The sequence below is a fragment of the Suncus etruscus genome, chromosome 4, assembly GCF_024139225.1.
Source record: "Suncus etruscus isolate mSunEtr1 chromosome 4, mSunEtr1.pri.cur, whole genome shotgun sequence".
NCBI lineage: Eukaryota > Metazoa > Chordata > Mammalia > Eulipotyphla > Soricidae > Suncus > Suncus etruscus.
This window is the reverse complement of record NC_064851.1, coordinates 43,941,058-44,085,236: the sequence shown is the minus strand read 5'-3', so window position 1 is coordinate 44,085,236 and position 144,179 is coordinate 43,941,058. Positions and strand designations below refer to the sequence as shown.

At 38.6% G+C, this 144,179-nt stretch overlaps 1 protein-coding gene and 1 non-coding gene across 5 annotated transcripts; one reads left to right on the top strand and one right to left on the bottom strand.

Annotated features, from left to right (window-relative positions):
* Positions 1-27,466: 27,466 nt before the first annotated feature.
* Positions 27,467-121,913, top strand: ZNF644 (zinc finger protein 644). Of its 4 annotated transcripts, XM_049772185.1 has the most exons (6): positions 27,474-27,526; positions 53,802-53,862; positions 98,214-101,224; positions 101,383-101,988; positions 118,940-119,042; positions 120,247-121,913. In XM_049772185.1, exons 2-6 carry the CDS (start codon positions 53,819-53,821, stop codon positions 120,437-120,439), a joined length of 3,957 nt encoding a protein of 1,318 aa, XP_049628142.1. In that variant the 5' UTR covers positions 27,474-27,526; positions 53,802-53,818; the 3' UTR covers positions 120,440-121,913. The 4 variants fall into 4 exon arrangements, with proteins under 4 accessions (XP_049628143.1, XP_049628142.1, XP_049628141.1 ...); XM_049772184.1 differs by lacking the exon at positions 27,474-27,526 and having other exon boundaries at positions 53,608-53,862; XM_049772186.1 differs by lacking the exons at positions 98,214-101,224; positions 101,383-101,988 and having other exon boundaries at positions 27,467-27,526.
* On the bottom strand, positions 86,901-87,034 carry LOC126008049 (small Cajal body-specific RNA 14). The gene has a single exon (XR_007495470.1). It is a non-coding gene; the product is annotated as a small Cajal body-specific RNA 14 (non-coding RNA).
* Positions 121,914-144,179: the final 22,266 nt, after the last annotated feature.

The window sequence follows — 144,179 nt, the reverse complement described above, 5'->3', positions numbered from 1 at the left end:
ATGACCTCCTGCATGAAAGGCAAACGCCTTACCTCCATGCTATCTCTCCAGCCCCTTATTATTATTTTTTTAGACATTAAGAATGATTCCAAATTTATATGAAATTTATTTATTATTCCAAATTTATATGAAATGATTCCAAATTTATATGAAAATTCAAAGGCCTAGAGCAGTCAAAACAATTTTGAAAAAAAAATATTTACTAAATATTTTACACTATTTCAAAATATATTTTAAAGTTATGGTAGCCAACATATTTTATATTTAAAATAATAATAGACAGATAATAATAATGATCTATAGATTAAAGAACAAAATACCTCAAAAATAGGTATAAATTAGTAAATTTACTTTACAAAAATTCCAAGCTAAATTATTTGAAAAGAATTTTTTCTAACCATGATGTAGTTATAATTAGACATATACTTAAAATTAAGCCTTGGCTCTGGCTTCACTTGTACACAAAATTTAACTCATACTGCATAGATCTGTAATATATAATAAACTTAGACTTAAATGTTTTTTGTTTTTTTTGTTTTTAGTTTTCCGGCCACACCAGGTGACGCTCAGGGGTTACTCCTGGCTATGCACTCAGAAATACAGATATCGCTCCTGGCTTGGGGGACCATATGGGACGCCGGGGGATCGAACCCTAGTCTGACCTAGGCTAGCGTGTACAAGGCAGATGCTTTATCGCTTGTGCCACTGCTCTGTCCCTTAAATGTTCATATTAAAAATATAAAACTTTGGGGGCCGGAAAGATAGCATGGAGGTAAAGCATTTGCCTTTCATGCAGAAGGACGGTGGTTTGAATCCCTACCCCGAGCCTGCCAGGAGCGATTTCTCTTTTTTTTTTTTTTAATTTTTTATTTTTAATTATGAGAACAATGATGCAAAGAGGACAAGGTAAAGTTACAGTGAAAGAACAATCGCCCATAAACAGAGTTCTCAGAAGAAATCCCCTTGCTGACGCCTAAATATTGAACTTACAGTCAAAAAAAATGAAGAAAAACAAGGCAGAACCCATGTACAATTACTTTGTCCACAAGTCCCCAGATTGTAGTACATTATAACATTTCTTAGCAGTACACAAAGCAACCTAAAGCCATGAGATTTATGTGACTCCTTAACTTTGAAGGCATAGTATTTTTTATATATTCATGCACATACATATTAGTTTAAGTTAACATCAAAAGTTTAAGAAGGTTTTTTTTTAAGGGCTAGTCAAAAGGGCACAGTAAAAACAGTGTTAGAGTGGCAAATATTGTTTGCATAGGCCCACCAAAATATGGGGGTCATAGAAAGGAATAGCCTTGGTCTAAATACAAGGAGACCACTACCCCTGAAGTTTCCTGTCATGAAACCAACTCTAGGCTCCAGGCAAACTAGTTTATTCAATCCAAGTCATTGTCTGTAGTGTCAATACAGTTTTATTTTTCATGCAGTCCTATTGTTGGCATCAGGTTTCTATATTAAAGATCCTGGAGTCTGCACATCCTACATTGAAGTCAGGCTGGTGTAAAGTATCCTCTTATGTCACCTCACAATTAAGGGGCAATACAGCAAGCCCTGTCCAGTAAGCAGGTCATTGTTCTTGTTAAGTCTTCTCAGTGTTAAGGGAAGCCTCTTTTGAGTAGATTGATGTCAGAGCAGCTGTAGGGTCTTCCCTGGTAGAGGATTGTGCCAGGAGCGATTTCTAAGCGTAGAGCCAGGAGTAACCCCTGAGCGCTGCCAGGTGTGATCCAAAAACCAAATATATATATATAAAACTTTTGAGGCTGGAGCAATAGCACAGCGGTAGGGTGCACATATCCAGTCCAAGACAAATGGTGGTTTGAATCCCAGCGTTCCATATGGTCCCCAAGCCAGGAGCGATTTCTGAGCGCATAGACAGGAATAACCCCTGAGTGCCACCGGGTGTGACTCAAAAACCAAATGAATGAATAAATAAATAAATAAAACTTTTTTTTTGTTTTTGCTTTTTTTTGGTTTTTGGTTTTTGGGTCACATCCAGCGGTGCTCAGGGGTTTCTCCTGGCTATCTGCTCAGAAAAAGCTCCTGGCAGGCACAGGGGACCATATGGGACACCAGGATTCAAACCAACCACCTTAGGTCCTGGGTCAGCTGCTTGCAAGGCAAATGCTGCTGTGCTATCTCTCCAGCCCCAAAACTTTTTAAAAAATCAAGGGAAAATATTTTTATCTTGAACTAGAAATATTTATTATTTTGAAATACTAGAAACATAATCAATAAATTTAATTTAACTTGTATAAATTTGCTTTATCAGAGTTAAACACTTTTATTCTAAGGATACTACTGAAAAAATAAACAAACCATTGACTGAGAGAAAAACCTTACAAGACATACATTTCCCAAAGGAGTTGTAACTAGAATGAACAAAGAATTCTTACAACTCAGAAATAAAGACAAAGTCAAAGAACTAAATAAAAGACTCTTGGGGACTGGGGAGAGAATTCAGTGTTCTCTGCTTGTGCTTTGCATGCTGGAGGCCCGAGTTTTCATCTTCAGCACAACATGGTCTCTCGAAGTACTCCAGGAATAATTTCTGAGCACTGCCACATTTGGCCCCACAATAAAAACAAGATTTCTTCTAAATTTGTGAGCACTGGCTACCTCCTCTGGGAAGAAGAGGAAGAAAAAGAAAAAGTATAGAAGGAAGAAGGAAGAAAAGAAAGCAACAGACAGGAAGAGTAGGGGCAGGAGCAGCACCATGATTCATGCTGTTATATAAAACAAATCTATGAGTCCTATTTCTCATTGTTTCCTCCCTCTCAAATCCTATCTGATACCTATATAAATTAAGAAGCAGTCAGGAGTGAAGAATAGAGATCAGTGTGTCAGCTTTACTACTGATGAAAATTGAGTTAAAGAATGTGATTTCAGCGCTTGGTAAAAATAAGTTTTCTGAACTCATTTTAGAAAGATTTACCTAATCTGTTTTGATAATGAGCATCAAAAACACATTAGTCCTCTTTTCATAACAACAGGTTGTATACCAAAAAGCTTGAACAAGAATACATGACACTGCAGGTAGTCCAGTTGTAAAGAAAACACAGAAAAAATGTTTATGTATTCTCTCAGATTCATGCATAGAAGGAATAAAGACTAAGATAAGCTAGGAACTTTAAAAATAAGTTCCTCTTCATAAAAACCAGAGGAGGGATGCCTTCCCATCTAATACAATGCAACATCAAAGCCTATAGATTTCTGTTTAAAGTATTTCTGACAACATTGCTTTCTCTTTTTCTATTACCACCTCCTGATCCAAGCTGATATCATCTCTCGCCTACACCTTTGCAGTATCCTTCTCCTCAGATTATCCACAGTAATATTTTCACAGTGAAAAAAACTGTATTTTTTCTCGCCTCTTTTTTTTTTTTTTTTTTTGGTTTTTGGGCCACATCCGTTTGATGCTCAGGGGTTACTCCTGGCTATGCGCTCAGAAATCGCCCCTGGCTTGGGGGGACCATATGGGACACCGGGGGATCAAACCGCGGTCCATCCGCTTGCAAGGCAGACACCTTACCTCTAGCGCCACCTTCCCGGCCCCTTTTTTCTCACCTCTTTTCCTTTCCCCAATATCCATAACTTTTAGCATAAAGATCCAAATTATTTAGACAGATCTTAGGGCTTTGCAACGTCAGGCTTTATTTTGAAACTGGGGGCGGGGGAGTCTAGTCTATACTTGGTGATGCTCAGGGCTTATTCCTGGCTCAATGCTCAGGGATCAGGACCATGGTACTCAAGGGACCATATGTGATTCCGGGATTCAAACTGAAGTTGACCTCATGCAAGGCAAATATCTTAACAGCTGTCCTATCTTCTCAGTCTTCATCTCTTATTAAAGCCTCATTTTTCAGGTATTCCTTTGCTCTTTAGTATCACTGACCTTCATTCCATTCCTTAATGTATTCAAATTCCTCTTACCACAGTGCCCATGATATACTGTTCTCTTGTCAGAAACTCACTTCCGGGGCCGGGCGGTGGCGCAAGAGGTAAGGTGCCTGCCTTGCCTGCGCTAGCCTTGGACGGACCGTGGTTGTCCCATATGGTCCCCCAAGCCAGGAGCGACTTCTGAGTGCATAGCCAGGAGTAACCCCTGAGCGTCAACGGGTGTGGCCCAAAAACCAAAAAAAAAAAAAAAGAAACACACTTCCTCCTTTCAACTGATTAACTCCTGCTCACCTTTTAGCTCTAGGTCAACCACCATTTTCTTGGGGACTCTTTCTAGTCCTACCAAGTCCTTTCAAAAATCATGTAGTTCTCTTCAATAACACCTTTTATCATTATAATTTTACATTTTATATGCATGATTATTTGACCATTTCCAACTCATATAAATTTCTGAATTAGACATGAAAGACACATGACGTTTCTTTCCTTCCTCACACAGCTGTTCCAAATACAGTACCGTATTTTCTGGCATATAAGACGTCTGGGCGTATAAGACGACCCCCTAATTTTGCAGTTAAAACATAGGTTTAGGCCTATATTCGCTGTATCAGACAGAACGTTCCTGTGCTGCAACTGTATGTACCACAGTGAGCCAATCACAACAAGCAAAGGTTCAAAGTTTATACTGCTATAGACTTCCTCTCTGACTCTGGCAAATCTGAGCAGGCTTTTTACAGTGTAGATTCGGGTCCAGAACATTGTCTAACTTGCATGCATCAAAAGCCTGCTTGGATTGGCTGAGTTAGAGAGTCCTCCGAGCAGCCTAGCAGTGATTGGTCCCTTATCATAGGCACTTTTTCTGGCAATTTCCTGGTGGCGTCAGTTAATCTCCCTCACTACATGAACCAAACAACACCCCATCCTCGGACCCTAGCACTGAACCACCAACACGGTTAGCTGGGTTTTGCCAAAAGTGGCCCCCAGATCTCCTGAGTACTGTTTGGGAGCCCCCAAGAAAGAGATTTGGAAACTCTGCAGCCTGATTTTTTTTGTTTGTTTGTTTGTTTCATTTAGTGGCATATTGAAACATTTTTCGGGATATACTCGGCATATAAGACGGCCCCCGATTTTCGGTTGACTTTTTTTTTTGTTTCAAAAGTCGTCTTATACACCGAAAAATACAGTACTTGGTAGTTGCTGTAATATTGAAACACTGATGTAAGAAAGGAGTTGACCTGCAGAAAGGGGAGTTGTGAAGAATTCAAATAATTATTTAAAATAAAGATCTGAATCTTTCAAAAGAATCTTTCTGAAAAGAAAAAGAAAAAAGAACTTTTAAAGAGAGACCAAAGGAATAATTAAGAAGAGTTTGGTGAAGAGAGGCAGAACAAAGCATTCCAGGCAGAGGGAACCACAAGTGGCACTTATGGCAACTTAATTAGCACACAATTTCATGATTAGTGTATCCCAAAACAAGAATTTTTCAGAATGGCTGGATCTGAGAGAATGAAAAACCATTCAATTAAAATTTTGGGATTGGGGGGGGGGATTTTTTGAAGGTCCTTAAACATGGTAGTGATATAGCTCCATTTATATTTTCTGAACACCAATGCTAATGTTGGCTTGAGCTGGGAATAGTAGGCTAAATGTCAAGACACAATATGAAAGTCAAGATTCAAAGAAAGTGAGGATGCTGAAACAAACAGACTGAGATACTCATATATGAGGTAGAAGACCTGATTCATGATGAAATGTGATTACTGAAGAAGAAAGTGAGTTGGAAATTAATGTCAGGGTTTATTTATTTATTTTTATTTATTTTATTTTATTTTATTGGGCCACACCCATTTGATGTTCAGGGGTTACTCCTGGATAAGCGCTCAGAAATTGCCCCTGGCTTGGGGGGACCATATGGGATGCCGGGGGATCAAACCGTGGTCCTTCCTTGGCTAGCACTTGCAAGACAGACACCTTACTTCTAGCGCCACCTCACCAGCCTTAAATGTCAGTTTTTTAACTTCTGTTTGATTTTTTTTATTTCTTATTTTTATTTATTTATTTATTTATTTATTTATTTATTTATTTATTTTTGGTTTTTGGGCCACACCCGGCGGTGCTCAGGGGTTTCTCCTGGCTGTCTGCTCAGAAATAGCTCCTGACAGGCACGGGGGACCATATGGGACACCGGGATTCCAACCAATCACCTTTGGTCCTGGACCGGCTGCTTGCAAGGCAAACGCCACTGTGCTATCTCTCCGGGCCCTGATGGTTTTTTTGGTGGTGCTGGGAATTAAATACGGGGCCTCACACATTCAACGACTGGGTTTTTATTTGAACAGTGGCTGAGTATTATCAAGACAGAGAATGCCTGTCCTAGAAATGTCCTAGAAAAAGAGATAGATTTGTTTTCAATATTATAATTTTGAGGCATACCAAGTGAGGCTATGTACTACATAAATGAAAACAGAAGTCAGTTGGAAATAGGAGTTCATAAGAGAGATCTGACATAAATATTAAGATTTAGAAGTTAACTTTTTGTTTGATTGGTTGGCTTTGGATCAGACCCAGCAATGATCAGAGTTTCCTCCTGGCTCTGCACCCAAGAATCACTACTGGCAGTGTTCAGGGGTCTATCTGGGATGCTGAGGATCAAACTTAGGTCGGCCATATGCAAGGCAATTTTCCTAGCAGATGTACTTTGTTCCATGTCCCCTTAAAGTTAACATTTAAAATAAAATATTTGGTGTTTGGGCCATATCGAGTGGTGCTCAGAGCTTTTTCCAGTCAGATATCACTCTTGATGAGGTTGATGGATCATTATCAGGTACCAGTGATCAAAACTGAGTTGGGGAGCTGGCGAGGTGGTGCTAGAGGTAAGGTGTCTGCCTTGCAAGCGCTAGCCAAGGAAGGACCGCGGTTTGATCCCCTTTGGTCCGCCCAAGTCAGGGGCACTTTCTGAGCGCTTAGCCAGGAGTAACCCCTGAGCATCAAACGAGTGTGGCCCAAAAAACAAACAAACAAACAAACAAAAAACCTGAGTTGGCTGCATGCAAGGCATAGGTCCTACACACTGCATTATCACTCCAGCCCTGGAAATTAGCATTTAGATGATAGTTGAAATCCATAGTAAGTTATTAGAAATGGATTATCTGCCTTTAAGGAGAGAATAACAAGAAGAGCATCTCAGACAGCCTTGAAGAAATTCATCATATAATGATAAGAAAAGATTCCCACAAAGAAAACTATAGACATATTATCTATAGAAAGCCCAGGAGGAGGGGCTGGAGAGATAGCATGGAGGTAAGGCGTTTGCCTTGCATGCAGAAAGATGGTGGTTCGAATCCCAGCATCCCATATGGTTCCCCGAACCTGTCAGGAGCAATTTCTGAGTGTAGAACCAGAAGTAATCCCTGAGCACTGCTGGATGTGACCCAAATACAAAAACAAACAAACAAACAAAAGACCAGGAGGGGAAAAATACTACCAAAGTCAAAAGAATACAAGGCTTTAAGAGGAAGCACCCACTTCTGCTTTAGTTCAAGAGCTACCATCTGTATGTCAGTTTCTAGGAAGCAATTAATCTAAAACATTTTTCATTTTATAAGTCAATGACCTCCCTTCTTTTTTAAAAATTAAAATATTTATTTAAGAACCATGATTACAAACATGTTTATAACTGGGTTTTAGTCATAAAAAATGTATAACACCGTTCATCAGTGCAACCTTCCCACCACCATTGCCCCCAACTCCTTCCTCCCCAACTCCTGCCTGTCTTCGAAACAGGCAGTCTATTTCTCTCACTCACTACCATTATGATAATAGTTGTTGATGTAGTTATTTCTCTAACTGCACTCACCATTCTTTGTGGTAAGCTTCATATCATGGGCTTGTGCTTGCAAAACTCTTCTCTATTGTCTCTGGATCTTATTACCATATTATCTTTTATTTTTCTTAAATCCCACAGATGAGTGAGATTATTCTGTGCCTCTCTCCCTCTGACTCATTTCACTCAGCATAATAGTCTCCATGTCCATTCATGTATAGGAAAATTTCATGACTTCATTTTCTTAACAAGTACATTGTGTATATGTACCACAGTCTCTTTAGCCACTCATCTGTTGTTGGGCATCTATGTTGTTTAGATTCTGGCTACTTTAAATAGAGCTGCAATGAACACAGGTGTGTAGAGGGCATTCTTTGATTGTGTTCCTAGGTATATTTTTAGGAATGGTATAGCTGGATGGTAGCTCAATTTCCAGTTTTTTGAGGGATCTCCTTTTGTTTCCCATAAAGGCTGAACTTGACAGCATTCCCACCAGCATGAATGAGAGTTTCTTTCTCCCCACATCCCCTCCAGCACTGATTGTACTTGTTCATTGTGATGTGTGCTAGTCTCTGTGGCATGAAATAGAACCTCATAACATCATTAAAATGAATGGCAATATTTTCCAAAGCTTTGTACACGTTTAATACAATTTCTTTAAGGATACCCATGCCATTCTTCAAAGAAGTGGATCAAACATTCCTGAAATTCATTTGGAACAATAAATACCCACAAATAACTAAAGCAACACTTAGGGAAAAAAAGATGGGTGGCATCACTTTACCAAACATTAAATTGTATTATAAAGCAATAGTCATTAACACAGAATGGTATTGGAATAGAAACAGACCCTCAGCTCAATAGAATAGACTTGAGTACTCAGAGAATGTTCCCCAGACATACAATCAATTAACCTCCCTCCTTTTTCTGTTTTGAGAAAAAATAAAACTATTTTATTATCTTTTTTAGCAGTTTATTGATTGATTGATTTGTTTGGGGGTCACACCAGTGCTCAGGAACTCCTGGCTCTGTGCTTAGAAACCACTTTTGCAAGCTCAGGGGACTATATGGTATGTCAGGATTAACCCGGGTCCATCCTGGGTCGGCTGCATGCAAGACAAAAGCCCTATCACTCTGCTATCTCTCCGGCCCCAATATATTACTATCTCTTAAAGAAACTTCCACATTCTCTTTTAAATCTGTTACTATTGTATGTTCCCCCATTGCCTTTTGGGGCTTACATACTTGGTTGAGGTGCTTATATTTTTTAGTTGCCCATCAGAATGTTACAATTGGTTGTGATTCACTTCTTTTTTTTTTTTTTTATTTTAATTATGACAACAAAAATGTAAAGAAGAGGACAGGGTAAAGTTACAGTGGAAGCCCAATCACCCATAAACAGAATTCTCGGTAGTCCCATCGATGATATCCCAGCCTTGAACTTTCAGCCAAAGAGCATTTAAAAAAACAAAACTGAACCCATGTACAGTACAATTACTTGCCCCTCAGATCCCCAGTTGTAGTACATACTATTTCTTAGCAGCACACAATATAATCTAAAGACATTATACTTATGTAGCTCCTTAAACATTGAGGGCAAAGTACTTTTCTCTAGTTCCATGTACATACTAACTAGTTTAAGTTAACCTCAAAAGTTTTAGTGGCTTGTTTTTCTTAAGGATTGGAGTCAAGGGAACATAGTAAAAAATGGTATTAAAGTGGTATTTGTTTGCATAGGCCCACCAAAACATAAGGGACATGGAAAGACAAATTATGGTCTAAATACAAGGAGACCCTAACCCTGAAGTTTCCTGGCACAGGACTGACTCTAGGCTCCAGGCAAATTAGTTTGTTCAATTCAAGTCATCGTCTGTAGTGGCAATACACCTCCATTCCTCACATAGTCTCTGTTGTTGGTATCATGCTTCTGTATTAAAGATCCTGGAGTCTGCATATCCCATATTGCAGTCAGGATGGTGCATAGCATCCTCTCGTTTCACCTCACACTTAAGGGGCACTAGAGAGAATCATGTCCTGTAGAGCAGGTCATTGTTGCTATCAAGACTTCTCAGTGGAAACAGAAGTCTCTTTATAAGAGGTCGATGTCAGACCCTTGGTAGTGTCTTTCCTGGAAGAGGACTGCTTCCCGCTGTTGCTATAAAAGACCTTGGATGTTTCGTAGATAGCTTGCCTGGTTCCGGTGTGTGTGGAGGATGCCCATTCTTCTGAGGCCTGTGCCAGGTCATTATATCAATGTTCAGGGTGTAAGGTACATTGTACTGAGACTTATTAGATAAGAACTTATCTGTATGTATGGTTGATTCACTTCTTTCATGCTTTGTTGTGATGTTGGAGTAAGGCATGTGAGGCAGGGCAGGGATCCAACACCAGCACCAGCTCTTTCTCAATTTTACATTTCTGCTTCTATACCTGTCTTTCTTGAATTAATGTATGAATCAATATAATTAATACAAAGAATATGTGTCCTTTATTGAATATGTCCTTTTTGAGATATGTGTTATGCTTTTTGTTTCTTGAGTCACACTTGCCCATCCTCAGGACTGGTACAGATCACTCCTGACAGGGTCTGAAAAATCATATGGAGTGTTGGAAATCAAACTCTAGTGGATTGCATTCAAAGCAAATATTTTCCCAACTGTATTATCTCTTTGACCCCATGTGTGTTAGCTCTTGATTTGTAATTCCCCCGCCCCAATAGAGGGGGCCAGATTGTAGGAAGGTCAGAATCTCATTGGGGACACCTTCCTGTGGAGTTGTCAAAATTGTCTCAGAGCTTTCTGGCAGTTTAAACTCATGGTTTTCTGCTTGCCAGGCAAGATGGTTTTTGTTTATGTTTTTGGTTTTTAATTTTTTTCAGGTGAGAGTTTTAAGCCACTGAACCATCTTTTGAGTATCTTATAATAATTTATATTTTATTTTACTTACTTATGTTGGTTTTGGTCTACACCCAGTGGTGCTCAGGCTGGCCAGACAGTAGATAGGGCACTTATATTGCACATAGTCAATCAAGGTTTGATCCCCAGGATTCCATGTGGTTTTCCAAGCCCACCAAAAGTTGTTCCTGAATTCAATCAGGAGTAATTCCTGAGCACCTTCAGGTATGACACAAAAACAAAAACAACAAAAAAACTTTTTTTTTTTTTGTTTTTTGTTTTTTGTTTTTTGGGTCACACCCGGCAGCACTCATGGGTTACTCCTGGCTCCATGCTCAGAAATCGTTCCTGGCAGGATCGAAAGACCATATGGGATGCCGGGATTTGAACCAATGACCTTCTGCATGAAAGGCAAATGCCTTACCTCCATACTATCTCTCCGGCCCCAACAACAAAAAATATTATAAAAAAAACTTTATGATGATCCCTGGCATTATTAAACCGACAGGCCAGAAAGATAGGGCAGCTGGTAAAGCATTTGCCTTATTTGCAGCCAAAGCTCCTTCTATCCCTGGTTCTGCATATGGTCTCCTGAACTTTAGGAATGACCCCTGATTACAGAGCCAGATGTAGCCAGATACATATCATGATAATGCATTATATGACCAAAACCAAAAATTAATTATTTTTTAAACTTCTATATTGGGCATGATTATCCATACCTTATAGATGAGAAAACCAAGGTCAAGAGAAAAAGTTATTTCTTGGGGCCGGAGATATAGCATGGAGGTAAGGTGTTTGCCTTTCATGCAGGAGGTCATCAGTTCGAATCCCGGCGTCCCATATGGTCCCCCGTGCCTGCCAGGAGCAATTTCTGAGCGTGAAGCCAGGAATAACCCCTGAGCACTGCCGGGTGTGACCCAAAAACCACAAAAAAAAAAAAAAAAAGTTATTTCTTTAAAGTAATGTAATTAGTTAATTGCAGAGCTATATAACTCACAAACAAGTCTTTCTGATTCCAAAGTCTGTGGTTTTAACCAACAACTCTCCCAAGGGAAGTAAACAGTCACATTTTGGAGACATCTGTGAATAGACATTTTAGAGCTGGCACCTATCCCAATTCATCTCAAATCAGAACACATAAGCAACAATCTGCTCTAACTTCAAGAATACTTGCACTTAGTTCAACTGAGCCTCACTCAGTTTCCAGTTCTACTGGTACAACAGTCAAGTTTTTCAGTTATTCTTCACCTAAGCCTAACTGCATTGCACTTATTCTGGCTTTCAGATCAGCTAGTTCTGTTTTCCATTTCTGAACAGTTGTTTGTTCTACTAGATCCATAGAATTATTCTAGAATCCTGGATTTGCATGCCAAGATTGGCTTTATAAGTTTTTAGATTATCTTTTCATTTTTATGAGGTGCTAGGATTTAAAATACTGTTTTGTTTGTTTGTTTGGTTGGTTGGTTTTGGGGTCACACTAGGCAATGCTCAGGGGTTAATCCTGGCTCTGTGCAAGGAAATCGCTCCTGTCAGGCATAGGGGGACATGTGGGATGCCAGGATTTGAACCACCGTCTGTCCTGGATCAGCTGCGTGCAAGACAAATGCCCTACCGCTGTGCTATCTCTCCAGACCCGGACTTAAAATACTGTTAATTAAACGTTTCATGCATACATCATTCCAAAACTACATCTACCATCAGAGATTACTTCCTTCCACTACTATCTCCTCTTTGCTATAAACTCAGATCTATGACAAAATCTTCAGTTCTGGTTAAGTTTGATCATTTGTTTTTCCCTTACTATGTTTCCATATTCCACATATAAAAGTAATTTTTGGGGGGTTTTGGGCCACACCCAGTGATGCTCAGGGGTTACTCTTGGCTATGCTCTCAGAAATCGCTCCTGGCTTGGGGGACCATGGAGGATTGGGCCCCTGTTCAGTGCTTCTATTGACATTTTGTTTTGTTTTGTTTTGTTTGTTTTAGAGTCACACCTGGCAACGCTCCTCTTAGTTTTACATAAAATGCAGGAATATATAGTAAATAGAATAATTCATGTCCCAAGGTTCATGAAAAAGACAAGAGCCCCAATTTAAAAGATAAGAGATAAAAAATGCAATAAAAAGGTGGTGGTGGTGGTGGTGGTGGTGGTGGTGGTGGTGTGTGTGTGTGTGTTTGTGTGTGTGTGTATGTGTGGCAATTGTTGTTGTTATTTGCATAGGCACAGGAAAATATGGGGAAAATAGAAAGTAAAAGCCTTTGACCTAAAAACAGGGACACCTTACCCATGAAGCCTCCTGGCATAATGTTGGGTTATACCTTATTTTACCTAAAACAAAGTTTATCCCTAGTTTCTTTGTATCTATTTGTTTATAACTTGTTTCACCCAAAACAAAGATTGTCTTACTTATAAACCTGGGTGGATTTACTGCCCCACCCAGGGGTAATCTCTGTACTCAATAAAAATGGTAGTTCTGGCAGGCAGCGAGCTCCATACTAGGTAGAAGACTGCCAGACTACACATGTTTCACCCTCAGTCTGGTCTGGATTATTTCTTCTGCAACTTTTTTTTTTTTTTTTTTTTTGTGGTTTTTGGGTCACACCCGGCAGTGCTCAGGGGTTACTCCTGGCTCCATGCTCAGAAATTGCTCCTGGCAGGCACAGGGGACCATATGGGACGCTGGGATTTGAACCGATGACCTCTTGCATAAAAGGCAAACGCTTTACCTCCATGCTATCTCTCCAGCCCCTTCTTCTGCAACTTTGATTCAGACTCATTCACCTGGGCTTGGAAATATGGTATGTAGGATGATTTTACAGCATAAGACCAACTACAGGCTCCAGGCATAATTTTCTTCTCTGCTGCATTGTATTCCGTTGAGTAGATTGGCATGTTTCTTTAGCCACTTATATGTTCTTGGGCACTTGGGTTGTTTCTAGATTCTAGCTATTATAAAAAGCGCTGTGATAAACATAGAAATGCAGGTGACATTTTTGTTTTGTGTTTTTGTGTTTCTAGGGTGTACTGCTTTGGAGTGGTATTTCTGAATCATATGGAGTTCAATTTCCAGGTTTTTATTTCCAAAAAGATTGGACAAGTTGGCATTTCCACAGTAAAAGAATATCCATTTCTTCATGCACAAGTATTGGTTGTTCTTGATTTTTGTGATATATGTGAGTCTCTGTGGTGTGAGATGATACCTCATTGTTGTTTTGATTTGCATCATCCTAATGATTAATGATGTGGAGCCTTTTTTTCATGAACTTTTTGGGCATCTGTATTTCTTCTTTGAGAAAATGTTTATTTCTTCTCCCCATTAGATTTTTTTTCTTACTGAGGTCTATCAGTGTATTGTATATCTTAGATATTAACCCCTTATCAGATGGATATTGGGTGAATAGATTTCCTATTCTGTGAATAGTCTTTTTATTCTAATCCCTTTTTTCTTTGAGATGCAGAAGCTTTTGAATTTAATGTAGTCCCATTTGTTTATCTTTGCTTTCATTTTCTTGTTAAGTGATGTTTCTTTCTTGAAAATGCCTTTAGCTTCAATGTCATGGAAGGATTTGCCTATATTTTCCTCTATGTACCTTATGGTTTCAGGCCCTACATCAAGGTCTTTAATCCATTTTGACTTGGCTTTTGTGCATGGCATTAAATAGAGATCTGAGTTTGCTTTTTTGAATGTAGCTGATCAGTTTTCCCAACACCACTTGTTGAAGAGGCTTCCCTTGATCCATTTGTATTTCTTTCCCTTTTATCAAAGATTAATTGATCATATACCTAGTATACCTGTGGGTCCATCAGATTATTCAAGTCTAGGGCTGGAGTGGTGGCCTTGCTCGCGCTTGCCTAGGACGAACCATGATTCGATATTCCAGTGTCCCATATGGCCCCCCAAGCCAGGAGAAATTTCTGAGTGCATAGCCAGGAGTAACTCCTGAGCATCACTGGGTGTGGCCCAAAAACAAAAACAAAAACAAAAGAAGAACAAGAAGAATATTCAAGTATATTCAATTGAAAGAGGGTCTGTCATTATTCTAATACCATGCTGTTTTAATGACTACTGCTTTATAATATAGTTTAAAGTTGGGGAAAGTGATATCTCCTGTCTTCTTTTGCCTAGCTATTTGTGGACATTTATTATTTTATATGAATTTCTGTGTTTGATTTAATTCTTTAGAAAATGTCATGGAAAAAAAAAAAAAAAAAAAAAAAAAAAAAAAACGGGGCCGGGCGGTGGCGCTGGAGGTAAGGTGCCTGCCTTACCTGCGCTAGCCTAGGACGGACCGCGGTTCGATCCCCCGGCGTCCCATATGGTCCCCCAAGCCAGGAGCAACTTCTGAGCGCATAGCCAGGAGTAACCCCTGAGCGTTACCGGGTGTGGCCCAAAAACCAAAAAAAAAAAAAAAAAAAAAAAAAAAAAGAAAATGTCATGGAGATTTTTTTAATAGGGAGTGCATTTAGTCTGTACAATGATTTGAGAAGTATTGTCATTTTAAGAATATTGATTCAGGGGCCGGGGCGGTGGCGCTAGAGGTAAGGTGTCTGCCTTGCCAGCGCTAGCCTAGGACAGACTGCAGTTCGATCCCTCCGGCATCCCATATGGTCCCCCAAGCCAGGAGCGACTTCTGAGTACATAGCCAGGAGTAACCCCTAAGTGTCAATGATGGGTGTGGTCCAAAAAAAAATATATATATATATATATATATATAAATTCACTCAATCCATGAGCAGGGTACATGTTTCTATTTCCTGTGTCCTCTTTTATTTTTATTTGTTTTCATTTTATTTATTTATTTATTTATTTTGGTTCTTGGGCCACACTGCGGTTCGTCCTAGGCTAGTGTGTGCAAGGCAGATGCCTTACCACTTGCACCACCACTCCGGCCCCCTTTTTAATTTCTTGAAGCTGTGTTTTGTAATTTCCTTTGTATATGTCTTTCACCTCTTTGGTTAAATTGACTTCAAGGTACTTGATTTTGATACAATTGTGCGTGGGATTGTTTTTAATTATTTTTCTTCATTTTTATTATTTAAGTACAAAAAAGTGATGGTTTTTTGCATATTAATTTTGTAGCCTGCCACTTTACTTTACAATTCTATTGTTTGAAGAAGCTTTTTTTGTAGAGTTTAGAATTTTCTAGATACAGAATTAGGTCATGTGAAAACCTTCCTTTTATATCTGGATGCCCTTTTTCTTCCCTGATTGCTATGGCAAGTACTTCCAGTACTATACAAACTTGTCTCGTGCCAGATATTAGAGGAAAGGCTTTTAGTTTTTCCCCATTGAGTATAATGCTTACTATGGTAAAGTGCTTTGACTATATTGAGGAAAGTTCCTTCAATTCCCATCTTGTTAAGAGATTTTATCATGAATGGGTGCTGGAACTTGTCAAATGCTTTATGCATCTATAAAATGATAGTATGGTTTTTATTTATCAGTAAAATACTGTGCATAACCCAAATGCACCCATTGTCATAGCATTTATTTCACACTTATTGCCCTACCATCAAGACTTTCCCCCCTCCTCGTGCAGAAAGACTTGTTACCAATTATATAGAGAAAATAGACATTTTTGTTGTTTTTGGGTTACACCCGGCAGTGCTCAGCAGTTACTCTTGACTCTGCGCTCAGAAATCGCTCCTGGCAGGCAAGGGGGACCATATGGGATGTCCGGATTTGAACCACCGTCCATGTCCTGGTTTGGCTGCATGCAAGGCAAACGCCCTACCACTACCACTGTGCTATCTCTCCAGCCTGAGAAAATAAACATTTATGCAAAAGAAATACTTTTTTTTTGGTTTTTGGGTCACACCCGGCAGTGCTCAGGGGTTACTCCTGGCTCTATGCTCAGAAATTGCTCCTGGAAGAATCAGGGAACAACATGAGATGCCTGGATTCAAACCACTGACCTTCTGCATGCAAGGCAAACACCTTCACTCCATGCTATCTCTCTGGTCCCAGAAAATACTCTTATCTAGTCAACAGCTAACATAGAAATGTGTCCAATGGAAGTGTTACATCACCTTGTCCAAGTCAAACCAAATAATTTCTATTCCTCTACAATATTTCATCACTCAAAGACCTTTTCTCATGTCTTTCCGTAACATCTTGCTCCTACTTGTTTATGCCTCCTGTACAATAAGCAGCCACTGATCTGCTTTCTGTCTTTGTAAGTAATGTGCATCTTCTAAAAATCTACAAAAAAAGAATCATGTAGTAGTCATGTAGTAAGCAAGTAAGTATTTTTGGTTGCTGGTTTCATACATAAAACTACTGATGAACATTTGGGTTGTTTTCAGTTCTATCTATCTATGTATCTATGTATCTATGTATCTATCTATCTATCTATCTATCTATCATCTATCTATCTATCTATTTATCATCTATCTATCTATATTAGTCTTTGTATGAATCGATTTTCCTTCTTTTTCTCTCCTTTCCTTCCTTTCTAACTTCCTTCCTCCTTCCTTTCTTCCTCCCTCCCTCTCTCTCCCCTTCCCCATCTCTTTTTCGTTCCTTCCTTCCTTCCTTCCTTCCTTCCTTCCTTCCTTCCTTCCTTTCTCTCTTCTTCCTTTCTTCCTTCTTCCTCTCTCTCTTCTTCCTTTCTTCCTTCTTTCTCTTTCTTTCTCTTTCTCTCGCTCTTTCTTTCTTTCTTTCTTTCTTTCTTTCTTTCTTTCTTTCTTTCTTTCTTTCTTTCTTTCTTTCTTTCTTTCTTTCTTTCTTTCTTTCTTTCTTTCTTTCTTTCTTTCTTTCTTTCTTTCTTTCTTCACAGAGCTTCAATATGCTAAGCATATGCTTCAGCCCTTTGAACTATCTCCCTAGCCCCATATATTTTTTTATCTTAAGTAAACATACAGAAGTAAAGAGATAAATCATACTCATTCTGTGCTGTATATGTTTTAAAAGAAAATGTCAAGTTTTTCTCTAAAATTTTTTTGCCATTTTTCATCACCACAAGCTGTGTATTAGCATTCCATTTGCTTTATATACTAATACTTGGTATTGTCCAGTCTTGTTCATTTTAGTCATGTTCACAGCTGTATAACAGTAGTTTATAGTGGCTTAATTTTCTTTGTCCTAATGACTCATGAACATTTTCCGATGTTTATTTGTCATCAGTATATCTTCTTTGGTGAAGTGTCTGTTAACTCTTCGGTTCAGACGCTGGAGCAATAGCACAGTGTTAGTGCGTTTGCCTTGCAATTGGCTGCCCAGAACTGATCTAGGTTCAATCCCGAGGGTTCCATAGGGTTCCCCAAGTGAGGAGAGATTTCTGAGTGCATAGCCAGGGGTCACCCCTGAGCGTCACCAAGTGTGGCCCCAAAACAAACAAATAAATAAACAAATGTATAAATAAATTCAGTTCATTTAAAAAAATTGGTTTATTTACTCATATAGTTTTTGAGAAATTTTTTTATTCCCATCACCAATGTCCCAAGTGTCCCACCTCCCCACCCCACCGCAGCCAGTGCTCTAGACAGGCTTCCTACTTCCCTCATTCATTAACATTATTATGATGGTTCTCAGTGTAATTATTTCTCTAACTGCACTCATCATTCTTTGTGGTGAGCTTCATGTGGTGAGAATATTTTCATATATTGTAGGTTAAAGTCCCTTACCATTAAAAGTTCCTTATGTGGGGCCGGAGAGATAACATAAAGGTAAGTCGTTTGCCTTTTATGCAGAAGGTCATCGGTTCGAATCCTGGTGTCCCATATGGTCCCCCGTGCCTGCCAGGAGCAATTTCTGAGCCTGGAGCCAGGAATAAACCCTGAGCACTGCTGGGTGTGACCCAAAAACAACACACACACACACTCACACACACACACACACACACACACACACACACACACACACACAAAAGTTCCTTATGTGGGGGCCAGAGAGATAGCACAGAGGTAGGGTGTTTGCTTTGCAAGCAGCAGACCCAGGACCAACAGTGGTTCAAATCCTGGCATCCCATATGGTCCCCAGTGCCTTCCAGGAGTGATTTCTCTGAGCAGAGAGTAAGGAGTAACCCCTGAGCGCCAGCGGGTGTGGCACCTTATGTGATTTGGAAATTACTTTTCTCTGTGTATATTATCTTTGTGTGTGTGTGTGTGTGTGTGTGTGTGTGTGTGTGTGTGTGTGTGGTTTTTGGGTCACACCCGGCAGTGCTCAGGGGTATTCCTGGCTCCAGGCTCAGAAATTGCTCCTGGCAGGCACGGGGGACCATATGGGGTGCCGGGATTCGAACAGATGACCTCCTGCATGAAAGGCAAACGCCTTACCTCCATGCTATCTCTCCGGCCCCCAAATATTATCTTTTCTTTTTTGTTTGTTTGTTTGTTTGTTTGTTTTGGGTCACACTCAGTGGCACTCAGGGGTTACTCCTGGATCTGAGCTCAGGAATCGCCCCTGGCAGGCTCAGGGGACCATATGGGATGCCAGGATTCAAACCACCATTTGTCCTGAATCAGCTTCGTGCAAGGCAAACACCCTATCACTGTGCTATCTCTCCGGCCCCATCTTTTCATTTTCTTAATCTTTAATGATCTAAACTTTTTGATATATTTTTAAATTTTTTTTTTGATGAGCTGTGCTTTTGGTGTCCTACTTAAGAAATCTTTATCTAACATGAAATCACAAAGATTTTCTCTTAGTAGTGTTTCAGTTTTGAGTTTTGGTTTCAGTTTTACGTCTTAGTCTGTGATTCATTGTGAGTTCATTTTTATATGTGTACCAAAGTTCAATATTTTGCGTATGTATATTCGCTTTTACTCATATCACATGTTGAAAAGTTTATTCTTTCTTCACTGAAGTGTATTTTTACCTCTCTGAAAATTAATTGATCAAGTCTTTATAGGTCAATATGTTGATTTTTCTATTCTCTTACATTGATCTCTTTGTCTATCATTGTGCCCATTCTTTTGTTGCTGTTGAATCACAATATCTGCCATGTTTAAAGCTTACTCCTGTCTCTGTGATCAAGGATCACTCCTGATGGGGCTCAGGGGACTATATGGGAAGCTGGGAATTGAAGTCAGGTCTTTTGCTTGCAAGGCAAGTTTTCTACCCACTCTACTATCACTCCAGCTCCCATTATGAATTTTTTATTATTATTTTTATACCAGTTATGGTATAGGCAACTTGTTAGCCTATGAATTGGTTTTCTTTGGATTACGTTCCTATTCATGATTAGATTGACCCCAGCACAGTTGGAGAGAAGAAATTGGCTTGTAAAGTATAAAGCAAGTATAAAGCAAGGGTGCTGTCCATATGGGTACAGGAAAGGCAACTTCTTTTGCTTTCTTTCTTTCTTTCTTTCTTTTCTTTCTTTCTTTCTTTCTTTCTTTCTTTCTTTCTTTCTTTCTTTCTTTCTTTCTTTCTTTCTTTCTTTCTTTCTTTCTTTCTTTCTTTCTTTCTTTCTTTCTTTCTTTTCTTTCCTTTCCTTTCCTTTCCTCTTTCCTTTCCTTTCCTTTCCTTTCCTTTCCTTTCCTTTCCTTTCCTTTCCTTTCCCCTTTCCTTTCCTTTCCTTTCCTTTCCTTTCCTTTCCTTTCCTTTCCTTTCCTTTCCTTTCCTTTCCTTTCCTTTCCTTTCCTTTCCTTTCCTTTCCTTTCCTTTCCTTTCCTTTCCTTTCCTTTCCTTTCCTTTCCTTTCCTTTCCTTTCCTTTCCTTTCTTTTCCTTTCCTTTCTTTTCACCAGGCAGAACTCAGGGGTTACTACTGGCTCTGCACTCAGAAATCGCTCCTGGCAGGCTCCAAGGACTACATGGGATGCTGGGAATCAAACCCAGGTCCATCCTGGGTTGGCCACATGCAAGGCAAATGCCTTACCACTGTAATATCTCTCCGGCCCAGGAAAGGCAACTAAATTTCTTTAACAAATGCTATGGGCATGTAGGCATCAATCTTTTTTTTTTTCTGAAAAAATTTCATTCTGTCTTTGCATTTAGGTTTGTTTTTTTTGGGGGGGGTCACACCTGGCAGCACTCAGGGGTTACTTCTGGCTCTCTATGCTCAGAAATCACCCCTGGCAGGCACAGGGGACCATATGGGACGCCGGGTTTCGAACCACCGACCTTCTGCATGAAAGGCCAACGCTTTTCCTTTCTATGTCCCTCATATTTTGGTGGGCCTATGCAAACAATAATTGCCACTCTAATATTGTTTTTACTGTGCTCCTCTGACTCTAATCCTTAAAAAAAAACCCACTTAAAATTTTGAGGTTAACTTAAACTAATATGCATGTGCATGGAAATGTAAAAAAAAGTACTTTGCCTTTAATGTTTAAGGAGTTACATAAGTTTTATGTCTTTAGATTGCTTTGTGTGCTGCTAAGAAATATTATGTACTACAATCTGGGGACTTGAGGGACAAAGTAATTGTACATGGGTTCTATTTTATTTTTCTTAATGTTCTTTGGCTGAAAGTTTCAAGTTAAGATATCAGCAATGGGACTACTAAGAATTCTGTTTATGGGTGATTGTCCTTCCAATGTAACTTTACCTTGTCCCCTTTCTTTGCATCTTTGTTCTTATAATTAAAAATAAAAAATTAATAAAAATGAAAAAAAATAAAAAAAGGAAATCCTCAGAGGTGGGGCTGGAGTGATAGCACTGAGGTAGGGCATTTGCCTTGCACATGTCCAATTCAGCATGGTCGTTTGCATGCAAGGCAAATGCCCTACTGCTGTGCTATCACGCCAGCCCCACATGTTAAAAATAACAGAAACGGAAAAGAAAAATCAAGATAGTTTAACTTTTTACAGCATATTTTGAAATTTTAAGTTAATAGAGAATTTAAGGTTTTCTTTTATTACATTTCATTTCATTTATTTTAACTAGGGATATTAAAATCTGATTTTTATTTATTTTATTTTATTTTATTTTTGGTTTTTGGGTCACACCCGGGAATGCTCAGGGTTTAGTACTGGCTCTGTACTCAGAAATCACTCCTGGCATGGCCTGAGAGATAACATGGAGGTAGGGCTTTTGCCTTGCATGCAGAAGAACGGTGGTTTGAATCCCGGCATCCATATGGTCCTCTGAGCCTGCCAGGAGCAATTTCTGAGCGTAGAGCTGGAGTAACCTGAGTGCTGCCGGTGTGACTCAAAAAAAAAAAAAAAAAATCGCTCCTGGCAGGCTCAGGGGACCATATGGGATCCCAGTAGTCGAACCCAGGTCTGTCCTATGTTGGCCGCGTGCAAGCAAATGCCTTACCGATGTGCTATTGCTCCGTCCCCTAAAAATCTGTTTTATGATGATAGATAAGGTTATGGGAACACAATTGTACAGTTGTACTCTCTCAATATCTGTTTATAAAGGTAATTAATCATCTATGCATTACTTTGGCTTTCAATTTTATATCCTTTTCCTTAGTCAAGCATATGAAATGACTGAAAGTACAGATGACCCCTTTTCTTGGGTGATCTCGACCAAATAGTTCAGAACATCTAGAATCTTATGGTCTGGAAAACAATAAGCAATACAAGCATTTCTCAAGTTTAATGGTCATGGATTTTTAAAAATTGTTGTGTTCAAATTTTACCCTACCTGATCTGCATTCAGAGATCACTCTCGGCTGGACTTAGGGGGGGATATAGATTCCAAGGATCAAACCTAGTTTGGCCTTGTCTGCTATACTATCTTTCCAGTCCTGGTTATGGTGGTTTCTTACCAGAAATAGTCTTGCTGCTTAGTTTCCACGAATCCTTAAGCAGTGGCATTTACCTTTGACTTCAGATTATTTTCTAGATTGTGGTGAATCTAGTGGCTTGGTCTTAGCAGGTTTCCAAAGGTAATTAGCCTCCATTGCAACTCCCTTCTTTCCTTTCCATAAGGTACCTTAGGTACCCGAGTAAATAACTGTTTCAGGGCCTCCTCACTCCTTCTAACTGACTACAGTGTAATGTTAGTGAATAAGAAATGAAACTTTACTGTAAAGCCTCTGAGATTTGGAGAGTACATTTTAAACTTTCTCACTCTCCCTGATGCTATACTCTGAATCACCTCATTTCTTATTTTCTTGGATTTATCTACTTATTCCTTAACTTTTTTGGGGAGGGGGGTCACACCCGGCGGCGCTTAGGGGTTACTTCTGGCTCTGCACTCAGAAATTGCTCCTGGCAGGCATGCAAGGCCATATGGGATGCTGGGATTCAAACCACTGTCCTGGATTGGCTGCATGCAAGGCAAGCTCCCTACTGCTGTTCTATCTCTCTGTCCTATTATTCCTTAAAAACTTTTTTGGGGGGTTTTGGGTCACACCCGGCGGTGCTCAGGGGTTACTCCTGGCTCTGTGCTCAGAAATTGCTCATGGCAGGTTCGGGGGACCATATGGGATGCCAAAATTCGAACCATCTCTGTCATGGGTCTGCTGCATGCAAGGCAAACACCCTACCGCTGTGCTATCTATCTGGCCTGATTCCTAAAAAAAAAAAAATTGTTTTTTGTTATTTTAGCCACACCCGGTGATGCTCAGGGGTTACTTCTGGCTATGCCCTCAGAAGTTATTCCTGGCTTGGAGGACCATATGGGATGCCGGAAGATTGAACTGCAGTCAGTCCTAGGCTCGTGCCAAGACAGATGCCTTGACCACTTGTGCCATTACTTTAGCCCCTCCTTAAATATTTTTAATCTAAATTTCCTTTATCCAGTGATATGTAGAGAAATAATTGTGTTCCCAACTTTTAGATTTAAATTTTACTAAACACATATGTACTAAATCTATATGTGCTCTATATACTGGATTTGTCTAACCTGTTTTTGAAATCCTTATGATTTAGTCCATGTTTTCCCCAGTCCCTGGTAAATTAAAAGTTGGCTGCTTTTTTGTACAGATTTTATTGAGTTATTAAACATCTTCACTCATTCAACCACTATTTACGGAATATCTACTAAGAGCTGTCTCATTTGATTTTTTTTTTTTTTGCTGATAGTCTTGTGCGTAAGGTAAGCAATTGATAAAAATTGACTAAATTAAATAGAATTGTTTATTGATTAGTTGCTCTATAGATGTGTTGCTATGAGACAAAAATAAATATAAACCTGTTTACTTTTATCTTTTTGTCAAACATATTTTATTCTCCAACACACCCAATTGATAAACAAATTATAATATTTTCAGTTCCACAGATGAGATTGCATTGTAGTCTTGGTAATCAAAAGAATGAATATAGTCATTAGATAAACTTTGTTACTTAAGATACTAGATTAGTCTACATTCCATTTGTCTCTGTTTTACTTGTAATTCAGAAGTATTGGAATGTGCATTTTTCTGTCCAACATTAAATTGTATTTTCTCTTGGAATAAGTCATTTGAGTCCACAGTTTATTTTTGCAGCTTTTAATGGAAATTTTACTTACTGGAAAAAGTGATTTGTATATTATGCCAATATTGTCAGATTACCAGACCTTCTGTCCTTTTCTGCTATTAAACATTTTTTTACCAGGGGCTAAAAAATTAGTACAAAGGATAGGGTGCTTGCCTCACATGTGGTCAACCTGATTGATCACTGGCATCCCGTATGGTCCCTGAGGCCTGACAGGAGTGACAAGCACAGAACTGGGTGTGGTCCCCAAACAAACAAATAAAATTCTTCACATCATGGATTTATTAGAACACTACTTTCAGTAAATAAGCTTCATGAATTTTCTCCCAGAATCAATATATTTTCCATTCTCTACTGTAATTTCTTTTTAATATCTTTAAATATTTTTATAATAAGCCATGTAACTGGCTTTAGAATGGTTTCCACTTGTGTGCATTTATTACTTGTTCTTTGAAATATTTATTCAGACATTTTGTTCAGTTTTATGACATCTACTTTGTTTATAATGAGTTTTCAGATTTTTTTTGTTTGTTTGCTTGTTTGTTTTTGGACCATACCTGGTGCTATGCTCAGGGCTTATTTCTGGTTCTGTGCTTAGAGATCACTCAGGACTCTGGGGATCATATGTGATGTTGGAGATCCAAACCAGGTCAACCTCAAACACGGCAAGCACCCTATCCGCTGTACTATCACTCTGGTCTATCTCTTTCCTTAACTATTATTATTTTTGTAATAAAATTTTTTTTGTAATTTTTTTAATTTGGTAATATGTTGTAATATATTATTTTGTAATAATATTTTGTAATATTCTTGTAATATTTATTGACTAAATTTTAGTATGACCAGCTAGCTTCATCAGATAAAATTTCACTCATGGCTGGCTTTTAAGTGTTTTCTATTTGCTTGTGGTATAGAAGTGTGGACATTGGTCAGCGGTGTTTATTCATACATTTTGTGTGAATGTGTGGTGGTGGTAACGTTTTTTTGTAGAAATAAAATATGAGGCACAGCATGTTGGGTATTTGCCTTGCATGCGGCAGGCCCGGTTCCATCCCTGGCATCCCATGTAGTACCCTATGCATGCAGGAGCATATTTCTGAGCGTAGAGCCTGGAGTAACCCCTGAGCACTGCCAGGTGTAACCCCCCAAAGAAATAAAATGTGAATTATTCTGAGACCAGTAATAAACTGACAATGTAAGTGCAGATTAAATGATCCAAGACACAACCCCTTGTTATTGAATGAAAAACTATATTACATGTTTTATTCTAACCATTTGAGAAAACGAAAAAAAAAGGCTCATTTTGAAGGAGCCCAGAGAGCTATGACTGAAAAAAATTACCTCCTCTCTCTTTTGCCTCATTAAGTTGGCACAAAGAAATAAGGGTATTAGAATGGTAAAGCATTCAGAAGACTCTTGTTAACTAATTGTTAACTATTAATTACAACAAAATAACCATTGTTAACTAATCCTGCAACTGTAAAGGCCTAGTGTTTGGAATCCATGTTTGCTGAATATGGTAAATATGTCACCATCTTTTTTTTCCTAAATGTAATCAATCACAGTGCATTCCCCTGAAAGTCAGTAACATTCTGAGCAATGGAGGAACTCAGTTATGAGAGCCGCAAACCTTTAAAAATGAAAACAATACGTGTGTGTGTGTGTGTGTGTGTGTGTGTGTGTGTATAAAACACTTTCAAAAGAGTTTATCATAGGCAGGTGTAGCAGAATTCCCAGGCTCTTTTGAGTTCATGTCCAAAACACTGGAACAAACCCTTGTTTATTCAGTCCCATCGCTAGGGAAAAGCCAGAATTCCTCTAGCTGGTTCCAAAAAAGTGCCCTGACTCGGGTGGGCTTTGGATGAGTGTTGTCAGTCCTGTCAAGGGATAAAAGTTTTCCAGCACATTCTCAGGACTTCTCCACCGGGTAGTAGCCCAGGATCTCGGGTGACTTCTCTCAGGTGGCTTCTTTCAGGTGGAGACCCAGGGCAGCAGTTAGCCAGGCGATTCCACTGAGGAGAAGGTCCCATTCAATGCACCATCCAGTATCTCTTTGGTTGGTCCCCATGCATGATTTCCAAGGATCTCCAATTCTCCCTCAGCCATCACTCTTAGGTGAAGGAAGACCTTGTGTGAGTACGCGCGTGTGCGTCCATCCACGACCGTGTGTGTGTGTGTGTGTGTGTGTGTGTGTGTGTGTGTATCTGTCCATTCAAGGCACCATCCAGTATCTCCTTGCTTGGTCTTCCAAGCACCCCAATTCGCTGATAGTCATCACTCTCAAGTGGTGAAGGGCAATCTAGTGTGTGTTGTGTGTGTGTGTCCATTCAAGGCACCGTCCAGTATCGCCTTGCTTGGTCCCCATGTATGATCTTCCTAGGTCTCAGCTGGTGAAGGGCAACTGTGTGCATGTGTGCGTATGTCCCCATGCATGATCTTCCAAGGACCACCAATTCTCCCTCAGCTATCACTCTCAGGTGGTGAAGGGCAACCGTGTGTGTGTGTGTGTGTGTGTGTGTGTGTGTGTGTGCATTCAAGGCACCATCCAGTATCTCCTTGCTTGGCCCCCATGCATGATCTTCCAAGGTCTCAGGTGGTGAAGGGCGACCGTGTGTGCGTGTGTGTGTGCATGTGTGTGTGTCCATGCATGATCTTCCAAGAATGCCCAATTCTCCCTCAGCCATCATTCTCAGGTGGTGAAGGGCGAGTGTGTGTGTGTGTGTGTGTGTGTGTGTGTGTGTGTGTCCATTCAAGGCACCATCCAGTATCTCCTTGCTTGGTCCCCGTGCATGATGTTCCAAGATCTCAGGTGGTGAAGGGCGACCGTGTGTGCGTGTGTGTGTGTGCATGTGTGTGTGTCCATGCATGATCTTCCAAAGACCCCAATTCCCTGTCCGCCATCACTCTCAAGTGGTGAAGGGCAGTCTAGTGTGCGCACGCGTGTGTTCTTCGAGGCCCAGGGCAGTGCATTTTCCTCCAGCTCCTTAAAAATATCAAATCCATTGGGCACCCCAGGAAGGGTGTCCCCCGCAGGGCCGGGCCTGTTCCACCTTCAAAGGCCTTCATTGCGCCCCAAAGTGTTGGAGTGAGAGAGTTCGGGCACCACCATATTTGGAGCGTGCCTCCTTCGGGGCGGGAACCTCCCGGGGAGCGATTAGGTCAGCGCCGGGGGGAGGTGACCTTGTTTGTTTTCGGGCACCCGAGACGCGGGCGCGGAGTCGGGGAGGCCTCGCTCGGCCGGCCAGTCATTGGTGAGGCGCGGACGCCTCAGGGCCGCAGTGAGGAGAGGCGCGGCGAGGCGAGGCGAGGCGCGCCGCTCCCCATCCCCACCCGGGAGTCGCCGCGCGTTCTCCTAGGCCAGGCCACCCAAGGCCGGGCCGGGCCGGGCCGAGCCGGGCGGGAAGCCGGGAGCGCGCGTGCGCCGTGCGGCCTCCGCGCGTCCCGGAGCGAGCGGCGGAGCGAGCGGAGCCGAGAGGAGAGGAGGGGAGGGGGGGGCGCGGCGTGTGACGCGGGGACGCCGCGCGCTCGCCGCCCCGGCGTCGCCCCGCTTTTGACGCACACGGCCCCAAACTGTGAGTTTCGGGGGGCGATCCGCCCGGGTCCGAGCGGGCGGGTGGTTCCGGGCCCAGGGTGTGCGTGTGCGCGTGGGTTTCGGAGGGTGCCGGCGGGGGGGGGCACGGAGAGCGGGGGCGGCGCCCCCCTTGCAAGGCCGCGCGCGCCGTTGCCCCGCGGCCCGGGACGCCCGGGCGTGCTGTCGGGGTGCGGGGCGAGTCCCGCGTCGGCCTCAGGCCCCGCGGGCCCCGACGAGCTGCAGCCCCGGGACGCGTCGCGCCGCCCGGGCTAAGATGGCGGCGGCGGCGCGCGACGAAGGCGGAGTTGCGGCCGCACAAGGAGCCCGCGGGCCCCGGGCTGGGGCTGGCGATCGGCGGCGGGCGGCGGGGCCGGAGGTGAGCGGCGGGCCCGGGAGGAGCCGGAGCGGGAGCCGGGGAGGGAAGGGAACGCCAGGACGGAGCCCTGCCCTGCCCTGGGCCCCGCGGCGCTGACAAAGGGGCCTCGCTGCACTCCGCGGGGCCTTTTTTTTTTTTTTTTTTTTTTGTTCCGTTGCACGAAGCCGAAGCGAGCTGCAAGGAGCAGCGCAAAAAAGGCCGAGTGACTCCGGGGAGAAGCGACCGCCATTGCTTTGCGAGGCGCCGTGTAACGGGGCGGTGCTGCGCCGGCAGGAAGCCCCCTCCCTCCCTCCTTCTTGATACACACCCCCTCTTGTCTCGGGCTTTGCTTTTCGGGGCGCCCCGCGTTGGGCCCAGCGCGCCTACTTGAGCCCGCAACGCAACGCAACGCAACGCAATGCAATGCAATGCAACGCAACGCAGCGCCACGCAGTGCAACGCAGCGCCTCCCCGCTAGCTCCGTCTAGCCGGCCTGCCTGCCCGCCCGCCCTGGGCCCGCTAGCTAGCTAGCTAGCTAGCTAGCTCGGTCCTTGGCAGGAGGCGTTGGAGTTGTCGCGTTCTTCCTCCTCCTCCTCCTGCTCCGCCGCGCGGTGGGTGTCCGGCTTAAAGGTCTTCGGCTTCTCCAGGGCCAACAACTCCCTTTCCATCTTTACCCTGCCCGCGCAACGCATGCAAGGTGTGTGCTCCTAGGCTTTCTGTTGCAGCCCCGGGAGCTTTTCCATCTCCGGCCGTGGACAGAGCGGACCCGCGCGCCCCAAGATGAGTGTGGCCCTGACCCTTGCTGCCCGTGATTGGAAACTTGGGGTGGTGCAGCTAAAGGAACGGTTCTCCGGCCCGCAGCGCTTGCTTTTAACAGCAGCCTCAAGTGGAAGGAGAACTTAGTGGCCTAGACGCCACCCCGAGTGACCCTCCTTCCCTACCCAAGCCCGTAGGGCTCAGAAATAGTTGCTGAGTAGACTTCACTTTGGGCCTGGTGTGTGTTTGCTTCCCCCATCCCACCTTGCACTCCCTTATTGAGGCAGACTGGAGTTGAGGGTAAAATCTTTTTTGGGGGGAGATCTCGATGATGCTTTGGTTAATCATATGTGGCTAGGCGATTCGTCTCCATAGAACCACTCCTGGCCCTCTTCCCCAGACCCACATTCTAGGTTCTGGCTTAGCCTTGATTTAATGGCAGGCATGATGGCAGCTGGATGCCACTCTTGGCCTGATTGCCTTGGCCTCTCTTGCTGTAGTTTAGTGTTCTGTTCTTAGTTCCACAAGGAGAGCACTTACTTCAAAGTCTAGACAACTCAAGTTAACGCAAGGGAAAGAAACTCTCCTGTTTTGCCCACAGTGCCATTGTAATTTATCGAGCAGTGGTAGCGGTGCTGCCTTGGTAGGTTTGGTGAAAATAAAGTTGTACTAGATTTATAATTTAGGCATCTTAAGAACTGGTAACAAGAAGACTTGACCAGATAGAATCCATACTAGCTGTGATAAGTATACTACTGCCGAGATCCTGACAGTATCAGATAGAGGTTCTTTAAAGCCAGACTATACTTTCTTTCTATAATGGCTAAAAAAGGGGGGGGGGCAGACAACTCGTTTTTGCGGGGTCACATTAAGAGATTAATTTGCTTGAGATAATTGAACTCGATTACACATAGAACATTTACTTTAGATCCCTATTCACGTTTTTCAACGTTTCATCATTCAGCTTTCACTTTTTTCTCCCAGATTCTCCCCATTCTCTTATCACAGATGAGACTTGTCTTAACGATTAAAAGATATTTTAATATTAGCAAAGATGTTACTGAGTTTGAGAGTAGAAGGAATCTCAACAGCTACTCTTGTCCTCTGTTTACAAATACATAGAGGGTCAAACTTAATGATCAAGTCAGTAACATGGTAGAAAGTTGTTTCATAACTTAAACCTCCATTACTTTTCCATTGGCACATTTGCTGAATTGAGAAATTGACCGCAGCAAACAATGGCTTAAAAATAAAATGATAGTATTTTAGAATACTTGTTAGATAACTTGATGAGAATTTATTTAAGAAAATAGTGACTTAGATTTTGAAGTGACTTTCAATGACACAAATTCAAGTACAATAGACAGACATTTTAAGTAATTTAGAACTCCTTTGCGTTTGAGTCTTGAAGTTTTCAAGTAGTCTTGACCCAGGCAGGTATTAAGAGCAAAGTATCTTACGGGAAAGGGTAAGCTAACTTTCATTGCTACCAGTTATTAGGTAAGAAATGACTTGATGCCAGTAATAGTAATGTAAGAGTGTCTTAATTGGGTAAATGGACGTACCACTTAGGATATTTCATGTAAAAAGATCACACACAGTAATCCTTAATTTCTTCAGAAATAAACGTGAAAATTTAGAGCTTTTTATGGTCAATTAAAGGCTAAACTATTGAAACTTCTTAGGAAGTTGATAAGTTGTTTAATTTTCACCTCTTGTGTGAGTGGATTTAATTTTGCTCTAGATTTGTGATGATTAGAAATTGCCCAGGTTATTTGTAAATGTAAAGTGTCTGTTATCTGCAATTCTTTAATTTTTTTAATTTTAGATTTGTACATATAGAATAAGTTTGGATTTGAAACTATTTGGTCATAGAAGGGAGAAGCCACTGGAATTAGGGATACCTGTAGTGTAGATGAAAGGATTTTCAGGAAATAATAGGAAAAGTAGTAGAAAAGATCTTATCCATAACGTTGTTTAGGGTTGCTTACTGAAAAGTGTTTTTTTTTTTTGCAGAATTTATTTCCAAAAGTAAAGATTATTCTAGTCTCATAATCATCTTTCATGTAGATTTTAAGACATTTGTTGTATCTGGAACCAAATTAAAAATATAAAGGTTAAACTATCTAGTTCTGTTTTACACTTTTAGTGTTTTTTTAGAAGGTATTTCGGGCCTGGTGACATGGTAAAGCAGTTAAGGTTTTGCTTTCCATACTGCTGACCTGGGTTTGATCTGGTCTCCATCCTCCCTTATGGTTTCTTAAGCTTCACCAGGAGCAGTCCTGAGTGTAGATCCAGGAATAAGTCCTGAGCATGTCTAGGTGTGGCCAAAAAAAAAAATGATATCCAAAAAATGTTTCAAATTTTTGACTTATAGTCCTATAAAACATGAGAATAAAGAATAGATACTCGTATTAGGGCTTATATTTGCTCAGTGTTACAGTGCTTGCGTTGCTTGAGTAAGACCCTGAGTTTGATCCCAGAAATGCAGAAAATAAAAAGGCACAGAAAACTATTAATACTTTGCAGACATTCAAATGAATGTAAATTTGTTTTCATATTTATTATTAATCCTTCTGGTGTTGAGACAATATTTTGTATAAGAATTTGTAAATGGACAAAGTTATGAGATGTATCACCAGTTGAAATATTAGAAGTAGTGTCTTATTGAAGGCAAATGGCTGCTTTTAATAATGCAAAACACTTGAATTTTGAAAGAATTGAGCATAATGTAACTGATTCTAGCACTAGCTCACCCTGCTGGTTGGCCAAAGTATTTCTCTTCTCAGAAACAAAAACGTAACCCCCAACCCCACAAAAGTACTGATAGATCACTAGATATTAATAGATACAGTGCCAAATTGTAGTCAGTGTATTTCTTCAGGAAGCTAGAATATTTGTTAAAGCATTTTCTCATTTCTAGGACCTTATTTTTTTTTAAATTTGCTCAAGTTGAACCCTGGAATTCACTCATATTTTGAATTTACTAAGCTGTTCTGTGATTTTGGGGGGTTATTATGTCTGTTCACTTTCAAATTCAAGATAAGAGATCCTTTGACTGTTGAAAACGTTAGCAAGAAAAAACAGTCCCATGAGATAACTTTCTAATTGAAGTAAAGAAGAGGATTGTAGGAGGAAGAGGTGGAGCATACCAGGGTTGCCACAGATGCAGCAGTGACAGCATCCCTGGGATTGGGGGAAAGAAAGACTGGGCTAAGATTAGTCTGAGTTCTATCTCCTTTGCACTCTCCCTCTACTAATCTTTGACCTACCTCTTCTCTCTGCATGCTATAGCTTGCCCATTTCATTTGGGATTCTTGGAACTGATTTTGTAAGTATCTTTGTAAAGGTATAGAAAGATAGATCTTTGTAGTCTAGATTATGGTGTATTTGAAGTTGGTTGGAGTGATAGATTTTAGGTTTTAAGCTCTTTAAAAGAATGTATCATTTATGGAAGTTGAAAATACAGCTTTAAGAAAGGAAATATGAGGGGAAACATAGAGATGATTAAAAACAAAACAATTAACAGTATTTGAATTTAAGTATTATTATTTACTTATACATGTAAATATTATACAATATTTGGCCTAAGTTGTACCAGTTAACCAATTTCAGGAAAAGATTAGCATTTTTATCTTTACATGGTGTTTACTTTTATTCCTTTTAATTGATTTTTTAAATTTATATGTATATCAGGATTGGAACCAGGGTCCTCAAATGCTAGGCAAGTATTTCTTGCTGAGCTGTATATATCCTTAACCCATTATACAACCCTTTTTTTTTGATGGGGAGATGTACACTCAGCAATGCTTAGGGGTTACTCTGGCTCTCCATTCAGGAATTACTATATTGTTTGTGACGGGCTTCTTGGAGTATATGGGATGCCAGGGATCAAACATGGGTTGCAACGCCTTAACTTCCTGTTGCTGAGATTTACTGTGAACATAAGTGAAGCTATTTCCTAATAATTTGTGTTGATTTGTCTTTGTTATAACATCCTTCAATTTTTCTATTTAAAATGGTGGTGACCATTATTAGTAAAGAGAAATCTGGATTGGCTGTGTGCATTTGCATGTAAAATACATAAAAACCTCAGGAAGAAGTGAGAAGTTGCTTCCAACAGTTGTAGCTGGACTGAGGAAAGGAATTTTATCTTCTCATTGCATGGAGTTGTGGGAATTTCCTCAAATAGCATTTCCTTTTGACATTTTCTTTTCTACAGTTTACTTTGTTTTGTTTATGTTTGTTGCTAATATATTCCTTTCTTTTTTGTTTTTGTTTTTGGGCCACATCCATTGGTGCTCAGAGGTTACTCCTGGCTATGCTCTCAGAAATCGCTCCTGGCTTGGGGATCATATGGGACTCTGGGGATTGAACCAAGGTCCATCCTGGATGGGCTGCCTGCAAGGCAAACGCCTTTCCGCTGTGCTATTGTTCTGGCTCCTTCTAACATATTCTTTTTTTTTTTTTTTTTTTTTTGTTTTTTGTTTTTTGGGCCACACCCGGCGGTGTCAGGGGTTACTCCTGGCTGTCTGCTCAGAAATAGCTCCTGGCAGGCACGGGGGATCATATGGGACACCGGGATTCGAACCAACCACCTTTGGTCTTGGATCGGCTGCTTTGCAAGGCAAACACCACTGTGCTATCTCTCAGGGCCCTCATATTCTTAAACTTATTTCCTTCTTTAATTATTCCTCTGCCATCCTCCTGTAGTTGAGCCTAGCATCTTAAGTTTACAGATAAGACCTCTGTTTTTTCTTTTTTGTTTTTTATCCTTTCATTTCTTTGAACAATTTGTAAGTTTTATCTTATAAAATAACATTATAAAAACATTTTCTACCTACCCTATTTCAAGTGATGTCTATTGCCTGATTGTTTATTCATGCCGCCATATAAAGGCTCTTTGTCTTGGCTGCTAGATACTAGTACAGTGACATTGGACAAAATGGAAGCTGTCTTTTTATTTACTGAATGGTTGAGATGAAAAGGATCCAGCTTAATCAGAATACTCTTGGGTTCAGAATGGGACAGGTTCAATAATAATACTACAGTATTTCAGGGTATTTCTCTCTTTTTTTTTTTTTTTTTTGGTTTTTGGGCCACACCCGGCGGTGCTCAGGGGTTACTCCTGGCTGTCTGCTCAGAAATAGCTCCTGGCAGGCACGGGGGACCATATGGGACACCGGGATTCCAACCAACCACCTTTGGTCCTGGATCAGCTGCTTGCAAGGCAAACACCGCTATGCTATCTCTCCAGGCCCAGGGTATTTATCTTTAATGTAGATATGTAAAAAAAGTAGGTAAAATTTTCAGTTTGTAATCATCTTAGAATATAACTTATTTCAATTTATATTTAACTTATTTGTTCTTTATGTCCCAGTGATGCTTGGGGGGACCATATGGTGTCTGGGACTGAACCTGGAGACCCCTGTATTGTATTCAAAAGTATGCACACAAGTCCATTTGAACTTCCTTCTCAACTCTTATATTTGTGCTTGTAAAACTTGAAGCTTCTTTTAGATTTTTTTAAAAGTGATACTAAAATTAGCTAGACAATGTAGTATGTCTTTGTTTTTGGGCCACACTGAGCTATACTTGGGTTATTCTTGGCTCTACAGTCAGGAATTATCCTGGCCATACTCAGAGGACCATGTGGGTGCTGGGGATTGAACCTAGGTTGGCCAAGTGCAAGTTAAATGCCTTATGCACTGTACTGGCACTCCAGCCCCTTAATGTAGTACTTTTTATAAAAGGAAAAAACATGCTTAATTGGATAACATATAAAATAGGCATTTGTAAGACATTGTATATTGTAGAAGTCAGCATTCCTCAATAGAAATATGTTGAGTTACAGATGTATTTAAATTGGTTTGAAGGTTCAGTCAGATAGGATGTTTGCATGTATGACCTAGAGTCCCTAGTCTGCCAGGAATAATTTCTTTTTTCTTTTTAAAAAACTATTTATTGATTGATTGGTTTTTGGATCTCACCTGGCGGCGCTCAGGGGGTTACTTCCGGTTCTGCACTCAGAAATTACCCCTGGCAGGCTGGGGGCATCACATGGGATGCCAGGAATCGAACCTGGTCCCTCCCTGGTCGGCTGCCTCATGTAAGGCAAACGCCCTACCGCTGTGCTTTCTCTTCGGCCCCTGCCAGGAATAATTTTTGAATACAAAGACAGGAATAACTCCTGAGCACCACCAGATATGGCCCCCAAGTTTTAAGAAAAAAATGTTTTGTAGGAACATTAAAAAGTATTAGATAAAATTGGGATTGAAGTGACAGTATAGTAAATAGGGCAGACCTAAGTTAGATCCTCAGTGCCCCAAGTGGTCCTGCCAGGAGTAAATCCTGAGCACAGCTATGTGTACCTCCCAGCCCCCCCTCCCCAAGCAGTGAACAAATAATAGGTAAAATTTGCCAGGAGTGATCCCAGAGTACCACTGGATATGGCACTAAAAAAAGGCAAACAAAAACATTTTATTTAGTGTAGTTGTCCAAAACATTTTCTCATGTGTGGGCATGTGATGAATATTGAATTAATATTAAATGAATTAGCGGTGAAGCCATAAGAAAATACTGGATGAAATGTACCAGCCTTGTGAATTTTGTAAGGGTAAGGAGTTGCTATAAGGCCTTGATGGCGAACCTATGGCACGTGTGCAAGCTGTGGGACTCGAAGACCTTGCAGCTGGCACACGAGAGGGTCTGCAATTAAGATATGCGGCACAGCGGGAGGCCAGTGTGCCAGTGTTTGCTTTGCAGCTCACCTGGCAACCAGGGCCTGACTGGACTGGGCATTCTTTGGTTTTGTGCGGCAGTTTGGGCACTCAGGCTCAAAGAAGTTAGCCATCACTGCTAAGATAATGTTTCTGATTAGTTGCTGATGTAAAGGAGATTGATTAAAAAGAATGAGAATAGAGAAAAGACTTGTTTGTTTGACTTTTTTTTTTTTTTTTTTTTTGTTTTTTTGGGCCACACCCCAAAACTCAGGGGCTACTCCTGGCTCTGCACTCAAATCGCTCCTGGCCGGCTTGGTGGACCATTGGTATACTGGGGATCAAATCAGGTCCATCCAGGTTTGGCTCCCTGCAAGGCAAATGCCCTCCTACTGTGCTCTCACTCAGGCTGACAAAAGGCTTTTTCAATTTAAAGAAAATGACATGTATTTAAATGTTTTGCATAAATATGCTTTCATACAGTTAAGTGTACATTAGTACAACTCAGTGAAGTGTATCATAAATATACTCATATAACTAACATCTACTGAGATGGAAATTTTTTTCCTCGTTGAGAAGGTGGTGTTTTTTTTTTGTTTGTTTTTGTTTTTGTTTTTGCTTTTTTGGTCACACCTGGCAGCACTCAGGGGTTCTTCTTGGCTCTACGCTCAGAAATCGCTCCTGGCAGGGTTGGGGGACCGGACCATATGGGATGCCAGGATTCTGCATGCAAGGCAAAAACGCTTTACTTCCATGCTATCTCTCCAGCCCCGAGAAAGTGTTTTATTTCACTGTTCTGTCAGTGCTTGTTGATCTGTTGCTGCACATGTTGGGTTTTGGGATTGGGGGGGGGGGGGCAGGCTTATGCATAGCAGAAGTGTTGGACCATTTGAGGTTTAACCTCTGTTGTACTCAGTTATTATTCCTGGTGGTTCTGGGGGTTTTTATGTGATGTTGGGATTGGAATCCCAGGTAATTTCTTATTTCTGTTTTGATTAATACAGAAGCGTGTTGTTTAGGGTACCATGTGCAACCCTTTTATGGCCTCTCAGGTCTCATCTATGGCTTATTTTTATTTTATTTTATTTTATTTTATTTTTTTGGTTTTTGGGCCACATCCAGTGACGGTCAGTGGTTACTCTTGGCTATGGGCTCAGAAATCACTCCTGGCTTGGGGGACCATATGGGATGCTGGGGGATCGAACCATGGTTCGTTCTAGGCTAGTGTGCGCAAGGTAGACAGTGCCCTGCGCCCCCACTCTGGCCCCATGGCTTACTTTTGATTGTCTTTTTGTTCTTTACAAGGAAAAGGAAGGTTGATACTTGGATCTCTTTCCTATCCTTCTGTGTATGTATATTTTGCAAATTTTCTTCTGTTTATTTGCTTTTAGTGTGCTTATGTGAATAGTTATTTAGATTGAGTTTTTCTTGATGCATCTGTGATGAATCTCAATATTACTTTTGTATCATCTGGATGATTTATTAGCACATCACTTTGCCTTTGTTCTCCAGGTAATTTATTAAATTGTGATTTTTGGGTCACACCTATCTGTATTAAGGACTTTCTACTTGCTCTGGGATCACAGATTATATTTTTTGGCACTTTAGCTTAAAGAGTGTCAGGGATCAAACCTAGCTTGATTGCATGCAAGGTATTTATTGACTGCATGCAATCTATTTACCATACTAGCTTCTCAGCTCCCAGGTAATTTCTTATTTCTCTTTTGATTTTTCTTTGACCCAAGTGTTAATACAGAAGCTTGTTATTTAGTCTTCACGTGATTTGAGTTTTCCATATTTTTTTTTATTTCTAGTCTAATACTAATGTTACAACATGTTCTAGAGAATGTCCCATGTGCATGAGAAAAATGTATAATCCTTCTGGGAAATACATTTCTATAAAGTTCATGTTACCAATGACTTCATTTTTTATTCGCAAAGGACCTTTATTTTTATTTAACAATCCTTTATTACATAAGTAAGTAGTTTTTTTTTTTTTTTTTGGGAGGGGGGAATTTAGGCCATACCTGGTGGCACTCGGGTTACTCCAGGCTCTGTGCTCAGATATCTCTTCTGGCAGGCTCGGGGGACCATATGGGATGCTGGCGATCGAACCCAGTTTGGTCCTGGGTAGGTCGCGTGCAAGTCAGATACCCTACCACTGAGCTATTGCTCTGGCCCCTGGGTTCTGTATTAATACGCATAAAAATATCAACACCCTTGGGGCCGGGCGGTGGCGCTAAAGGTAAGGTGCCTGCCTTGCCTGCGCTAGCTTCGGACGGACCGCGGTTTGATCCCCCGGCGTCCCATATGGTCCCCCAAGCCAGGAGCGACTTCTGAGCGCATAGCCAGGAGTAACCCCTGAGCGTCACCGGGTGTGGCCCAAAAACAAAAACAAACAAAAAAATATCAACACCCCACTTTTAGTAAAAATAGTACTCCTTAAATCTGTCATGAGAATTTTTTTTTATTAAAGCACTGTGACTTACAAAGTTATTCATAGTTGAGTTTCAGATATACAGTGTTCTAGCACCAAGTCCCATCACCAGTGTCAGCTTTCCTCCACCAGTATTCCCAGGTTCCTTCCTATTCCCCCACAACTTCTGGTTTGAATATTTAGCTTTGTCTTAATACTGTGTACCTGAATCCCTTTGACCCATTTCCCCCATTATTTCTCATTTGCCTTTCACTCCTCTCTACTTTTTCCTTATAATCTGCAGCCAAGAATGATCTAGGTACGTCCCCTTCGGCCTTTATACCATGGTATTCCCTCATAGTATATATTATAATTGCCACATAATAAGTAATATCCAGTGTTTATCATCCTCCTAGTGTCATTTAACATGACATAGTCCAGTTCCATCCATATTGCAGCAAATTGCATGATTGTATCTTTCTTTATGGCTATGTAAGGATGTGTACTATTCTATTGTCTATACCAGTGATGACTAACCTTTTTGAGCCCGCGTGCCCAAACTGCCGCACAAAACCAAGTAATTTCCTCTAAAGTGCCAGCACATCAATTAAGCCTTAATAACAAGATTTTAGTATCTAAAAACTATGTGGCACGTGCCATATATATTAATTGCGGACCTTCCGTGTACCAGCTGCAAGGCCTTTGCGTGCCACCACTGACACGCGTGCCACAGGTTCGCCATCGCGGGTCTATACCATTTGTTTTTGTTTTGTTTTGTTTTTGGGTCACACCGGCAGCGCTCAGGGGTTACTTCTGGCTCTATGCTCAGAAATTGCAGGCTCGGGGGACCATATGGGATGCCGGGACTCGAACCATCTTCCTTCTGTATGCAAGGCAAACGCCTTACCTCCATGCTATCTCTCTGGCCCCTCTAAACCATATTTTAATGGTCCAATCATCTTGAACATCTAGGCTAGGGGTCGGCGAGGTGGCACTAGAGGTAAGGTGTCTGCCTTGCAAGTGCTAGCCAAGGAAGGACCATGATTCGATCCCCTGGCATCCCATACGGTCCCCCCAAGCCAGGGGGCGATTTCTGAGCACTTAGCCAGGAGTAACCCCTGAGCATCAAAAGGGTGTGGCCCCAAAAAACAAAAAACAAACAAACAAAAAGAACATCTAGGCTGATTCCAAATCTTTTTTGTTTGTTTGTTTGTTTGTTTTTTTGGGCCACACCCGGGCGGTGCTCAGGGGTTACTCCTGGCTGTCTACTCAGAAATAGCTCCTGGCAGGCATGGGGGACCATATGGGACACTGTGCTATCTCTCCGGGCCCAGATTCCAAATCTTATCATTGTACTTGAATGTGGCGATGAATACTGCTGAATGAAATTTTTTTTAGCCAGTTACTTCATTTTATCTCATTTTCTTCTCATGTCTTAAGTCCACATCAGAGGACTCCAGACCTAATTGTCTGACCACCCCCTTCTAGCAAAAATTACTTAGTACCACTACCTTTGAAATCTGACTTTGGGGTTTGGGGGCCACACCTGACAATGCTCAGGGGTTACAATGGCTCTGCACTCAGAAATCTCTCCTGGCCGGCTAGGGGGACCATATGGGTACCAGGGATCAAACCTAGGTCTGTCCCAGATCGGCTGTGTGCAAGGCAAAAGCCCTACTGCTGTGCTCTCCCTCCAGCTCCTTTTTTGCCTTTCTTTTCTTTTTTTATCTGTCTTTTTTTTTTTTTCTTTTTTAAGCCAGTCAAATTGAGCAGAGCCAGGGGATCGGGAGTTATTTTATCTGTCTTCGTTTTTTTTTTTTTTTTTTGGTTTTTGGGCCACACCCGGTAACGCTCAGGGGTTACTCCTGGCTATGTGCTCAGAAGTTGCTCCTGGCTTGGGGGACCATATGGGACACCGGGGGATCGAACCGCGGTCCGTCCAAGGATAGCGCAGGCAAGGCAGGCACCTTACCTTTAGCGCCACGGCCCGTCCCCTTATCTGTCTTCTTTTTTTTTTTTTTTTTTTTTTGGTTTTTGGGCCACACCCTGTGACGCTCAGGGGTTACTCCTGGCTATGCGCTCAGAAGTTGCTCCTGGCTTCTTGGGGGACCATATGGGACGCCGGGGGATCGAACCGCGGTCCGTCCTAGGCTAGCGCAGGCAAGGCAGGCACCTTACCTCCAGCGCCACCGCCCGGCCCCCTTATCTGTCTTCTTAAAGTGAACAAAGTACTACTTTTCCTTCTCTTGTTAGTTGTCACCATGGCTACTACGGACCCCTCAGATTTTCCATTGCAGACCTTTCCCTTTACTTGCGATACTGCCCACTTTGACAAACAATGATCTAGGTCAGTGTTTTTCAACCTTTTTGTGCAGTCACACTTTTTTCATGAAAAAAAAAAATCATGAGGCACACCACCATTAGAAAATGTTAGGGGGCCAGAGAGATAGCATGTAAGTAAGGTGTTTGCCTTGCATGTAGAAGGACAGTGGTTTGAATCCTGGCAATCCCATATGGTCCCTGAGCCTGCCAGGAGTAACCCTGAGCACTGCTCAGGTGTGATCCAAAAACCAAAAAGGAAAAAAAAGAAGAAAAAGAAAATGTTAAAAATTTTTTTAAGGGGCCTGGAGAGATAGCACAGCGGCGTTTGCCTTGCAAGCAGCCAATCCAGGACCAAAGGTGGTTGGTTGGAATCCCGGTGTCCCATATGGTCCCCCGTGCCTGCCAGGAGCTATTTCTGAGCAGACAGCCAGGAGTAACCCCTGAGCACCGCCGGGTGTGGCCCAAAAACAAAACAAAAAAACAAAAACAAAAAAAAAATTTTTTTTAACTCTGTGCCTATCTTGACTATATATAAAGTAATTCTCTTGAATAGGAATAAAATGAACATAAATAAATTATTATTATTACTATTATTTTGGTTTTTGGGTTGCTGGAACTTGAACCACCGTCCTTCTGCATGTGAGGCAAACACCTTACCTCCATGCTACCTCTCCAGCCCCCACACAAAGAAATTATTTTATAATTACTTTTTTATGAGATAATAAATGATGGTAATGATTTGGTCTACTTGTGAGCCAAAGCTGCATGTTATGGATGAAATTGGAATTTTTTGCACGGCACACTAGTTTTCAGTGGTTGAAAAACACTGATCTAGGTGATCTCTTTTATGTAAGAGTATGTTCTAGATAATCTCTTCTATGTAAGATAATCTCTTCTGTGTAAGATAATCTCTTCTGTGTTGATGTCCTATCCTTTGAGGGCTACATTTTTTTTTGTCTACTTGTTGTGTGCATATATCTTTATGGCCTAGTTGATATATAATATCATCTTTATCTCTGTTACTTTTTTTTGTTTGTTTTTATTTTTTGTTTCTGAGCCACACTTGGTGATGCTTAGGGATTACTCCTGCCTGGCTCTGTGCTCAGAAATCACTCCTGGCTTGGGGGACCATATGGGATGCCAGGGGGTTGAATTGTGGTCCGTCCACATGCAAGTCAAACGTCCTACTACTGCACTACCACTCAGTTCTTTTTTTTGATTGAAACTCTTTTTTGACATATAGCAAATTACTATCCCTTTCTTTGACTTATTGGTTTGGAATACCTTGTTCTAACCTTTCACTCTGAGCCTGTTTGTGTTTATATCTCTAAATTGAGACTCTTACATGACTAGTATAGATGGATCTTGATTTACTCATTTAACACCTGTCATTTACTGAATTCAGTTTCACAGTATGCTTCACTCTTATGCTTTTGGTTTTTTTTTTTTTTTTGGTCACACTCGGTGGTGCTCAAGGGTTAATCCTGGCTCTTCGCTCAAAAATCGACCCTGACAGGCACGGGGGACCATATGGAATGCTGGGAAACGAACTGGGGTCCATCCTAGTTGGCTGCGTGCAAGGCAAACCGCCCTACCGCTGTGCTATCTCTCCAGCCCCATTTGTTTTTAGCTTTTCAGGTGATCTCTGTGATCTGTTTCTTCCAGAGTATTGTGTGTAAACTATCCAAGTTTTATCATGCTTTTGAATCAAAATGAGCTTTTTGTGCTACTATTACTTTATCTTTATTTGATTTTAAGGGTTCTTTCTGTCTTTGACTTTTCTCTTTTGTTGTTTCATTATTATCTTCCCTCCTGACTTGATAACTCTGTCACTGTCTATTCAAGACTGATTTCTTCTTTAAGTAAGAAAAATTTTTCTTCCTTTTAATGACCTGACTGTGGTGCTTGCAGCGTTGGTTGTGATGCTTTTTTTTTTTTGGTTTTTTGGGCCACACCCGTTTGACGCTCAGGGGTTACTCCTGGCTATGTGCTCAGAAATCGCCCCTGGCTTGGGGGGACCAGATGGGACGCCGGGGGATCGAACCGCAGTCCTTCCTTGGCTAGCGCTTGCAAGGCAGACACCTTACCTCCAGCGCCACCTACCCGGCCCCGGTTGTGATGCTTTTAGGAGTTTAATTCCTTTAATTGTGAAGCTTGCACATGTGCCTGCTGGAGTTTGCATTCTTTAGCTGTGGTGTTCCCTTTTGTTGTAGTTGTGCTTGCTGAGCGAGTCACCGTTGTGCTGATTTGTTTGCCAGTAGTTGCACTTCCTGGTTTGTGTTTGTGCATCTTTTTATTCAGGTTTCTGTGGGCTGCACTACTTTAGTAGTTCTCACACATATCTGGTGTGACCAAAAACTGTTTGCATGCTGCAAATCACCAGTAGAGAATAGAGAACTGGCAGCCACAAACAGTACAGCTGCTATGATTGCACTTGATGCATGCAATGCCATATATAGACATCCTTAAATCATTAACCTGTCTCTTGGGCCACTGTTTCTTGCAGAATAGGTCTGGTGAGGTGAACTCTGTTAGCTTATATTAGTCTGAAAAAGCCTTAATTTCTCCATCTTTGAATCATAATATTGCAGGATGACATTCTTGTCTTTTTGTTGGGTGAATATCATTCCGCTCTGGTCTAACCTGTGTGGTGCCTGCTAAGAAGTGATGAAAGCTCAGCGATAGTTGCATCTTTGTAGGTTACTTCTTTTCTCCCTAACATCCTTCGGAATTTTTTGTTTGTTTTTGGGTCACACCTGGCGGCCCTTGTATTACTCCTGGCTCTGTGCTCAGAAATCGCTCCTGGAAGGCTCAGGGAACCATATTGTTGTCAGGATTCGAGCTACGGCCTGTCCTGGGTTGGCTGCATGCAAGGCAAATGCCTTACCATTGTGCTGTCTCTCTGGCCCATCCTTCAGTATTTTTTACTCATTATTGTCTCTAAGTAATTTAACGATGAGATATCTCTACATCTCTTTTTTTTTTTTTTTTTTTCTTTTTTTTGGTTTTTGGGCCACACCTGGCGCTGCTCAGGGGTTACTCCTGGCTGTCTGCTCAGAAATAGCTCCTGGCAGGCATGGGGGACCATATGGGACACCGGGATTTGAACCAAACACCTTTGGTCCTGGATCGGCTGCTTGCAAGGCAAACGCCACTGTGCTATCTCTCCGGGCCCTCTACATCTCAATAAGTACTCTAGATGTTGTCTTTAAGTGTCCTTTAGTGTGATATTCTTTTTTTTTCTTTTTTTTTCTTTTTGGTTTTTGGGCCACACCCGGCGGTGCTCAGGGGTCACTCCTGGCTATGCGCTCAGAAATTGCTCCTGGCAGGGACACCGGGACACCGGGATTCGAACCAACCACCTTTGGTCCTGGATCGGCTGCTTGCAAGGCAAACGATGCTGTGCTATCTCTCCGGGCCCTTTTTTTTTTTTTTTTTGGTTTTTGGGTCACACCTGGCAGCGCTCATGGGTTACTCCTGTCTCTGTGCTCAGAAATCGCCCCTGGCAGGCTCGGGGGACCATATGGGATGCTGAGATTCGAACCACTGTCCTTCTGCATGCAAGGCAAATGCCCTACCTTCATGCTATCTCTCTGGCCCCTTTTCTTGCTATTTTTAAAGAACCAACTTTGTATAATTAAACAAATTAATTAATTAAATTAGCTTTGTTTATATAATTTTTCTCTATTTTTTATTTTTGCTCTAATCTAGTAGTTCTAGGTTCTGAAGATGGAAGTTAAGTTATTGATTTGAAATAGTAAGATTGATTTAAGGTATATATATATATATATATATATATATATTTAAGATGTCCTTTCCAGTGGTTTTGTTCGTATTTTTTTTGGGCCACACCCATTTGACGCTTGGGTTACTACTGGCTATGTGCTCAGAAATCGCCCCTGGCTTGGGGGGACCATATGGGACGCTGGGGGATCGAACCGCTGTCCGTCCTATGCTAGGGATTGCAAGGCAGATACCTTACTGCTAGTGCCATCTTCCCGGCCCTGTTGTTTGTATTTTTACTTATTTTATTTATTTGCTTTTTTTTTTTTGGGCCACACCCAGTGACGCTCAGTGACTATGCAATCAAATCGCTACTGGCTTGGGGTCCCTATATTTTTATCTCTAAGTTTTAAAAGTTTTATTTAACTTTTTATTTTGGTTTTTGGATCACACCTGGCAGTGCTCAGGGGTCACTCCTGGCTATGCGCTCAGAAATTGCTCCTGGCAGGCTAGAGAGACCATATGGGATGCCGGGATTTGAACCACCATCCTTTTGCATGCAAGGCAAGCTCCCTACCTACATGATGTCTCTCCGACCCCTTATTTTACTTTTTTTTTTTTTTTTTTTTTGTGGTTTTTGGGTCACACCCGGCAGTGCTCAGGGGTTATTCCTGGCTCCAGGCTCAGAAATTGCTCCTGGCAGGCACGGGAGGACCATATATGGGACGCCGGGATTCGAACCGATGACCTCCTGCATGAGAGGCAAACGCCTTACCTCCATGCTATCTCTCCGGCCCTTATTTTACTTTTTTAACTTTAGAATTTAAGGGTTTTTTTTTTTTTTTTTTTTTTTTTTTGATTTTGGGCCACACCCTGTGATGCTAAGGGGCTACTCCTGGCTATGCGTTCAGAAATCGTTCCTGGCTTGGAGGACCATATGGGACGCCCGGGGATTTACCGCTTCACTGCTCTGGCCCCAAGAATTTAAGTTTTAATGTGAACAGTGTTTTTTTTTTTTTCATGATGTCTTTTGGAGTGGGGGATATGATTTGGGCCACCTTTGTGGTACTCAGAGACTACTCTTCATTTTTCATTTAGAATATACTCTTGTCTGTCTTTAGGTAGCGAAAGCAATATGAGAGAGATTGAACCAGAGTTGACTGAAATGTCCTCTTGAAGAACAAGTGTCTTGGGGCTGGAGAGATAGCATGAGATAAGGCATTTGCCTTGCATGCAAGGACGGCGATTTGAATCCCGGCATCCCATATGGTCCTCTGAGCCTGCCAGGAGCAATTTCTGAGTATAGAGCCAGGAGTAACCCCTGAGTGCTGCCGGGTGTGACCCAAAAACCAAAAAAAAAAAAAAAAAAAAAAAAGAAAAGAAAAGGGACAAGTGGCTTCTCTTGTACTATGTTTCTAGCCCATATTTTGTCATTTGTATGGAAAACTTTTTTGTTGTTATTGTTGTTTGGGTCAAACCCAGCGGTGCTCAGGGATTACTCTTGGCTCTGCACTCAGAAATAGCTCACGGCAGGCTCAGGGACCATATGGGATGTCGGGAATCGAACCGAGATCTGTCTACTGCTGTGTTATTGCTCCAGCCCCTAGAAAACTTTTAAATATATGCAGCTCTGCAACAGAGTAGATAATTAGATATCTCTTCTTATTTTTTATTGTTATTTGATTGTTTTGCTGAAAAAATTGTTTTCATTGGTCATACATGGCAGTAAAAAACTACTAATTGGTTAGATAATGGGACAGAACTTTTCAGGCCCAATAAATCTGATCAATTTTTGAGAAGCTCTGTGTGTTAGGCCAAACTTTCAGCACTCCGGAAGTTTATGACTTTTCCCTTCCCTTTCCTTTTTATGCCAGGTTAGCCAGAAGTGAGCATTTAACTCGGGCCTTTTATTGCTCTTCCCTGAGTTTTTGCATAGCTGAGCTCTTGCGTACAAATTTGTGAATACATATGATATCTAGTCTCCAGTTTTTCTTTTTAGATAATTTTGTTAACCGTATCTGGTTAGTGAGTTCATATATGGAACAATTGTCTTTCTACACTTTTACAAAATTTACCAAAATATCTTACGAGCAGTTGTGTTTTTGTTTGTTTTTACAAATTGCTCAGGGAAAAGGATTTTTGCACTGAGTGGTCCTCTGAGTTGTGTCAAATTGTGTAGACTTCGGATGGGGTCTTTCTGAAATTAGCAGACATACCAATAAAAAAGTCTTATGTCAATGGACAGTGAAGGACTTTTGCCCCTGTCAGGCGACTTCTATGCTGCTGGTTTTCACTGGTGTTGGCTTTTGACTTTGAAAGCTATTCCAGGGCAGAGTAGGAGACTAGGAGTAGGACAGTATACAGTGCCTGATAACTCACGGGAGTCTTTTCCCATTTATTGCTTCTTTGAGTTTATGCCCAGGCATTGACTGATCTGAGGTCAATCATTTATTTATTTTTTGGTTTTTGGGCCACACCTGTTGACGCTCAGGGGTTACTCCTGGCTATGCGCTCAGAAATTGCTCCTGGCAAGGCAAGCGCCCTGCCACTGTGCAACCGCTCAGACCTATCTAGATCTTTTAAAAATAAACTAAACCTTATATAATCAAGTTTTGCTTTTATCTACTTAGCATCTTTACTCTTAAATTCATCCATATTGCACATACTATTTGGGATGTTTGCATAAGAATCAGCTCTCTTTTGGGAGAGGAAGCCTCCATACCTGGCAGTACTCAGGATTATCCTGGCTCTACACTTAGGGATCACTCCTAGAGGTGAACATATGTAGTGACCATATTGGAGACCATATGTGGTACCAGGGTTTAAACCTAGATTGACTGTGTATGGCAGGCACCCTACCCACTGTACTCTACGGTCTAAAGCAGTGGTCCTCAAACTATGGCCCGCGGGCCACATATTGTATCTGTTTTGTTTCTTCATTGCAAAATAAGATATATGCAGTGTGCATAAGAATTCGTTCATAAGTTTTGTTTTTACTATAGTCAGACCCTCCAATGGTCTGAGGGACAGTGAATTGGCCCCCTGTTTAAAAAGTTTGAGGATCCCTGATCTAAAGAATCAGTTACCTTGCATAAAGAGTTCACCCCAAATTGCAGTAATTGATTAGTTTCTAGAAACGTTTGGAAAATGGTTATTTTTGCATTATCTTAGTGGATCTTTTTTTCTTTTTTGGTTTTTGGGCCACACCTGGCAGTGCTCAGGGGTTACTCCTGGCATGCTCCGGGGACCATATGGGATGCCGGGATTCGAACTACCGTTGGTCCTTGGTCAGCCGCTTCCCCTACTGCTGTGTTATCTCCGGTCTCTGTCTTAGTGCTTTTTATGAAGAATATTTTCTTTTTTTTTTTTTTGGTTTTTGGGCCACACCCGTTTGACGCTCAGGGGTTACTCCTGGCTATGTGCTCAGAAATCGCCCCTGGCTTGGGGGGACCATATGGGACGCCGGGGGATCGAACCGAGGTCCTTCCTTGGCTAGCGCTTGCAAGGCAGACACCTTACCTCCAGCGCCACCTACCCGGCCCGAAGAATATTTTCTAATGTGCTTTGACATCTGTGCTGATGTCTTACTGTTGAGTTGTGAATGTTCCTTGATGTTTTAGCTGAGCTTTTTGTCATCTTGTAGTTTGTAAATATTTTCCCAGAATCTTTCACTGTTTTGTTAAATCATATTTCAAAGAGAAAGAGATTTTTATTTTGAAGTCAAAATTTTTCTCTTTTATTTATTTATTTATTTATTTATTTATTTATTTATTTATTTATTTATTTATTTATTTATTTATTTATTTATTTTTGGTTTTTGGGCCACACCTGCTGATGCTCAGGGGTTACTGGCTATGCGCTCAGAAATCACTCCTGGTGTGGGGGAACATACGGGACACGGGGGGGGGGCGGAATCAAACTGCGGTCAGTTCTAGGCTAGCACAGGTAAGGCAGACACCTTACTGCTTGCGCCACCGCTCCAGCCCCAAGATCCCTTTATTTTTATTTATTTATTTATTTTGGTTTTTGGGTCACACACGGCGATGCTCAGGGGTTACTCCTGGCTGTCTGCTCAGAAATAGCTTCTAGCAGGCACGGGGGACCATATGGGACACCGGGATTCGAACCAACCACCTTAGGTCCTGGAACGGCTGCTTGCAAGACAAACGCTGCTGTGCTATCTCTCCTGGCCCTGTGTTTAGAATTTTTTAAATAATGAAACCTTATATTTTTTCTGCATTTACCTACTAGCATAAATATTCTTAGATTTATTCGTGTTGCATATGTTATATCCGATCTACTTTAATTTTATAAAGATAAGGGGATTTACTTTTTGCAGGAGAGGGCAGGGCCCACACTTTGTTTTGCTCAGAATTCACTCCTGGAAAGACTCAGGACCATATGTGGTGCCAAAGATTGAATTGGAGTTTACTATGTACAGGGCAATTGCTTTATTCCCTTTACTATACATGCTCTCTAGTACTGGGTTCACATTTATTAAAAAAATTTTTTAGGGCCCGGAGAGATAGCACAGCGGTGTTTGCCTTGCAAGCAGCCGATCCAGGACCAAAGGTGGTTGGTTCAAATCCCGGTGTCCCATATGGTCCCGCATGCCTGCCAGGAGCTATTTCTGAGCAGACAGCCAGGAGTTACCCCTGCGCAACGCCGGGTGTGGCCCAAAAACAAAAACAAAAACAAAAAAAATTTTTTTTAACTCATATCGTAGTTACTGGTGATTGATATTGCTTCTATGATACATTCTTGATGTGGTACTCATGCCTCCTTTGCATGCTCACTAGTTCTGATGCTTGCACACACTTAATTGTGGTGCACCAGGAGATTGCTTTCTTGTGGTTGATGCTATTAGAATCTCAAGTCATATGGGTATGGGAGGGGAGTGCCAGGGAATAGACTTTATCCCAATCCGTAAGGCAGGTGCTTAACTACTGAGCAATTCTCAAGACCCATAATTCATACGATCACCCCCCTCTAGCTCCTGGTTATTACAAATAAAGATGACATTTGTAAGTTTATGTATAAATATATGTTCCCATGTCTTTGAGTAAATACTTGGGAATAGAATGACTTGATTATGTGATTTAATATTTTGAGAAATATCACAAATGTTTTTTCAAAGTATACTACTATATCTTCTTGTATTGAGTGTAGGAGAATTTTTCTTCCTTTAATTGCTTACTATTAGTTCGTGTGGTTGATTTTGCTCTTTTTGACAATTATTATAGTTGTGTAGTGATAGTTCATTGTGACTTTCATTTGCATTTACCTAATTAGAAGTGCTAATGCATTTACCTGTTTTATTGTTTCAGATCTGCCCATTTTGTTTTTTGGTTTTATTGTACTTGCAAATTTAAAAATAGACTGAATATAGATACATTGACATGTAGTGAAATACAAGTATTTGTAATTTTCTTTATGATATAATTGGAGATGTGAGCCTTTTTTTTTTTTTTTTTTTTTTTTTTTTTTTTTTTTTGGGCCACACCCAAAACTGTCTGCTCAGAAATAGCTCCTGGCAGGCACGGGGGACCATATGGGACACTGGGATTCGAACCAACCACCTTTGGTCCTGGATCGGCTGCTTGCAAGGCAAATGCCACTGTGCAATCTCTCCGGGCCTGAGATGTGAGCTTCTAAGGAAACATGTTAAATAAATAATGTTTGTCACCCTAAAAGATTCCTTGGGTCATTTTGTAATTCTTCCCTATTGAACTGCATTCTTGGTTTTTTCTTTCAATCAGCTTTTAGACTATTTTTGCTTTAATTCACTTTTTAAGGCATTATTGAGGCACCTATTGTTGTTTATTAGTTATTGCTGCCCAAATGAAGGAGTTTTCATTCTTGGGTCCAGAGTATATAGTACAGCAGGCAGTGGGGGGGGGGGGCTTGCCTTGTACACTACTGAATTGAACCTGGTTCAATTCCTGGGGTCCCATATGAAAAGTTTTCACTCTTGTCTGAAGAGAACAGACAGTTCTAGCTATGTCTCTATTAGATTAGGGAGGGCAATAATGCCTCCCATTGTTTTGGGTAACTCTTTTCTTGGCTTTAATGTAGTTTTCTCACAGGCTTGTTTTGGTTATCATGCAGCAACATAATCAGTGGTGTTCTTCCTCTACACAATTAGCTTCTATTTAGTACTTTGCCATGCAATTTCTAGTTGTTTCGGCTTCTTCAGACTTCTGGCTTAACTTCTGTACAGGAGACCATCATACTGCCTGCCCAGGGAAAGGTTGGCCCTGGGCGGGCATCTATACTTTATACCAGCAGTAAGTTAAGACCTTTGGAGGCACATCTCACTAATTTTCCTTCGTTTAGGGTGACCTTCAGTGGTGATCTGTGTAATATTTGAGAATTTTACTTTTTTGTTTTGTTTTTATTTTGGTTTGCTTCTCAGGCAAACATCAGATCTAGTCTATTGACTTGTGTTTTTCCTTGATATTTACTTAAAATTGTAAATATAACAACATTGCATTTACTGTCTGATTTACTGTAAATGTTGTAAATAACATTGTATTTACTGTCTGATTACCTTTTTAATCTTTAATTTAGTATTTTGGGCCATACCCACCAGTGCTCAAGGCATACTTTTGGATCTTATTCAGGAATCACTTTTGGTGGGTTTAGGATACCATATTGGATGCTAGGGATCAAACCAGATTCTGTACCTGCAAAGCGAGCACCCTATACATTGTACTTTCTATCTCTCCATACTTTCTATATCTTGTTTTTTCTTGTTGAGGGATACAAATGGTTAGTCCCAAACTCCTGATATTGATAATCATTGGTATTAATTTTTTTTTACGATTGCACTCTGATTTTTTAAAAATTTATTGTGACCAATATGAATTACAAGTCTTCCACAGTTACATTTAAGGTACAAAGTGACAGTGAATTAGGGCCATTCCCACCACCGGTGTTGTCCCCCCTCCACCCCTGTTTCCAGCATGCATTTCATACCTTCCCCCTTTGCTCCCTGGACTGCTATGCACTCTGATTTTTGTCATTGTGGTGATGTTTTGATGTTGCTTATTTTGGGGGGAAACATCTGGAATTGCTTAGGACTTACTTCTGCCTCTGTGCTTTGGGTTCATTCCTTGGCAGTGTTCGGGGGAAACCATATTTGTGTGGTGCCACAGATTGAGCTGGGATCGGTTGCACATACTTTAACCCCAATGTTAGTTTTCTGACCACATTTGTACTTTTAATTAGGTGTCTTTTTAGGCTCCATTTGTATATTTTGACAATACTAAACTTCTCATCATTGGTTTAGGCTATTGTTATACCTGTATTATATGTCATTCAGTGAATGCTGAAAAAGAGACATTGATTCTTAGCTCTCAGTGTCTACATGGTAGTTAAGAAAATATGCACATCGGGGCCGGGCGGTGGCGCTAAAGGTAAGGTGCCTGCCTTGCCTGCGCTGGCCTTGGACGGACCGCGGTTCGATCCCCCGGTGTCCCATATGGTCCCCCAAGCCAGGAGCAACTCTGAGCACATAGCCAGGAGTAACTCCTGAGTGTTACCGGGTGTGGCCCAAAAACCAAAAAAAAAAAAAAAAAAAAAAAAAAAGAAAATATGCACATTGAATTGATGCAGCATTTCATTACTTGCTATAAACTCAAAACACAACTTTATATAGTTGGAAAAATATATAAGACCCAGGGTAGCTGAGCTCTAAATCTTGTCAGAAAACTTTATATTTTAATTTTTAAAATTTTTTTTTGTTTTTTTTGGGCCACACCGGTGACACTCAGGGTTACTCCTGACTATGCGCTTAGAAATTGTTCTTGGTTTGGGGGACCATATATGTGGCCGGGGAATTGAATCACAGTCTGTCTTCAAACATTTTTTTTTTAAGTATTACCAAATTAGAGGAAAACGGTAAGTATAGTTCACATGTAAAAAAGGCATGTATGGAGAAATTAGGAGCTGTTCTTTTTTTTTTTTTTTTTTTTTTTGTGGGTCACACCCGGCAGTGCTCAGAGGTTATTCCTCGCTCCAGGCTCAGAAATTGCTCCTGGCAGGCCCAGGTGACCATATGGGGACTCTGGGATTCCAACCGATGACCTGTATGAAAGGCAGCAAATGCCTTACCTCCAAGCTATCTCTCTGGCCTGTTCTTAATGTTGAAAGGTTTAGTATGGATGAAATAAAGAAGGGAATGGGAAAGTCAAGGTTGGAAATAGAATTGATGGGTAGTTTTAAGTAACTTGAAACATTCTACTGTAAAATAACAGTTAAGGGAAGGATGAGTTAGACACTATAGTTTGAAGGTAAAAATTTTAGAAATCTAGGTTCTAATGCTAGTAATTATGGTGGTACCACTTTATGAGAATAAGGATTTAGAAAAATGGTAACCTGGTTGCTATTCAAGATATTGGGAAGTAGATTTGTAGAGTTCTGTGATAAAGATATAGGACACTTTTAGAATTTGTGTTATAAAAGTAGAGATAGGGCTGGAGAGATAGCACAATGGTGGGGTATTTGCCTTGCACGCAGCTGATCCAGAGTGGATGGTGGTTCAAATGGAGGTAGAGCATTTGCCTTGCATGCAGAAGGAAGGTGGTTCGAATCCCGGCCTCCCATATGATCCCCCGTGCCTGCCAGAAATGATTTCTGAGTGCAGAGCCAAGAGTAACCCCTGAGTGTCACTGGGTGTGACCCAAAAACCAAAAACTGGGGGAGAAAAAAAGAAAGTAGAGATGGGTATTTTGACACAAATTTAATGAAGTGTTTTTTATGTGAGTCAAGTTACACTGAATTAAAAAATATATTGAGGGCCAGAGTGAGAGTACAGTAGGTAAGGGAGTTTGCCTTGCATGTACATTTGTGGCTTTGATCCCCAGCATCTTATATGGTTTCCTTAGCCCACTAGGAATGATTGCTGAGTTCCAAGCCAGGAGTAGCCTCTGAGCATTGCAGGGTGTCCCCCAGAACCCAACTCCCCCCAAAAAGAATAATTGAAATAGGGGGTTATCAGTTTATGCTATCCTTCAGAATAAAAATGCTTGGCATTTAAGTACATAATATTTGCCAATTTGGACCACTATTAGTAAATCATTTTGTGTCCTACTGTATTTTTTGGTGTGCACATAGTAAAGTGTTTTTATTTGGGGGCCTCAGTTCGTGGTGCTCAAGCTTCTATCTGCATGTAGGGATATCTCCTGGCAGTACTCAGTGGACTGCTAAGGGGTGTCAGAGGTTGAATCTGTCAGTGCAAGACAATCACCCTATCCACTACAGCCCACATATAGTAAATTATTAGGTAAACATTGATCAAGAAAATAATTTTATAAACATACAGATTTTTCAAATTGCTACCACTAATTTGAATTGGAATTGAAGCAATTATGAGGACTGGAGTGATAATACAGTGGGAAGGATATTTGCTTTGCTTCCACCTGATCTGATTTTGATCCCTGGCATCCCAGGGTCCCCTGAGTCTGCCAGGAGTGGTTTCTGAGCACCCAGCCAGAGTAATCCCTGAGTGCTCCCAGATGTGGCCCCAAAACCAGACAAAACAAAACAAAAACAGTAATGAATCTTGTAGGAGAAATAGTACGTAATTATAGTTGGCAGTTGTTTCCTGAAAGTTAGGATGATAATGTTTTTGTTTTGATTTGGTTTGGTTTTTAGGCCATACCCTCCTGACTTTGCTCTGAAATCACTTCTGGCAGGCTGGTGGCGGGCCGGGGATCATATGGAATGCTGGGGATCAAACTTGGATTGGCTGCATAGAAGGATACACCCTATCTGCTGTGCTATTGCTCCGGCCTAGGATGATCATGTTTTACTTAGATACATTTTTAGATAGGTAGTATATGAAGAAAATAATAATTGGGGTAGGGGAGGATGTAATGAGAAAAATATTTATTGCAACTTTTGACTTAAAATAGTTTGCCATAAACTTTTTAAATCATATTTAAAGCAAACCTAAATGATGGTCCTTACTGTGTTCTTTCAGGTTTGATTTAATTTTGAATGAGATTGTTCTTGTGGCGAGATGTTAATAAGACAGAATCTAGGTAAGTAACAAACTACTTTTTTTACATGTTTACTGTTTTATAGGAAAACGGGGGTACCTTCAATAGTTGGTTGTTTTCGTTTGTTTGTCTGTTTGTTTCAGGGATTGATGGAATTCAGGGCCTGACATACACAAGGCATGCGGTCCACCACTGAGCCATATTTCTTGCCCTAGAAATCAAGGACTTTTTTTGTTTGTTTGTTTTTTGGGTCACACCCAGTGACGCTCAGGGGTTACCCCTGGCTATGCGCTCCTGGCTTTGGGGACCATATGAGATGTCAAGAGATCGAACCGTGGTCCGTCCTAGGCTAGTGCTGGCAAGGCAGATTCCTTACTGCTCCTCATGACCGTTCTGGCCTCGATCAATGAATTTTTAAAATAAACTTCTGGAATATGAAGAATTGGCTTTTTGATGTAGTTGATTCACTTGATTTGGGAGTAAAAGTACCACTATTAAGTTGTGGATATTCAGTTATCCTTTACTTTTGATCTAGTGACTCAAACTCAGAAATGAAAACAGTAGGAAAATTGGGAGATTACTTTAGTGTTCTCAGGGGGATACCTGAATATTTACTTTTGTGGATTTTCTTTTCCTATGAAGTACTTGCACAGATTATTTAAATTTGCCAGATTCTGACTTGTTTGTGAATGTAATGCTTAGAATTGTAAATTATAGCTTTAATATTTTTTCTGGTGTGTGTCTCTACTTAAGTGAATTGTCTAACACAAGCATTCTCACTTTGTTGCTTTAAGTATGTTGACTTTCAGGAAAATTGAGTTGTGGTCATATACTTTAAATATAAGAAAAGCTTCCTATTAAAAACCTTTTTATTTTATGTTTTAGCGTTCTATTTTATTTTTGTTTTAGCTTTCTATTTTCTATGTTTAAGAAAGTGTTCTAATTTAAATTGTTAAAATGTTGAAAATGTTTATTGTTAAGGGACGATGACATAATATGAAAGTTAAAAATGAATGCTTTGGTAAATTGCTTTTGATGTCGACTTTCTATCTTAACTGGATATTCTAGATGTAAACTTAAATCTAAATTTTTAAAAGCCAAGCATTAAATATAATGTGTGATTAATAATATATTATTAATTAGTAGTTTAGAATTATTTCAAGCATTTTACTTTTATTGCAAATAATTATTTAATAAAAACAATAATTCAATGGAAATTTTATTGCAATCATATAGATTGAAGAGAACTTTTTGTGCTGTTTATTAAGTGCTTCTTGAGCTTTATATTTTTGCTACTAGCTCCTAGAAAATGGGCCCTGCTATGTAGAAAGATTTCATTTCACTTTTTTTGGTTAATAGAATGCTACCTCTCTATTGGAAGTACCATCTTCATATGGTCCTTTTCTATATTTTACAGCATTTACTATAATTCATATTTACCTATATGTCTTATTGAAGTGGAAAAGCTACATTTTTATATTGAAGATATTTTATTTATAAGTTGAATGTTTAATACCTATAAGAACCTTCATTCTGATTTCATTTGGGTAAATACTGCTTAGTGAATCACACTGGGTTAATACAGTCTGATCTTGTTCCACGATACTGTTAATTTATCTGTTTTATTAAACTATAATTTGTAATTTGATTTTATAGTGTATATATACCTCACTTGGACCCACCACCAAGTTCTAATTCAATCATACCATGGAAGTACCCTATCTACTCATTTCTCTCACCCTCTTCTTTCCTTTCACCACGTTTTTCAGAGACAAAGTGTTTTTCAGTTAATTTGCTTTGATGGTTTTTATTCAGCATGTGAATGAAATTATCTAGGGCCTTTTACTTTTTCACTTCACTTAGTTTTATCTGTTACAAAAGGCAAATTTGATATTTTTAAAGAGTGGCATAGTAATCTTTTGAGTGTATTTTCTCCCTTTATTGATTTTGGTCATCTGTTAATGGACTTTTAGGATGATTCTATTCTGACTCTTGTAAAATAATTCCACTACCTACCCTGAACATAGGGTCACAAATGTATTTCTCTCTTCCCCAACTTTCTAGGAACATCATAATCTGTTAACAACTCATTGTTTAAGAAGCTAGGATCTAGATTGAAAAACTTTGATTAGTGGGGAATAGGAGTGGGGATTCCCAAGTAGTTCTCAGGAAGCCCAAGGGCTTAGGGGATGGTATTGCTTAGGAGGAAATTATGTGAGGGGACTGACTAGGTCACCACATGTGATTTAACACCTGTACTCTGTGACCATTGCAAGTATACTCTTGAATTAATGTATTCATATCCTGATAAATTCCTTGGAGTGGTATTGCTGGTATTATAAGCCTCTTCTAATCAGCTACTTTAATCTATTGTTCTTGTTCACTTATTTGGGAGACAAGACTTGCAAATTTTAAAGTAGGAAGAGGAATTTGATGTCTGATTTACACTAAACCAGGCTATCTACACTGTGCCATGTCAGTCTGCCCTTTTAGTGTAAGAAGCTCTCTGGAGTCCTGAAAAATCTCTAATCTTTGCACTATCTTCTCTGAAAGTGTTAGGGAAAGACTTAATTTGCTTTCCACTGTCTTCTAATACCACTGTTTCCCACCATAGTGCTCAGTATAGCATAAGATAGCCATACGATACTGCTTTTCTCTATGGAAGAACTTCCTGGAGCTCAGGGGATTGAGTATCCTTTAAGTCCTAACCCTTTCCCTGCATAGATTGTGATCTGTACAGTTGAGATTTTCTCTGTCCCTAACTGCAATTCACCTTTTTGCTGTTGAGACTTAAGTATTCAAAAGGAGATTCTACTTATCAGTGACTCTATAGTGTTGGTCTTCAGAACCACAGTATTCAGTTTGGCTATGTTATTCTTTCCTGCTTCGTACAGGGGCTCTGGAGTCCGGGAGATTGGTGTTTCCCTCAGAGTTCATGTTGCATGACTTTTTCTTTTGTTGAATCTCCTATTTCCTCCCCCAACACAATGACCACTCATTTAAAAAAAAAAAGGCAGATACTTGAATTAATTAAATGTACTCTATAGTTGCATGAGATTTATAAGTTAGTTTTTGGTTATATTTAAAGGATTTTTCTTTAACACAGTCTATTCTGCCATATTTTATGAGCGTCCTCCCTTTTTCCAATATTGAATAATATCTATTATGACAATACTACATGTTTTTTGTTGTGGAGTTTCCAATCTGTATGCTCTGGGGAGCACTCACAGTGATTCTGTATTTCAGCATATGATTACTTCAGATTTTATGCCAAAAATATGTGGGGCAACCTTCATGTGAAGCTATTTTGGTTTTAAGGTCACACCAAAGTATGCTTAGGACCTACGCCTGGCTTTGGTCTATGAGTTATCCCTGACAGTATTTGGGAAACATGCAGGACAAGAATCCAACTGGTTGACCTTGTGCAAGGCAAGCACTTAACCTTTGTACTCTCTCTTCAGCTCCTATGTGAAGCTGTGTTTTTCTTTGTTTTTAATTTGTTTGTTTTTAATTGTAGGGCCAAAGAGATAGTACATTGGGTAGGGTGTTTGCCTTGCATGTGGTCAGTTGAACTTGGGTTCAATCCCCAGCACCCCACAGAGTCCCCCAAGACCTCTAGGAGTTCAGAGCCAAGAGTGTGCCTTAAGCTTCACTGGGTTTGGCCCCAAAACAAACCAAAAAAATTTGCCAATATTTCTTAAACCTAATTTATTACTAAACTCTTTGTTGGAAGATGAACAAAATACTTGTGATTGTGTGTTAAAGACCTCTAGTCCACTTGACACACACACATATTTTTTCTTTTTTTTTTTTTTTTTTTTTGGTTGTTTGGGCCACACCCGTTTGACGCTCAGGGGTTGTTACTCCTAGCTATGCACTCAGAAAGCGCCCCTGGCTTGGGGGGACCATATGGGATGCCGGGGGATCGAACCGTGGTCCTTCCTTGGCTAGCGCTTGCAAGGCAGACACCTTACCTCTAGCGCCACCTTCCCGGCCCCCATATTTTTTCTTTACATTTTTTTTTTAATTTAAAGTTTGACTGCTTTTTCTCTTTTTCTTGTTTTTGGGCACACCCACTAATGCTTGGTGAATTCTTCAGGGAAATTATATACTTTTAAGCAATGTTTTCTTCTTGAAAATGAAGTAAGCATGTAATATCTATCCTTCTGTTAGCTCTAATGTAAACATTACTATCATTTCTCATTCTCTCTGGTATTCATATATAAACTCAGTGAATCTTTTAGTACAGTAGTAGTGTTAAGGGGCATAGAACAGAGGAATTGGCTCAGTGTTACCAAGAAAGTAAGAAGTTTCCTATGTACATGCTAGACGAATTGATGAAAGCTTACCATCTTTTCATTATAATTAGCTAGCTAGCAACTTTTGCTATTATTGTCATTCTCCATTGCACAGTTCTTCTATGACACAGAATCCATCTGGGACTTGTCTTCAACTTGATTATAAAAAGGTTATGTTTCATTTGCAACATCTCATAGGATGTACTGTAGCCATTGGTACTCATTTTGTTGATGTACATAAGCATTTTGTCAGTTTGAGGAAACTTGCATATTTTAAGCACTTTAATAACATGTCTAGGAAGATTCTTGGGTTTTAGTTTGTCTCACCTGTGAAGTTTTTTATTCACTAAAAGTTCTTTCTGGAATCCTGTTTTTATGTACTATTCACAAACATATCAGCTTAAATCTCACAGAATTAAATTCACTCACATGGAAATGCTTTACACATTAATGTATAGTTTTAGCAGACGTGTGGTTTAATTGGCATTGGAAGATGCAAGTCTTAATATACCATTACATAACTTCCAGCAACTTTGTCTGCTGTAAGTGAAATCTCTCTTTGCATGCCCAGCTCTTCATTGGATTCACATTGCTATCAGTATGATAGTATCATACAAAACAAACTATGAAAATCAACTTTTAGAGTTAAATATATTAACTTTGGGCATGACCTGAGAATTCTAGGCTTGCAGCTTATAGTATGCAATCTACAAATGCAGGTCCATATGTTCCTGGTGAATAAATTTGCTAGTCTTCTATAAAGCAATGTGACGAACAGTATTTATACCATGTGACAGTTATGTAAGGAAAGGTTATAAACCAAGTTTTGGGTATAAAAACCAGTATGATTATGTAGTAAAATATTGTATATAACAGCCAGGTTTAGAGAGTTTAATATTGCTACCAGGACCACCTTGACTGGTTAAAACAAGGTCATGGATTCCTGAGCTGTTTACCTATCTGTTCCATTACCACAAATATATATTCTTTTACATATATCAGGATTCTCCCAAATTTGACTGCATTTGCTAACCTGCTACGCTTCTTGTTTCCCTTCATTGCCATGAAAGCCCCCACCTCCCACCTTGATTGGAGTTTCCACAGTAAATTATAAGCTGTAAATCATGGTTTAGGATGTGGCACCATAGGTTTTTCAGAATTTCTACAATAATATGCATAAGCTAAGTATGATATTTCATATTACAAGTTTTAGCCTTATTAAATATATGTTGCCACTTGTCTATCATTCTTTAGTTGTCTGTATCTTCCTCTTGTTACCATACTCTTCCTGCAGTACTGTGTAGTTCAAGCTTCTTCTTGTCCTTTGAAGACTTTGCATTAATTTTTTTACTCTACTAGCCAGAGGGATGCAGTCCCAATGTAGCATTAACAGTTATTTTGGGTAAAGAACTAAATCACCCTCAAATCTCTTTTAGATACTTCACTAGTTCAGACCGCCTTGACAAAGTCTGTCACTATTGATTTTGATTGTTGTTTCCAAATGAAGTTAATACTCAATATATTAGGAAAATCTGAGTGTTTGGTACAAATAGCATTCTCTTTGAGTATGTACTAGTTTAAAGATCCTAAAAATACTTTAGACGACTATAAATGGATGATTGGTTGGTCACATATTCAAGAAATGAAGAAAATGTCTCCTTAAAAAATAAAGAAAAGGCCCGGAGAGATAGCACAGCGGCGTTTGTCTTGCAAGCAGCCGATCCAGGACCTAAGGTGGTTGGTTCGAATCCCGGTGTCCCCCGTGCCTGCCAGGAGCTATTTCTGAGCAGATAGCCAGGAGTAACCCCTGAGCACCGCTGGGTGTGATCCAAAAACCAAAAACCAAAAGAAAAGAAAAGAAAATGTTTCCTTAGTTTCTTGAGTGTAAAAACTGGAGGTGGGAAAAGAAATTAAGTCATAGTCTGGACAATTCCTAGTTTTTAAAAAGGTTGCTATTTCCTGAAAAATGTTTATATTTTTGAACATTGTAGATATGAAATACATATTTTAAAAAGAAAACTTTAAATATGCCTTTTAAACTTATTCTGGTTTTCACCTTCTAAACATTTGAAATTTTATTGTGTTGTTGGCTGCTGTAGTTTCATGGGGGATTTTTATGCCTGATGTTTGCTGTTAGCGAAGTCCAAAAAGGCCAGGTTCTTTAGCACTGGGACCAATTTGTTGCTTTTTCACTCTTTAGTTTCTACCATGCAGGTTCAATATAGAGTTGGACATTGACCCCCATCTCATGCTGTTTACTAAAAGGATTTTCTTAGAAACTTGGTTTCTGTTTTATTTTATTCTTTTTTTTTTTTTGGTGGGAGGGTCACCCCCAGCTTTGTTCAGGGTTTGGTTCTGCACTTAGTGATTATTCCTGTGAAGCTTGGGGACCAGATGGGATGCCAGGGATCAAGCCCTGGTTGGCCACATACAAAGCAAGCACCCTACACACTTCACTATTACTCCAACTCCTGTTTCTGTCTTATAGGACTCATGAAGGATCCTATATAGTAGTATGGTAGGAGAGCCAGGGCCTTTTTCCTGAAGAGTAGGGCGAGCACTAGAATTATACTCAGTGTTTGTTATTCAAGGGTAGAAGGGAATGTAGGTGAAGGGTCTCAACACTACATATGCCAGACATATGCTCTACCACTTGAACTGTTCCCTAGCTCTAGATGCAGATTGTTTGGGGTTGTTGTTTTTGGGTCACACCCAGCAACACTCTGGCTACTCCTGGCTCTGTGTTCAGAAATTGCTCCTGGCAGGCTCGGATGCTGGGATTTGAACCACCGTCTGTCCTGGATTGGTTGCATTCAAGGTAAAATAGCCCGACCACTGTGCTCTCTATCTCTCCAGCCCCAATTCTGTTTTGATTGGGAGGCAGAGGAATTGGACCTCATTTGGCAGTTTTCAGGGACTGCTTCTGGCTCAGGGCTCAGGATTTGAGAGGATTGTGGCCACTGCTGCTGCATGCAAGGCAAGTACCTCCTGTACTATCTCTCTAGCCAAGACACAGATTCATATTATCTGATACTTTTGTTTTCATGCTGGATGTGAAATGTGTATTTATTTTTCATTAACACTTAATGATAATGGAATTTATTAAAATTCCACCGGAGAACATATAATTTAAAATTACTGTTGTATTTTAGGTGTTATATTTTATTATTACTGAATAACCAGAGTTTGCCTCCTTTATTTCTTCATATTGTTTATTCAGGATAAATATTTTCACATGAAATTTTTATCTTTCATTACAACTGGGTATAATCTGTAAATTAAAAGTAAAGTGTGTAAACTGCCATTAAGTTATTTAAGTCTGCACTAATAAAGAGTTGGCTCAACTTTAGCATTATAAACTGTATGTGTGTACATGCATGCACAGCTGCCAAAATCTATTTTTTAAATATTTTACAACTTCTTACTGAATGGGAGGAAATTAGTGTACCTACATCAGATAAGGTACTAATATCCAAGTTCTTTATAAAGCACTCACAGAGTTCAAAAGCATAAAAAAAACCTCAATAACCCTATAATCAGAAACTGGGAGGGGAGGTGAACTTTTCTCTTTGAAGAAAACAGAAGGACAAGCCAGTAGGCATATGAAAAAGTGGTTCATCATTTATTATTAGGGAAATGAAATCAAAACAACAATGAAATGGTATTTGAACTACTAGAAGAGTATTAAAAACTTGGAAAATGTTAAAGGAACGTGGTGAAAGGAACTTCATTCACTGTTGGTGGGAATGTTTGGTTCAGCCTCAATAGAAAACAATATGGAGATTTCCCAAAAATACGAATAGTTTCCATATGACCCAGTGATTCCACTCAGCATATATCCCCAACATACATAATATTAGTTCAAAGACATAATATCTTTTCAAAGATATGAAATATATTTATCTGCTAAACATATAATATATATGCACATGTGATATATTTCTTGCATATATCTTTCATAAGCTAGGTAAGATCAAAATATACCTATGATCATTGTAGTTCTAAATACAATATCCAGGACATGGAAACAACCCAGTGTTCAAAGACAGATGAATGGATTAAAAGCATTTTTGTTTTTTGCACAAGTTTCATATACTTTGACATATAATAAGAGTATCAAAATAATATAAAGGGCTTTGATATTTTCCTAGTCCTTAAATTTGTTAATAATTCTACTAATGCTTTATTTATATTCTCTGTACCAGATGCTATCTATATGTGTGCATATATAGTATGTATTGTAATTTTTCTTTGAGTAACCTGCAGACATGTTCATTTACCTGTAAATATTCCATTATATTCCAAGGAATAAGAATTTTTGTTTTATATAATTTTGTACAAATAATAAAAATCAGTAAATGTAGTATTAACGTGTTAGCTGTTTCTTAATTTACTTTAAAACATCAGTTGTTGGGCCCGGAGAGATAGCACAGCGGCGTTTGCCTTGCAAGCAGCCGATCCAGGACCAGAGGTGGTTGGTTCGAATCCCGGTGTCCCATATGGTCCCCCGTGCCTGCCAGGAGCTATTTCTGAGCAGACAGCCAGGAGTGGCCCCTGAGCACTGCCGGGTGTGGCCCAAAAACCAAAAAAAAAAAAAAACCGCAGTTGTTTTGTTAAATGTCCTTTATGCCATCTTTTCTCTGGGTGCTTTTGAGCCAGACTGACTGACTTTTTATTTTGATACAGTTGTAGTGGCAATTATAAGTACAATTTCTTGTTCTCATTAGCTAAAGGGAATATATTGCAAAGACAAAAAAAAGCACTCAATAAAAATGAAACAAAGGGGCCTGAGTGGTGGCGCTAGAGGTAAGGTATCTGCCTTGTAAGCACTAGCCTAAGATAGACCGTGGTTCCATCCCCCGGCGTCTCATATGGCCCCCCCAAGCCAGGAGCGATTTCTGAGCACATAGCCAGGAGTAACCTGAGTGTCAAACGGGTGTGACCCCAAAAAAAAACAGTAAAACAAATAAAAAACCCGAAAACAAAACAAAAAACAAAAACAAAAAACAACAAAATCACCCTATGTACCAACAAAACTGTTACACCAAGGATAATATATTACAGACAAGTTATTAAATATTTCCTCATAAGAATTCTTAAAGATAACTTTTTGTAGTCAACCTAGTTTTCTCTTCACAACTTCTCAATCTTTATAACCAATAATTTACTTACCATTTCAATGGGAAGCATTTTATATCATCTTTTTGGGTGCTGACTTTTTTTTTAAATCAGCAGTTATTTCAGAGTTCATCTATATTGGTGTGAATTGGTGACTTACGCAATTTTCTCTAACAGAATTAGTATTCTATGCTGTAGTAATGTTTAATTCTTCATCCTTTGAATGACATTTTTTTGTTTGTTTTGTTGTTTTTTCCCCTCGATTTTGAGTCTCTTGTTTTTACTATAATACCTTTTTTTTGGGGGAGCCACACCCAGCAGTGCTCAGTGGTTACTCCTTGCAGTGCTAGGGAGACCATACATAGATACCAGGGAATCAAACCTGGAACCTGGGTCAGTCATGTGCAAGGAAAATGCCCTTCCTATTGTGCTATCGCTCCATCCCTAAACTAATTTTCTTTATCCTCTTTAGAACAATTCAAGATCATTATGAACAAATGCTACCAAATTGTTTATTTTGGAATTAAAAGACAATAGTAGATTATTTGCATATTGATTTATTACAGAAGATGCAGATCAGCAGTTAGGTGGAAGCGATGTATAAAATATTCATTGCAGGGGCCGGAGAGATAGCACAGTGACGGTTGCCTTGCAAGCAGCCGATCTAGGACCTAAGGTGGTTGGTTCGAATCCCGGTGTTCCATATGGTCCCCCGCGCCTGCCAGGAGCTATTTCTGATCAGATAGCCAAGAGTAATCCCTGCGCACTGCCGGGTATGGCCCCCAAACCAAAAATATATATATATATTCATTGCGCATAAACTATTACCATCCTTCAGGCACACTTCTTCAGATCTTCACATTTTACTAGACTAGAAGTTCCTAGGAACTTCTTAGAAATATTTTAAAGATTATCTTTATTTGGGATGCTTGGGAATAAAGATTATTACCATATGTGTACAAGTTTTTGTATAATCATCAATTTTCATTTCTATGGAATAAATGCCCATTATGTATTCTGCTGTATTGTATCTTGGTTGAATGCTTTTGTTTTGTTGAAAATGGACAAATAATTTTTTTTCCCTTAATAATATATGAAGACAAAGATGCAAAGAAAGGACAAGGTGAAGTTACAGTGGGAAGACAATCACCATAAACAGAATTCTCAAAAGAATTGCTGACACCTTAATTTTGAATTTTCAGCCAAAAAAAGTACATTAAGAAAACTAAAACACATGTACAATTACTTTGTCCCTTAAGCCCCCAGATTGTAGTACATTATAACATTTCTTAGCAGTACAGAAAGAAGCAATCTAAAGCCACAAAATATATGTAACTCCTTTACCATTAAAAGCTATAGTATTGTTGACACAGTTGATCATAATACATTATTTCATTAAGGATGAGTCAAATGAGCACAGCAAAGATGGTGTTAGAGTGGCAATTGTTTGCATAGGTCCAGCAAAATATAGGGGACATGGAAAGGAAAAGCCTTGGCCTAATACCAGGAGACCTTACCCCTGAAGTTTTCTGGCATAAGATGAACTCTAGGCTCCAGGCATACTAGGTTGTCCAACCCAAGTCATTCTCTGTAGTTCCAATACACTTTTATTTTTCACACAGTCACTGTTGTTTGTGTCAGGTTTCTGTAGCTAGGGATCCTGGAATATGTCTATATCCTACGTCAGGGGTCTCAAACTCAATTTACCTGGAGGCCGCAGGAGGCAAAGTCGGGGTGAGGCAGGGCCGCATAAGGGATTTCGTTTACCAAATATTCGCAATAAAAAATCGCATTAGTAAGAAAAAAAAATCGCATACCCTGAACTTCTGGAACTGCTCGGGATATGCGAATGTTTAATGCGATTTTTTGTACTAATGCGATTTTTATTGCGATTATTTGGTAAGCAAATAATCTCGAATACTGCGATATTTGAAGGCCTGCCGCGGGTACACAATGTTGTGCAGAGGGCCGCAAGTTTGAGACCCCTGTCCTACATCAAAGTCAGGATGATACAGAACCTCCTTTAGTTTCCCCTCACAACTATAGGTTGGTGCAGAGAGCTCGGTCCTGAAAGCAGGTTGTTGTTTTCATTAAGTACTCTGGGTGTCAAGGGAAGTCTCTGTTGAATAGGTTTATACCAGAGCAGTGGTAGGGTCTTCCCTGATAGAGGATTGCTTTCAGGTGATGTTGTATTACAACCATGGTTGTTTTGTAGATGGCATCTCTGGTTCAGGGGTAAATGGACAATGCCTGTTCTTCTGAGGCCTGAGCCAGGCCTTTATGACAATGTTCAGGGTGTAAGGTCCCACTGCATTACATGATTTGTGTGTTCCCATCTCTATTAGATAACATGTTTGTATATATAGTAATTTTCCATTTTAATGTGCCTATGCAAAGGAAGAACAATGCCACATGGGGTGATTGGTGCTTATGGAGATGCTAGAACAAGTCCAACAATCCCCTTGACTTGATTCTAACATAAACTTTGTTTTGTTTTGTTTTTGGTTTGAATTGGTGCAGCATTTCATTACTTGCTATAAACTCGAAAAACAAAACTTTAAATAGTTGGAAAAAATATAAGGGACACAGGTTAGCTGAGCTCTAAATCTTGTCAGAAAATTTTATTTTTTAATTTTTTAAAATTTTTTTGTTTTTTGGGCCACACCCGGTGACACTCAGGGTTACTCCTGGCTATGCGCTTAGAAGTTGTTCTTGGCTTGGGGAACCATATGTGTGGCCCGGGGGGCTTGAACCACGGTCTGTCTTCAAGCATTTTTTTTAAGTATTACCAAATTAGAGGAAGACGGTAAGTTTAGTTCACATGTAAAAAAGGCATGTATGGAGAAATTAAGGGCTGTTCTTTTTCGAACCAATGACCATGCAGGGGTCTTCAAACTATGGCCCACGGGCCACATATTGTATTTGTTCCTGTTTTGTTTCTTCACTTCAAAATAAGATAGCTTCAGTGTGCAGAGGAATTTGTTCATAGTTTTTGTTTTTACTATAGTCCGCCCGCCAACGATCTGAGGGACAGTTAACTGGCCCCTGTTAAAAAGTTTGAGGACCACTGCATGAAAGACAAACTTCTTACCTCCATGCTATCTCTCCGGCCCCATTCTAACATAAACTTTAAATGGAGGGACACTTCTACAGACTTTCTTATTAAACAGATAACAAAGAGAGGGACAGACAAAACAAATATATAGAGGGGAAATTTTGAAACAGTTGGGTGGGGTGTTAAAAATTCAGTGAACCACTTTGGTCAGTGATTTGACCTGTATGGCATTGAAGGCAAAATGGGTAAATGGGGGGAATTAATAGTTGGGACTGAGGCAGTAAAGGACTAGAAATGAGCTTTATAGAGCAGTGCCAAGGGCACAATATAAGATAGATATTATGCATATGTAAAATATATGCATGAAATACTATCAAAAATATATATTGTATGGGCAGGGACACTAGCCCCTGTGTGGTTTTTAAATTGGAGACCAGGGAGAAAAAGTTTGCCAGTGACTGCCCCAACACAAACCAGTGCAACATCTGCCCTCCCGACTCCGCATGCCCCTCCCACCTAGGGTGTGTGGGTGTAAAGCCTGAGGACCCCTATAGAGTCCACCTGCACCCACTTGTGGCCACCTGGGCCAGTACCCAGGGAAGGACTGGAGTCCAGCACCCTCCAAGCTAGGGAGAAGGCCTATGACCTGAGGCCTCCCCAAAACCCTATACCTGGTAAGAGCTGGCCTCCCGATAAATAATTTCAATCAGTTAGATGAGTGATTTGGTTTCTCCACATCTTTGCTTCATTATTCCTTCTGAAATACAGGGAGTGATATCGTATTGTGTTTTTACTTTGCTAATAAAGTTTGATTTTGTTTGTTTGTTTTGTTTTGGGGTCACACCTGGCAGCACTCAGGGATTACTCCTGGCAGGCTGGGGGCGGGAGTGTGTGGTGGGGGGGACCATATAGAATTTGGGGATTCGAACCACCCTCCTTTAGCATGCAAATGTCTCTGGCCCATCAGTACTTTTTATTCATTATTGTCTCTAAGTAATTGAAAGGTGAGATAGCTTTGCATCTCTATAAACACTCCAGATGGTGTCTTTAAGTGTCCTTTAGTGTGATACTCTTTTTTTTTTTTTTTTTTTTTTTGGTTTTTAGTTTTTGAGTCATACCCAGCAGTGCTCAGGGGTTCCTCCTTGCTCTACACTCAGAAATTGCTCCTGGCAGGCTCGGGGGACCATATGGGATGCCGGGATTCGAACTACCGTCCTTCAGCATGCAAGGGAAATGCCCTACTTCCGTGCTATCTCTCCTGCTCCCAAAGTTTGGTATTTTTTTGTTTGTTTTGGTTTGTTTTGTTTTTATTTTTTTGAGTCACACCCGGCAGCGCTCAGGGGTTACCCCTGGCTGTATGCTCAGAAATCACGCCTGGCAGGCTCTGGGGACCATTTGGGATGCTGGGATTTGAACCATCGTCCTTCTGCGTCCAAGGCAAATGCCTTACTGCTGTGCTATCTCTCCGGCCCCTGATATTTTTTGTACATTATCATTTACAGTTTATCTTTTAGACGAAATGTATATTCCTGTCTTTTGCCTATTTCATAATGGATTATTTGGATACATTTTTGTTTGTGTGGGAACCATATCTGGCAGTGAGCTATCACTCCTGGCAGGGTTATTAGGAATCAAACCCTGTTAGATACTTGCAAGGCAAAATCACACAAACAATTTCTTGTTTTGCTGTTACTCTGGCCCTATATATTTTTTATTGATATTTATTTTGTTAATTATTTTTGAGTTTGAATTTTCTCTTTGGTAAATAAATAAAATAAAAAAGGTTAACAGAATCATGTTTCATGTATACATATGTATGTTTCACATATATATTTGGAATTAAGTTGTAAGAAGTAAAGCTTAAATTCTAAATGTTATAATTTAAATTAAAACATAGATCAAAAGGCTATCCCAGTTCAACCTCCAGCAACACAGATGGCCTCCCAAGTCTACCCAGGAGTGATCCCTAAGCACTGCTGGATGTGACACAAAACACACAATTTTTTTTTAGGTTTTAGTTTAGTTATTAGACCTTTGCCAAACACCTGTTTTAAATTCTTTATCCCAGTTGTGGGGGCTTTTGTTTTTGTTTTTGTTTTATTACCAGAGACTTGCAGATACAAGTGAAATTTGATGGCTTTTAGTCATCATTGTTTTTCTATTTTTGAATTGAACTTGTAATGCAGTCCCAATTAACTTTATTTTTAAAATAATTTTTATTTTGACCAAAGTGGATTACAAATCTTTCACAGTAATATTTTAGGTACATAGTGACATTGAATCAGGGGCATTTCCACCACCAATGTTGTGTTCCCTCCAGCCCTGTTCTCAGCTTGCATCTCATATTGCCCCTCCTTTGTACCCCCGCCCCCGGTATAAGTGGGCCCATCTGTGTCTAGCTTGTTGTAGATTGGGTATCGATTCTGTTGTAGTTGGCTTTGGGTTTGGTGTTTAAGTCTGATCATTTTTTATTTCTACTCAATGTTCATATGACTGCTTGGTCTTGGTACCCTCCATTATTTCTCCCTCAATTTGTGAGGCAGAACAAGAGGTTCAAGTTCTATTAGAAGGAAAGAAAAAAGGGGGGAGGCAAAAATCAAATAAGCAGCCCAAATTAATTTTATATTAAGTTGCAAGATTTAAGACTTCTTCACCCTCCTACAGATGCTTAGTTGCTCTAGTACCATTTTATTATTTTATTTTATTTTATTTTTTTGGTTTTTGGGCCACACCCGGTGACGCTCAGGGGTTACTCCTGGCTATGCGCTCAGAAGTCCCTCCTGGCTTGGGGGACCATATGGGACACCGGGGGATCGAACCGCAGTCCGTCCAAGGCTAGCGCAGGCAAGGCAGGCACCTTACCTCTAGCGCCACCACCTTGCTCCTCTAGTACCATTTTATTATAAGACTCCTTTATTGAACTGTTTTTGATTCCTTGTCAAAAGTCAGTTGGGTGTATCTGTGAGTGTATTTCCAGATTTCCTATTTTATTTCTTTGATCTCTATGTATTATGATACTCTGTTGACTGCTGCATTTATATATTAAGATGTAATTATGGTACATTATTTTAGCTATCTTAAGACTTAGTTTAAAGTAAATGTGGTTTTTTTTACCAGTCTTTCCAGAGATTTAAAATATATATTAAATCCTATAATTTTATTTAAAAAGAAATCTTCAGGTTGTCTAATTGTTTATCTTTTCATTTAAGTATTTGGCTTTTTTCTTGATTTATAATTTCAATATAATATATATAATATATTCAAGGATTCCTTGAATCATATTTTAAAGTTTGTAGAAAGTTTTTTTTTAAATAATAAGTTTTAATAAAAATATCAAAGCTTTTCAATGAAACTTCTTCCAACAAATGGATATTAACACACATAAACACGCAAAAGCGAATCTTGACTCTAAACTTGCAGTTTGAAGCAGTTGTTTGAAGTAGATTACAGACCTAAATATCAAGCTGAAACTACAAACCTAGGTTTAATTCCCGGCATCCTATATGGTTCTCGAGCCTGCCAGGAGCGATTTCTGAGCACAGAGTCAGGATAAAGGTTTTTTTACTTTGGATTGGAAAGTATGACTAATTGAATTCTATATTTTTATTGCTAGTAAAAATTATTCAATTGATATAAAAATTTAAATTTTATGTCAGTATCCTCTTAGTCAATTTACAATATTGTGCAGTCATCACCTCTGATGAGTTCCAATATTTTATTATTATTATTATTATTATTTTATTTTGAGCTAAATAAAAAGTGATGCTCAGTTCATTGGGGAACATATGTGATACCGGTACTGAACCTGGGTTGGCTGTATGCAAGGCAAGCACCCAGCCTGCTGCACTATCTTTCTGGCTTCTAGTTCCAAAATATTTTATCACTCCCAAGGCAGAGACTATGTACTAATGAATAACTCATCTTTCTGTCTTTTCAGCTGTTAGTGGCCAATCTACTTTCTATCTTTATGGGTGTATATATATTTTTTATTATTATATAACTGGTGCCTGAAAACTTAACCACAGATTTATGAATCTCCAACCCCAGGAAGCCTGGTTGTGAGGCAGGACATGAAACTGGAAGAGTCTTGGACATTTAAAGCTGGTTTACATCTTTGGCCCCAAGCAGTAAGGCCCACCTACATTGCCTGCTTCTGGAGAAGACAAAGTCCACCCACCCCTTCCTTCACTAAGTTTAAACAACTGATCATTACCAGAGCCAGTATTCCTTATTCTTTGAAGCAAATTCATGTACTCAGATGCAGTGTTAGGGTGGAAGAGGCCACTGTGCAGTTCTCTCTTGCAAAGCCTCAGTAGAGGTCAAAGGCAGCACTGCTAACCCAGAGCCTTTGTAGACCTCCAGACTAGTATTCACAGAATAACAATAAAGTAATGGAGGAGTCTACCCACAAGGTATCTAACCTCTCAGATGCAAACTTCAAAATTAGAATGGTATAGATGTTTAACAAACTTAAGAAAGCAATTAAAGGGGCCCAGAGAGATAGCACAGGGCCAAGCAGCCATCCAGGACCAAAGGTGGTTGGTTCGAATCCCGGTGTCCATTTTGGTCCCCTGTGCCTGCCAGGAGCTAATTCTGAGCAGACAGCCAGGAGTAACCCCTGAGCAACGCTGGGTGTGGCCCAAAAACAAAAAAACAAAACAAAACAAAACAAAAAAAGACTATAGTTATTATAGGACCTGAAGTATTAACACAGCAAGAGGGCATTTGTCTTGGATGCAGCCCACCGGGGTAGCACAGCTATAGGACATTTGCCTTGCACATGGCTGAGATAGCACAGCAGCGTTTGCCTTGCAAGCAGCCAATCCAGGACCAAAGGTGGTTGGTTCAAATCCCGGTGTCCCATATGGTCTCCCGTGCCTGCCAGGAGCTATTTCTGAGCAGACAGCCAGGAGTAACCCCTGAGCACTGCCGGGTATGGCCCAAAAACCGAAAAAAGAAAAAGAAAAAAAAGGAAGTAAACTTCAGCCATTTCTTCAATACCGGCATCCCATATGGTCCCCAGAGCCTGCCAGGAGCTATTTCTGAGTGTAGAGCCAAGAGTAACCCCTGAGCGCTGCTGGGTGTGACCCAAAAACAAAAAGGCCTTTCACAGGTCGGCAGCAAACAAGGCAAACACACCCTTCCGCTATGCCAGCATTCCAGTCCCTGAAATTCATATTTTCATTTTTATTTTTTTTTTGTTTTTGAACCTCCGTCCATCTGCATCCAAGGCAAACACCTTACCTCCATGCTATCTCTCCAGCCCCTGAAATTCATATTTTAAAAGGTTATAAGGAACGTGTGTAATGACTTAAAATCATTAATATCTATGTGCCAAGGTAAGGATTGTCAAAATGTATACAGCAACTGCTAAAAGACCTGGGGAAGATATCTCATAGTAACACAGTAATAGTAGATTTTAAACTGCCCTCTTGGAGCCAGAGAGGTAGCACAGCTATAGGACATTTGCCTTGCACGTGGCTGACCCAGGACAGACTTTGATCCAATTCCTGGCTCCCTTGAGCACTGCTGGGTGTGGCCCCAAAACCAAAACAAATAAATGTAAAAAATTTAAAATTCAAGAAAGAAAATAAGCTGTCCTCTCTCTGCTAAATAGATAACTAAACATAAAAACAAGAAATATTGGCCTTAAAAGAAGTAATAAAAGAATTGGCTTAATAAAACTATGTTGGGTTGTCCATTCCTCTGAAGTCAAGTGTATATTCTTCTCTACTACACATTTTAGGTATCTATTGAGATTATAGTGTTTTGAAGGTGAAATAAGCCAGACATCAGCCTGGAGTAAGCTCAACACTTGAGTGAGAATGAGTACCACAACATATGTGGCACTACAAAGCTGTTCTAGGAGGAAAATTTATGGCAATGTAAGCATTAATCAGGAAATAAGAAATAGCTGAAGTTTACATCTTATAAAATTAAATAAAGAACCAAAAGGGAGTTCAGGTAAGTAGAAGGGAAATAACAAAAATTGGAGTAGAAAATAATCATACAGGAACCATGAAAATAGTATAATCAAAGGCTGGTTATTGAAAAGAATGAGCAAGATAGATAAATCCATTGCTAGACTCATGAAGAATAAAAAGTTGAATTTGATGTGGATGAGAAGTCACATCAAACACCAGTTAATACAGATTATTCAAGAATACTATGAATAACTTTATGCTGTGCAATTGGAGAACCTAGGAGAAAAGTTTAAAATTATGGAGTCCTGTAGCATCCCAAGACTGAGGAACTGTAATGTTCCTGAACAGTTAGTTATTAACATGGAAATTGAACTAGTACTCAAAATAGTTCTGTATTCCAGGACAAAATTTCACATCCAGACATAATGGTCAAGTCTTCTCTAAACACCTTTTAAACTATTCTTTTCATATTCTTCCAGAAAGTTGGAGAAATAGGAATTTTACTGAACAATTTCTTTGAGATTAATATCCTGATAACAAAGGAAAAATACTAAAGAGGAAAATTACAAGGGGCGGAGCAGTGGTGCAAATGGTAAGTCATCTGCCTTGCCCGTGCTAGCCTAGTATGGGCCACGGTTTGATGGTCCCCTCAAGCCAGGAGCAATTTCTGAGCTCATAGCCAGGTGTGGCCCAAAAACCAAAAAATAAAAAGGAAAACCACAAACCAATATTCTTGGTGAACATAGATTAAAAATCCTTTAAATTTCATAGCTCAAATTGAATTTGGCAATAAATAAAAGGATCACGTACTATTATAATGTAGGATTTATCACAGGGATGCAAGAATGTTTGAATACAAGCCTGTGGAATACCACATTTAATAAATCATAGTAGATAAACAATATCTACCGTATTTGCCGGTGTATAAGACGATTGGTGTATAAGACGACCCCTAATCTTGCAGTTGAAGCATAGGTTTAGGCCTATATTCGCTGTATAAGACACAGCCAATCACAACAAGCAAAGGTTCAAAGGTTATACTGTCATAGACTTCCTCTCTGGCCAATCTGAGCAGGCTTTTGACAGTGTAGACAGTGTAGATTTGGGTCCAGAACATTGTCTAATTTGCATGCATAAAAAGCCTGCTTGGATTGCCTGATTTAGAGAGGCTGTCCAAGCAGCCTTGCAGTGATTGGTGCAAGATCGATTTGGAAAATTAGTTTTGTGGCAATATTCAGAACATTTTCGTTTAGCGGCATATTGTAACATTTTTTGGGATATACTCAGCGTATAAAACGACCCCTGATTTTTGGTTGACTTTTTTTTGTTTGAAAAGTCATGTTACACGCCGAAAAATACGATAATAGCATTTATATATATACATGTTTTTTGGTTTTTGGGTCATACCCAGCAGCGTTCAGGGCTTCCGCCTGGCTCTATGCTCAGAAATCGCTCCTGCCAGACTCAAGGACCATATGGGATGCCGGGATTTGAACCACTGTCCTTCTGCATGCAAGGCAAATGATCTACCTCCATGCTATCTCTCTGGCCCCCATTTATAATTTTTTAATGAGGGTAGAACTTTCCTCAAAATAGTAACATCTAATGCAAACTAAGAACTAATCTCATACTTAATGGAGAATAAAAACTAGATAGGCTTTTGTTAGAAACAGGCACAAAACCAGGATATTCACTCATTATTTAGCATAAAATTGGCAATCCTGGGGCTGGAGAGATAGCATGGAGGTGGGGCATTTGCCTTGCATGCAGAAGGACAGTGGTTCAAATCCCAACATCCCATATGGTCCTTGAGTCTGGCAGGAGCGATTTCTGAGCATAGAGCCAGGCGGAAGCCCTGAGCACTGCCGGGTGTGTCCCAAAAAACAAAAGAAAAAAAAATTGGCAATCCTTGGCATAGCAATTAAGCAAGAAGGAAATGATAAAGGGGTCCAGATTGTGAAAGAAGCCGAACTATTTCTACTCACAGATGATGTGTTATTGTACTTAGAAATTCCTAAAAACTGTCCCTAAGCTTCCGGAAACAATACAACTGTACAGTGCCAGACTATAAAATATATAGAAATCTATGGCATTTTAATAAACAGTGAGAATGAAGAGAATACCTGTTTATTGTTGTGTTTCTCCACCCCATCCCCCAAATCATGTAACTGGGCATAAAGGAGGTGAAATTCTTCTTTTTTTTTTTTTTTTTTTTTTTTTTGGTTTTTGGGCCACACCCGTTTGACGCTCAGGGGTTACTCCTGGCTATGCGCTCAGAAATCGCCCCTGGCTTGGGGGACCATATGGGACACTGGGGGATCGAACCGCGGTCCGTCCTACGCTAGCGCTTGCAAGGCAGACACCTTACCTCTAGCGCCACCTTCCCGGCCCCGAGGTGAAATTCTTAAGTAAGGAAAATTATAAATCTCTTTAAAAAGAAAAGGAAACATAGAAAATGTAAACAAATTCTATTTTCATTTACATGAGTTGAAAAGTTGAACATTAAATTACCAAATACATAAAAAAAATGCTTTACAGATTTGGTGCAAATCCCATCAAAATGTATGTGGCATTGTTTAGGGACTTGGATTTCTTTGGAACATTCTTTATGCAGCATTTGTTCACAAATAAATCACAATAAGACTCCCTGAAAGCTCAAGCAATCCTGAAAAATATGGAAAGCTTTGCTTGTTTTGAATCTAAATTATTCATCATGGTGATAGTAATCAAAACTGTCTGGTACTAGAATAAAGGCCAAGTAACTACCAGTGGAATAAAATTGAGAGCTCAGAGATAATCCTTAGATGTGTGTTAATAATTATTTTTTGGGGTATGTTGGTTTTTTGGGCCATACCCGGTGATGCTCAGGGGTTACTTTTGGGTATGCACTCAGAAATTACTCCTGGCTTGGGGGACCATGGGACGCCAGGGATCGAACCGAGGTTCATCCAAGGTCAGCTGTGGGCAAGGCAAGCGCCCTACCACTGCGCTACCACTTTGGTCCCATTTGATGACAAAGGATCTAAGTATATAAATGGAGTAAGGACAGCAAATGGAGGAAAGAAAAGATGAAGAAAAAAACTGAACCTCTCTCACATACACAAAATGTCAATTCAAAATAGATCATTAACCATTTGGGTAGATCAGTTCATAAAATATACCTGCAAAAAAATAAGTTGCTCTCATGAACTCTCCACAACAAGACTGAACAGTTAGATGTTTACTTGAGAAGCAAAACTCTTTGTGACTTCAGAGCTAATGATGCCATTAGCTAAGAAAACAAGATAAAGGGAAGTATATCAAGCTAAATTTTTTTATACTATTAAGGAAATGACAAATAAAAATGGGACCCTACTGAGAGAAAATATTTACCATATATCCAACAGAAGTATCCAAGATCTATGAACTCAGGATACTCACCAGCAAATCAAAAACAAAAAACCACCACTTACGAAAAACTGACTAGAAGGAGGAGCCAGGGCGATAAATAGCAGTAGGGCTTTTGCCTTGCACGTGGCCAAACACAGGATGAACCTTGGCTCGATTCCCGGCATCCCATATGGCCCCATGAGCCTGCCAGGAGCGATTTCTGAGTGCAGAGCCAAAAGTGTGTGCTGCCGGGTGTGACCCATAAACCCCCTAAAGAAAAAGCCAAACAAAAACAAAAACCCTGACTGGAAGAGGTTAATGTGTTTTTTTTTTTTTTTTTCAAAGAAGACATTAGACAGCAATAACCATATGAGAAAGTATTGAAGATTACTATTTTTTAGACAAATACAGTTAAAAATGACAAGATACCACCTGATAGCAAAGAGAATATCCAGTGCTGGTGGAAATATGGTGAAAAGGGTACCTTGATCTATCTACTGGGCATTCTGATAAGCCATTATGCACTCTTAGATATCTAAGCACACAAAAGTATTAAAGACATTTGCACATCTATGTTCACTGTGTTCTATTTACGATAGCCAAGGTCTAGAAACAACTCAAGTGACCCACAACAGATGGTCAACAAAATGGTGGTATATATTTGATAAATGATAGAACACTACTTAACTAAAAAATATGAAAATGTGGGCCTGGAGAGATAGCACATCGGCGATTGCCTTGCAAGCAGCTGATCCAGGACCAAAGGTGGTTGGTTCGAATCCCAGTGTCCCATATGGTCCCCCGTGCCTGCCAGGAGCTATTTCTGAGCAGACAGCCAGGAGTAACCCCTGAGCACCGCCGGGTGTGGCCCCAAAACACAACAAAACAAAACAAAAAAAATGAAAATGTGTGGTTAACTGCAACTCTGATGGAATTCAAGGGTATTATGCTGAGCAAAATGAGTCAGGAAAAGGACAGAAACCAGTGTGATCTTATGCGGAATATAAAGAAATAAGTGAATAAATAGTAGCCACTACTAAAAACAAATGATAAGAACCCATAGAACTGAGGCTAGAATGTGGGTTATAGGCTGTCGTTATGAGCATACCATGATGCATGAGACTTGGCTATGATTCTTGGCACTGCTTTCCCGCCCACTCCTACCCCCCACCAAAAAACAGAAACAAAAACAAAAGAAACCGAGTGAGCTAATGGAGTGAAATGAGAAGAAACCAAGAGTGAACTGTGAAAGGGATTTGGGTTTCAGATGTGGTTAGTAGCATTGTATTTGTAAAACATTAACTCTATTGCTATCATGTCTAATTTTTTAAGTGAATTTTTGCAGTTAAGTCTTAAAAAGTTGCCCTTGAGATGGATATTTAAAAACTAAAATTAGAAAACTTCACAGAGGTTTTATAAATACAAATATATAGATAATCTAGTTATGTATTTGACTTTCCAGGGATAGAACCAGGGCCTCACATGTGAGACATGCTGTACTGCTGAGGTCCACTTATTTCTGATCAAGACAAAATTTTCCATTAACAAAAATATTAAATATAAGTATATATTGTTAATACATAAATAGCTAGGAAGTCTCTGGTAGTAAATAAGAATTTGCTTTGGGGACAGAACTACAGGAGGTAAGGCACTTGCCTTGCTTGCAGCCAACCCGGTTTAATCCTTGGCATCCATATGGTCCTCTGAAACCTGCTTGGAGTGATTCCTGAGTGCAGAGTCAGGGATAACCCCAGAGCACTGGCAGGTATGGCCCAGAAAACAAACAGAACGAGGGCCAAAGAGATAGTATAGTGGGTAGTGAATTTGCCTTGCGCATTCCTGACCTGAATCCCAGCATTTTTATAGTTCCCCAGCATGCCTGAAGTGATCCCTGAGCACAGAGCGAGGAGGAACACCTGAGAACCGCTGTATGTGGCCAAAAAAAAAAATTTTTTTTTATGCCATTTTCCTAATTGACTGTAGACCTCATTGTCCATTTATTTAGCAGTTTTGGTGTATACTCCATTTAGGGTTATCTAAAGTAGGTGCTCAAAACACAGTATATGCAATTAAAGACACTATTCTAATTCTTTTGAAATTTACTTCATTGGAAGAGATAACATTAATCAGTAATTAAAGGAATTTAATATTTGAAATTCATTAACTCTGAAAGGAAGACTTTAATAACATATGACATTGGCATAGTTCAGTGGTCGGCAAGCCGAGGCTTGCGAGCTACATGCGGCTCTTTACACTTTTTTGTTTTTTGTTTTTTGGGCCACACCCGGCGGTGCTCAGGGGTTACTCCTGGCTATCTGCTCAGAAATATCTCCTGGCAGGCACGGGGGACCATATGGGACACCGAGATTCGAACCAACCACCCTTTGGTCCTGGATCGGCTGCTTGCAAGGCAAACACCGCTGTGCTATCTCTCCGTCTTTACACTTTCTTTTTATTATCTTTATTTAAACACCGTGATTACAAATATAATTGTAGTTGTATGATTACAGTCATGTAAAGAACACCCTCCTTCGCTCTTCTGTGTACCGGGCGGCCACTCCAGGAGTCAGGCCTCTGCTCCTAGCCTCAGTCAGTGCCCTTTGTGCAGCCCCAGTGGCCGGCTCCACACAGCTCCAGTCAGGTCATGTGGTATGGGGGGGGCGTGACTTTCTGTGTGTCACCGCAGGCAGTATCCTCTTTCTGTCTGCTGCCCTCAGAAGAATGTGGCTTTCAAAATAAATTTTAATCGTGGTTTTGGCGAGATTTGGCTCAGTTGAAAAAAAAGGTTGCCCACCACTGGCATAGTTTATTCATGGAATGCACACCAGTGGCAGTGTTGTAAGGGAAGATAATATTAGCTATTTTTAACAATAACTTTAATAGCAAATCTGAATTAAGTTAAATTTATGTGACTGAAGGGTTAGGGAGAGGAATGCTGTGGATTCATGACTGAAGAAACTGCATGTGCCCTAAACTAATCAGAAGAAACCTGTTGCTTGTGGCTGGTGTGGTTAATTCCCCCAGAAAGTGAGACAAGTGAGAAAAGTGAGAAAGTGGGAAGGTAGTTAGGGACTAGCAAATTTATTTCAGCCTTGTTAAGGGTCTGGGAAGAGGAGAATAAACTTGATAAAATCCCTGCCTGTTGGTTTGAAGCAAATCATTAAAATATTTTCTTATAGTCTGAAAAATAGTCATTCTAGATACGTTCTAGTAGATGCCCGAGACACAGTAGGAGGGAGGAGAATGCGCAATCAAATAATAGTATAATTGGTCAGGTTTTAGTAAATACTTAAAGGAATGAAAATAGATTGGGGGAATTAGGATTCCTATTTTATTTAGATTCATTTAGGTCAGTGGTCGGCAACCTGCGGCTCGTGAGCCACATGTGGCTCTTCACACTTTTAATTTGGCTCTTCTGTGTGCTGGGCAGCCGCTCCAGGAGTCAGGACTCTGCTCCTAGCTGTAACTCCACCTTGGATTTAGGTGTAGCTACCTGAGACCCACCCATTTCTGGGAGGGGTCTTGGGAACCAGATATTATGTGTGACCTTACCTGCAAGACCCCGCCCATTCCTGGGAGGGGTCTTGGAAGAGGTAGATAAGCCTTTGAGCCAGGGGCTTAGGGGCGTCTGCCCTGCTGGGATCTCTGGCTTTTGGGTCTTTGCCTCTTTTGGTCTTTGACCAGCATGGAGGTCAAAGGAAGATGGCTGAAAGGAATTAAGATGCAGGGCTAAGAATAGCAATGCTTGAAAGGTTATAAGATAGGCCACACACATGTGGTGAATAGGGCATGAATAAAGTTGATGCTTCCTGATGCCTGTCTCTGGATGAGTCTGATTCCGCTGTTCACCTGGGCCTGGGACCCGCCGGCTGGATGGGGGTTGCGGAGCCACGTGGCCTGGGATGGCATCCACTTCCATCCAGCTCAATCTTAATTATTTGATACAACACTAGCCTCTGTCAGTGCACGCCCTGTGTGGCTCTCAAAATAAATTTCAATCATGTTTTGGCGAGATTTGACTCAGTTGAAAAAAAAAAGGTTGCCGACCACTGATTTAGGTAAACCTGTGAAGAAATGGGAACTGGGAAGTGATCTACCATATTTTCCAGTGTATAAGGCGACTTTTGAAACGAAACAAAGTCAACCGAAAATCAGTGGTTGTCTTATACGCGAGTGTATCCCGAAAAACATTTTGATATGCCGCTAAATGAAAATAGTCTGGATATTGCCACGAAACGAATTTTCCAACTCGATCCTGCACCAATCACTGAAAGACGCTCAGACCGCCTCTCTAACTCAGCCAATCCAAGCAGGCTTTTGATGCATGCAAGTTAGACAGTGTTCTGGACCCGAATCTACACTGTCAAAAGCCTGCTCAGATTGGCCAGTATTGCAGTATAACCTCTGATCCTTTGCTTGTTGTGTTTGGCTCACTGTGATACATACAGTTGCAGCACAGGAACAGTTCTGTCTGATACAGCAAATATAGGACTAAACCTATGTTTTAACTGTAAAATTAGGGGGTCGTCTTATACGCCCGGTCGTGTTATACGCTAATACGTATACGTCTTATACGATATATACATATTTGTGGAAAGAATTCCAGACTTTGAACTTTAAATGGGATTTAATCAAAGACTATAAAAGCCAGTGTAGCTAGGGATTAATGAGAAGATAATAAGTTTGTGAATGAGGAAGATATAATTACATTGTACCTATATTACATGAAATGTTATATATATGTAAATATAGCTTTAAACTCAGATTTTTGCAAAGATAGTATTACCGTATATACTCAGGTATATGCCGATCCCCTCATTTTATCCTAAAATCTGGGAAAACTTAGTGACTCGAGTATAAGCCAAGGTGGGAAATGCAGCAGCCACTGGTAAATTTCAAAAATAAAAATATATACAAAACAATTAAAATAACTGAGGAATCAGGTTAAATTTGTTCAATATTTATTGCTAAAGAAAAACTAAACTAGTAACAATAACTTTAAAACAGAGATCCTGTTGTCTTCCTTTGGTTATTTAATTTGCTAGAACAACACTCAATTCATGCTACTCAGTACTCATTAATTACTAGTTTTTAAAATTATATTTATTTATTGACATTTTTGGGTCATACTTGGCAGCGCTCGGGTTATTCCTAGCTTTACGCTCAGAAATTGCTCCTGGCAGGCTTAGGGGACCATATGGGATGCTGGGATTCAAACCACCGTCCTTCAATATGCAAGGCAAACATATTACCTTCATGCTATCTCTCTGGCCCCCTATTTTGTTGTTTTAATAAGATAAAACTTAGGAACAGTCAGATTAAAAAATACATAAAGCAAGATAATGGAGAAAAGGTGAAAAGCTTGCAATGGCTTGGTTACCAACCTAGAGTCTTTTGAATCTTCGCTTTTTTTTTTTTTTTTTTTTTTTTTTGGGTTTTTGGGCCACACCCGTTTGACGCTCAGGGGTTACTCCTGGCTATGTGCTCAGAAATCGCCCCTGGCTTGGGGGGACCATATGGGACGCCGGGGGATCGAACCGAGGTCCTTCCTTGGCTAGCGCTTGCAAGGCAGACACCTTACCTCCAGCGCCACCTACCCGGCCCCGCTTTTTGTTTTTTTTTTTTTTTTAAATGCTTTTATATAGCCATAATTGATTAAAAATTAGCTATCAAATTAAACTAATTTTCAACCCCGTTACCTTTTAGGAGGTGAATCTGAAAGTTTTAGCCCTGTAATCATCAAGTAACCAATGGGATGATAACAAGGGACTGCTTTTTTTCATCAGTTAGGAAATTAAGGGGGTTTTAGAAACTGCTAGTAAAATAGGGGCTGGAGAGATAGCATAGAGGTAAGGCATTTGCCTTGCATGCAGAAGGACGGTGGTTCGAATCCTGACATCCTATATGGTCCCCAGAGCCTGCCAGGAGTTAGTGTGCTGCTGGGTGTGACCCAAAAACCAAAAACCAAAAAAAAAAAAAAAAAAGAAACTGCTAGTAAAATAAATGAAGATTAAATATACGTATCTATTCTAATATACCTTCCCAGGGGTGGTCTTGCTCCCAAGTAGTGCTGCCCCTCCTGGTTATCTTTATGGGGGGAGGGTAAGGTTGATCTGCACTCAGGAATTATTCCTGGCAGACGGGGACTGAATACTCGGTACTGAACGTGGGTCAAGTGCTTGCAAGGAAAATGCCTGCCTGTTGTACCAACTATACATTCATTCTGGCTATTTTTGACCAACCAACTGGCAACTGGCACTTAAGTGTAAGAGTCTGAGATACAGTTCTGTATTGGTCAATCAGATGGTACTGGGAGGTGATGGGGAAAGGAAATCATGTAGTTTATAGAGTCAACTACAGGCAAGGCATGTCCCTCCTAACCCCTGCTTTATCTCTCTAGCCTCTAACTGTATATTTCTTAATATGTCACTGTATCACAAGTATAACAAGATCTAATTTTAGTATTTTTTAAAATTGTTGTTAAAATCTTACAAACATGGTGTTGCTACTTAAATGTTTCTTCTGCCACATACGCACATTGAAGTCCTAATTTCTAGAACTGCATTGGGCTTTATTTGGAGATGGGGCTTTTATAGAGGCAATCAAAGATAGGTAGAATAGCCTTATTTGATTTGTACATAGCTTTGTAAATAGGTGACAGTACCTCACGCTTAACTTTGGCAAAATGTTTTTGTATTTTAGATTTTCTGCATCCAATAAAATGTTTTGTTCAAAATAAAAGGAGGTAGAGTAGGTCCTAATTTAGTTATGACTCTTGGTCACGTTGTAAGGTGAAATATGGGGCTGGAAAGATAACATATCTTGTCTTGCATGTGGCCAACCCAGGTTTAATCCTTGGCACTCTCTATGTCCTCTGTATGTTGCCAAGAATGATACCTGAGAGCAGAGCCAGGAATCGCTCAGAGCATCGCTGTGTATGCTCCAAAAAAGGGGGGGGGGGGAGGACTAAAGGCAGTGTGCACAGCAATACACTTTGAAGAGACATAGCTAAAAGATTGTAGCAGGTCCTTTATCACAATTTTCAAATGGTCTTTGCCTACACCTTGATTTTGATCTTGGCTCTAGATCTCTGAGATAATAGTTATAAGGGTCTTTTGAAATCTTTTTCTGTCCATGCATGTCTCATTTATTTGTAAAGCAGTTTAAGTCTTATGAATTGAAATTATAAGATGGAATTTATGGTGATTGGAGAGATGATACAGTCTTTGCCTTGTTCAAACCTTTTTCATTCAAGGTTTGAATGAAGACTTGAACACCAAGGTTTGACCAAGGTTTGAACACCTTCTATAATCTTTATTTGAGCCCACCAGGTGTAGCCCCAAAACCAGAACATTTTTTTAAAAATGTAATTTTTAAGCAAGTAACAAAATAACATAGTACTCAAAGTTCTTGATTTTTTTTTTTTTTTTTGGTTTTTGGGTCACACCCGGTGGTGCTCAGGGGTTACTCCTGGCTGTCTGCTCAGAAATAGCTCCTGGCAGGTACGGAGGACCATATGGGACACCGGGATTTGAACCAACCACCTTTGGTCCTGGATTGGCTGCTTGCAAGGCAAACACTGCTGTACTATCTCTCCGGGCCCAAAGTTCTTGATTTCTAAGAAAATTTTTTTCTTTTGTTAATTCATTGCTATATTTTTATAGCTTTTCTTCTCAAATAAAGGATTAACCTATTTTATCAGCGGTGAATTTGGGGTCATACCAAGCAGTGCTCAGGGTCTATTCTTCACTTTGTCTTCAGGAGTGATATGACCTCACAGTGCATATGATCACAAGGATTATATGTAGGGCCACGGTTAGATCCAGAAATGACTGCATTGCAATGTAAGCACCTTATGTCCTTTTTAAAACTTTGGTATTGTAAGTTGTTAAATTGAATTTTGTTTTGGAACTATTCCTGAATCAATGCTCCAGGTCTCTCCTTGCTAGGAGATTTTACGTAGGGATTTTACGTAGTTTCGGGATTGAATTTAAGCTTCATGCATGCAAAGCATGTGCTTTTAGCCCATTGAGCTATCATTCTGCCCAAGCCTGATTTTTTTTTTTTTTTTATCTTTTCTAATACGATAATCTGTTATACGAACTTTCTGTTCCTTCAGAGTTGCATTTCTTGAAAAGAGGTTACTACCACTTGGTGGCACTGCTTGGCTAAAAAATGAATCAGATTGTCTATTAACTGTAAGCTGTTCTGCATAATAATTCAATTTAGGGGGTTCTGTTTGATATTAAGTAACTTAGTATTATAAATGTTTGGTTCTTGATTTATTAATAAAATAATAGTGTTTTAATAAATTGGTATAAAATATAAGCCAAGGTTTAGTTTCATAGGGAGGAAAGCATACAAATTTTTTAAAATCAAAACCTTTACTTGGCCCATCATTTATGTTCTGCATTAATTTCCTTGTGTCTAAAAATCACACAAAAATACTTTTGTTTTTTTGATGCTACTGGATGACTCTTTACTATGCTTACAGGGGACCAGATACATTGACAGTGATGAAACCCAGCCTTGTCTTCTAGCTTTCTTATGTCCAGAAAAGTTAAAAAAGAAGTTCTTGGACTACAGTTGGCCGTGTTCAAACTAACTTCTGGCTATGTGCTCAGAATTACTTCTGGAAGTGCTGGGGGAGGAATCATGGAGTATTGGGGATAAAACCTGGGTTGACCACATGCAAAGCATGTACCTTAGCTGCTGTACTATCTCTCCAGACATCTGAAAAAATTAATGCTAGAAACAGTCATCTTCAGTTTTTATTAAACTATTGTTTTTCAATACATTTATTACATAAACCAAGAAATTGGAGTTTTGAATTTCAGGTGGTCAGTGTAAATGTAAGAAAAGAAGATTATAAGTATTTAATTTTTGAGCTGAAGAAATAGCTGAAGACTCTTTGTATACCTGACATGGTCTTGGCCTTTGGTACCATTTTGTCTCCCAAGCATCGAGCCAAGAATAGCCCTTGAGCACTGCCATACATACGGTCTTAACAAAGCACAAATACCTAATTTTGTCTTACTGTAGCATACTGAAAAATTGGCCATTCTGCTTTAAGTATAATTTGTTTATAGACAGTCCTGAAGTGTAAAATCTACATTTTTTTTAAAACTCTCAGACTGTTACTCCTAAATCTATACCCAATATCATATAATGATGAAAATACTTTGATAACTGCTACATTTTTAGGTTATGTACAACATATCAAAGAGCTCCAGGTCACTTTTCAAATTGAAGTATAATACAGATAAGTGCATCAAAGAATGCTTAGCTTACTTAAACTACAAAGTAATATTATTTGACCACCACTAATTAAAAATAGAATACTGCTACAAACTCAAAATTGCCTGTTTCCATCCCCAGTGTTTCTTGCCTTCCTATTTCTACGTTGGTTCAAAAGAATACTTATTTTAAAAATCATAATTATTCATTTGTAGAAATAGAATGAAATGAAGTTAAGACTTTGTTTATACTTTGTTTAATCATAAGTTTGGGATACTCATTGATGTCTACAGATGTAGTTGTAGCTCACTCATTTTAGTACTGAGTTTTCGCTGTTGGACTTTGGGTTGGACATAGTATTGCCATGATTATACCTGTTCATGTCTTTTTTGTATGGGTGCAGACCAGGCATAGCTGGAACATAGGTTCAGTTTTATTCAGATTAGGATATAATGCAAGAATTGTTTTCAGGTCATAACAAATTCCATCAACGGAATATGAGGGTTTTTTTTTGTTGTTGCTTTGCTTTGTTTGTGGGCCACACCTGGCAGTGCTCAAGGGTTACTCCTGGCTCTGCTCAGAAATCACTCCTGGCAGGCCCCGGGGACCAAATGGGATGCCAGAGATTGAACCTTGGTTCATCCTGGGTTGTCTGCGTGCAAAGCAAACTCCCTACTGCTGTGTTATCTCTCTAGCCCTAATATTTTTACTTGGGGGGGGGTGTCACACCTGGTGGCCCTCAAGAGCTACTCCTGGCTCTGTGCTCAGAAATTGCCCCTGGCAGGCACAGGGCACCATATGAGATGCCAGGATTTGAACCACCATTGGTCCTGATTGGCCACATGCAAGGCAAATGCCCTACTGCTGTGCTATCTCTCTGGCCTCTAATTTTTCTACTTTTCACTTTTTTGTTGTTTGTTTTGTTTTTGTTTTTGGACCATACCCAGTGACACTTGGGTTACTCCTGGCTATGCGCTCAGAAATAGCTCCTAACTTGGAGGACTATATGGGATGATGGGGGATTGAACAGTAGTCTGTTCTAGGTTAGCATGTGCAAGGTAGACACCCTACAGCTTGCACCACCACTCCGGCCCCACTTTTAACATTTTTAAAGACTTAAATTTTTTTTTTATCTTTATTTAAACACCGTGATTACAAACATGATTATAGTTGTATGATTACAGTCATGTAAAGAGCACCCCCCTTCACCGGTGCAACAAATTGGTGGTGGGAAGACTTAAAGTTTTTTGTGCACAGCTATAAGTTTCCATATGAAAAGTAGCTTGGTATTTTTTTAACATATTTTAAATACTATTTACTTTTACTTTTATAGAAATTAGAACAGTTACAAAGTGACTATATTTATGTTTGTGATTTAACTGCTCACTAATGTTTATTGACTCATGTCTCTTTTTCTTGAGGTGGGCTTAACACACCTGGTGGTGCACATGGGTTATTATTAGCTCTCTACTTAGGTATTACTTCTGGTGGTACTCTCAGAGGACCATTTGGGATGATGAGAGTCAAACCCAGGTCAGTCTTATGCAAGGCAAACGAAACACTACCAGCTGTACTTTTTCATATTTTCTCATTGCCCAAAATCTGAGTAATTCTCCAACTTGTGGATGATGAATTTTTAAAAATGTATCACTTATTCATAAATGTCTATTTTGTTGCGCTTTTGTGCTAATTTAGTTGTTATAGAATTCTAGGATGAAAAGCATTTTCATGTTTTACCATTATACTGGCAAAAAATGTAAGCATTTAAGTAGTCATTCTTATTGGAGGTGAAATTGTTTAATTTTGTTCAAATTTTGCAGTATCATATGGAAATGTATATTATTCTAAAAATACTTTAAAGCATATGCATTATTGAAAAAATTCTTGTTTATGAATACTTATTGCAGCATATCATTTTTTAAAAAAAGAAAGACAAGTACATAGTTTGAAGTGAAGAGAGGAAAAGGGTAAGGAGATTGTGTTGCACTTTTTTTTTGCATAGATGTAGATATTTTAATAGCATCTCATAAATTTCAGTTTCAAAGCTGTTAAAACATTTTCTATTTCTTTTTATATAAGCATGTATGGAGTCATCGCACAGAAAATCTGGTAACTATACAGATCCTGTCGGCAAGAACCATGTTTTGATGTGTGTGACTACCAGCGATTACACTGTACGGCTAACAAATGCAACCAGTACTGGGAACAGTCACATGAGTTGCGCTTTTGTAATTGAATTTTTTACTTTAAAATTTTATTTTCCCTTAAACTTTTGATATTACTAATGATGGATTTGTATATTTATTTCCATTTATTTACTAATTTAGGGTTGGTGTTTTTTTGCTTAGGGCCAAGCATAGCAGTGCTTATGGTTTACTCTTGATAGTGTGCAGCTAGGTTCTGGATATCTAACTCTGCTGTGTGCAAGGCAGGTTCCCTGCCTGATTTACTATTGCTCTGGCCCTTAATTTCATTTTTGGTTTTATATGCTTTCTGAAAATGAGTAGAATTCTTTCCTTTAGTCTTAGTGTTAGAATTCTCTCATGAATTTTAAGTGCCATATATTTTCCATCATCCTGAAACTTTCTTTGTCTTGAACTGAAGCATTTTTCAGTTTTGTGTATATTCACCATAGTTCTTCTATGATTCCTTTTTTAGGAATTTATGTCTGAATTTATGTCTCAAATATTTTTAGGGTGTGAGGGTTGGGAATTGTCACATCTGGCAATGCTCAGAGATTACTCCTGAATTTGTACTCAGGAATTACTCTTGGAGGTTCCAAGGGGTCCATGTGGGATTTTGAAATGAACCGCATTACCTGCGTGCAAGGCAAGCCTCTACCTGCTGGACTATCTCTCCAACTCCCTCAACTTTTTATTTTTTAACTCCATCCTATTCTCCTTTTTAACTTTTCGTAGTAGAAGAATTAACCTTATTTATTCCTTGTTTGTATCACTCAGTTCAGTTCTTGTAGTCTACCTATTAAGGACAGAGTTAGGGAGATTTTAATTCTTTAATAATTTTTAATTTTAGGGAGCTGAAGTAATAGTAGTAGGTAGGGCCTTCACCTTGCATGCTGCTGACCTAGTTTGATCCCTTATATTTCATATGGTCCCAAGAGCACTGCCAGGAATAATTCCAGAGTATAGAACAAGGAATAACTCCTGAGTATTGTCTGGTGTGGCTCCAAACCCAAAAATAATAGTAATTTTTTTTTGTTTTAAAGGCATTTGTTTACTACTTTTAGATTTTTTTAAAAGTCTAGTTTACAGATGTAAAATTTTTACTTTTTATTTTAATTAATTTTATTATCTTAAAATATGTATCCATGTTAATAAGCATTGTATCATAAAAGTTCACTTTGCACATTTAATGTAACTCCCTTAAAAATGTTTTTCTGAAATGTCAGATGAATATTAAGCTTATAGATTGTGTCCTCACACATGAATTTTGTTTTTGTTTTTGTTTTTGGGCCACACCCAGCAGTGCTCATGGGTTACTCCTGGCTATCTGCTCAGAAATCATACATGAATTTTGTCTTGTTAAGTATTACTGTAGTTGAAGTAATTTAAACCTCAGACTTGGAAGTTATTACTCCGTTGACTTAGTCTTTACAGTTAAAAATTTGAAGCCAGTCTTATTAACATCTCTATATATGTTTTTTTATTTGAAAGTCTACTTTGGGCCAGAGCAATAGTACAGCAGATAGGGCTCTTGTCTAACAAATAAATGGCTAACCAGAGTGATTGCTGACCTCAGAGCCAGAAGAATTGAGACCATTCTTTATGCCAAATACCAAACAACAGAGTAACAACAGCAAAATATATTCCTACTTTTAGTGATATTGATTAATTGATATTATCATGTCAAATCAGATTTAATGCAGCACTTCCTGATGACTGTTCTTAGTTTGTGGTTTCGTCTGAGTAGGTATATCTCTCCTTTAGTTTATTTGCTTCCATTTTATTAACATGAAAAACGAAAGAAAAATTCATGTTCTTGATACTCTTAAATCCTGAGTGGCTACTTCAAGTCCTTTGTCTTTAGACTACAGGGTTAAATCTATACTTTACTTTTTTTTATTGTTTATTGAATATTATCTCATTGAACCCCTGCTTTATTTCCCCACAAAGTGTTATTGGCAATTCTTAAGCTGTGCCTCTTCTCTGACTCTTTAGCTTCTGCCCATTTATCTTATTTATTATACCCTAGGGGTTATTATAAATTTTGAAGTATCTCCTTCCAGAATAAATTTCTAAGGGCTTTCTTCTTCATATAGTAGTTGTGCACACATTTATATTAATCATTCTATAAATGAAAGAAGTTAATGACAAGGGGTCTAGAGATTTAACACTGAGTTTAACATTAAATGAGATTAACACTAAATCTTGGAGTCTATGCTATATATTTGTATACTGTGTAATTTAATCTGAACAGTATTTTAGGTAGGTTTTATCCTTATTAATGAAGTACTAAAGTTTTTTATTTTTGAAGTACTAAAGTTTAAGGTAAGTGGATAACTTTGTTTCATGCTAAAAATTGTCAAACTGTTTTTCAGATAGGTGTATTTGCTTCCACAGTGGTTTTCTCAATGCAGTACCTTACAAAATTTAGCCTAAATTTTCTTTTGTGAGACTTTTCTTAGCTGTAATATTTGTATAGGATCTCTCTGCCTTCTCTAAACTATAAGCTGTAAATCAGTATTACTCTTGATGACATAATGTATTGCTTTTTGGTGATAAGTAATTTATATATATATGTAAAATATATAATATATATATGGGTCCTGTGTAGTCTTTTTTACTTAGTACTGTAAAAACAAATGACCAGCAATATCATTCAATCAGTGGTATGAAATAATATAGCCTTAGTCACCTCTGAAAAATAGTAATGTGCTTATGATAACAGTTTGGTTTTATAGATTGGATAAATTAGAAATTACAGATTCTATAAATCTTAAATGTATTGCTGCTCCTGAATATGTTGTCATTATTTCAGATGACTATCGTATTTTCCTGCGTGTATAAGACGACTTTTGAAACAAAAAAAAGTCAACTGAAAATCGGGGTCGTCTTATACGCCAAGTATACGCAGTATACGCTGAGTATATCCTGAAAAATGTTTCAATATGCAGCTAAACGAAAATTGTCTGAATATTGCCACAAAACGAATTTTTCAACTCGATCCTGCACCAATCACTGCCAGGCTTCTCGGACCGCCTCTCTGACTCAGCCAATCCAAGCAGGCTTTTTATGCATGCAAACTAGACAATGTTCTGGACCCGAATCTACACTGTCAAAAGCCTGCTCAGATTGGCCAGAGTCAGAGAGGAAGTCTATCACAGCATAACCTTTGAACCTTTGCTTGCTGTGATTGGCTCACTGTGGTACATGAGCACAGGAACACATGCAGCACATGCAGCACAGGAACGTTCTGATATAGCGAATATAGGCCTAAACCTATGTTTTAACTGCAAAATTAGAGGTCATCTTATACACCGGCAAATGTAAAATTTTTAAACGATAATTCATTTTTTTTTTTAATTTTTAATTTGACCAAAGTGGATTACAAATCTTTCACAATAAATTTTTAGGTACATAGTGACATTGAATCAGGGGCATTCCCACCACCAATGTTGTACTCCCTCCACCCCTGTTCCCAGCATGCATCTCCTATCCCCCTCCTTTACCACCCGGGTTGCTAGTATAAGTGGTCCCCTCTGTGTCTAGCATGTCTGATCATTTTTTTTTATTTCTACTTAATGTTCATACGACTGTCTGGTTTTGGTACCCTCCATTATTTCCCCCTCAATTTGTGAGGTGAAATAAGATGGTTCAAATTATGTGGTTCTGTTTGAAGAAAAGAAAAATAAAATGGGGCAAAAATCAAGCAAAAAATGGGAGGAGTCCTTCTAGAGGCTATAAATATCAGTTTAAAAGAAGAAAGGGAAAAAAGGAGAAATCTAACAACAATACTAAAAAATTTAAAGAAAAAATCAAACAAAAAACTCTAAAAGCATCACAGCAATAAAGACACCAACCACACAATAACCACAGTCCTGAAATAAAAAAACAAAACATAGAAGATGGTGCCTTGAATGGACAGATACACACACACACACACACACACACACACACACACACACACACACACACACACACACACACACACACACACACACACACGAAAACCCATGGGGGAAAAAAACAAGCAACAAACAACAATAGCAAAATCAAAAAAGAGAAAAAAGTTAATTTGTGCTTCTCATAGGCACCATAAATATTGGGGAAATTAGAAAGGGAATTCCCTTGGCCTAAGAGATACAGGATTTTTCCGCCCTTGAAGTATACTGTCATGGGAATAACTACAGGCTCCATACATGTTCTTTTACTCTCCCTTGGTCCTTTGGTGGTGCCTGTAAACTTTCTGACCCATCGTGGATGATAAAATCCTGCCTCTGTAACTAGAGATCTTGGTATTTGCACAGGTCAAAGGATGGCGCCTATGATGGAGTCTTTCTTCATGGTTCTAGGAGCTCTGCTCCATCATTATTGTTTTAATCAGTCTTCTGTAATTGGCTTTTGCCCTGATCTAGGATGAAGCAGAGTCTTTTCTTTAAACAATAATTCTTTTAAACAATAATTGTTTGAGTAGAACTCTTCATATATTGATAAGCATGCTCATTTTCTAAACCCAGCATTTTCTGCAACATTTGCTAATTTGTTTTACTTATTTAAATTCATAATAACTGTCTCTTACTTTATAAGGGAAGCTCCCAAATTGAATAAGGAATAAGTAAAATACTTGCTAGCAGCTCATTTTATATCAGACCAAAAAGATCATTACTGATTTGTCATTTATTTGGCATTATAAATTGCTATTTTTTATAAAGGAAATATCGGAGAAATATACTAATGCATACTTAGTTTAAAGGAAAACAAATTTCTTATTTAAAATTTGCCATAATAAATACAGGTGATTGTAGAGGTAACTTGGCCCAAATTTAAACAAAGAAATAAGGTAAGTTGAATAATTGATTTTAATGAGTTAGTGTTTCATAAAACAAATATAATAGAAAATAAAATTTTTAGTTCTATGTATATGCCTGTCATGATTTATTTTCAAGTGAAAATTACTTCTTACTGTGACTTTTAGAAAGAATAAACAGTTTTAGGGTCATTGAATTGTTTATTTACAGTTACAACCATAATGTCATTGTTTTAATACTCTTCTTTGGTTGAAACAGTGGCTTATTGCCTTTTGATTATAGAAATTTTGATTAGGAAGTGATCTTTCTGTAGTATCCAATTTTTCTGTTATTGTTGCTTCTCATTTTGCCTGGTTATTAAATTTATGCGCTAATAACTCTTAGCTCACTGTCCCCTATCTTAATTCACTATGTTCCTATCTTGGAAGTTTCCCTTTTCAGTTTATCCATTTAGCACTGCCTTGAGATGTGCCTTATGTTCTGCAAGAATCTCTTTGTTTTCTTAATTGATTATGATCTAGTAACTTAATTATTTGTGACATAAGGATAATATATGATGCTGGAAACACAACTATTCCCCAGGTTTAATGTAATTTGGTTGTAAGCATTAAAATTACATGTAGATCATTGGTTTGCCATGGCATTGCTATGTGCTGGGAGAAAAGCATTAATTGTTCATTGTATCTTATTAAATTTTTTTCTTAGTATATTTCTTAGATGTTCAAACTCTAGATCGTTATTTTTGGTTATAGCCCAGAGGAAAAATGATCTTGCCTACTAATAGAATTGCCATGGTACAGATGCCCATATGTTGATTTGATGTGTTGCTCATTTAGTGCAGTAATGTATTTTCATTGTTAAGGAATCAACTTCTCTGTAAAGAGGTTTCACAGGTGATTTTGAACTTAGAGACCATTTCTAGGGTTTAATAGTTAATTTTATCATTTTTTTAGCTCATTTCAAATAATATCGAATGTTAACTGAAAATTTATATAGGATACATGAAAAACACCCTTAAAAATCATCCTACCAGAGTCATATTATCTCCTAAAGTGTTTCTAAGTATCCAACTTGCTTAACCATTCTAGTTCACTGCTGTATTAAGTAAATACTCTTTGCAATGTTAGGTGGTTCTTGGTTCTAGTTTTTCTTAATCTTAAAATGGAATTCGCATCTTCCATGCAAATACTTTAATTTTATGTTCTTTCTTAGACTAAAGTGTCAACCATTTGAAAATTGTAACAATTGTATTGACTAATCAATCCTTAGACTAAAAAATTACTAGATTTTCTCTTGATTTCTTCTTGTCATTCTTTTCTGTGGCTAACTTCTGGGAAACTCTTCTGTACTTTTTAGTGTTGTTTTTTTCTCCTCACTGTAATACCCAGAATAGAAGACTACCAGGATAATATAGCTAATAAACATAAATTGTAGATGAGCTTTATATTTGGTTGTACATTATCTAAAGTTTATTTTAGACTCAAATGCTACAATGATTTTAGATGTATATTTCAGTTAAGATGTTTTCTAATTAAAGTGACAATTGTGAATTATTTTTATCTTGACTCAGTTTCATGATTGTCTGAATTGTCATGAGTTCTCAAAGATAATTTAAATGAATACTGATTTTGTGAACATTTGACAGTAACACAACTAGTGTTGGAAGCATTACTCTTTACACCTGTGTAATGTAGCCATTAATTGACTAATGTAGAATAAGAGTTAAGATGTTACATATTTTATCTTATGTGAAATTATACTACATGACAAAGGTTGGCATTATGTATAACTACCTGCAAAATATTAACCTCTTTGCAATAAATACAATTAATAATGTACATAAAAGAATGGAATCAAACTAATTTCCTATCAAAAAGAATTATTCATGAACAGAAAGTGGACAGCATGGATTTGATGACAGGAAGGTTGAATCTCATCTGAATTACTGAGTGACCTAGGAAGCTTGCTCAGAGGAATTACAGAATAATTATGTTAATATGCAATTATCGCCTCATTTCTTCTGTAGTAACCTCAAGATGTAGTGCAGTGAGGGTGTTATAGCAAGTGCTGATAGTTTGCAAAAATACTGATGTTTGAGATTTCTGAGACAATAAGTCTAGCTTGAGGCATATAAGTGATGATCTGTCATCTTGAAGACAGATCTGACCTTTGCACTTTTTTTTAAATGTTCACAGTCTATATAACTACAGGCAGTTATAGCTGTAGGACTCATTACAATTTTCCATAAACTGAAATGTTTTATGTAGATTTAAAATTCTATTTGCAGCTTTTAATAATGTGTATGAATTTTTAAAAGAACATTAAAACCTTCATTTAAAAGAAAAATTATAAGGTTATATATTTTGTGGAGGACATAGTAGTAGTGTCTAAACATTTTAGTAAAAGATCCAAATTGATACAGCAATTCATTGAAACTGACGGGTTCAAGCAACATATCATTAGTTTATTAGTTTTCCTTTTCAAAGCTTGATGAATTTTGCTTACCTTCAAGTGTTCTCTGCTTTGTTATAGTAATACAAACTGTTGTTTCTGGTATGTTGTGTATATATATATTTGACTATATAAAGACAAAAACTATTTTGAGACAGTGTACAGTTAACTTGCAGATCAAAAACTTACTGTGTGTATGCCATGTGAATTTGTGAATGTGGAAAATTAATTTTTGATGTCAAAATTTTAAATGTACTGGATTTTGATATCCATTGTTGTACATTGTATCTCAGCACAGTTCCAGTGGATCCTAGGTATTTATAAAAGTTATTTGAACATCATATATTCTGAAAGTTTAATCAAAATTTATTGTTGCTAAGTGCTGTTACCTAGATGACTTTGTATAGCTCAATTGATGCATAATTGTAATACTAGTGTGCTGAATAAAAATGTTTTTATTTTTGTTTTGTTGTAGAGATTATTTATTTGGGTACAAGTGAACCATATTTTATTATGTAAGTGTAAAGGATTATTGATTGTTGAAGACCTCATTTTATATTTCAACAATATTTAATTTGATTTCTTGTTTCTCTTTTGCTGGATGTGTTTTATAAATAAATCTGTTATATACATATTTTTTTCTGTTTTTAGTAAAGCAGTTTGGTTTCTTCACAATGTGAACTTATGGGAGGCACTTATAAAGTCATTCCGGTAATGAGGATGCAGTCTTCAAGCTGACGTGATATTCTCATAGTTTGTCACCCTGCTGTTCAGGGGGTACCAATGAAGTTGCTTTAAATGGGAAGCGTCTGTTCCATCTCTGAACCTCTAACACCAGAACAGATGGGAGGAACATGGAACATGGAAGGTTTTACCTCTGAGGTGGTAACAGTGAAGCCACTCATTAACACTGAATTTACCACTTCGTTAGCAACGTTGCTTCCTGTTGAGAGAAGCTAATATAGGCTTTCAGATTGACTGAGCATACATTTGTCTAGCTTTGTGATTGTAATAATAAGTAGGACTCAAAAGTGTCTGTAGACACTTTCAATTGTCATCCATCTCACAGTTATGAGCGTGTATGTATTTGGACATTTTAGGTTTTCTACCTAATTTTATAAGGAATAGGTAATAGAGCATTAAGGCTGGCTTTTCATTGACATTTGCACACTTGTTCCTAACACATGTTTGTATGCTGCCCATTTTTAACTTCTGTGTATGTGATGGAGAGATCCCTGCTGGGTGCTGCATTAGCACCATTTTGGGGTGCTATCATTGAATATGATCTTATTGGAAGTCTATTTTTATTACTGTGGAAGTTTGCCAATTTCAAAGCCGTTATAAGACCAAGGGATAAAAAAAATTGATTTTGGTGTAAGTTTAAATAATATTTATAATAATTATTTTAAGCAGTCCATTTTATGAAAAGTAAGAATATTTATAAGTACTGGTTCTAAGTTGTAGAATGAGGAAATAATCAGAAAACATTGTTAAACTGTATAACTGTATTGAATGTTTTACAAAATGTGAAATTGGTATCATTAGAAGATAATACCGTTTCTGAATATTGGGTTATATATTCCTGTTGTCCAATATATATTTCTACTATACAAGTAAAAAGTACTTTTTTAAAAAATGAAGACTTTATTATTTTGTCTTAAAAATAAAGCAGTAAAAAAGTTTTGTCTTGTTTACTGCTAGTTCCATAATGCTAGAGAACTGCCTAGCACAGTGTAAAGACTAGTAAAATCTAGAGATCTAAGAAAAGTGCAATTTTATGCGAGATAGTCATGGGATTGCCAGATAGTAGCTTCTTTAAATTGTATATAAAGACTGTTAGTGAATCAAGAAACCAGAATTTTGATAAAATTTACATTAATGGAAGCAGATGTTCATATGTCAGAGACAGACTACTTTATTCTTTGAAAATCAGAACTTTTAGTTTTGCAATTGTGATTTTAATCGCTGAGTAGTTTAGTTTTTAATTCAGCAATTGTTGATTGGTCTATGCCGAGCACTATGCTAGTTCAGGAAATACAAAGGTCAGTAGGTCACAGGCTCAGAAAGAGCTTCATCCTTCTCTATTTTTCTTTTTTGTTTGTTTGTTTTTGGGTCACACCCAGCAGCACTCAGGGGTTACTCCTGGCAGGCTCAGGGAACAATATGGGATGCCAGGATTCAAACCAGTCTGTCCTGTGTTGGTCGCATGCAAGGCAAATTCCTTACCTCTGTGCTATTGCTCCAGCCCTAGCATCTTTTTTTTTTTTTTTTTTTTTTTTTTTTTTTTGGTTTTTGGGCCACACCCAGCAGTGCTCAGGGCCACTCCTGGCTGTCTTCTTAGAAATAGCTCCTGGCAGGCACCGGGGACCATATGGGACACTGGGATTCGAACCAACCACCTTAGGTCCTGGATCTGCTGCTTGCAAGGCAAACACCGCTGTGCTATCTCTCCCAGCCCTAGCATCTTTCTTTAAAGAGATACAATGTGTATATAGCCCGTTTCTAAAACCCAAGATAGGAAGAGTATAAGAGAATTAGACAGTTTTTATAGTGATAATTTTTCCTTCTAAAATCTGCTTTCTGCTGAAATCTTCTGCTTTCTTCTCACTCAAATAAATTATAAGGCTGGGAATTTTTAATTTTTGGTTTTTGGACCACACTCTGTAGTTCTAGGGGGTTATTTCTGATTCAGTTTCTGGAATTGTTCCTGGTAGTGCTTGAATGAGCTATGCAGTACCAGAGATCAAACCTGATCCTTAGTTTGCCAAGCATGCACTCGAGCACTTGAAGCTGTCTATTTCGTTCTTTAAAAAAAAATGCATTTGCTTGTTTTCAATCCCAGGTTCTTCTTTGAGCACATGTCTCATTTGCTTGTCTCTGTTTTTTTTGCTTCCTTATTTCTCTCTAATACATTTCCTCTACTTGCCTTGCATTTTTTCCAAGAAGATTTCGTTCAATAGAAACTATCTTTTTCTAGATTTTATGTGGTATGCATACTAAAAGCTAAATTATGATTTGCTTCAGAGTAAAACATTTTAATCTATTACAATTGATTCAGATCAAAGTGGTAAAAAACCTTTCAGGAATCCTAGACTTTGGGGAGGGGGCTCCAGTTACTAATTGATATAAAAGATCATTCATTTTAAATTTATTAATTTAGAACTAAGAATAATTTAAGAAATAAAGTAAATTTTTATTAATTTATTATTTAATGGAAACCCTTTTATTAAAGCTTATTTAAAAATTATAGATTTCTTTTTGTTTGCTTTGCGACCACACCTGGAGGTGCTCAGTGATTATTCCGTGGTTTGTACTTAGAAGTTACTTCTGGTTTACTCAGAACCATTTGGGATGGGGTGGGATTGTCCTACCGTCTGTACTACTTTGCTCTGGCCCCAAGTTGCAGAATCCTGATGGACTAGTGAAACAATAATAGAAACAAAGCAATCTTAAAATAAAATAGCAGTTTCCTACTACATTAGCATTTTGTTACATTGACTATTCACTTTTTAGCAGATAAATTTAGTCAAAAATGATCCTTCACTGGATTTTGTTCCTTTTACTGGATTTATTGGGTTTTGTTTCTTCAAATAATAGTTTAATTCTGCAAATTTTGACAATTTTATATTGACTATCCTACATGAAGTTCCTTACATGTGATTATTTTTTAATTAGCAGTCTAAATTTTTTAAGATTCTTTTAGTGTTTTTATGTGTGTTTGCATTATTTCTATTTGGACATTTTGTATATAATGGTGTAGTGGTATTGACCAGCACCTAGAAAAAAGTTGGCTTTGAGGCACAAGTCTTTTCTGTTTTTAGAGATTTTCATTAGAAAATTATTAGAATTTAATGTAGAGAGTAGAATAAGCTAATGGAATATGTACTTTCAGCACTCCCAACGTTCGATACTATTTTTTCATGCAAATCTAAATCTTTTTTTCCATTTTCTAGACTACATGTGTTAAGTGGGCATGCCAACAATATGGATGATTTGAAGATAAACACCGATATTACTGGTGCTAAAGAAGAACTCCTGGATGACAATTTTAACTCAGACAAAGAAAGTGGAGTTAATAAATCAAAAGATTGTCAAGCATCATTCCAGAAAACCAACACATTCACTCTGCCTGAAGAACTTTCAAAGGACAAATCTGAAAACGCCTTAAGTGGAGGCCAGTCTTCTCTATTTATACATGCTGGTGCTCCTATTTCTAGTGAAAACTTGGTTTTGCCTAAGGGAGCTGCTGTTAATGGACCAGTTTCACACTCCTCCTTAAATCAGACTTCCAATATGAATAAAGACAGTGTTTCATTAACCACTGGACAGCCTGTGGATCAGCCAACAACAGAATCTTGTTCAGCTTTGAAAGTAGCCACTGATCTTCAGTCATCCTCACCACAACAAGCAAGTCAACATCAAGTTGTATTTTTGTTATCAGATGTAACACATGCAAAAAATCCAACCCATTCCATTAAAAATCTACCTACCTCTGCTTCAGTTGGCTGTGATACTCAAAATTCAGTAGGGAGTAATATAAAGTCAGATAGCACTTTAATAAATCAAGTAGAGGTGGGTGAAGATAGTGAGGATTTATTGGTAAAAGATGATTGTGTCAGTACATTAAAAGGAATTTCCTCAGGTACAGAATTTAGGCCAGAAAATGATGCAAACTGGGACCCCCAGAAAGAATTCATTCAGTTTCTAATGACTAATGAAGATACTGTGGATAAAACTCCCATTCACTCTAAAGTTGGTCTAGAAAAAAAGAGAAAACGAAAAATGGATGTGAGCAAGATAACTCGTTATACTGAGGATTGTTTTAGTGATTCTAATTGTAGACCCAATAAATCAAAAATACTAGAACTTGACTTTCTGGAACAGAACGAAGAATTGCAATCGATAGACTCACAGAAATATTCATTATCAAAAGTAAAGCCTGAAGCAACTGATGAAGACATAGAATCTGTGGATACTTTTAAACATGTAATTTATAACTCAGATAAGTGTGGAGAAGACAGTTCGCCTGTTCACACAAGCACTTTTCTTTCAAAAACCTTAAGTAAGAAATGTGAAGAGAGTGATTGTGAGTCACCTGCTACTTTCAGCACCGAAGAGCCATCATTCTACCCCTGTACAAAGTGCAATGTGAATTTTAGGGAGAAAAAGCACCTCCACAGGCATATGATGTATCATTTAGATGGGAATAGCCACTTTCGCCATCTTAATGTGCCAAGGCCATACGCATGTAGAGAATGTGGGCGGACATTTCGAGATCGTAACTCTCTTTTAAAGCATATGATTATTCACCAAGAAAGAAGACAGAAGTTGATGGAGGAAATTCGTGAATTGAAAGAACTTCAGGACGAAGGAAGAAGTGCACGTTTACAGTGCCCTCAGTGTGTGTTTGGAACCAACTGCCCTAAAACGTTTGTGCAGCATGCTAAGACCCATGAAAAAGATAAAAGGTACTACTGCTGTGAAGAGTGTAACTTCATGGCAGTAACAGAAAATGAATTGGAATGTCACCGAGGTGTTGCCCATGGAGCAGTGGTAAAATTTCCTATTGTCAGTTCTGATACAGCCCAGAGAAAAACTCAAAAAAAGAATTTCTCTGTTTTAGGGTCATCAAAGAAATCAGCTACTTATGTATGCAAAATGTGTCCTTTTACTACTTCAGCCAGAAATATTTTAAAAAAACACATTGAGTATATGCATTCATCATCATGCGTTGATTCATTTGGTAGCCCTCTTGGACTTGATAAAAGGAAAACTGACATTATAGAACCTGTAGAGATTGATAGCACTAAACCATTAATTAAACAGTCATCCACTTTTCCAAAGAACTCTGCTGTCAAACAAGATGTAAAGCGAACATTTGGATCATCCTCACAGTCGAGCAGTTTTTCAAAATTACATAGGCGACCACACAGAATACAAAAGGCTCGGAAAAGCGTCACCCAGTCAGGTGTAAATGTGTGCAATCAAAACAATTCTCACAAGACTGTTATAACTAAAAACAGCATTGACCAAAAACCTAGGTATTTCCATCAAGCAGTGAAAGAAAGATCAAATACCAAGGCAAATAGCAACTATTTTTATAGACACAAGTATGAGAACTATAAAGTGATTAAAAAGTCAGGTGAATCATATCCTCTGCATTTCAAGAAAGAAGAAACTAGTTCAATAAATTCTTTACATCTTTTTTCATCATCTAGTAATTCCCCCAACAATAGTTTTATTTCAGATCCTCATAACTCTGACATCAAAAGGCCAGAAAACTTTAAAGACCACAGGCGAGTAGCTGTAAAGAGAGTTGTTAAAGAATCTAAGAAAGAAAGTTCAGTTGGTGAAGAGTTGGATACGTATCCAGATTTCTTGCATAAAATGACAGTTGTTGTTTTGCAAAAACTTAATTCTGCTGAGAAGAAAGATAGTTATGAAACAGAAGATGAAAGTTCCTGGGACAATGTTGAGTTAGGTGAGTACACTACACAGGCCATAGAAGATGAACCTTATAATGATATAAATCAAGAGCATGTAAATTTATTTCCTCTGTTTAAAAGCAAGGTAGAAGATCAAGAACCTGGAGAAAATACTGCCCTCAGTTATGATCAAAATGATGGTTTTTATTTTGAATATTATGAAGATACTGGGACTGACAACTTTTTGCATGAGATACATGATTCTCAGCATTTAGAAAATGCAGAAAATTCGTTATCAAAGCATGATTCTGTTTTTCATTGGACTGATTTGTCTCTTGAAAAGAAATCATGTCCTTACTGCCCAGCAACATTTGAAACAGGTGTTGGGTTGTCAAATCATGTCCGGGGTCATCTTCACAGAGCGGGATTAAGTTATGAAGCCCGTCATGTTGTCTCACCAGAACAAATAGCCACAAGTGACAAAATGCAGCATTTCAAAAGAACTGGCACAGGGACACCTGTTAAGCGAGTTAGAAAAGGTAAGTTATTGTGTAATTAACTGGGCCAATTCAAATCTAGAGAATATGAAGGTTTTGCTTGTATGTAGTCTTTATTAGAATCACACCTTCATATTTCAGAATTAGTTTTAAGGTGGTCAGTATAAAAAAAATCTGATATTACTTTAAATTTTTTTTAGCTATAGAGAAGTCTGAAACTACTTCTGAACATACGTGTCAGCTCTGTGGTGGTTGGTTTGATACCAAAATTGGATTATCAAATCATGTTAGAGGCCACCTGAAAAGACTTGGAAAAACCAAATGGGATGCCCACAAATCTCCAATCTGTGTACTGAATGAGATTATGCAAAATGAAGAAAAGTATGAGAAAATCTTAAAGGCATTGAACAGTCGTCGTATTATTCCCAGACCATTTGTAGCTCAAAAATTTGCATCAAGCGATGACTTTCTATCTCAAAATGTTATACCTCTTGAAGCATACCATAATGGCCTAAAGACTGAAGCTTTATCAGTGTCTGCATCAGAGGAAGAGGGACTGACTTTCTTAAATGAATATGATGAATCAAAACCAGAACTGCCCAGTGGAAAAAAGAATCAGTCTCTTACACTTATAGAACTGCTTAAAAATAAAAGGATGGGAGAGGAAAGGAATTCTGTTATCTCTCCTCAAAAGATCCATAATCAAACTGCAAGAAAGAGATTTGTTCAGAAGTGTGTTCTTCCATTAAATGAAGATAGCCCGTTGATGTATCAACCACAGAAAATGGACTTGACTATGCACTCAGGTAAGAGGACATTTATGACCATCTTCTATCATTTAAACACAGTGTAATTGTTCATTAATGGAATACTTTCAGAGTCTTTTATTTAAGCTGCTTTTTTTTACAGAACAGTTTGGTTATACTATCATTTCTGTATAAATCATCAATTGATGCTCAACAGCAGTGAATTTTGCTTCATATCTTGGTCTGATGTAAGGTGAGAACAAAATTGAAAACAAAACAAACATACATCTGATGTGTTAAAATACCATTTGCTGTGTTCGGCAATGTCTGAGGATGGGAGGTAATGTTGAGAAGTAGAGCATTGCTGAAAAGGAAAAACCTGTCATATATTTTTTAGTTCTTTTAAGTGATATGATTTTTAGATTTAGTTATTTGGTTCCCTACAGATTTTGATAAAGCAGAGCAGACTCTTTAAGCAGAATGGATTAGTATTTTTTGTGTCTTATGATGAACTCAGGGAAATCCTCTATTTCTAGTTCTTGTACTGTGGCATAGTATGGATTTGGAGAACTGTTGTGAGTATGAAACATATTTGGGATTTTAGATTTTTTCCAGAAAGAAATTAACTTAGTGCTTGTGCACCAATAAGTTTTTTCTTTTTCAAGGGCATTTTGTGTGTATTGACAAATGATGCTGCAGATAAAGTAGCAAAGCTTCACTTGGTCCTGCAAATCTGGTTTATACTGTTCATACCTTTATAGAAAAAAATTATTTATTTTTTTTATCATTCTCTTTTGGATACTAGGGATGTTGAGGGTAAATTTGGTTGATCTCATTATTGAATGTGATTTAATATTGAATAACGATCTCAGTATTGATCCCCTTGTTGATTGTGTCTAATTGGTCACTGGGTTGATAATAAAAATACTGACATTGTTTTGTTTACTTTGGGTAGACTTTGGAATATCCCAAACATCTGTAATGCTGGTTTAACTTAAGGAATGATTATCTGATATTTATATGGTTTGAAAGAGTTTATTCTGTATGGATTTCTTTCATTTGTCCAGAGTTTGTCAAAGTCAGTTTTTCAGAAGGGTAAAACTTAAGGAAGATATGTTAGCTATCTTTGCCAGATATAGTACACTTCAGAAAGGAAAGTATGTTTTGTTATCATTATAAGAAGAAATCAAGTGAAATGTATATGGGAGTTGAGGCTTGTCTGAGAACTTAGGAGTTTAATTGTTTCAACATGTTTCTTTCCTGCGATGACTAAGATGTTAGCTTGTTGATCATTTATTTAGCACAAAGATTTTAGCAAAAAACTTCAAATCATTAACTTCATTATTGATTGCGCATTCAGAGTAATGAACATAAAATGCCCTGAATAAAATGTTGTGTCTAACAGCTGTTCAGTGGTGTGTTTTACCACCTTTTCTCCCAGCCTTTATCAGAAAGCCTAATTTAGTATTAAGCCTTTTACGGTTTTGTGGGTAAAACACTTTAATTACCACTTTGTCAACTAGACTTTTTAATTCTTTTTATTGGTAATGTTGTAAGCCTTGAATCTTCTCAACAAAACTGCTATTCCAATCACAGGATTATATTTTAGGTTTAGAAAATGATCTGCGTAACACAAATCTACAAGAAAGTGATAATAGGTGTTAAATCCAGAGGAGCTCAGAGGTTCAAGACACTTCTTCTACCTTTCCAAAGAGCATTGGATTGGCTCATTACTAACTACTAACAAATAATAAACTTAATGTACCCCAGCTTATTTCAGGTCACACTATTTCTTGAAAGTTTTTAAAATCATCTGATGTAGTACTTTCTTCACGCTTTTAGCTAAGAAAATTTCTCTCTTTTTTAATTTCACTTTTTGACATGAGAACTGGATTAGTTTTCTTTTGGAGCTTAGAACATGTTTGCATTGCATCTGGTGTTTTACAAGTGCTGTTAGCCTGTCCAACCACTCACATGCTTATGTATGAGAGAAGAGTACTGGACTTTTGACTAGTATAGGTATGTTTGAACATGACACAGAAAGTCTGGTATTGTTTTTTTCCCCTCAGAGAACTGCTGCTAATTCAGATCATATTTACTAAGCAGCATTTGTATCTGAACACACATAAAATTTTAGCAACTTGTAAAACAAGTTACTATTTTTTTAATATATCTTTTATTTAAACACCGTGATTACAAACATGACTGTAGTTAGGTTTCAGTCACAAGAACACCCCCCTTCACCAGTGCAGCATTCCCACCACCAATGCTCCCCATCTCCTTCCTCTCACACCCCCTACCTGTATTTGAGACAGGCATTCTACGTCTCACTCATTAACATTTCATGGTAGTTGTTAGTGTATTATTTCTCTAACTGCACTCACCCCTCTTTGAGGTAAGCTTCATATCGTGAGCCTGTCCTTCCAGCCCTCATCTCTTGGGCATTATTACAATAATATCTTTTATTTTTCTTAAAACCATAGATAGGTGGAACTATTTTGTGTGTCTCTCTCTCCTCTGACTTATTTCACTCAGCATAATAGTTTCCATGTCCATTCAGGTATAGGAAAATTTCATGACTTCACTCTTGACGGCTGCATAATATTCCATTGTGGATATATATACACACAGTTTATTTGGCATCTTGGTTGAAGGGCATCTTGGTTGTTTCCAGAGTCTGGCTATTATAAGTAGTACTGCAATGAATATAGGTGTGAGGAAGGGATTTTTGTATTGCTTTTTTGTTGTTGTTGTTACCAGGGTATATCCCCAGGAAGTTACTATTTTTTTTTATTTGACTATTAGTGACTTGATTTTGAGAGAAAATAACCCAATAAAGGTATAGAACTTTTGAATCTACATTATTCATATTGGTTTTTAAATTATACTATTTTTTATTTTAAAATTTATATTTGTTAAAAAGATTCCAATATGTCACCTCACTTTGCTTTTGAAGAGAGAGAGAAAAGGGAGAAAAATGTAATCCCAGCCTGGGTAAATAAATGCAGTGAAAATGTAGCTTGATTCGAAAACTAAGCAAACTAATAAGTTTTTATTAGTCTGTGGGAAAACCTTAGACCTAATAATGGCCCCTTTTAACAGCTGAATAGATTTTTATTTTCCCCAATGTTTTGATTTTGAATTTATTAGTACAAAAATGTATAAGCACAATAATGTTATCGTGCACCTTTCTGTGTTATATTTGGCTGGTTAACCCAGCCTTGCAGATACCTCTTTATACTGTTACTCTGAACATTGAATTGAATTAGCTTACTTATATATAATACTGCTTCTTATAGCCTACAAAATGCCTATTCTTTTCATTTGTAGCCTTTCAAGCTACCCTGCTTTAGCAAATCCCATTTCTTTCATATCTTTAAATTTCCTCTTCTAAATGGAACTATATACATTTTTTTTACCTAAACTTCTCTTTTCAATCTTTTATTTCTCTTTATTAGGCCACTAACTTCTACTTTCTTCTAGTTGTTTTTCTAACATTTTGTTTTTTCTCATGTCTTCCTTTGGCTTACATCTAGTTTGTTCTCATTGTGAAAGAAAAACTTACATTTATCCTAGTGTCTTTCTTCTACTTCTTTGCTTCATTCTTTAACTTCACAATTAACAGGGATGACTATTGGCCAGTTATGGTAAAAGGAGAATAACATCAGACTTGGTTTTCTTTTTATATTAGTCCCACTTTCACCAGACGTACGAAGCATTGCAAACATTTGAGATAGAAACAATGGAAGTAAGAAACTAGAAACAAGAAATAATCCTTATTGTTATAGCCATTGCTGAACATTCACTATATGTCAGGCTCTATGTCAACTAACTTACATGTATGTAGTATTTAATTTTCACACCCACCATATGAGTTTTACATACAATAATTTCCTGCAGTTTATAGGTACTTGGGCCTAGAGAATTTAAGTAAATTGGGACTAGAGAGATACTACAAAGATGTAAGGCATTTGTCTTTTATGCTGCTGACCCAGTTGTAACCCCTGGTACCACATACCACATGATTCCCTAGCACTGTTAATATAATGTTCCTCCTCCTACTGTTGACGACAATAGAAATTTGAGCAAGTTCTGAATTCTTACAGTTAACAACAGAGTTGAAAATTAAATTAAGACTTTTTTTTAAAAAAATCACAATTATTTGCCACATAAAATTGAGTAATTGAAAATTTTAAAATAAAGTTAGTTTTAAAGTGGGGAGCATTATGATGAAGACTCAGAAAGCAAGAGTCTAATTATAAAGTTTAAGAATCCAAGAAGTGGTTATATCTGAAGTATAGAGACATTTAGATACCCCTTTTGAGATATTTTGGTTTTATTATTTTCTTGTTTGGAGGACACATCTCACTGTGCTCAAGGTTTACTCCTGATTCTGTGCTCAGGGATCACTCTTGTCTGTGCTCAGTGCAGGGGATCAAATTGAAAACTGACAAGGCAAGCACACTTCTATCTTTTAAGCTTTTATAGATAATTTTTAAAATATCAAATGCTGACTTACAGTATATTATAAGTTAATTGTAAATTTCTAGTTTTAATGGAAGAAATTTTATCATATACACACGCACACACACACACACACACTAAAAATGTTTTATTTCATTATCCAAAATATATACATTGGAAAGAAAGTGGGATGACTGCTGTTCCGGAATAGACTCACATTTATTTATTTATTTATTTATTTATTTATTTATTTATTTATTTATTTATTTATTTATTTATTTATTTATTTTTGTTCATTTATGCTTTGGGGCCACACCTGGCTCTGAGCTCAGAAATCACTCCTGGCAGGCTCGGGGGACCATATAGGATGCCTGGAATCGGACACGTGTTAGGCTTGGGTCAGCCGTGTGCAAGGCATACGCCCTACTGCTATGCTATTACTCTGGCCCCTTATTTATTTTTGTTTCGTTTTGTTTTGTTTTTGGGCCACACCCAGCGTTGCTCAGGGATTACTCCTGGCTGTCTGCTCAGAAATAGCTCCTGGCAGGCACAGGGGATATGGGACACTGGGATTCGAACCAACCACCTTTAATTCTGGATCGGCTGCTTGCAAGGCAAATGCCACTGTGCTATCTCTCCGGGCCCAACCCTTATATATTTTTGAAGTGAAAAATGGATTTTATTTGGAGGTACAAAGGAACAGGGAGGGAGAGGATAAGAGAGAGAGTAATGTGAACCATGTTCAAGGAAGAGCATGGGCTTCTTCAGATGAGAGATCCCTGGTACACAACCTAGCATGAAAGTAGAAAAGTACACATCTCAAGAGGCAAGCTAGTACCGTGTACCCAGGCAATACATATGCACACCTCCTTTTAGACTTAGCTTTATTAAAGAAAGATATTTATAGTGAAAATTATAAAATTTTAAAATTATACTAGAATCTTTGGGTCACTTCCACTAATAGGATACCTCTACCATCTTTTTTTAGTAAACTAAGTATTTTCCATATTATTCATTTCTAAGAGGCATATGAGATTTTTATTAATAGAATCTTATGCCCATTCTTATCTTTAATAATGTAATTGACCATAGAGGCCAGCAATAACAAGTGCTAATGAACATATAACACAGTGCCAGGTGCCGAGTGGTATATGAGCCACTAGAAAAGTAATTCTTATATTGTGGAAAAATGTTATTGAAACACTCTGTGATGGAAGGGGTAAAAACTAATATTGTGAAAGCTTCCTGTGGTGTATTAAATTACTTGTCCTTTCGTAAGTGCCTCAGTGATGTCTTTTAAAATATTAAAATACTGCATCTTCAAAAAATACATACATTTTCAGTGATTTATTCAGCTTGAAAAAGTGTACAAGTAGAAAATTTTCATCTTTTTATGGTTAAACACTAAAGGGGCAAAACTAGATTCTAGTTGAAGGAAATGCCTTAATACTTCCTCCTGACTAATCTGTGACTACCTAAGAAAAATAGACATGTCCTTGTCATCAAATAACTTAAGAAGGTATTATTAGCGGTCCATGCAAAACTATTGAAATTAGAGGGCTATCAAGAAATGAATTTTCCATGGGGCTGGAGTGATGGTGCAAGCAGTAGGGCGTTTGCCTTTATGTGGCTAATCTAGGACTGACTGTGGTTAGATCCCCCAGTGTCCCAGAGTCCCCCAAGCCAGGAGTGATTTCTGAGCACACAGCCAGGAAAACCCCTGAGCGTCACCGGGAGTGGCCCAGAAAGCAAAATAAATGAATAAATAAATAAATAAATAAATAAATAAATAAATAAATAAATAGAAATGAGTATTTCAGTAAATGGTATATTGGCTCTCAAAGCTGGAAAAGTTGAGGCTGGGAGTTCAGAGCTCAGTGGGTTCCTTTTTTTTTTACTGCCTTTCTTATTGTGTCAGTTTTAAAATAGAGCTTTGAAAAGAAAAAAAATTATTAAAAGTACTATGCATGGTACTACATTTAAAATGAGAGAAAATTAAAACCAATTAATCAAAATTTTCATTTATTCGATAATGTTATTTTACCAAGATTGTGCTGTCTTTGAGATAACACCAGACTTTTTTTTTTTTTTTTTTTTTTTTGGTTTTTGATTTTTGGGCCACACCCGGCGGTGCTCAGGGGTTACTCCTGGCTGTCTGATCAGAAATAGCTCCTGGCAGGCACGGGGGACCATATGGGACACCGGGATTCGAACCAATCACCTTTGGTCCTGGATCAGCTGCTTGCAGGGCAAACGCCGCTGTGCTGTCTCTCCAGGCCCATAACACCAGACTTTTACTCTAGCTGTATAAACATGATAATTTAGTTGATTAAGTATAATATGGAAAACATGATAAAGTTTTAGGTATATCCTAAACTTGGAGGATAATTCCTTTTAGACAGAGGTAAAGGATAAACCTTCCTCAGAAATAACAAAAGGAAAAACTTTGGCATTCAGGTGGGGCTAAGAGAATCATTTATAGGTATAAGAAAAACATGATGGGGCTGGAGAGATAGCACAACGGTGTTTGCCTTGCAAGCAGCCGATCCAGGACTTAAGGTGGTCGGTTCGAATCCCGGCGTCCCATATGGTCCCCCATGCCTGCCAGGGGCTATTTCTGAGCAGATAAGCCAGGAGTAACCCCTGAGCACCACCAAGTGTGGCCCAAAAAACGAGAGAGAGAGAGAGAGAGGGAGGGAGGGAGGGAGGGAGGGAGGGAGGGAGGGAGGGAGGGAGGGAGGGAGAAACATATTAGTAGAGAGAGAGGGTTGATAATGCATCCTAAAAATGCAAGGAAGTCAAGAGAGAGAGAGAGAGAAACATGATATTAGTAGAGAGAGAGGGTTGATAATGCATCCTAAAAATGCAAGGAAGTCACTAGAGTGCTTTTGTTTCATTTTTATTTTTAAATTAGGAAGTGAAATGGTCAAACTTACATTTTGAAAAGTTTATGCCCATTACAATGTAAAATGACTTTCTATTTTCTGGACTATCACTTGTTTATGTAGTAGTATTAAGTGTTTATTTCTGTGTATTTCTGTCTACACAGTAGTATCATTTACTCATTTAATTCATTTACATTATGATTAGCAAGGAAATGAATTGAGTTCAAGTTGTGTGTATGTTCCCAGTAAACAAAGATGAGTCACATTTTGAGTAACATTTTGTTAATGTTTTTAAATTTTTCTTATTTCTTCTTTGTGAATTGAATGAGTAGATTAACTATAATCACTTGTTTTTATGACTACTAATTATTATGCCATTAAAAATTTTTGCCTACAGAGCTGGAGCAGTAGTGTAGCAGGCAGTGTGCTTGCCTCGTTGTGTCTGTCCTGTTTCAGTCCCCTCACGAGTGGTCTCGGAGCACATACAAAACCAGGAATAAGCCCTGAGCACTTCTGGAATGGCCTCAATGGCCTCAAACCTCCCTCCCCACCAATTTTTTAATTAAAGTAAGTAGAAGTTTGTCAGTTAGAATTTGGAGAGTAAGGGGAAAGAAACAGATGTCTCAAGGATTATAATTCTGTTATAGGGAAAAGAGAAGATGGTTATAGTAGTCCAGAGAATGAATCTACCATCTTGGTATCTAGTAAGCAGAGTGTAGGCTTCATTACGACTTTTACTGTCATTTGTCTCATAGTTTCACTATCCAGCTGTCTACTGTAACAGCAGAAGGCACATGTTTTTACTTTAGAATTATGATTTACAGTAGCATTATTGATATTAATGTTTTAGGTTTGCAATGCTGCTCTACCACATCAACCACCAGATTGCCCCTCCACCACTATCCCTGGTCTCTCCATACCTTTGGGAGCTTCGGGTTTGTAAGTGCCAATAATCTGATTCTTTCCTATTGCTTTATTCTTTACATGAGTGAGATCATCCTGTATTTCTTCTCCTGATCTTTTTGCTTAGCATGGTGCCCACTAGTTCTGTTCAAGTGGCAATAAAATGCATGATGCCATCTTCCTAATAGCTGAACTAGTAATACATTGTATATATCTAACACAAGTTATTCATTCACTCACCTGTGGTTGACCATTTGGGTTGTTTCCAGATCTTGGCTTTTTTGTTGTTGTTAAATCTATAGAGGTGGTACCAAGAGTTTATGCCTTGAAGCATAAAACATTTATATTATGATCCCTGGTCATACTTAAAAAATTTAGGATTGTCTTTGATAATTTTTTGATCAATATGCTGTTTTTTTCATAAAACATTTTAGCTAGTTCCCCACTGTTTCTGTTGGTACTGTACTGAGTTTTGTTTTCTAGGTTATTTTAAACAGTAAACTTTTTTTTTTTTTTTTTGGTTTTTGGGCCACACCCGGTGGTGCTCAGGGGTTACTCCTGGCTGTCTGCTCAGAAATAGCTCCTGGCAGGCACGGGGGACCATATGGGACACCGGGATTCGAACCAACCACCTTTGGTCCTGGATTGGTTGCTTGCAAGGCAAATGCCGCTGTGCTATCTCTCCGGGCCCTTAAACAATAAACTTAACCTAGATTTTTTGTTTTGAATATTTTAAAACATGACTAATATTATATGGCCTCAGTTGTAGTTTGCTGTGATTTTTTTCTAATATAAATTTCTTGAGTGTTCTTTATAATATGGATTAACATACAGTTAGCCCTTACAAAAGCAAAGCTAGTTGATGGCAAAATTAGATTATAGAGAATCTATACAAGTTTATCTAAATAAAATATGCATACTTTCTCTTTTGGAAAAAAGGCAAGAGGATATCTGGTTGAAGATTGGTGTCCTTCACTTAACTAAAAAGTTAAAAAAAAAAAGGTAGGGTTCATAGTTTTTCTTAATTGTATCCTGGAGTTTAAAAGATAGGATTAATGTTTGCTATCAGATGTTTGAGCCTTGTATTTTTTTTTTTAGCTAAAGCTAACCAAATGGAAAATAAGTGGTTTGAATTATATGTGTATTTTTGAGGGAGGGATGCATTGTCTTTGGCTTGGGAGCTGCTTCCAGGAGTGCTAGGGATAGGACTAGTGCTCCCAAAGCAAAATGTGGCCTTCAGCCCTTTAATTAAGCAGGATATTTTAAATTTTGACTGCAGTTGTTTAAAGCACTTTAGAGTCATAAAAAACCAAACCAGACCAATTGGGATAATCAGCTTATTAGGTTTAGCTGTAGTAGAATTATTGTGAACCCTATCCAATTTGAATGACTAGATCAATTATATTAAAGATGATTTAAGATTTTTAAATACATTGGTTCTGTTAACTAACTTAGTAATTAAGAACAATTATAAACTATAAAACAAGGTTATAGAAACATTTAAACTTTTAGAGGATGGTTGCATTTATAGACAGGTAATTCTAAATATGATCTAAAGCTGATTTGTCACTGATTTAATTTTATATGTATCTTAGGTTTAATGTTGATCATGCATATTTGCTGAATAAAGCAACATGTAAATTAAATTCTTCTTAGAAGGAAGTTTCTTAACATAGAGAAAGAATAGTTTTGCTCTCTTGTTAACTGACTAATAATAGCGTGTAGCAAGTCTGGAACTAGATTTTACTTGTCAGTAGTTGGAAAAAACTTTCTTCATTTTTTTCTATTTATAAAAGTGTGGTAAAGTGTTTGGTTTCTACTTAATATCTTGCAGTGTTTGCTAAAAATAGCATCTTATTAATCATCCGTAAATTAAAATACACCAGAGGCTTCTACAAATTGAATATATTTTTTCTTCCCCAAGTCTATACCCAAATGTAAATAGAAGGCTATTTTTGTTTGCTTAAAGCCTTTTTTTTTTTTTTTTTTTTTTTTTTGGTTTTTGGGCCACACCCATTTGATGCTCAGGGGTTACTCCTGGCTATGTGCTCAGAAATCGCCCCTGGCTTGGGGGGACCATATGGGACGCCGGGGGATCGAACCGAGGTCCTTCCTTGGCTAGCACTTGCAAGGCAGAGACACCTTACCTCCAGCGCCACCTACCCGGCCCCTGCTTAAAGCCTTTTTCTTAACATAGCATATAAAGCTGTTTATAGCCATGCTGTTTATAGTTAGTGCTTCATAGGAAAAATTCAGGCTTCATTCTTCTAAACTTTTATTTGTCAAGCTGTAAATCTCATTCTTAGGCAAAGGAAATCTGCTTAACAAATATTTTACATTTTTCATCATCTCTTGTTTTGTTTTTTTGTTTTTTTGGGCCACACCCGGCGGTTCTCAGGGGCTACTTCTGGCTGTCTGCTCAGAAATAGCTCCTGGCAGGCACGGGGGAGGGGGGGACCATATGGGACACCAGAATTCGAACCAACCACCTTTGGTCCTGGATCGGCTGCCTGCAAGGCAAATGCCGCTGTGCTATCTCTCCGGGCCCTCATCATCTCTTTCTAAGTAAAAAAAATTAAAGGGGCCGGTGGTGGCGCTAAAGGTAAGGTGCCTGCCTTGCCTGCGCTAGCCTTGGACGGACCTCGGTTCGATCCCCCGGTGTCCCATATGGCCCCCCAAGCCAGGAGCAACTTCTGAGCACATAGCCAGGAGTAACCCCTGAGCATTTACCGGGTGTGGCCCAAAAACCCAAAAAAAAAAAAAAAAAAAAAAAAAAGAAATTAAAGTATGTGGAATCTAACTTTGGCAAGATTTCATTATTGTTTTTGTTTGTGTTCTAGTTATTGGGAATACTTAAAAATTACCAATTCTAAAATTATCAGGAAAAATCACAGTGAAAACAAATACTTCTGAAGTTGCTAGTAAATGTATCGTTCAGTAGATTTAATTAGTAATTGGAAGGGGAGCACACTGCATTTCATAACAATAAAGCATACAAATTCCTTTAAATCTATATATGGGGTGGGCCACCAAGATAGCACAGTCTTGCATGTGGCTGACCTGGTTTGGGTTCCTGGTAATCTATATGTTCCCCTGAGCACCGCCAGTGTGATTCTTGAATGCAGAGCCAGGACTAAGTCCTGAGTACCACCAGTGTGGCCCAAAAGAAGACTAACAGAAATGCTTATGTTAGAAATAATGACTGGATATCATAGCAGTAGAACTCTAGGAGCAAAGAACTGGTGTTGGATTTTTGGATATAGTGAGCATCAATTTCTCAATTAAATGTGAGAATTAACATTTACCACCTATTTTAATAGCTGTGTTTCTTTAATGGGCCAAGAGATCTAAAAGAAGCCATTCTCAGCCGTAAGGTGCCAGGACCCAAGATTGTGTACATAATTTGGAAAGGCCATTGTAAAATGAAAATGTATCATCTTGTATTAAAATGTATTTAATTTTCAAGTGTTGCAGAGAATTAAACCAAGTGTGGGACCCTATATAACAGCACAGACTTTAGGAAGTCTGTTTTGTAAGTTCTTTATACATAGAAAAGTGCACCAAAGAAGTAAGCATTTGTTGTATCTCAAATGATTTCTCCTACCTGCCTGTTTGGGGGGTTAGGTAGGAGGGCCATACCTGACAGCACTCAGGAGTTATTCCTGGCAGGCTCGGGGGACTATATGGGATGCCCAGGATTGAACCCGAGCCAGCCACCGCATTCAAGGCAAACTCCCTACCTGCTGTGCTATCGCTTTGGCCCCTGCCTGTTTTTGTTTCATGCAAGTTTACATGTTCCTATGTTTTCCATCCCCCTAACAGCCCCCAGATAAAATACCACATTTTTAAATTTGAAGCTGAAAAATAATGCTTTTAATAAACATTGTTGTACATGCTTGGGCATTCTGGACCTTTAAGGATTAATAGCAATAACTAGAATTAGGTAGAAATTTGGGGTGAGGGGGCATCCACTCAAGACATCAGAGTCTTCTTGGTAAACCTCATAAGTTGTGTGTAGAGGACCTGACTATGATGCTGCTGTGCCAGAGTGCTTGGGCACCATGATGGTTCTCGGGGCTTCAAAGACTGCGCAGTAATGCCGCCAGCAATCTCTCAGATAGAAGTTTAAAAGGTATGCACCCTCACCCCTTGTGCTCTTTGGCTTTTGGAATTGTATGGTTTTTTTCCCCTTTGTATTTGGGGTCACACCTTGCAGTGCTCAGGGGACTATATGGGACTATATGGGATAGCAGGTATCAAACTTGAGTCAGCTTTGTTAGAGCAAATACCTGACTCTGTACTGTCTCTCTGATCCCAAGATTGAGTTTTTTTTTTTTTTTTTTTTTTTTTTTTTGGGTCACACCAGGCAGTGCTCAGGGGTTATTCCTGGCTCCAGGCTCAGAAATTGCTCCTGGCAGGCACGGGGGACCATATGGGACGCCGGGATTCGAACCGATGACCTCCTGCATGAAAGGCAAACGCTTTACCTCCATGCTATCTCTCCAGCCCCCCAAGATTGAGTTTTTATCTTTTGGTTACCCATTTCCTTTTACTTCACCACTGCCATGACCATCTCCACCACCCATTTCTTAGTGTTGAAACTACTGCTTATTTGTCATTGTTTTCTTACTAGTCTAAAATGAAGAGATTATGGCACTGTTAGATGCCCAGCTCTCATTGACCAACTAGGCAGGGAACATTGCTTTCTTCCTCTAGTAGGGCTATATATAGTGTCTCTTATTTTGGATAGATAATCTGGCAGTTAAGTTTTACTTATCTTTTTTTTGGGGGGGTGGCGGGGGGGCACACCTAGTGATGCTCCTGGCTGTGCTCTCAGAAATCGCTCCTGGCTTGGGGGGATCGAACTGCCGTCCGTCCTAGGTTAGCTATGTGCAAGGCAGACACCCTACCGCTTTGCCATCACTCCGGCCCCAAGTTTTACTTATCTTAAGAAATAATACCAACAACTAGTTTAAATAACTGGCCTTTAAAATAACTGGATGAGATAAGATATTTTATCATCAAAAATAATACAATAGGTGAGGTGCTTGTCTTGTATGCAGTTCATTCACCAGTATAGTCTCCTGAGCCCTTCCAGAAATGATCCTGAGCAGAGAGCCAGAAGGAAGCCTGAGCATCATCAGCTGTAACCCAGATCCAAAAAATAAAAATAATATGAATATTGGCGATACTGTTAACTTGTAGTGTGCTTTGCCACAGAAACTTTAGATATTTCAGAAATCCTCTTATTCCTTTAGGTTATTTGTATAGTTAATTAAAAAGAAAGCAGACATTTTAGTGGTTCTATGTAGAATGAGCAGAAGGATGAAAAGGACAAAATGATGCATTTGATAATTTCATTTATTATTATTTAAAAAGTAAAATTTTCTCCTGTTGATAAAACTGCTTTTCCCTTTAGATGTAAGGATGAGAATGTTTGCATAATACATGTTTTATACATTGTCTTTTTATTTAGTGATTACTATATATCAGTAATCTTTAATTTAGATGTCTTCTTGATAATACATGTTAATTATGTTACTGTTTTAAAAATACATATATGTGATGGATAATAGGCAATAGCACAGTTGAAGGTTGGATGCTAATTGAAAAACCTATTCCTGTAAAATATGTTTTTCTTTTATCATACACTGATGATGGAGATAATAAGATACTGAGCTATTTCAGAATAGTAACCAGAGATCCTAGATCTTTAATATTTTTGCTTTAAAGATGTTTCCAAAGAATTGCTGTGGTTGTGAATCTGTAAATACATTTGGAACCCTCTATAGATTGTTAGTTATCCTTTCTAGAGTCATAATTCCTTTAAATAAAAATACAAAAATACAAAAAAAAATTTTCGTGTGTGTGTGTGTGTGTGTGTGTGTGTGTGTGTGTGTGTGTGTGTGTGTGTGTGTGTGTGTGACACGCTGGGATTTGAACCGATGACCTTCTGCATGAAAGGCAAACACCTTACCTCCATTGCTATCTCTTCGGCCCGGCATTTTCTCTTAAAATGCAGTGATCTTATTCACAAAACTGCCTGAACTTTAGCTTTTAGAATTTAGAGTTGTCATTCTTTTTCTCTTGTTAAAAATTTTTGAAATTGGGCTGGAGAGATAGCATGCAGGTAAGCTGTTTGCCTTGCATGCAGAAGGTTGGTAGTTTGAATCCAGGCATCCCATATGCTCTCCTGAGCCTCCAGGAGCGATTTCTGAGCGTAGAGCCAGGAGTAACTCCTGAGTACTGCCGGGTGTGACCCAAAAACCAAAAAAAAAAAATTTTTTTTTTTGAAATCCTTGTCTGTCTTATAGTACAAATACCTGGTTCAATTTAAGTAATTACAGGATCTTAAATGTAACTGGAGTGTTTAAACTGTTAGATTTTTTTTTTGCATACTTCCCCATCGATATTTTTTATTTTGTTTCTATTACATTGATATTCTTGAGTTACATTTTTAAAGGACTGCTGTATTTTATTTTATACTGTACCTATTGATACTGCATTTTAATGGTATGTTAGTAGAGTGTGACAGTTTTGACAACAAACAATCTCATTAAATAAGAGTCTGCTTGACATAGTCTCTCATCACTAACACCACCAAATAATAGCTCCTAGCTCTATCCTGTATGCCCTATTCCTCAACATTGAGGATACAGGATACAGGGAGGATGGCTCAAAGGACAGAGTGCTATTCTAGGGACAGGATCAGTGAGTGGACATAGGAGCTCTGCTCTGGGTCCAGTCTCTGGCACTGCACATCCATATCTTCAAAACATCACTAGATGTTATGGCCCAAAATAAAAAAGTCTGCCTATAATCTAATGTTATAAAAGGCTTATTCTATATTGGGGACAGATTTTGCATCTTTTGTCTTAAATATCAGGAAAGAGTAAGGTTTAGCATTTTGTTCTTTGAGCTCTCAACTTTTCTAGTATATGAAGAACTTTAAATTTCACTTAAGTTTAAACAATAAGCAATGAGGAAAAAGTAGGTGCATGATAGATACCTCACTCTTTTAAGTGTGACAACTAACAACATACCTCATTTAAACAAGTGGTACAGAGATGTTCTGCAGGAATGTGTTACCTAGTACAGTTGAAGAACAAATTTATATGTTGTCAAAGATTAATAACTGAACTTTTCATTGTTACTTCAGACACATTTATTGAGTTATTAGTATATATAAGATTCTTGGATGAACTTTGTAAAAGTTTCTGTTTCAGATAGGTTGTTTAGCCTTTAGTTAGCAAATCTTTATTATATAACTTGATTTCCAGTTGTTATCCTTCTATCACTAAGAAGAGAAAGGTTTTGTATCTGAAGAGGCAGTTGACTGAAAGGTGAAATCTATAGCTTGAATGAAATTTAGACATTCTATATTTTTAAATTTTTGTTACGACATTTTCGGTAGCATTGTCATGACTATTGTAAGAAGTTGTATTTACAGGTTTTGTAACATCTTTTTTATTGGAATCTCACCTTTGAAAAACTGAATTCACAGAAATATTGACAAGTTCCTATTCTCTCTTACTACCTAAATTTTTTCCAGAGGATTCCACCTGGTAGGTTAACAGAAGAAAAACCATTTGGGTGACTCTTGCTGCATTTGGATCCATAGCAATAAACTCTTAACCTTCTCTTCCTAATAACTCACTAACAGCATCCTGGAATACTGTCATCCTTTTGTTCAGAGGAATAGAATAACTGTTTGAAATAAGGACCATGAAAATGTTAATTCTCTTTATTCCTGCTTATAAAAATATTTTCCTTATTAGACTTTTTTTTGAAGTGATTAAAGAAGCCAGGTAATTTACTAAGGACAATTAGCACTAAATTTTTGATCCATTTTAATATTAAATCTTATCACCTTTTTAAATTATATTTGTAAAGTTGCTGCAGAAGAAAATTAAACCTAAAAACAATTTGCATTAAATTTCTGTTTTATTTGTGAATTTATGTGAGATAATTTGGATTAGCATTCATTTTTTAACAAAATAAAACATGATTGTTTAATAATGTCTGATCAAAAGTGAAAGTCGTCAACAATAAAATCGTGAGACCCAAACATTAACAACCAAAATTAAAAACGGGCCTCCTATGCTTGCAGGCTGGGGTGGTGGATAGTGACATGAGATGCATTCTGGGAACATTGGTGGAGGTAGAAACATTGTATGAATTAAAACTATGAATAACTTGCATAAATCACAGTGGTTTAAATTGAAAAAAATTTTAGTGAAATTTAAGCCTTTTTTTTCAAATGTAAGACTGGTGAATAATATTAAGGGCAATTTATTATTTCAGAATTCAAAGTGAATTGCTATAAAATTGATTGTTCATTGTTCTTTTTTGTTGTTGTTCATTGTTCTTAATACAGTGTTACTATTCCTTTAGTAAGTTTTCAGATCACCTGAGACCTTAATAAAGCAGTGATCAAATGCCAATCTTAAATTATCATAAAGGTTATTATTTTGAAGGCTGACATAACTTTATTAAAAATAATAATCGGCTAGTTTATTAATTTAAGGTTTAAGCTTTATTTTCAGGTCTAATTTGATAAAACTAGAAGCAATATAGGAAGAATGTGTAAATACTATAACTGCAATTAGAGAAACCGCACCAAATTAGTGCATGTTTCATGGAATGAAAATGCATACTTTCTAGCCTGAATTGGCTGATACCTGATCTTTATAGAAACATATTTGCATACATATTTTAAAATATGTAAGAAATATCAAGTCATTTCCTTCTTTTTTAAGCCTTAGATTGTAAACAAAAGAAATCAAGGTCCAGATCTGGAAGTAAGAAGAAAATGTTGACATTACCTCATGGTGCTGACGAGGTCTACATTCTCAGATGCAGGTATATGCCTATATAGCTGTAACTTAGCTTTCTCCTTATTTTTCCTTAAGACATATTTGCTTATTATATTTGGGATTTTTCTTTTGTAGCAGAAAGTGAATTCTCAGCAGTTATGTTTTTGTTGTTTTTTGGTTTTTGTTTTGGGGCAGCGCTCAGGGGTTACTTTGGGCTCAAGAATCATTCCTGGCACTCAAGGAACCTTATGATGCTGGGGATCAAACTAGGGTCAGTGTGTTGAAGGCAAATACTCTACTCGCTGTGCTATTACTCCGGCCCCAGCAGTTATGTTTTAAATGAACTTTTAGAAATACTCCTTAATTGTACTTCAGTAACTATTGAACCAAAGTTTCTACCTCAATTAAGAACCTCTCTGATGATGTGATTTCTGTGATTTAAGTTGTTGGCATTTTATTTTTTTGGTTTATTTGATTTAATTATTTTTTATCTTGAGTTCTTAGTTATTGGAAAAATTTTCTACCCAATCCTAAATTTAACTAAATAAACTCTTTTTTTTGTTTTGTTTTTTTTTTTGGGTCACACCTGGCAACACTCAGGGGTTACTCCTGGTTCTATGCTCAGAAATCGCTCCTGGTAGGCTCAGGGGACTGACCATACGGGATGCCGGGATTTGAACCAATGACCTTCTGCATGAAAGGCATGAAAGGAGGCCTTACCTCCATGCTATTTCTCCGGCCCCAAATAAACTCTTTTCTAACAAATCTCATTTCATACTTATATAGTTTGAAAGAATTCTGAATCAGGGTTTAAGAATGGTATATTAAATGATACAATTAGCACAGTTTTATATGTATTAAGACATATAGATGGGGCTGGAGAGGTTAGCATGGAGGTAAGGCATTTGCCTTGCATGCAGAAGTACGGTGGTTTGAATCCCGGCATCTCATATGGTCCCCCTGAGCCTGCCAGGAGTAACCCCTGAGCGCTGCCGGGTGTGACCCAAAAATTGAATTTCTCAAAAAAAAGACGTAGATGTTAAACATTTTCTAAATTAATAGTGTTCCCAGCTCTATAAATGACTTTTGGTATTATAGTTAATCATTTTGACTTCATATAGAAACTTGGCAAATACTGTCTATTAGACAGTGAAGTTTACTTATTTATACATATGAATTTTAAAGTAATGTAAATAAAGGGTTTTAAATAAAGAATTATTTAAGAGAACTGTTATCAACTTCTTCTGTAGGTTTTGTGGCTTAGTATTTCGTGGGCCATTGTCTGTTCAGGAGGACTGGATCAAGCACTTACAACGACACATCGTAAACGCTAATCTTCCACGGACAGGAGCTGGCATGGTGGAAGTTACGTCACTACTTAAAAAGCCTGCCTCCATTACAGAAACTTCATTTTCTCTACTAATGGCAGAAGCAGCATCATAGAACAAAGGAGCCTTTTAAATAGCAAATTTGAATTGGATGTAAATTTGAAATTCTTTTTTTTAAGCCACATTAAATTATCCATTTATAAATACTAACGCAGGAAAATGGGGAAAAGTGAGTTAGAGTGACATCAGAGCAAACTGAGTACTTCAAACAGTAAGTAATCTATATTTTCTATAGGATGAAAGATGTGTTTTTAAGGTTTACTAAGTTTTATCACTAACGATTTACTCAAAAGAACAGTACATGTAAGCAGTCATTAATAAACTGTTGGACATGAATACTTAAGGACAAACTTATTGGAAAATTATTTCTGCAGTGTTACCAGAATCAAGGTTCTGTTTATTCCCCCACAAGACTTGCATTGAAAGATATTATATTTTGTTTGTATGTATTTAGTGTTTTGTATAATACCAGGAACCGCTAACTAAATTTACTCAACTTAGGGCATTAAATATCATGTACTTCATAGTATGAGACTGTTCACTCAAATAGGGCAGAGTACAATTCTATCTTGATGTGTTTTTTTTTTTAAATCACGTGAAAACGGTTTTTTTTATACTAAAATGTGGAGGAAGATTTGTTTAAACAAGTATTTCTAAAAGAAATATGTACATAGTCCTGGAAATTATTGTGGTAAGGAAATATTCTTTACTCCAGTTGCATTTCTCAGACAATAAAGTGGTGCATCCATGCTACCTCCTACTTTGTCAACAAAGATGCTATTTACCCTTTACATTTTTTGTATCATAATAGATTAAAAATTCTAATGTTCTTTATTGCAAGACATCATTTGTTAACAAATTTGTTTCTTTTTAATGTTTTACCTAAAATCTGACATGCTTACTGGACAGGTTTACTTTTATTTAACATTGTAGAAATGTAATTAATAAACAATGCTCACTACACAATTTAGAATAGGCTTTCTCATTTATATTCTCTTCCAAATTGATCTGTTAGCAAAACTTAATACACCAATTAAAATATTTCTACATATGATGAGAATGTTTACAATTTAAATTTTAGAACTTGTTTTGGATGTGATTATATGTACGAAAATTGTGTAACACTATGCTCATGCTAAGAACCGACATAATGGAATTACTGAAATAAATGTGCTGTGAGGAATGGAAAATATGGTGCAGATGTCTTGGTCATGATAAATTGTGACTTTCTTTTAAACTCTTTACAAAAGCGAATTAGTTACTTTAATCTGAAATCCAATACCTTTACAAATAACAATTTTTGTATGCAAGCATTTCATTTTATTTCATGTAGTATGACTAATACTATAGTTGAAACAAGGATATGCATTGATACTTTTCTTCTTATGTAAATAAAGTTAAAAACAGTTAAAATAAGGAGTATTTTGGTAGAGTATATACATACCTCACTGCCAGTGAAATTGCTTTCCTATGGTATATCTCCTTACCAGAAAAATCTCTAAATAAAAAAAAAACAAATAAAAAACTCCATGAATATATTGTGAAGTATTTCTTGGTTTTTTTTTTATTACCAGTGCAAATAATGTCACATGAGGTTGTTTTTATTTAATTTAAATTGTTTATACTTTGCTCACAGGATGTGCAAACACACACACACAAACACATTTTTTTTTTTTATCATTTATAAGTCATTTGTCTCCTGATCCCTCAGGTACTATGGGAATGGAAAAAGTACTTGTGAGTTTGATTTTTTGAAAGGACTGATTGGATCTTTGTTGTACTAACTAAACCATCAATTTTTTGTTCACTGGTTGTCTTTTACTAAGCAAATGGCTCTGATACGTAACAAGTATGTATTTTTTTAAGGAAGATATTCTTGGAGCATAAAGATCTGAAGTTTTAAAAAATTATCTAGAACACTTGCAATCTTTTTTCCCCCTATAATTTCTTTATTTAAGCACCATGGTTACAAGTATGTTTGTAATTGGGTTTCAGTCATACATGCACATAACCCCGTCCTTCACCAGTGCAATTTTCCCATCACCATTGTCCTCTATTTCCCTCCTCCCCATCTCCTGCCTGTCTTTTAGAAAGGCATTGTATTTTTCTCTATCATTGTCATGGTAGTTGTTAGTACGGTTATTTCTCTAACTGCACTTAGCACTCTTTGTGATAAGCTTTATATCATGGGCTGGTCCTTCCGACCCTCATCTCTATTTTCTCTCGGTATTATTATCAACTGTCTTTTATTTTTCTTAAGTCCCACAGATGGTGAGACTATTTTTTTGTCTATCTCTCTCCCTCTGACTTATTTCACTCAACATAATAGTTTCATATCCATTCATGCATAGGCAGATTTTGAGACTGCATAGTAGTCCATTGTTGGGCATCTGGGTTGTTTCCAGATTCTGGCTATTGCAAATAGTGCTGTAATGAACATCGAAGTGTAGAGGGCATTTTTGTATTATGCTTTTTTTTTGGGGGGGGGCCACACCCGGCGGTGCTCAGGGGTCACTCCTGGCTGTCTGCTCAGAAATAGCTCCTGGCAGGCACGGGGGACCATATGGGACACTGGGATTCGAACCAACCACCTTTGGTCCTAGATCGGCTGCTTGCAAGTCAAATGCCACTGTGCTATCTCTCTGGGCCCTATATTATGCTTTTGTGGTTCTAGTATGTATTCCTAGGAATGGTATTGCTGGGTCAGATGGGAGCTCAATGTCAGATTTTGTGTGTTTGTTTGTTTGTTTGTTTTCGGGCCACAGCTGGCTCCTCTCGAGAGCTGGCTATTTGCTCAGAAATGGCTCCTGGCAGGCTATGGCACCATATGGGATATCAGGAATTGAACCACTGTCTGTCCTGGGTTGTCCAAGGCAAATGCCCTACCGTTGTGCTATCTCTTTGGCCCCGATGTCTAATTTTTTAAGAAATACCCATGTTGTTTTTCAGAAAGGCTGAACTAGATGGCATTGAAACCACCAGCATTGAATGAGAGTTCTTTCTCTCTGCATCCCTGCCAGTAGTGGTTGTTTTTGTTCTTTGTGATGTGTGCCAATCTCTGTGGCGTGAGATGATACCTCATTGTTGTTTTGATTTGCATCTCCTTTATGATTAGTAATGTGGAACATTTTTATGTGCCTTTGACCATCTGTATATATAAATTTTTCTTTTAAAAAGTAACTCACACCCAGGCTGGAGAGATAGCATGGAGGTAGGGCATTTGCCTTTCATGCAGAAGGTCATTCGTTCGAATCTCTGCATCCTATATGGTCCCCGGAGCCTGCCAGGAGCGATTTTTGAGCATAGAGCCAGGAGTAACCCCTGAGCGCTGTGGGGGGTGTGACCCAAAACAAACAAAAAAAAACAAAACAAATAAAACCACTGGGGTTAGAGTGGATAACACAGCAGAAGGTTATTTGCCTGGCACATGACCAACGTAAGTTGGGTTTTTTTTTTGTTTGTTTGTTTTGTTTTTTTTTTGGTGTTTGGTTTTTGGGTTACACCCGGCAGCAGTTACTCCTGGCTCTACACTCAGAAATCGCCCCTGGCAGGCACAGGGGACCATATGGGATGCCGGGATTAGAACCACTGACCTTCCGTCCTTTGGCATGGAAGGCAGACATCTTACTCTGGCCCCATACCAACCTAAGTTCTATCTATCTCCGTTATGCCATTATATTCTGTGAAGTAATTTTTGAGCATAGAGCCAGGAGTAAACCCTGAGTGCTGCCAGGTGTTGCCCAAAAGCAAGCAAACAAAAAATATTAACTCACTGAAAGTGTAGGTTTATATAGTTATTTTTGGTTTTGCTTTGTTTTACTTTTTGGGCCACACCCAGTGGTGCTCAGGGCGCTCCTGGCTCTACTCTAAGAAATCATTCTTGGCTGGCTTGGGGACCTTATGGGATGCCAGGAATTGAGCCCAGGTCCTTCCCGTGCAAGGCAAATGCCTCACTGCTGTGCCATCTCTCCAGCTCCTTACATAGTTCTATTTTAAAGATGGATACCAGAAAGAGTTCTACTCCTGCTTTCTTTTCCTTTGGTAATCTGGTAACTTGTTTAAAAAAGTGCCAAAGAGCCTCTCTATCTACCACTTACCTCTTATATTCATTCTCTTCCTCTCTTCTCTCAGACACACATACACACACACTCACATACTCACACATGTACATATACTGATCAGTAACTTGAATTCTACAGTCAAAGACCATTTTTGTTTTTATTAGAGACTATCCTTTCCTTTGTTTCTTCATAATGCCACATATGAGTGAGATCATTCGTATTTGTCCTTTTTCACTCTGACATACCGTATTTTCCGGCGTATAAGATGACCCCCTAATTTTGCAGTTAAAACATAGGTCTATATTCGATGTACCAGACAGAACGTTCCTGTGCTGCATGTGTTCTGTGCTCATGTACCACAGTGAGCCAATCAAAACAAGCAAAGGTTCAAAGGTTATACTGTAATAGAGTTCCTCTCTGACTCTGGCCAATCTGAGCAGGCTTTTTACAGTGTAGAGTTGGGTCCAGAACATTGTCTAATTTGCATGCATAAAAAGCCTGCTTGGATTGGCTGAGTTAGAGAGGCGATCTGAGCAGCCTTGTAGTGATTGGTGCAGGATCGAGTTGGAAAATTCATTTTGTGGCAATATTCTGACTATTTTCATTTAGCGGCATATCCAAATGTTTTTCGGGATATACTTGCCTATAAGATGACCCCCGATTTTTGGTTGACTTTTTTTATTTCAAAAGTCATCTTATACGCTGGAAAATACAGTATTTTGTTTGAAATGACACCCTTTAGTTACATCCTTACTGCAGCAAAAAAGCAAGATTTCTTGTTTTTTTTTTTTTTTTTTTTAAGCTGCGTGGTCTATTATGCATAAATACCACGCTTTATTTTTATTTCTTTCACAGTAATATTTTAGGTACATATTGACATTGAATCAGAGGAATTCTCACTACCAAAGCTGTCCTCCCTCCACTCCTGTTCCCAGCATACATCCCATATCCTTCTCCGATACCCCCTGGGGGGGGCTGCTAGTGGTCCCCTCGGTGTCTAGCTTGTTTTAGATTGGGTATCGATTTTGTTGTCGTGGCTTTGGATTTGGTATTTAAGTTAGATCATTTTTTATTACTACTTAGTGATCATACAACTGTTTGGTCTTGTTACCCTCCATTATTTCCTCTTCAGTTTGTGAGGCGGAACAAGATGGTTCAAGTTACGTGGTTCTGTTGAAAGAAAAGAAAAAAATAAAATGGGGCAAATACCAAACAAGCAAGAAATGGGCAGGGTCCTTCTAGAGGCTATAAATATCAATTTGAGAGAAGAAAGAAAAAAAAACAATACAAAAAAGAAAAATCAAACAAAAAAATTCAAAAAGCAGCAGAGCAATAAAGACAACCACCACACAATAACTATGGTCCTGAAATAAAAACAAAACAAAGCATAAGAAATGAAAACAACAATAACAAAACCAAAAAAATTTATTTTGTGCTGCTTTTTTTTTTTCCTGCATAGGCACAGTAAATATTGGGGAGATTAGAAAAGAAATTCCCTTGGTCTAAGAGATACAGGGCTTCTCTGCCCTTGAAGTATACTGTCATGGGAATAACTACAGACTCCCTACATGTTCATTTACTCTTCCCTAGGTCCTTTTGTGGTATATGGAAACCTTCTGCTCTGTCATGGATGATAAAATCAGACCTCTGTATCTAAAGATCTTGGTATCTGCACAGGTCAAAGGATGGCCTAGGATGGAGTCTTTCTTTACGGTTCTAGAAGTTCTATTCCATCACTGTTGTTTTAATCAGTCTTCTGTAGTTGGTGAACTTGCTTTTAGCACTGACCCTAGGATGAAGCCTAGGATAAAGTCTTTCATTATGTTTCCAGAAGACCTGCACAGTTGGAGTTGTCTCAGTCAGACCTTTGGAATTAGAGATCTCCATATCAGAATAATGTTTGCTTCATAGAAACTTGAGAGTGTTTCTGTATTTGTTTGTTTTTTTCCTGAAAATCCTGAAAAGGATTGGCAGCAGGTCTTATGTAAAGTCCTAAAATACCTCACAGTGAATTCATATGGTCCTGGACTTTTGTTTGGGGGGAGTCTTTTGTTTATCATTTTGGGGTTTTTTTGGAGGTAATAGTTTTAATTCAGATTTTTCATGTCTTGATTCAAAGTAATCTGATGATCCTTTGAATGTCTATGGTATCTGTTGTGATGCCACCCTCCATTCACTTGTGATTCGCATATTAGGATTCTTTCTCTTTCATGAATAGTTTTGGCATTGGTTTATTGATCTCATTAATTTTTTCCCCAAGAACCAGCTTTTGGTATCATTAATCTTACTGGATTTTTAAAAAATTACATTGATTTATTCCTAAGTTTTATTATTTTCTACTTCATGCCTGCATTGGGCTCTTATTTGGTCCTTCCATTTACTGAAGCTGTGCAGCCAAATTGTTTATGTGGACCCTTCCTTTTGATGAATGTTGGCACAGCTATGAACTTTCTTCTTATTACCACTTTTGCTGTGTTCCACAAATTCTGGTAGCTCATATCCTAATTATCATTTGTGTCTAGGAATCTTGCTTTCCTTTCTAACCCACAGGTTGTTCAGTAATGAGCTATTTAATTTTCAGGTGTTTGTGTTGTTTCTCCATTTCTTTTTGTGATTAACTTTTGTTTTAAGTTACATCATGGTCTGAGAAGATAATTCATATAATTTCTATCCTGTTGAATTCCTGCAGTTATGTTTTGAGGCCCATCCTGTGATCTATTTTGGTGAATGTCTATTTGAATGGAGAAGAATGTATATTCAGTTTTTGGGAATGAAATTATATATATAATCTGCCTCTCTTCCATTTCTCCTTTAAAGCCAGTAATTCTTTGTTTTAGTATTGTCTGATATTAGCATAGCCACACTGGCCTTTGTTTGCTTGAAAATTGTCTTCCAATTTTTTGACTGTGTTTGCTCTATTTATCTCTATTTTTGCAGACAAAAGAATATTGGATTCAGTTTTTTTGTTTGTTTGTTTTGTTTTTGTTTTTGGGTCACAGCCGGCAGTGCTCAGGGGTTACTCCTGGTTCTATGCTCAGAAATCACCACCGGCAGGCTTGGGGACCATATGGGATGCCAGGATTCGAACCACTGTCCTTCTGCATGCAAGGCAAATGCCTTACTGCTGTGCTATCTCTCCGGCCCTTGGATTCAGTTTTCTAATCCATCTTGTCACTAAATTATTGACATTGAGGGACATTATTGTCATGAAATTTTGTGGCATCTTTTCATAGAAGTTTGTGAAGTTTGTCTTGCTTTAAAGTAGCCTTTTCAGTTCTTCTAGAGCTGGTTTTAAGTCTAAGAAGTTCCTGAGCTGTTTTTTATCCTTGAAGTTTTAATTTGCCCCTTCAAATCTGAGTAGGAACCTTTTATCTCAATCTGAGGTATTTTAACCATTCAAAAACTTTTAGCTTGATGCCTCCCATTTGTTTCATTTTGCTTTTGTTTTCTTTGCAAATGTTGTTGAGTCATGCCTCTGAGATTGATATCCTGAATGGTTTTGCCTATATTTTTCTTATTGTGTTTTATGGATTGTAATCTAATGCCAATGTCTTTATTTCTTTTTTAATTAACTTTTGTGTATGATATAATGATTCAGTTTCATATTTTTGCATGTGACTATGGCAGTTTTTCTGGTACCATATGTTGAAGAGTCTTTTCCTTCCTCCACTTACTGTAGTTTGTTTACTTGACATTTACTGTCCATATAACTGATGTTTTACTCTTCTCAGATGCATGCTAAACAAGATAGACCATATGCCAAGTCACTATTCAATGCCCACAAAATCATAAAAATGGAAATTATATCAAATATCTTTTCAGATCATAGTACCATAAAAGTAAAAATTAACTGTAAAGTGTACTGCTGTAGTTAATACAGAGAAAAATAGAAATTAACAAGGCCAAGAAAAGTCACCAACACTTGGAAACTGAAAGCATTTAAGGAAGAAATTAAAGATACAGATTTCTCAAAACAAACATGATAAAGTCATTAATTATCAGAGCAGGAAGAGCACAGAAAAATTAGTACTAAGAAGTTCTCTATGACTACAGCAATAGTTTTATGTTAGGAAACAAGAAAACAGAGCTTTAGAAGCTAGACAAAGAAGTGAATTTCAAATTGAAAAGAGAGGAAATAAAAACATAAGAGTAAAAACCAATGAAATAGGAGATCAAGAAAAACTGCAAAGGGCTGATGAAATCAGGAATTGTTTTTTTGAAAAAATAAGTCAGGGCTGGAGAGATAGCACAGCGGTAGGATATTTTTTTTTTAACATTTTCTCTTTTTTTTCATTTCTTTCTTTTATTATTATTTTTTTATAATTTTTATTTTGATCATAGTGGTTTACATGATGACAATAATATTTTAGTTAAATATTTACATAACATTAGGGGGGATTACCGTCATCAAACTGTCTTCCCTTCACCTCCGTTTTTGTCCTATCTCCCATATCCACTTCCCTCACCCCCAGGGCTGCTAGAATATGTGGTCCCCTATGTACCTATCCTACCACATAGTAGTCTTGCATCTGATTGGTCTAGGTGTCTCCCTAATTTCCCCTCTAACTGGGTTTTGTGCATGTGTGGTGCTTACCATTATTGTTGGAGTCCTCACTGGATAATGGACACATTTTTTTTTTTTGTACTGATGGAATGTTTCATTTTCTTTTTTTTCCATCGCCCCCCAAATCGATGATGAGAGCCTCTAGAAGGACTCTGCCCACTTTTGGAGTATTAGACTTTTACCCCAGTTTACTACTTTTCTCTTCTTCAGACCAAACCACGCAAACTTAACTAACTAGGCAGTAGGATATTTGCTTTGCACGCAGCCAACCCAAGACAGATGGAGGTTTGAGTCCCAGCATGCCTGAGCCTGCCAGTGTGACAAACCCCCCCCCCCCAAAAAAAAAAGAAAAAATAAATCAGACCCATTAACTTTTAAAAGGGAAAAAAATAGTAAGTTGGAGTAGAAATGAAAGGGAACAACTACAACAAATAACTAGAAAATACAAAAGACTAGAAGAGATTATTCATGAACAACTTTATCCACTAAGCTATCAAACCTACAATAGGGCAGATTTTAAGAAACTTAACACAACTGAATAGTTGGATATAAAAACTTAACAGCAGACCACTTAAAAGAAATTGAAACAGTAATCAAAAATATCCCCAAAAACAAAAGTCCAGGTACAGATAGTTTACTAGTGAGTACTAAACCTTCATAGAGGGCTCTTTATCTTTACTCTTCAAGCTCTTCCAAAATATCGAAGTAACAGGAATTCTTCCTAATATCTTTTTTTCTTTTTTTTTTCCTGCCCACCCACCCCCTAATATTTTTATGAGGTCAATATCACTCTAATACCGAAAGCATTACTAAAAAAGAAAAATACAGACTAATACCCTAGATGCACACAAAATGATAGCAAACTAAATTCAACACAATATCTAAAGGATTATACACTACAATTAAGTGGGGTTCATTCCATAAGGCAATAATGGTTCAGCTCTTGACTGTTCAATTCTGGATTTTTTTTTTTTTCCATTGAAGCTTTTTTTTTGGGGGGGGGGGTCACACCCGGCAGCACTCAGAGCTACTCCTGGCACTACGCTCAGAAATCGCCCCCGGCAGGCTCAGGGGACCAAAAATGGGATGTGGGAATTTGAACACCATCCTTCGTCCTTCTACATGCAAGGCAAACGCCTTACCTCCACGCTATCTTTCTGGCCCCCGTTGAAGCATTTTTATACCTCTGGTTTTTCATTATACTTGGCATTTTATGAGAACAAGGAGTCATGATCTGAGTATGAGCAAGCCTAAGTAGTGGTCCATGACTCATTTGTAAGATGGAGGTGGTTCCTGTGTCTCGGAGATCTGTGCCCCTTGGATAGCAGTTGGGAATTTGTAGTTACAAGTGCTCTGTAGCTGTTACTGCAGAAAAAGATCTGGTTAGGCTGGGCTCTTTCCCAGGGTTCATAGTTACTTGTTCCTAGCAGCTGTTCCGTAGTTACAGACTAGGTAATGACGGTCGATTGTGATTATCACATGTCTACCCAATAACAGCTGTTCAGTAAACCGATCTTCATAATTACTAGGGGAATATGTTTGCCAGTACCGATGTCACGATGGTTCTTCCGAGCCAATCCTCATGGGTGGGAATCACTTCTAGGATGTCTTTTCTCAGCTGTAGCTAAAATAACCTGCCCTTCATACTATTGCCAGCTCTGTATTTATCCCTTGCGGATACAGGAACAGAGATGCGCTCCAGGAAAATTTGTGCACTCAGTGCTCCCCACAGTAGGTTGAAGATAGAGGCCGAGTGCCCACACTCTTAAAAGATTTTCATTGTCCTAAATTGGCTGCTGCTCTTGGGTCAGGCTTACCTCCAAATTGCAACCTGTAGCCCAGATTCCAGTTCTGGCTCATACTAGTTCCCAATTTAGCTACTAGGAGGATCTAGGCATAAAGAGAAATTTGGTGCACCTGGCTTTGGTTGGACACTTGGGTCCAGTGCCCTTTCCTTAGGGAGGCTTTCCTTCATTCTGAGCTGACCTCTGCTATATGCCTGCTTGACGGGGCTTATCTCGGGAGTTACACCCCAACTTTGGTGCTTGAAGATTATAGGTACAAAGCATCTCTCCTCTTCACCCCCCACCACAACCTTAAGGTGGAATTTTAAGTCTTGTGTGGCTTGACAGGCCCTTTTCTCTTTTATGTCTCCCCATTCACTGAGAAGCATTTCTGAGCTCTCATCTTAGCTGTAGAACCCTGTTTTGCACCACTGAAGCTCCCTTCAATGGTCACTGTTACTCAGTGTACAGAGAAAATCTATACAACCACATCAGCACTGTAGGAATTTGACTCACATTTTATTGATGTGTTACTTGGATTGATGCTGCAGAAGTATTCTTTGCCTGTTCCCTTTTGGACCATCCTATACCCTTCATTCCATCCAATCCCATTCTTAATTTCTTACAGTCAACTTATGGAGTTTTATTGTTCTATTGATGAATTGGGCAAAATTTCAGAAAATGTTTCATATAAGATCCTTTTATTTAGAAGATAGAAATTCTCTTTTTGTGCGGGGTGGCGGTTGAGGGCCACACTCAGCAGTGCTCAGGGGCTACTCCTCACTCCTGGCAGCCTCGGGGGACCTGATGGGATGCTGGGGGAATCGAACCAAGGTCGGCTGTGTGCAAGACAAACACCCTACCCACTGTGCAATTACTATGGCCCTTATAAAGTCTTTAAATTATTTTAAATACATATATTAATTATTTCAGTGTTTCTTTTCTTTTTCAAAAACTTGGTTCTCTGATTTAAATTAAACCTTTCCACACACATATAAGTAATTGAGCTCAAATGTGTTGGGCCTTGGATTTGCTTGAGTATTTCAATACATTGTAGAATTTAGTAAAATTTTGGGTTTGGTTGGTTGGTTTTTTGTTTTTTGTTTTTTTGGCTTTTTTGGGGCAGTTGTTTTTTTGGGCCACACCCGGTGATGCTCAGGGGTTACTCCTGGCTATGTGCTCAGAAATCACTCCTGGCTTTGTTGGAACCATAGGTGATGCCAGGGATAGAACCCAGGTCCACTTGCAAGGCAAATGCCTTGCCGCTGCACTATCGCTACAGCCTCAGATATTTACTTAAAATCAGAAGTTAGCATTGATCACTCATCTCCACATTTTAATTTTGTTTTAGAAAACTTGTTGCAGTGCTCAGGAGCTATTCCTACTCAGTGTTTGGAGATCATTATTGGTGGTATTTGGGGGACTGTTCAATAACAGGTATTGAACCCAGGCCTCCAGCATGCAAAACGGCTGATTTTTTTTTTTAAGTCATCTCCCTGACCCCTACATATTTTCAGTTGAATTTGGAAAGCTGAATTCATAGGTAGTTTAATAGGTCAGGTTTTCTTAAGTATTATCTTTTTTGTTTTTGTTTTTGTTTTTTTTGGGGCCACACCCAGCAGTGCTCAGGGGTCACTCCTGGCTGTCTGCTCAGAAATAGCTCCTGGCAGACACGGGGGACCATATGGACACTGGGATTCGAACCAACCACCTTTGGTCCTGGATCAGCTACTTGCAAGGCAAATGCCGCTATGCTATCTCTCCGGGCCCTGTTTTTTTTTTTTTTTTTTTTTTTTTTTTTGCTTTTTGGGCCACACCCGGTGATGCTCAGAAGTTACTCTTGGCTATGTGCTCAGAAATCACTCCTGGCTTGGGGGGATGCTGTGGGACATCAAGGGATCGAACTGCTGTCCATCATAGCTTAGCGCATGCAAGGCCAATGCCCTACCGCTTGTGCCACCACTCCTGCCCCTAAAACTTTTTTATTGTCAAAGTAGATGACTATATTATTATTTAGCAAAATATTCTAATTACAAGGACAGTGTTGAATATTCCTAGCATTTATGGAAACTCATGTTCTCCATTCCAATTAAAATCTCTCCCTCCCATTACCATTAATTCAAGTCTTCTCATAATAGTTTTTTTGCTATTCTTAACATTTTAACCTCTTGTGAGTCCACATGATTTAGTTGTGCCATTTTTTATAGGGGCCTGAGTGCAAGCGAAGCAGTAGGGTGTTTGCCTTGCATACGGCTGACCCAGAACGTACCTGAGTTCGATCCCCGGCATCCCATATGGTCACCCCAAGCTAGGAGTGATTTCTGAGCGTATAAACAGGAGCAACCCCTTAGCATCACCGGGTGTGCTCCCCCAAATGAAACTATACTGTATAATTGAGACTTGCTACTTATTAATGAAATCTTGAAAGACCGTCTCTATTTTTGCCTATAGTTGTTTATTTCTTAGTTGTATATTTTTGCATTTTGTAGATTCATAATATACTTTTATTTGTTGGTTATTTGGGTTTGTAGTTTGACGTTTATGAGCTTGAAAGCTATAAACATTTTTAAATGTACATTATTTTTATTTGTGAAATGTGAGAAGAGTAAGAGTATGAGATTCTTATGAGGTAACAGAAGAGAAATTACACACTCCAGACTGGAATTTTAGCAAATGCAGATTGGGAGTGTGCTTATAAATGTTTTTGTTTGTCTCATGATAAACCTCTGAAGGTTTTTGTAGAGTATATAGCAAGTTTATGGTCATAAGGCATTTGCTTCTTTTATAAGGCCAAACTGTTTGTACTTGTTCATACCTCAGCAGTGAGTTCAGTGCTTGTTGCTCCTCATAGCATGATGCTGTCACTCTTAAGTTTTTGCCATTTGGACATTAATGTTAACTTTGATTTTATTCTTTCCTAGATAATTTCTAATTATCCTTTTATAAGTTTATTGACCACTTGTTTCCTCTTTTGAAAGATGTCCTTTTAAATTCTTTTAATTTCTTTCATAGTTATTTTTTGATTAGCAACATTTTTTTACTTGAAATAAGTTACAGTTTTACTGTAATATAGCTAAATGGGTCACTGTTTCTCAACTATGTTTACTTTATGTTCTGTCATGTATTTCTGTCATACCTCATTTTGTAATGTATGAAATATTTTAAATTCTTCACCTGTATCTTCTGTTCTTTTTTCTCCTCTTTCCCTTCTTTGTCTCTAGATATGCTACATTCTAGTTTCATTTGACCTATATTCCAGTATAATAACTTTTCAGCTACTCCTAAAACTGTCCATTAAGATCTTAATTTTGATCAAAATATTTTTGTATTCAGGATTTCTTTGATATCTTTTCAGATATTCTTTGAATATGACCTACAGTTATTTTTACTATTTCCAATAATGGTAAAATGACTATTGAAGATTATCTTTCTCTTTACTCTTGGCTCTGCACTCAGGAATCTCTCCTGGCAATAACCATGTGCGGATGCTGGGGATCAGATCCACTTTGGCCACATGCAAGGCAAACACCTCAGCCTTGTGAACGTTCTCTCCAGCCCCAAATAGTTATCTTGTGTTTCTTGCTCATGGCATCTTGTTTTCTTCATTTCCACATACTTGCTGCTACACTTGACACTATTAATTAGAAACTACTATAAATTATTTTGAGGACGAAAATAGTATCTTCCCCTTAGAACACATTAATCTATGTTCAATATTTTTATTTTCTTGGCTAATCTAGATGATCAAAAGTCCAAGAATGAAGCCCGTAGAAAGACTCAACTATGCTGGTTCCCCAAAAACAAAACAAAAAGGTTATTTTGGGGACTTTGTTTTGTTTTGGTTCATTGGTTTCTTTATTATTGGGACTTCATTCACCATGGTTGCTCTCTGTGGTGCTTGTGGAGGCTATTTTAGATTGAACCTGGGGCTCCCACTCTCAGTTTACATGCTCCAGCCTTTTGAGCACATCATCGAGCCCCTCTTAAAGAGAACATTGCTGGCAGTATGTTATTGACAACATTATCAAATGTATAGGCTTGTTAAGATATTGAGTGCTAGAGGCCCCAAGTTACTGAGCACTGCACTCCTCTTCTTTCCCACATTGCCAAGTCTGCCTCTTTTGCCTCCTGGTCAGTAGGGTTTGTGGCCTTTAGCAACATTGACTCAATCAGTTCTACTTCACAGAACCCAACCATTGCACTCACTGCTGTACTGGCAGCAGATACCCTTCCAGGGGTCTTCAAACTTTTTAAACAGGGGGCCATTTTACTGTCCTTCAGACTGTTGGAGGGCCAGATTATACTAAAAACAAAAATTATGAACAAATTTCTATGCACACTGCATATGTCTTACTTAGAAGTGAAGAAACAAAATGGGAATAAATACAATATGTGGCCCGCAGGCCGTAGTTTGAAGACCCCTGCAAGTTAGTCCATTAAAAGGTAGCCTTTCCTTTAAAAAGAAAAAAGAGTGAAAAAAAAAATGTTCTCAGGGTCAGAGAATTTAAAATGTGCTGTCAGTTTGAGTAATGGATTCTTCATTTTCTGTTAATTATTGTGTGATTTATTAACATTAATAAGTATACATGGACTTTTAAGTATTTAAACTTTTTTTTTTGGTTTTTGGGTCACACCTGGTGGCGCTCAGTGCTTACTCCTGGCTCTGTGCTCAGAATCTCTCTTGGCAGGGTTGGGGAACCATATGGGATGCTGGGAATTGAGCGTGGGTCTGTCCTATATTGGCCGTGTGCAAGGCAAACGCCCTACCTCTGTGCTATCTCTCCAACCCCTAAATGTGAACACTTAAATTTCTCCTTGACCATGATGTGTTGCTTAATATTTGACTTTCCTTCAAACAACAGAATGAAGAGATGAACTGCGTATAATGAAAGATAGATAAACAACTATCTCACAGCTGTGAGAAAAGACAACCTTTCAGTTCACTGCAATTTGAAACTGGAAAGCATCGTGTTAAGTGAAATAACCGAGGAGGACAAATGTTCTTATTTTTCTGTGGTATATAGAGAAACTAAAACAAGGGAAGAGATAGATAAACAAAAACAGATAAACCTTTGTCCTTGGATTACAGAATGGAGATAGGGAGATGGTGATATTTAGAGTTGTCTCATTGCCATCTCTTTTTAAAATACTGTTTTGATCCCCTCATCTCTTCCCTTTGTTTTTGATAAAGTGACTAGTGAAAGAGGGAGAATTGCACTCTGGGCCAGCATCCCTTTAGATTCAGTGCTTTCACTCTCATGGTCATAGTCACACATACCCTTTTAGTTGTGGTCCTCACACACCCCTACTTGAAGTGTGACCAGAAATGAAATGTCTGGTGCCAGAGATTGCAGGCAGTTGCCAGAATCAGATTCTGCCTTTGGCCATGTCAGAGTTTAGATATACAGTCCACAATTTAGCCACTAAGCCATCTTCTGGCCCTCACTACTGACTTTAGATTAGCTTTTTTGTTTTAGTTTCTATTTCCAGTATCCTGAGGCATCTGCCATCATCCATTTACACATTACACATCATTCATTTACACTAGTTTTACATAATTAATCCATTTCTCTTAAGCCATTGGCGGTCTCCTTTCAAGTTTTTTGTTGTGTTTTGATTTTGAGACCCCTTGTGATGATAAGAGGTCACTCTTGATGGTGTTTATGAGACCATGTGTGGTACAAGGATGAAGCCAGGGTTCTTAACATACAAAGCATGTACTGCAGTTCCTTAATCTGTATTTCCATCTCCACCTTTTCTAGTGTTTTTATTTTTTGTTCTTAAAGATGAATGAATGATTGAGTCAAAGATCTTGGAAGACTGTACTTTGAGTGTTATTTGTCTCAGGGTGCATAGAATGACATTTTTTTGTTTAATTTTGTTTGGGGGGAAGCTCATACCTGTTAGTATAAATACTTGGGGTCCATCAGTGAATTTTCTCAGCAACACGCCTTGTGAGATGCTGTGCCCTGATTATTTTTAGGCATTTTTTGTGTTGAAATGGGAAGACGAACAGAACTGCTCCTCTTCAGCAATCTAGGCTGTGGGGCCAGGGACAGTATGGGGTCAAAGTTTATAATACTCATCCAGGAAAAAAATATCTGATCTATAGAGATGTAGAGTGGATTTTGATGTTTGGTTTGTTTTGACCTTTTTAAAGAAAAAAAAATTTTTTTATGCAAATTAATGCTCACAACAAAAGTATTTTTTTTTTGCAGCATAGTTTTGGCCTAAATATTTCTTTTTTTTTTTTTCCTTTTATAAATTTTTTTTTTAACACCACCCATCACCAGTGCAACATTCCCATCACCAATGTCCCAAGTCTCCCTCCTCCCCACCCGACCCCCGCCTGTACTCTAAACAGGTTCTCAATTTCCCTCATACATTCTCATTATTAGGACAGTTCAAAATGTAGTTATTTATCCAACTAAACTCATCACTCTTTGTGATGAGCTTCCTGAGGTGAGCTGGAACTTCCAGCTCTTTTCTCTTTTGTGTCTGAAAGTTATTATTGCAAGAATGTCTTTCATTTTTCTTAAAACCCATAAATGTGTGAGACCATTCTGCGTTTTTCTCTCTCTCTGACTTATTTCACTCAGCATAATAGATTCCGTGTACATCCATGTATAGGAAAATTTCATGACTTCATCTCTCCTGACAGCTGCATAATATTCCATTGTGTATATGTACCACAGTTTCTTTAGCCATTCGTCTGTTGAAGGGCATCTTGGTTGTTTCCAGAGTCTTGCTATGGTAAATAGTGCTGCAATGAATATAGGTGTAAGGAAGGGGTTTTTGTATTGTATTTTTGTGTTCCTAGGGTATATTCCTAGGAGTGGTATAGCTGGATCGTATGGGAGCTCGATTTCCAGTTTTTGGAGAAATCTCCATATCGCTTTCCATAAAGGTTGAACTAGACGGCATTCCCACCAGCAGTGGATAAGAGTTCCTTTCTCCCCACATCCCCGCCAACACTGTTTATTCTCATTCTTTGTGATGTGTGCCATTCTCTGTGGTGTGAGGTGGTATCTCATCGTTGTTTTGATTTGCATCTCCCTGATGATTAGTGATGTGGAGCACTTTTTCATGTGTCTTTTGGCCATCTGTATTTCTTCTTTGTCAAAGTGTCTGTTCATTTCTTCTCCCCATTTTTTGATGGGATTAGATGTTTTTTTCTTGTAAAGTTCTGTCAGTGCCTTGTATATTTTGGAGATTAGCCCCTTATCTGATGGGTATTGGGTGAATAGTTTCTCCCACTCAGTGGGTGGCTCTTGTATCTTGGGCACTATTTCCTTTGAGGTGCAGAAGCTTCTCAGCTTAATATATTCCCATCTGTTAATTTCTGCTTTCACTTGCTTGGAGAGTGCAGTTTCTTCCTTGAAGATGCCTTTAGCCTCAATGTCCTGGAGTGTTTTACCTACGTATTGTTCTATATATCTTATGGTTTTGGGGCTGATATCGAGGTCTTTAATCCATTTGGATTTTACCTTCGTACATGATGTTAGCTGGGGGTCTAAGTTCAATTTTTTGCAAGTGGCTACCCAGTTTTGCCAACACCACTTGTTGAAGAGGCTTTCTTTGTTCCATTTAGGATTTTTTGCTCCTTTATCAAAAATTAGATGATTGTATGTCTGGGGAACATTCTCTGAGTATTCAAGCTTATTCCACTGATCTGAGGGCCTGTCTTTATTCCAATACCATGCTGTTTTGATAACTATTGCTTTGTAGTAAAGTTTAAAGTTGGGGAAAGTAATTCCTCCCATATTCTTTTTCCCAATGATTGCTTTAGCTATTCGAGGGTGTTTATTGTTCCAAATAAATTTCAAAAGTGCCTGGTCCACTTCTTTGAAGAAAGTCATGGGTATCTTTAGGGGGATCGCATTAAATCTGTACAGTGCTTTGGGGAGTATTGCCATTTTAATGATGTTAATCCTGCCAATCCATGAGCAGGGTATATGCTTCCATTTCCGCGTGTCCTCTCTTATTTCTTGGAGCAGAGTTTTATAGTTTTCCTTGTATAGGTCCTTCACATTTTTAGTCAAGTTGATTCCAAGATATTTGAGTTTGTGTGACACTATAGTGAATGGAGTTGTTTTCTTAATGTCCATTTCTTCCTTATTAGTATTGGTGTATAGAAAGGCCATTGATTTTTGTGTGTTAATTTTGTAGCCTGCCACCTTGCTATATGAGTCTATTGTTTCTAGAAGCTTTTTGATAGAGTCTTTGGGGTTTTCTAAGTAGAGTATCATGTCATCTGCAAACAGTGAGAGCTTGACTTCTTCCTTTCCTATCTGGATTCCCTTGATATCCTTTTCTTGCCTAATCGCTATAGCGAGTACTTCCAGTGCTATGTTGAATAGGAGTGGTGAGAGAGGACAGCCTTGTCTTGTGCCAGAATTTAGAGGAAAGGCTTTCAGTTTTTCTCCATTGAGGACAATATTTGCCTCTGGTTTGTAGTAGATGGCCTTAACTATATTGAGAAAGGTTCCTTCCATTCCCATCTTGCTGAGAGTTTTGATCAAGAATGGGTGTTGGACCTTGTCAAATGCTTTCTCTGCGTCGATTGATATGATCATGTGATTTTTATTTTTCTTGCTATTGATGTTGTGTATTATGTTGATAAATTTACGGATGTTAAACCAGCCTTGCATTCCTGGAATGAAACCTACTTGATCGTAGTGGATGATCTTCTTAATGAGGCATTGAATCCTATTTGCCAGGATTTTGTTGAAGATCTTTGCATCTGCATTCATCAGCGATATTGGTCTGTAATTTTCTTTTTTCGTAGCATCTCTGTCTGGTTTAGGTATCAAGGTAATGTTGGCTTCATAAAAGCTATTTGGAAGTTTTCCTGTTTTTTCAATTTCATGAAAGAGTCTTGCCAGGATTGGTAGTAGTTCCTCTTGAAAGGTTTGAAAGAATTCATTAGTAAATCCATCTGGGCCTGGGCTTTTGTTTTTGGGCAGACATTTGATTACTTTCTTAATTTCCTCAATAGTAATGGGTGTGTTTAGATATGCTACATCCTCTTCATTCAATCGTGGAAGATTATAAGATTCCAAAAATTTATCCATTTCTTCCAGGTTTTCATTTTTAGTGGCATAGAGTTTCTCAAAGTAGTTTCTGATTATCCTTTGAATCTCTACCATATCAGTAGTGATCTCTCCTTTTTCATTCCTAATACGAGTTATCAAATTTCTCTCTCTTTCTTTCTTTGTTAGTTTTGCCAGTGGTCTATCAATCTTGTTTATTTTTTCAAAGAACCAACTTCTGCTTTCGTTGATCTTTTGGATGGTTTTTCTGGTTTCCACTTGATTGATTTCTGCTCTCAGCTTTGTTATTTCCTTCTGCCTCCCTATTTTTGGATCCTTTTGTTGAGCACTTTCTAATTCTATGAGCTGCGTCATTAAGCTATTCAGGTATGTCCCTTCTTCTTTCCTGATGTGTGCTTGCAAAGCTATAAATTTTCCTCTCAGTACTGCTTTTGCTGTGTCCCATAGGTTCTGATAATTTGTGTCTCCATTGTCATTTGTTTTCAGGAAGGTTTTGATTTCCTCTTTGATTTCATCTCGGACCCACTGATTATTCAGTATGAGGCTATTTAACTTCCAGGTGTTAAATTTTTTCTTCTGTGTCCCTTTGTAGTTTATATATAATTTCAGGGCTTTGTGGTCAGCAAAGGCAGCCTGCAAAATTTCTATCCTCTTGATATTATGGAGATATGTTTTGTGTGCTAACATGTAGTCTATCCTAGAGAATGTCCCATGTACATTAGAGAAAAATGTGTATCCAGGCTTCTGGGGGTGGAGTGTCCTGTATATATCTACTAGGCCTCTTACTTCCATTTCTCTCCTCAGGTCTAGTATATTCTTGTTGGGTTTCAGTCTGGTTGACCTGTCTAGTGTTGACAATGCCGTGTTGAGGTCTCCCACAATTATTGTGTTGTTATTGATATTATTTTTCAGATTTGTCAACAGTTGTATTAAATATTTTGCTGGCCCCTCATTCGGTGCATATATGTTTAGAAGGGTGATTTCTTCCTGCTGTACATATCCCTTGATTAATACAAAATGTCCATCTTTGTCCCTTACAACTTTCCTAAGTATAAAGTTTGCATCATCTGATATTAATATGGCCACTCCTGCTTTTTTTTGGGTGTTGTTTGCTTGGATGATTTTCCTCCAGCCTTTTATTTTGAGTCTATGTTTGTTCTGACTATTCAGGTGCGTTTCTTGTAGGCAGCAGAAGGTTGGATTGAGTTTTTTGATCCATTTAGCCACTCTGTGTCTCTTAACTGGTGCATTTAGTCCATTGACATTGAGAGAAAGAATTGTCCTGGGAGTTAGTGCCATCTTTATATTAAAGTTTGGTGTGTCTGTTGGTAAGCCTTGTCTTAAAGTATGCCGTTCAGTTTTTCTTTTAAGAATGGTTTTGAGTCTGTGAAGTTTTTGAGCTGTTGTTTGTCTGTGAAACTATGTATTGTTCCTTCAAACCTGAAAGTGAGTTTTGCTGGGTGCAGTATTCTAGGCGAAGCATTTATTTCATTGAGTTTTGTCACTATGTCCCACCACTGCCTTCTGGCCTTGAGTGTTTCTGGTGACAGGTCTGCAGTAAATCTCAAGGATGTTCCCTTAAATGTAATTTCTCTTTTCGATCTTGCTGCTTTCAGAATTCTGTCTCTATCTATGGGATTCGTCATTGTGACTAGGATGTGTCTTGGGGTGTTTTTTCTGGGGTCTCTTTTAGTTGGCACTCTTCGGGCATGCAGGATTTGATCACATGTATTCATTATCTCTGGTAGTTTCTCTTTAATGATGTTCTTGACTGTTGATTCTTCCCGAAGATTTTCTTCCTGATTCTCTGGGACTCCAATGATTCTTAAGTTGTTTCTGTTGAGCTTATCATAGACTTCTATTTTCATCTGTTCCCATTCTTTGAGTAATTTTTCCATTGTTTGATCATTTGCTTTGAGGCTTTTTTCCAATTTCTTCTGCTGTATGTAATTGTTATGTATCTCATCTTCCAGTGTACTGATTCTATCCTCAGCTGCTGTTAACCTGTGGGAAATCTCAAATATGTTTTTCTTCAATTCATCTACTGAGTTTCTCAGACCTGTTATTTGATCTGAAATTTCCGTTTGGAGTTTTCTCATTTCTATCTTCATATTCTCCTGATTCTTTTTAGTTTTCTCTTCTATACTTTGTTTGAGTTCTTTGAACATGTTCCATATTGCAACTCTAAACTCCTTATCTGAGAGACTGACTAGGTGGTTGATCATGTTCAAGTCATCAGAGTTGCCATCTTCATTCTCTATGTCTGGCACTGGCCCGTGTTGTTTCCCCATTGTCACACTAGTACTGCGTGTTTTTCTACGTGTTGTGATTGTATTCATTGGCTAAATGCTGTGCACCGTCGCGAAGGGGAGCGGAGCAACCGTGCTCCTCTGGCTTCTTTCTTTCTGGGCGTGTGGACTCACCTCCATGGAAGGCTCACAGGAAGGCAGGCTGGCAGATGGGCCGCACCCAGGATGAAATCAGGCCAAAAATGCAGGACAGCAGAGTAGAGAGGCAGAAGGATGCTGGCATCTGAGATCCAGCAGAGTTCGGTGGCTCCTCCCTTTCTGGGCGTGTCGACTCACCTCCACGGAAGGCTCATGGGAAGGCAGACTCCCCGGAAAGCTCACAGGAAAGCAGGCTGGCTGATGAGCCGCACCAAGGGTGAAATCAGGCCGAAAATGCAGGACAGCAGAGTAGAGAGGCAGAAGGGTGCTGGCATCTGAGATCCAGCGAAGTTCAGTGGCTCCTCCCTTTCTGGGCGTGTCGACTCACCTCCACGGAAGGCCAAAAAATTTTTTTTGAACAAGTCCCTACTGCTAGGTTAAGGAAAGGTCCAGGTGGCTAAATATTTTTATTCTAGCACAGGGGTCTGCAACCTTTCAGACATAAAGAGCCACTTGGACCCGTTTCCGAAGGAAACTGGGAGCCGCAAAACCATTGCAACATTTAAAACAAATATAACACTGCATATATTGTTTCTTACCTTAATGCTATATACGTCACCAGGTACGGCTGCCTCCATTGGCTCCGCTCCTCAGCTCCGCCTCACTGCTATAGATATAGCGGAGAGAAGCGGAGCTGAGATTAAAGCAGTATTTTTTTTTTCTGACATCGGCTCCGGAGCCGCAGGTTGCCGACACCTGTTCTAGCAGTTTAATGAATGACAGTATCTTTTTTTCTTTTCTTGGCAGTGAGGAAAATTAACTGATTTTCCCAATATCTAGTAAATAGTGAAACTAAAATTCAGATCCAGGTGGTCTCTGGCATCTGAGGTTATTCTAATTATTAAGACCAGAGCAAAATGGTCTTGTCTTTCTTCTCAGATACTTTAGCAACACACTCCCAACAGGTGAGTATGTCCTTGGCCAGTCCTCCTTTCTCATGAACAACAAGAACAACAATGGTAACAGTCTTGACTACTGAGTATAACTCACTGTGGAGTTTCTCCTCTAACCAGATTATAATTTGTTTTTCTAGGCTGAATATTCTTCTTTACATTCTTTTGACTTTGGGCTCTTTGACATTGCATTTCGGTATTCTGTCATCAGTAAGGAGCTCATGGCGATAATTTTTTCTCCTCCCACTCTTACCTTCCTTTTGTTGTTGTTATGTTGCCTAGATCTGTACACTTGTGGCAGTGTACACTTGTATATGCTTGCAGTGCATACACATTCTTGGTGTTATTTGTAGTGTTCAACAGGTGACTCTTCTTTTTTGCAAGAAGCTCATAGTAAGCCAAACAGGAACTAGTGATGAGGTTTAGTAGAAAAGAAGACTCTTCCCGATCTCTATCATAACAGCTCTTCTCCCAAAAAACTCCTTGAACTGAACCAACTTGGGAATGAAATTCTTTTTTCCAGAATTTTAACTTCTGTCTTGCTACTTTGGAATCTATGGATATAGATAAAAACTGGAGCAATTGAACTGAAAAGATAGTATAGGGTGTTGGCCTTTCATGCCAGCCAACTGAAGTTCAATCTATGGTCCCCTGAGTCCATTAGGAGTCATTCCTGAGCCCAGAACACTGCCAGGTATGGACCAACCTCCCCTCCCCGCCCCCAAATCAAAAAGCTTTTACTTTAAAAAAAAAAAAAGTTGAAAGGAGTATCTAATAATAGTAATCTTAAAGCCTGTAAATTGACCCATTTTCATTTTCTTTTACCCTAGAATTCTTAGTGGAACATTGTTGTCTTTTTTTTTTCTGGAACATGTCACTTTTTTTTTTTTTTGCTTTTGGGTTACACCCAGCAGTGCTCAGGGGTTACTCCTGGCTCTATGCTCAGAAATTGCTCCCGGCAGGCTCAAGGGACCATATGGGATGCTGGGATTC

Excerpts from the sequence above, each read along its gene's own strand:
- ZNF644 (XM_049772185.1), top strand. The coding sequence starts at position 53,819 with ATGAGATTGTTCTTGTGGCGAGATGTTAATAAGACAGAATCTAG. Across the intron at positions 101,225-101,382 it reads TGTTAAGCGAGTTAGAAAAG|CTATAGAGAAGTCTGAAACT; the intron begins GTAAGTTATTGT and ends AATTTTTTTTAG. Across the intron at positions 101,989-118,939 it reads GGACTTGACTATGCACTCAG|CCTTAGATTGTAAACAAAAG; the intron begins GTAAGAGGACAT and ends TTCTTTTTTAAG.